A 132,185-nucleotide genomic window follows, 5' to 3' on the forward strand; every position below is an offset into this window, starting at 1 on the left:
TCACTAATTATTGATTATTCTAAGTCAAAATTATTGTTTTATTGCTGTAGTTCGAAATCCATTTGTTTCAGGATTTCTAGAAAACTGTTTCGGTATAATATCTATATCTCTTACGTTATAACTCCGATTTTAAATATTTTAGTGTCATTAGAAAGGGAATTTGATTTTCTAAAACTTTTATGAAGAGAGTATTCTCTGATTTGGAATATTTCAGTATCAAAACTTTGTATTTTCGATGTCTCCTGTGATTCGTTACTCCATATTCCTTCTCAGAAATAGTTTTAGTAAAACTATCATAACTCCCTCAGTTTTAATCCATTTTTAATGATCTATATATCGTTGGAAAGATAATTAAATTTCCTATAATTTTTATGAAGGAAACTTTTACTGAATTCGTGTAGTTATTGGTCAAAAATAGTATTTTTTCTGCTGTACTGTAAGAGTGTGAATTTTAATGTTAGGGCCTTGACCCATGTGTTATTATAGGTAGTAGTGACGAGATAACAAGTTTAAGCAGCGGGATTTGAGGTAAGGAAATTAGATAGTTTTGTATGTGTTTATCTGCATAAATTTAATTTTTATGTATTGAAATATGATTTATGATTTGTTATTATGAATATGTATATGGTACTGAGAATGTGTGGTATGGACACAATATGAGGTTGTGAATTGATACATAAATTATGGTTGTATGACTTGTATATGTTGTATGTTGTATTTGTATGTTTTAGGTTGTATGTTGTATGATGTATTTGTATCTTGCATGTTGTATGATGTATTTGTATCTTGCATGTTGTATGTTGTATGGTGTATGGTTTATGTTGTATGTTATATGTTGTATGCTAACGTCTCAGGTAAAGTGAGGGACCATGGTGGGGTATGATACGGGATAAGGCCGTTGAATGTAGAGATACCCTACCCTACATTTTACTGAGTCGTGTATGAGATTGTTATGGTGGGTATGATACAGTGATGTTACTGTTGAATATAGAGATACCCTATCCTATAACAATGGTAGGCCGCATAGGCCCATGTTATTATATGGGCGATTAGGCCCGGGATATTGTAGGGTCAGGCTAGGCCCGGGTTATGTAAGTAATGGCTATGATATGCCAATGTTGTGATAATGTTATTATTATCTATAGTATTGATATGATTATGTTATGAGTATGATATTGGAGTTATGATCTCTGTATATGTGTACGGTGTGAACAAATAGTATAGACTTGTATGATAAAGGTTTCTATATGTACAGTTATTTGGTTATAGTTATAAAAGAGCATGTATGATATTGCTAAAACTTAATAAATACATTAATGGTATGTGTGATATTATATGGTATTGTTTGATAAGCATTTCCTTACTGAGCTTTTAGCTCACCCCCCTTACTTTCCCCTACGGGTATTAGACGGGGAAGTATGTATAGTGAGCGGGTGGTCGGTTAAGGTACGTATACTGTGAGCGGCTACGGGCGGACAAACGATCTAGAACGCCAGTGGTGCCTTAGTTTTATTTTAAGCAGTTGATAAATCTAACACAGTGGAAATGCATTATTTAAAATTATTTACTTACTGTATCTTGTTTTACAAATGAAGGATCCTTCTCTGTTGCATTTTGATTTTTTTTAAAATCCACTGTTGTATTTAAATTATTTTTTTTTTTATCTTTTCAAATTATGCATGAAAATAGTATTTTTGTAAAATAAGGCAAAATATCGGGGCGTTACAATTAGTTATTAGGTGAGATTATTATTATGTGTATCTAAATACTATAGTTTATAATGTTGTCAATTAAAAGTGAATACTGAATGCAATATATTGGTGTTTAAAAAAGTTTGATGATTTAAATATGTTCTTACATTAATCCAAAAATAAATTAAAAATTGATGTTCCAATACTTAAAGAAACATTACTTAAATGGGTGTAAGATAAAAAGAAAATTAAAAATCAATCTTTAAATTATTGATAATTGAAGATAGCATTTGTCTACAAAATTGTAGATAAGAAAACTAATGATAGTCATTGGTGGATTTCAATCTTCATTTGCTTCGATAGAGATAATAGTGTAATTTTTGTATTTTACACTTTTCATTCTAGCCGGGTCCGCATAAATCTGGATTGTCCATTTTTTCGTTGATAAATTGAATATGGTAGTGTCGACAAAGCGGCAGTGTTCCTGCAAACCGTGATGCATTTTCATTTAAAATAATTAGACATAGTGTGCATAGCTTATTTAATTAAAAAAATCAACTTATGAAAGGCATGTAAAACTATTTTATTTTTTTTAAAATTACACCTCTGCAGTATATTTCATTAGTTGGGCAGCAGTACATGAAAATATTTTTTCCACAATATCTGCGAACATGACAGCAGATAGGCTCTTTGTATTGTCATCAAGTTCAACATATGCTATAACACTGTAAAATGCATAATAAGATTGTTAGTATCTTTTTTTTTTTATTTTAACTTAATTTCAATAATATCATATGTTTTTTGTAATATACCGTGGTGTATAAAATCCTTCCTAGCCGCATGTTGGCTTGTCACATATATTTTTTTCATTGTGATTGTATAAATCTATTTTTTTATGACATGCGTCACATAACATGTAATAAAAACTCTGGACAGTATCAGTTATTTTAATTATTGCCTCAATCCAAAAATATTTTTTCTACATCCAAATCAAATGGTGTTAATAATAATAAGATATTGAAACAAAAGTTTTATAAAGTAAATATTGTAGTAGTTTTATCTCATTCAGTTGTAGATTTTTCGTCAACACTAAAATTTAGATGTTAGTCACTATTTCACTAATATATTTAATTGTGTTTCTAATTTATGAGCTCGTGATCAAAAACAGTGTTGTAATGTACTCTCTGATTTATTTATTTATTTATTTTTTTGCATCTAATGCCTCAGGTTTAATTATGATAAGTTTTGGTGGGTTTTAATAAATATTTTTCTTTTTCTGGTTTGCATTAATAGCTAGAACATGGAGAAATTAATAAGATTGGCATTCATTTTTGTCGCATCATGTACAAATCGTATTTTTTTAGATTTAATGAGATTTATTTTATTTATTTTATTATATATAAATAAAAAGTAACTCATGAATTTCTCATAAATCATTTTATTATTAATAATAAATCATTTTATTTTTAATATAAATAAAAAGTCACCCATAAATTTCTCATAAACTAAGAATTCTGTTATATAGGCACACTTTATATAGAATAGATATAATTTTTTAAAAATATATATAATTAAGTGTGGATTAGATTGGATCGGTTACTTTTTGGGGTCAAACAACATCCAATCCGCACAAGTACGGATTTTAAATTTTTCAATCCAATCCAATCTGCGTAAGTGCGGATATCCGCATTTTGCGAATTGGATTGGATTGGATCGTGCGGATTGGATTGGATCGGATAGTTTGTGAACACCCCTATCTGCCTCCATATCCATAACATCATGAGACCCAATCTCATCATTATTAGATATGCACCTCTTAGTTTCAAGATAGTCCAATTTAACACCAACCAAGACCGACCCTAGGCATAGGCGAGCTAGGCCTGTGCTTAGGGCCCACTCTTTCTAGGGGCTCATTTAAAATTTTAAGACCTCATAACTTAACTACAATATAGTATTAAAATTAACACTTAATATATGTAAATTGGACCCATCATAGTGGCAACCTAAAGAATGGTATGTATTATGCTTTCCTTGGGACCTGAGTTTGATACCACCGAACTTTAGTTTTTATTAATAATATTTTTTTAAAAAAAAAAAATATATAAGAAACAACTGTAAATGCATATACACTTAATAACTAAAGTAAAAAAAAAAAAAAAATTAAACATAAATATTATTTGAATTTTTTTTCTAAATCTAACATTTTATAAGTTTATCTATTTTTTTTTATTTTCTTTATGTTTTTTTTTTGTCTATTTTCCTACTTCTCTTATCATGTTGTTTCCTTTCCTATTTATCTTACTTTAATCAAAATTATATTTTTAATATTATAAAGAAAAATCATTAATCAAGATATAATATTTAATTTCAATAATAATAATAATAAATATTTTTTCTTGAATATTATTTGACGTGAATTTAATTATTTTTAAATATCTTATTATAATTATGGACTATAATTTAATGTAGTTGTTAGAAATTACTTTAGCTATAGATAAATATAGACTTGATAGTTTTTTCTTTTCATGAATTTGATTTATTGTATGGTTGAAATTTTGAAAAGATAAAAATATTATTATAGATGATAGAGCAAATTAAAAAAATACAAATCTACTAATTTTTGTAATACTTTAGAACTTATTTCAGATTTTTAATATATATTTTTTTTATTTTTATGTTATGAAATGTAGCATATAATTTTTTAGGTTAATTTTTTAATTTATTTATTAAGGGATCCGAAATTTTATATCGTCTTAGGCTCTCATTTTTTCAGGGCCGGCTTTGACACCAACTCCTCTATTTGCCAGCTCATTACTTCTCACAAAATTAGGAGTGTTATTTGCAATAATAATACCCTTAGTGAGATTATTCTTGACTACCCTCCCTTGATTCATGTGATTGATTTTATGATATTCTATCGCTAAAAACTTTCATTTTATAGTGTCTTAATATCAACAATCATCAACTGGTACGACATCGTTCTCAAGAAAGCTATCCTAAATCGACTCAGCCAACTCCCGACTTGACTAAAGATATTAAGAGTGCAATAAGTAATTTTGCTTCTTTGGTTGAACACACATCTACTTACCATACGATTTCACAACCTCCTTTATTGGCATATCAAAAAATTTATGACAAAAATTATTAGAATGGCTGATAATACCACATGCAAAGTAAAATATTGGAACAAACTCATATTTAAAATCAGTCTGAAACCATTCTCCACCTTTCTGTCTCATCTTCATTTGTCGTTTCAAGGGTTATTCATCAATATTAACAGTCACATAGACTCTTATATATTCATGCCAAATGCCAGAATTGTTCTTTGAATCTGAATCAACAAAAGTACCAATGTAATCCGCATCAGCTTAAATCACACTTTCAATCGTAAAACCCAAACGAAAACTATGAAATCGATCCCAAGGATCGAACCTATCTAGCACCACAGCCTTCGGGTCCTCCCCTTTAGGAACTCGGCCAAACAAAAATTAGTGTTGATTAAACGTCCACGGACTTCCATCAACCGCATACTTGAGATTAAGTTCATGATAAAATTGAATTAAAAATAGATTCGACCCTAATTCCTTAACATACTTCCTTTCACGGGTTTCTAAAGTCCTGCCATTGTATGCCTCGTGGCATAAAAATAATAGCACGTGCATTCAAAAATCACCCAACAATACACCATCGATCATCCACAAGTTGTTCCTCCTCAAACACATTATCAAACTCTACCCCACACTCCTCCTCACCATCCAATTGAACATGGGCATACTTCTCCTCTAATCCTCCAACCGACAACTTCTAGAAGCCATAATTGGTAACAATCGAAGCCAAAACAGAACTCCTCCAACCCCTCACAAAGATAACCAATCGCACACCCCCACCCTTAAAGAATTGCACACCCCAACCCTCAAAGAAAAACACACCCCAACCCTGATATCACACAAACCTTATATCTTCCTATAATTACCCAAATCCTCAACCCTTGAACTCACATGACTCAAACCCTTCCTCACGTAAACCGTACAGCCTAAAAACTCTCAACCTTGAACCCTATATTTACACCAACACTGAATTAGAAACTGCACAATATCGCATGGCAAAATCAGAGACTGAGAGTTTGAGAATAAAGAAAAAGTAACTCTGGATGTATTTTTCTTAAAATATAAGAAAGATAAAAAAAGTTATACATTTAATATTAAAAAAAAAAGTATTTTATAAATTTTTGAATTTTTGAGTTGAATTAGCCTTAAAAAATTTATAACTTGGTCAAAATTATAAAATTATAAATAAACTACATTTGTCTCTAAAAAAGTAATAAATAAAAAATAAAGGACATTTCTTTTGTTTGAAGAATTACTTCCTCTTTTTCTCTTTCCCTCTCAAAAAACCCTAATTCATCTCCCCTTTGCGTTCTGTCGCTCTCTGCATCTCTCCGATACTCAGAACCTCCTCGTGACTCGTGAGGTTTTTTCTCCAAACTAATTACTAGTCAAAGATATGAAGTTACAATTTTTGGTTATGTAATGGCGTATAACACTGATTGATCGTTTTATTTTCTGAATTGAGCCAGACAGGGCAGGTACATATAGAAGAGGGTAGTTAGCCGTGCGGAGTTGATGGCCGGTGGTTCAGATGTGGCTGAAGCATCTTCTTTGTCATGTCTTCAGTGTGGCAAGCCTGCCAATCTTCAGTATGTAATTCTAACTTCATATCTTCAACTTTAGAATATTATCTCGTACTACTGTTTTTGGGCTGATGAGATACATAAAGTCATTTTTGAAGGCTTAATGCAATAACCATTTACCACCTCTCTTTGTTTTCTTGGCTTTTCTGGTCTGCCTTGCTATAGTTAGGGTGTTGTTATTCCTGTCTTGTATTGTATGAAATTGATAATAGTCTTCAATGACCTTGACCTCTCTGTTTTTTTTTTTTTTTTTTTTTTTTGCAATAGGACATAGTTCTATGCAGTTTTGGTCATTGTCTGATTGGATTTTATCTGTTTACAGTCAAGTAAATCCTCTATATAAGAAAACTAAGAAAAATAATTGAGGGGTTATACTAAATGGAGATATTAGTATTAAAGAATTCAAATTTATCTTTAATAAAAATAACAGTAAAAACACCCTAATAATTATTATTTGAAAAAATTTATGTAAAAGAGTTCACACATTGATTTACCCTATAGAGCTCTTGAAAGAATTAATTTTTTATTTTTTTCATAACATTTTCATCTATAATTATTCTCATTGGGTAGCGATTAAAAACAACATTTGATTGCCTAATTATAACTAGTTACTATTTAGAAGTCCTCTTTATAATTGCCTAAGTTGGTTACATTTTTTTTTTTTTATAATAAGTGAAGATTATTGTTATAACTTATACAGAGTACACTTATATAGAGGTTTCACTGTAGATGGTTTTATTGTAGAGGCAAATCAATTATCAGATCATGCTTAAATAAAGTTTGTTTTTGTTTGCAGATGTCCTAAATGCATGGAGTTGAAGCTTCCTCGTGATGGTGCTTCTTTTTGGTTTGTATTATGCTTTATTACTTGTGTGCTAGAAAATATAATAAATTTTGTTGGGATGTAAACTATCCTAATTGTGCTTTACTCAAATGCTAGAACTGTAGAAAATGTATTGATGGAATTGTGTATCTTAATAGCACTCAAGATTGTTTCAAAGCTTCTTGGAGCTCTCATAAATCAGTGCATTTGAAAGCAAAGCTATCCTCGTTAGGGGCTGGTGCAACTGGTGATCAAAAGTCTGATGCAGCTACTGAAGGTTGGCAATATTGCATAAAGAAAGGACAAGCTCGAACTCCAAAACTTCCTTATTTTGATTGGACAGGGTATTTATCTAGGAATTTTTCTGCCATGTATTCAGGTTTATAACATTTAAGTTTTTCTTTTTGTTAAAGCAATGCCAAATTTAAGTAAATAATATCAACTAGGCTTCATTTTCGCTTGGTGTTTTTTGTTTGATAAGTGCTAGAGTTTATAGAGACCTTATTATATTTTTTCCATTGATTTTTTTTTGGTTATCAGGGTGCAGTTTGATAATCTTAATCTTATTCTCTAATTTTTAGTAGATGTTTCACATGTTCTCTCTCATATGTCGAAACCTTTCGCTTTCATGTAGGTCTCTAAGGCCATATCCTATATCTAGTAAGAGAACTGTACCTGCTCATATTGATAAACCTGATTGGGCAAATGATGTAAGTTGAAAAAACTAATCTTAATTTGACTTACATGCATAAAGTTAGTTTAATTGCTAAGCATAAATGTTTTAGATTTGTGGATTTTGTACGGACATTTAGTGGCCTCTGTCATGGGCTGATTAATACAAGTTCAGTGGAACGTTAAAGCTGAATTCTATTATTTCATTTATTACTTTTTCCAAATTTCTGTCCCTTGCCCATTCTTTTCTTAATTTCTTTTAACATGTTGTAACATAGTCTCTTTTTTATTCCTAACTTGTAGGGAATTCCGAAAATTGAGCCTAACAGTGATCTGCAGCATGTGGTTGAGGTAAGCTTCTGATTGAAACCATTTGGACAGAGTTCGAACCAATGTCAATACGGCTAACCTTTCTTGTTTGAATTTTTAGTTTCTTTTCTACTTCTTCTTTTCAACTATTGGGAATTCATTAACTGACTTTTTCTCATTTCGTAGATCAAAACTCCAGATCAAATTAAGAGAATGCGAGAAACATGTCGAGTAAGCTCTCAAGTCCCAACTGTATATTTTATGGATTATGGGAAAGATTGTATGCTGCATTCTCATTAGCATTATTTTTATTGTCTGATATTAAAAACAAATAATGTTGGAAAAAAAAAGTATTTCATTTGATAAAGAAAATGAAGTGAATTGTGCGAATTTCTGCTTTGGCACCAAACACTATTTATCGTACAGGTTTAACTTTCTTTTCTTCTTATTCTTAGATTGGAAGGGAGGTTTTGGATGCAGCTGCCCGAATAATACAACCTGGTATCACCACTGATGAAATTGACAGAGTGGTCCACGATGCAACTATTGCTGCTGGTATTTAGCACAAGCTTTTCCTTAAGGAGTATATCATTTGTTTAGTGGTCCATTTTTTGGTTTAATTGTTTTGGATTTACCTCACTGCAGGAGGGTATCCATCTCCGCTCAACTATCATTTCTTCCCAAAGTCTTGCTGCACGTAGGCACTCTTATTTGTGTACATTAATTACAATGTTGTTGGAGTGTATAGGTACTGAAGTAAATGTACTTGTTTTCTCTATTTGTTGCAGGTCTGTTAATGAAGTAATTTGCCACGGGATTCCTGATGCCAGGTTTATGTTATACTCATTAATTGGTTTATATATGGCCTTTTTCTTTTTCTTTTTTTCATATGTTTATGTGCCCTCGTTCTTTTACCCTTCTCCTGGATTCTTCATGCAACAAATCAAATTCAACATAAATCATAGTTACATCTTTCAAATACTGTTTCTACTACACTTTATGCCCTTTTTAAAGTGGCTTAGTGGTTAGTTTTGTCTATTATATGAACACTCGATGTCTACATTGAGCCTGCATGGGATTTTACTGATTCTCTGCTCCATAATTACTTCAGGAAATTGGAGGATGGTGATATTGTTAATGTGGATGTGACAGTGTACTATAATGGGGTTCACGGTTAGACTTTGTTTTTAGAATATTCGTTGCCATTATAATTTAAACGATGCTCCTTAACAAGTTATAAAAATTCAATTTTCGCTCAAAATTACCAACCCAAAATTATTTGATTCATAATACAGGTGATCTAAATGAAACCTTCTTTGTGGGAAATGTTGATGAGGAGTCTAGAAAACTAGTCCAGGTCACATATGAGTGCTTGGAAAAAGCGATATCTATTGGTATGTGATGAACAAAAATGTGATACTTCAAGTTCTTTAAGAGAAGCTGCTTTTTCTCTTTGCAGAGTCAACTGAAGTATGGTTTTTATTGGAGATTTTAATGAACTTGTTTCTTCATTCAACGCAGTTAAACCTGGAATGAGGTTTCGTGAAATAGGTGAAGTCGTTAATCGCCATGCTTCTATGTCAGGGCTCTCTGTGGTAATATTCTATTTCACTGCAAGTGTACAGCAACTTTACTTTTAGTTTTATGTAAGGTCTGATAATATTTAATGGCCTTTTTACCTGGCTTAATGAACATTAGGTGAAGTCATATTGTGGTCATGGCATTGGAGAACTCTTTCATTGTGCGCCAAATATTCCTCATTATGCTAGTATCCTTTATAAGCTGGTTTTTTTTCTATCATGTTTTGGTTAACAGTTTCTTTTTTTAAAGACAAATATGTGTTTGTGTGATAAATATTGGTCCCATCTTGTTCTATTGCATTGCTTGCCTTAACCCAAGTAGGAAATAAAGCGGTTGGTGTTATGAAGGCTGGACAGACATTTACAATTGAACCTATGATCAATGCAGGTAAGTACTGCAATATTTCTTTCATTCTTTTTCTTATCATCTGTCCGTGTAGCCACCCAAAGCGAAGTTACTTAATGAACTTTCTAAATAGGAGTTTGGCGTGATCGGATGTGGCCTGATGGGTGGACTGCAGTTACAGCTGATGGTAAACGCAGCGCTCAATTTGAACACACTCTTTTGGTAAGCTCTGTTGTTTTTTGAACTTGCATTTGGCTCAAGTCATCCGCTTTGTATTTATTGTCATTTTCCATTTTGTGGGCAGGTTACCGAGACGGGAGTCGAAGTTCTCACAGCACGGTTGCCTTCGTCCCCAAATGTGTACCCTTGGCTGAATGCGTAGTTGCTGCTTCTTTAGTTTTTGGTGAATACTGAATATAGGCAGGCATGGTAAGAGAAGCTAGGGACCTGACCGAACCCATTGGGAGTAGTGACACAGCAACAATAACCAGATAAAATCTTCCTCTCGTGACCATTGCCTGCCATGGTGGGTGATAATGTTATTGTAACCTATTAGACAAGCATTCTTCAATTTTGGTTTTGAGATGAAAATGTGATCGAGACTTGATAAATTTCATTATTTTTGAAAGAATAATGTTCCTGTGGTTTTGTCAAATAAAGTAAACGATTTAATGGGCGACTGTATAACTCTTATCATTACACGTTTCAGCGATTGATACATGAGAACAATTTTTATAGTATTATGAGCAATGCCAATTTAGTGTTTATTATTAGAAAATGGAGATTCTTGTAATTTAGTTATAGTTATCGAAATTTCATATTTTAACACTTCAAGAAAAGGTTTGACTGTATATGTTTTTAACTCTTGTTTATAAATTTAGCAAAAAATTTGGGGTAAGTTGAAAAATATCACTTTTATTAATTAATTAATCAAATTTACCTCTAATTTTATATTTAATTTAAACATATCTCTTTTTATATGTATTACTCAAAATACCCTACATAAGAGAGTCACATGTAAAGTATCTTGAAATGATAGGGGCAAAATTATTACAACATTTAAAAAAAAAAAAGTAAAAATGATAGACTTTAAAAAAAAGAGTAAAAATAAAAAATAACAATATAAAAAGGGCATAGAGTGTAATTTTCTCAAAAAATTTACACCATCCATTTGGAAAAGAGCATTACTAATAGAGTACCAAAAAAGTGATGTATTGCTATATTTAAACACACTTAAGAAAAATTATGCTTCAATGGTGTTCTAAAAAGTGTGTTAAATTTGGCATATGCTAAAAGTTGTGCTAAATTTAGCACAAGATATAATATTGGGCTATTTACAAAAATATGGGAAAATAAAGATAAGTTTTGATATATATGGCATAAAAACTTAATTACACTAAATATGGCATTTTTTTAAAAAACTTACAAATATGGGAAAAAGTCTTGAGGAATGCCATAAAAAACTTTAAATTTGTGTTTCTTTTTATTTATTATTTCTTTTTTTAAAAAATAAAATACTAAAATAAATAAAAAATGATCTCAACTATAGATATTATTTTTTTTTACAGAAATTAAACTTGTTTTTTTTTTTTTATTTATTTAAACTACTATTTTTTTTTGTTAAAAACTAATTATTTCATTAAAAGCAGAAAAAAAAAAAAACCAGTTTCATCAACATCATCCTGAAGAAAAAACAATATAAAAAATTATAATCTAAAGATAATATAAACTTTAAAAATCAGTTTCATCAACATTGAAAGAAACTATTAATTTCATTAAAAGAATAAAAAAAATAGTTTCATTATGTTATTAGAATTTTTTTCAAGTTACTTTTTTATTATTTTTTTTCTAGGTTGGAAACTTACATTTATATTTTGTTATTAAATTATTGGTAGGCATTATGTGTTGTTTTGATTATATTTGTAATTAGTATTTTTTTTTTTTTTTGTATATTTGTGTGTGTATGGTTTTATTTGATTGTCCGATGAAACTGGTTTCAATTAACTTTATTATTAACATTTGTGTTTTGTTATGATTTTTTGTAACGTCAAAACTGGTTTCACATGTCGAAACTGGTTTCACAGATTTTAACTGTTCTTTAATAGGGTTGCTCAATTTTTATGATATTATTATATATTTTTTAGTTTGTATAAAACCAGTTTTCTTATTGTATGATATTTGACCAACAATTTTTATTTTATTTTAATTAATCAGTTTCTGACACACATATTATTTTATTATTTTCATAACTGGTTTTTTTAAGTAACTAGTTTTTATAACTAATTTTTTTTTATTGTTGTTCATAATTGAATTTTATTCAATTTTTTATTAATTTATTTCAAGAAACTGGTTTTTATTTGTTTGTTTTTATTTTGGTTGTTTTACTAACTGGTTTCTCACATTCCACTGTTTTTTTTTTGTTATTCTTTTATGGTTTTTATTGCACTTTTGTCTCTTTAATTTTCTTTGTTTCTTTTTTTTTTCTCTTTCATTTTAATTTATGATTCTCTTTGTTATATTTGCTGCATATTGTATGTTTAAATTAACTCTAATTTTTGAGCAAGCAAATAAAAAATTAAATGCTAAAATAAAGAATGAAGTTAGAAGTTTGATTATTAGGTATTGATATAAAATTTATATGTTCGAAACTGGTTTTTAAATTTAGTATCGTTAATTTGTAAAAGTTTAGTCATTAGGCATTGTGTATTTTTTATTATGTTATTGATGAAACTATTTTTTTTTTTTGCCTCTTTTAATGAAATAATTCGTTTCTTTTAATATTGATGAAACTGGTTTTTAAAGTTAGTATCGTCTTTAGATTGTAATTTTTTTCATTATCTTGTTGATGAAACTATTTTTTGTATTCTTTAAATGAAATTATTAGTTTCTTTCAATGTTGATGAAACTAGTTTTTAAAGTTTGGATTCTTTTTAGATTATGATTTTTTATATTGTTTTTTTTTTCAGGATGATGTTGATGAAACTGGTTTTTTTTTTCTGCTGTTTTTAATGGAATAATTAGTTTTTAATAAAAAAAAACAAATAGTAGTTTAAATAAAAAACAAGTTTAATTTTTGTAAAAAAAAAAATGAAATAAAAAAATGTACACTTATTATATATATTAAGAGAAAAAAAAATTAGGTTGAGAAAAAAAATTAAAAAAAAAAAAGAGAGACACAAAAAGAAATTAAAAAAAAAACAATAGAGAGAGATAAGTGAAAGAAAGATAAAAAAGTAAAGAATCGACTTAAAAGTTGAAAAGAAAAAAGAGAGCCAAAATTGACTAAAAAATATATAAAAAAACAAAACAGAAAAAAAACTTTTTGAAGTTTCAATAAGTAAAAAAGAAAAAAAAAATAATAAAAGTATAAAAATAAAATATTCTTGTCAAATTAAAAATGTAATGTTTGAAAAAAAATGCAATATTTGGTGTAAATTTTTCAAATAAAAAGAAACCCTCAAATGTAAGTGTAAAATAAATTAAAAAATAAATAAAACTAATTAAGCTAAAAACAAAAACATAAAATATGGGATTGGATAATAAGTTTATAAAAATATGGCATATCAAATACCATAAAAAATCTTAAATGTAAAAAAATGCCATAGAAGAGTGGCAAACTTAAAAATGCCATATTTTTCTAACTTTGTTATGAAATCCCATATTTCATGTAATTTTCACTATAATATTGTGCTAAATTTAGCCCACAATACATCCTACTTTTTTTATTTATTATAATGTCACTAATTATTATGATTCATTGACTTTTACTTAACTATATATTCTTTATTTACCATATTACCATTATTTAAATAATAAATGAATAAAACATAATAATTTTTGTATATTCTCAACAAAATATGAAATGACCATCAATATAATTAATTATTTTTTCCTTATTTTACATCTTGTGGATTGGAGCACAATTGTAAATAGTGGGCCAAATATAACACAAACTCATTTTTTGTACCAAAATTAATACAAATTTTAGATTTTCCATTAGAGATGGTCTAAAGCATGAGTTAAATTTTGCATTACAACTCATTAATGTAATTAATAATTTTTAATATTTTTTTTATATTTAATAGGGTGTTTATATACTTTCAATTAAAAATTAAATTCTTTTGTTGATTTTTTTAAATATTTCTATTAAAAAAATTCATTTTACTCCGAATGCATTGAATAACTACTGTAAAGTTCGGGCCAAATATAACATTGATTTATTTTCACAAATACACAAACACAACAAAAAAAATTACAAAAATATGGTTTCAACAGAATTTTAAATATTTTTACGATTTTTTTTATTTTATTTACAGAAAATACGGTTTTTTATGTTATACTTTTGTTAATTTGTTGTTGATTTTTTGTTATATGTATTTTTTTTTTTATGTTAATTAATTGTTATTTTCATGTTACTTTTATGTAATTTTTTGTTATTTTTCGTGTTGTTTTTATGTTATTTTTTGTTATATAAAAAAAAATTAACATAAAAATATAATTTTTTTACAAAAAAAATTAGTGCCTTATGTAATTATCCCTTTATTTTTTGAGTCAAATTTAGAATAAACTTTACATCTTTCATTGGAGCTAAACTTTACATCTTCCATTGGAGATGATACAAGTAATTTTAACCAATCACCCTATTTATATATATTTTTGTGTATAATTGCATATATCATTACTCATATTTAAAATAGAAAAGAAATGAGATGACAAAAGTGTCTTTGGAAGTAAGTATAATTATTAGAGTAGTAATCTAATTCTTATTTTCATGTTTCACTAGATTAGTAATCGTACAAAGAAATAACATTAATTATTTAAAATAATAATATTATTCTGCATATTGAGGATGTGAAAAAACAAAAACAGACGAATGATGATGCAACACATTCCACACATTTAGGAAAGTAACGAGAAAAATAAAATTTACTTTAAAGAAAACTGTTCAACACATTTAGCACTTAGAAAATTAAATTGGAATGGTGGTTTATGCACATTTTCAAAATTCAAATGTCCTCGTACTCCTGAACTCAAGGACACATGTTTCATTATATTAAAATAATCGAAGTTGGACTCCAAATTTTGACTCGGACATTCCTATCATCATTCCCTTTTTTCATCTTTCTCACAACTATTATGCTTCAAAAGCATAAGATAACACTACTAAGTTACCAATAATTCAGATTTCCTCCTCAAGTGGTATGCATAAATTTAAGGTGAAATAATCAAAGGGAACAAACGATCAAGCCGAAAATGGTGAAACTAAAACCCAGAAGACCCTACTAACGAAGAATATGACGCATTTTCATCAGACGCTGTGGGCTTCCTCTCCCTGTTCTTTTTAGGTACTCCACTCAATTTTCGAAGCAGCTCAGCGTCAAGACCGGCCATATCATACAACTCTAACCTTTCAAGCCTTGATGCTTCTAAGTCACCATCCCAACACGTTTCTGATATTATTTCAAGAGCCTTCTCAATCTTGTGCTCATTCACAAGATCCCCATTTTGCAGGAGCACAAGGTATACTTGTTCAGCAGCAGCTTTCCTTATCTAGATTGATACCAAAAAGTAATAATCAGAATGTAAACGCAAATAAAATAGTAGCATAAGTCACTACATTGCAATACAAGGATGGAAAGGGAAAAAGTAAAGACCATTTTTGCCAGTATCAATGGCAAAGAGTTGAGAGCAAGAATGGAGGTAACTTAACTGGGGTGACATGTTAATACCGATTCTCATACAGGGGCAGAAAGTAATTCATCTTATTAGTCGTAGTCGTATATTGGGAGTATTACTGACCTTAGGGTACCGGTGACCTAAGAAGCTGAGAAGATGAGAGAAAGCCTGAACATTTCCAGGGCTTTCCAAAGTAGAAGCTACATATCCAAGTATTGCGATTCCTGCATATAACTTGGAGAAGTCTCTTGATCCCTTTAATTCAGCTTCCAGAGAATCCAACACACCAGCAAGAAAGACCGTGGTGTGAGCCTGTGGATTGAAATTAATATCCAGGCAATAAAAGAATAGAAATAAATACCGGCACATATGTAATAGTATAGTTAGGACTTAGGAGAAGGAAAATAAATAAAAAGAACAACCAACCTCCATATTCAGAAATATCTTATTACTGAAGAGAATTTCAATGGTCTGCAATACAGAACAGAATATTGTCAAAATCAGAACATTTCACAAGAAGTATAGTTTTATATTTAAGCGGAGTTTATATGAATATACCTTTAATGTAGGTATAATGACCCTGTCACACTTCCTGTAATTCTGGAGTACCCAAAGCATGTCGGTTGATAGCATATATTCTCTAGACTTTCTCTCATCCTCGTTTCCAATTTCAACAGCTTGAAGATAGTCCAACAATGCTGACAGAGATGACTTCCTCAAAGATTCTTGCAAGCCACCAATAGAGATTACTAGACCAGACAGTACTAACCTGCTATAACAGCTGAACTGAAGCAATTGTACGAAGCGTGGATATGAGAAAGAGGGTACCTACAAACAATGAATCAATCAAATATAAATGTTTTGTTTTTGCTAACTTAAAGAAGTCAATTACATTCTAAAACACTGATGAAATAGCACATTCACTCACAGTCCATTTCAAGTCGGTTTTCTCAGGAACAATTCCTTCCAGCTTTTCCCTGTAAGGTATATGTGGGATATAAACTATCTTACAATACAAAATCCTCTGAAGAACCATAGCAGCCACTTCTCTTAGTTTGTCCATTTTCTCAACAGCTTGCTTGCATATTCCCCCAACAACAGTAGTTGCAAGGTTAGCATCGAAAATTGAAGTTGACTGATTATTCTCGACCAGATCACTGTTATGAAGCTCTGATGAAGGCTCAACTTCACCTGAAATTTCAGTTAAACCAACTGAAGCTCTATTACAAAGTATGTAAGTACATCTCTCAAGGCCATCCATGGCAGCCTCACGAACCCAAGAGCCCACATCACCTCTGTTATCAACAGAATAATCATCAAGAGCTTTCAATAGACTCGTCATCACTTCATTTTTTATCAGCAGTATCAAATCCATATAATCCTCCCCTAGAGGTCTACTACCATCACTATTTTGATCTTGAGTTAATTTTTCACAAACTGATACAAGTCCTTTCACAGCATTTACTCGTGCTTCAGCATCTCTATCATCAGGATTATCCTGCACAAATGATCCAATTATGATAATCAACAATTTGCGCATGGAAATGAGAAAACTTTTAAGATGATTAAACTTCAACACACCTCAATTGCACAACAGCTACAGAGCTTTGTAAGGACATCCCTCCACCTCTTGGCCAATAGTTCATATGGCAAAACACCTATTGCCAAAGCTGATCCTCTTCTCACAGCAACATTTTGATCAGCCAACAATAGAAGATACTTAGACGTTATATCACTAGTACCTCCGACGTCATGAGCAACTAAGTATGCTAGAACAAACTCTTTCAGAGCTTTAACAGCAGCATCCTATACAATGTATATTATATGTGAAAAAAATAGATTAGCAAACTTGTTTATGACATTAATGAACAACTTGGGGATAAGAAAAAGCACCTGAATCTGAGAATTAGGATGCCTCAAATTCTCGTTTAGAGTCTCAAGCAAACTCCGTTTTATCTTTTCTGTTAATGACAAACGAACTAAAGATATACATTCAATGAATCGTGAAACAGCTAAACGCATTATCTCTCCACCCTTTCCACGATATAAGCGTGCTTTCTCAATAGCAGGAACAACAGCAGCAACACGTTTTTGTTTTTCTGAACAAGACAAGTTGAGTAAAATCACAATTTAGAACTTTTGGTTTGTGCATCACAAGGGGAACAAGGTCAAACGATACAAGACGATACATTTCTAGTGACTTTAAAATTTGACAAATTTCAAGAATACAATGTATTCTAGTCATGACAAGAACTGGTATTCTAACACGGTTTTAGTGCTTTGAATTCTAACTTCCTAACACACATAATGGAAATGAAAAAAATTAAATACCTCACCTTAACTCACAAACTGAAACTTCAAAGACCCAAATTGTAACTGTGATACCAATTATAAATTCTCCAAGTTCGTCTAAACATTTAGGGCGCATTTGGAAAGACACTATGTAATTGGAATTGAGTGTAAGTCGAAGTAACTACAAGGTTTGGTGTGTTTGTTCAGCTAGATAATTATACTGTACCCATGTAATTGGAGGTAATTGAATTTGAGGGGTCTCAGTTACACTCAAATTCTCATGGTCACCCATGAGAATGGGGTGTAATTACAAAATATTACCATTTTTTGGCTAATTAATATTATAACTACCAACTCATTTGCCAAATATGAAAATAAGAATTCATATGCAATTACTACTTGACATCCAAACACATTGAATTTTAAAATATTACTAGGGTAGTATTACACAGTTACTTCCAAGCATATCCTTAAACAGTTCAAAGAAGGCAAGATCACTCACCAGAAGAAAGCGCGTAATCACATTGATGTAGTGCCAAAACAAGTTCCCCAACGGCCAATGTTGCCCCATGACGCATGCACAAGTCAGATGAAAGAGTACAAGGAATTAGTGTTTCCAAAACAGAGTCCGCAAAATACACTGGGTCATACTTGACAAGAGCAGAAAGAGCCTCTGCTGCAAGTTCTCTCAAACCTTTATCCTGATGAAATTAGGGCAACTGTTCTTAAAATTTCCAAAAACAAATAATAATAAAAAAGGAAAACTATGCAGAAATATATCTTTAGTTAAAATAACAACAATAATAATAATAAAACAAAGTAGGAGCTTACCCAGTGACAGATCTTGTTATATAGAAGCTCCTCTGCAAACGGATAAAGATAACCCTCAAATTGAGCAATAAACACAGCAACATGAGTGTAGGAGTGTACTCGAGAAGAAAGTGAAAAATAATCTGCTGTGTTCACAATGTCAATGCCATGTGGGTAATTCCCTTGTCTTCCAACATTCTCCTGAAAAGCTGCTGCTGCTGCTCTTCGACAGTTCACCTGACATGATAGCTCAGAAACTTCACACAGGTGATATTTAAGTAGCAACTAAATCCATACTTAAATAAATAAATTAAATTGCACCTCACGGTCATAGCAGGCCACCGACAAAAGATGCGGAGCAAGTTGGTCCAAAATGTTCCTCATATCTGAGTGATAATATGCACGACCAAAAGCCCAACAAACATAAGCAGCAGCATCGCGTACATGAGAACCAACACTATGTGGACCCCTTCGTATATCATAATGCAGTGCCTGTTTTAAAGATTTATCCATCATCAGTGCTTATATCTATCAAGCAACATCCAAATACTCAAGCCTAATGAAATTAAAGAATTATGAGTAGATACATTGTTTTGAAGATAAGTTATACAATCTCAACAAAAAAATACAAACTTATTTCAACATGGTTCCAAATAAGGTTATAAACATAGTACAGTACACTAACTTCTACAGATGTATAGAGATGAAAAACTTTTCAATGTAACCTTCGCAACAACAGGTACGACATTGGGAAGACTAACTGGCAACAGCAATCCTCTACGAGCCAATTCAGCCAAAGCTAAGCAACCTCCATGCCAAGAACCATCACCCTGGAATTTGACATGAGAGGACAAATTCATGGTATGAAGTTGGCAACTTAAGCCATTTTACAGAAAAACTAGGTAGAATCATATAACAAATTATTTATAGTACAAATGCATAAGGGTACCTCGCCAGGTGAAAATAGCTCCAAGACAGATGAGAGCACCTCCTCTGAGAGGGCAGATGTAAGACGTGAAGTAATACGGCCTATACCTTTTGCAGCAGACCAACGCACTACAGTATCCTGCATCACATAACCAACAACAGCAAACTCATATATATAGTTCATGTGGAGTTTAACGTTAATTTTATATCATAGATAAGCACTTCTCAGAGACAACCAGCAACACAACTAAAATTAAAAAAATATAATAAAGCGTCAGAAGAAAAATGTCCTATTGAATTTGTGACAGAACATAAATACTTATTTTAGCCTTATAAGGAAGTAACCAAGCTCTTAACAAGGCCTAGCCCAATAGACATACTGTGTCTCTTAAACCAGTAAGTAACATCTCAATGATTTCTTCAACAATTTCTGGAACATCTATATCTTCATCCTGCAGGCAGCTGGAAGTTTTATCAGAGCCGCAATCAACAACGTTCGTGCCATAACTGTGTTGATCACTTTCCCTGGATGCAGAGAGAGATACATTTTCTCCTAATGAGGTGGTTTTGCTCTGCGTTTCAATTCAAACATATTAAAATTTGGGATGGAAACAGAATAATTCTTTGGGAAATATGAAGTATAGAAAGAAAACAAAGATTTAACATCTCTAACCACATAACGCCATGAAGGTATACGATGAGGGAGACAAATAAACCCAATCCGCTGAGTTAACTTCATCAAATATTTGCGAAGCAAAGGACTCCGTGCTGCATAACTTGACTTGATCAATAATGCTGTGTCATCCCAAACTTTAGCAACTATATCAAGCAAGAGGTTCCGTCCACCACTCTGTCTATTACAGATCATACATAAGATATACAGAAGCTAAGGTATTAAGGCAGTTACCAAACAGCACTATGATAAGAAAATTTTGTTGAAATTCAAATGGGGTAGAAAAGACTATTAACGATATGTTTATTTAAAGAAAGATGTATCCATAAGTGCTTCTACTGGAAACAACAAGGAAATATTTAATAATAAAATGATACTCCATCCAAAACTCATACCTTAAAAATGGCAGTAAGTGCTTCTACAACTCCAAGTAACCGGAAGTGATCCATGGCATCATCTACGACAGAAGATAGGACTTCATGTGTCCAATCAACAAAACTGAAGAAGAAATTATCAAATAGGAAAAGTAAGTCGAAGCAGTATGAAAAATAGTTGTAACACAAGCAAGCATGTAATCATAGATTTAGACATTAAAGAGACCGCATTATTTTCATATAAACTAGCTATTAAACTGACATCAACATGTGAAATGTGTCACTTCACTAGATTTTGAGGGGAGAAAAGAATCATTCTAAGAATAAAGTGACACCTGTTTAAAGAAACCTATAAATAATTGTGACAATGATTCAAAATAAAATTAAAGGGGCAATCAATATTATCAATTTATCAGCCAGCAAGTAAGCATGAAAATGAGAACAATTTATGAAACCTGGAAAAGGCCTTTGGCATATCTGGACGTGTTAGAAGTTTAGAGAGTACAAGAGCAGATATAGAGCGCATAGGGCCTGCATTTGCCAAATAATCCTTGGAAAATCCTATAATCTTCAAAACCAAAGGAGCTGGCTCATGTTCACCAAGATTAGTGTTACTTGTTATACTCGTATCAACACTGGAGATATCAAATGGAACCAAGACCAGTATTGAGAGCCACAAAAGCATTACACATTTAGCTTCCATTTCTCCTGTACTTTCCTGCCGGAGAGACGACACAGATTTTGTATAATGACACTTCTCCAAGAGAGAGACAGCTAGCTCCAAGTCCGAAACTTGATGGGGAAAGAACCTGATTACAGCCTTGTATCCACAGACAGTGACCAGAGAATAAAGAATGATGCATATTGGCTTAATAACTTCAAAAATTTCGTCAGAAGCTACACCTAGCTCAATCGTTTTAGAACGGACAATAAACATCAGAGGGGAAACTATGGTCTCCAAGTAAGGCTCCAGTAGCTGCCCCTGTTCTTGATACTTGTCCATCTGCATTTAAAAAATCAAACTTTTCAACATATTGCATAATCTTCAGGCTTCAAGTAATCAAATTTTTCAGTTTCATGTTATCAGACTAATAGTAGTCTTCATTCTGAAATGCAAAGTTTGAGCATTTACTTCATGATTGAGATTGAAATTGTTTACTTGTTTCCATTGATAAACGATATGAACAGAAACTGACTATCTAAAAGCGTTTAGATTAATTTTTCTACACCGTTTACCCATATAAATAAATTCTGAATTTTACTTTGAACAAAAACATTATGTGAATGGATCTAAGCACAAATTTTAGAACTCTATCCCGTTACTGATGCTAAACCAATAACACCAATACCGAAGCCATTTCAGTTCAAAGTAAGTAAATTTAGGTCCGACACTGACAATGACAATGCAAACAGAACAATCTAGAGAGAGAGAGAGCGAGAGAGAGAGAGAGTACAATGGATCGGATCTTATGAGGAATGGAGGGATCAGAGACACGTCCTTCGGAAACAATCCCGTTTAAGAGGGATTTAACGAGCTCCCATTCTAAGAGAAAGTACTTCTGTACCACCCTCTCCTTGGAACCGTGCTCGTCGTCTTCCTCTTCCACTGGTAATCCATCTAATTCTTCCTTCTGCCTTGTCGTGTCTTCCGCCATGGCAGCCATTTTCCAGGAGAGCGAGAGCGAGAGCGAGAGAGAGAGTGAGTGTGAAACTGAGTCTTCTTAGTGAGAGCCTTCCAATTCCCGCCTCGGTGAAGTGATTTTGCGGATCTTTGCTTTTCGATACACCAAAATTACGGTCCATCGTCTATGGTGGGCCCCTGAAATGTTATGCAAAAGATATAGAACTTAAAAATTCCGTTGCCGGGACTTGAACCCGGGTCTTTCGGGTGAGAGCCGAATATCCTGACCAACTAGACTACAACGGAAGTTGAAATTTTTTGGTTAAGTTTTAATTTTGTTACATAATTGTTATGCATTATTTTTAATTAATGATAATTAATGGGAATATATGTTGCTATATTTTATTAATACTACGCAAGTATACGCAATCAAATAGTAAATCTCACACAGGTGAGGTCGATCCCACAGGGAATTGGATTAAATACCACTAAACTATACTTATAATTCTATCTGGCGAATCAAAAGTAATTATTATTTAAAAATAGTAAAGTATGAAAGTAATTCAGAAAACTTAATAACACAATTGAAAGTTGAGCAAGATGAGATAATAGGGAGGAGAATCCTGTTGTTGTTTACCCAAATCGTTAATGCTTAATTACTATCCTATTCTTGAAGTGAATGACAGATTATGAAATAACCTAGCTCCTTTCAGATCTTCTAGATTCTAAATCACATGTTATCTAATTAATTCCTTAATTAAACTAACATGAAATCAGCATTAAGTAATAATCTACTCGTCACATAAGTCATGTGAATACTTTCGTTTCACATAGAACATCGATTATCTTAATTTTAGCATTCTCAATTCTCACTTTTCAGATTTTGAATTGAGATCATAGAACATGCACAAGGTGATCAATCTTAAACATGAAATTAAACACAAATTAAGATAATTTCACAAACAAGAATGGAGGAATGGCAATTAAACATTAACTAGGCAAAACATTAAACAACAATCATCATCCTCCCTAAATGGGAAATTTAGTTTAGAAATAAATCCATAACCATTCCTATGACAATATTCAACATAAATAAATTAAAGAGGAATAGAGAAAGAACCGTTGGTGGATGAATTCGGGTCTTCACTTTGATTTTCTCTCGCTCTTCCCCGCCTCTTTCTGCTGTGTTTTAGGGTTCCAAATCGCCTCCCTGACTTTCAATCGCAGTTTTCTATTTATAATTGAAATTTAGGGTTCGATGGACGAAAATGCCCCTGGTCCGTACGGGATCTCGCCGCGGCCAAGCTTCCTCTCGCCACGGCGAGAAATTGCCAAATTTAGGCTCTCTCTGTATCTCGTAACTCGCCGCGGCGAGCCTCTTCATCGCCGCGGCGATCGATGCTTCGAATTCTCGAGATCTACCGCGGCCAAGTTGTGTTTACCGCGGCCGGATATGCACAAAAACTCAAAAATTGAGTTTTCTTCGGCCAAAGACGTCTTTTAATGAATTTACGCACCCGAGACCTCTTTTATTCCAAAGAACCTGAAAACATAGAAAACAAGCGTAATTCCGTCCCAACACAGCTAGAAATGCACATAAATTGGATCCAAAACATAGGCTAAAAATAGCCTAACAAACTCCCCCAAACTGACTCTTTACTCGTCCCCGAGTAAACTAAGACTAAACTAAAAAAAAACTGACAATGATAGCTGAACTTTCCAACAATTTAATTGTTACCACCACCTGCACAACTTCAATCCATCAATAACCAGAATTTCAACTTGCCAACTCTAAGAACTAAGTTGAATGTGCAATTTACAAGTAAGTAATTCATACAAACATAAAGCATCGCAATTTCCATCAATATCACAACTGTTCTAACTTTCCAACATCCCACTAACACATGATCAATAAGTTTGAATGACATACCTCTCTCCACTAATGTTGACAAATTTCTATTTGGAATCAATAGGTCTTTTTCGGTTAGCATCACATGGCTTAGGTACATGGGTAGGTGAGAAGTCATTTAGGCTATACTATACCATAAGCACAATTATACCAAACAAACCTAGACAATTCTTTTGCTTTCTTTCCATATATCCCAAAAACAGAAATAAGAGATTGCAATTTTTCTTATGTGTGTACCTCATAATTTTCTTAACTTTTTTTTTCAAGAAGACACATTTTTTTTTTCTTTCATAGGCACAACACACAATATTCTTATATTTTTTTTTTTTCAATCTCTCATTCCTACACTTTATATTTTTTCACTTACAGCACTTATTCCCCCCAAACTTGCTTCAAGGCTCATGGCATAATAAGATATGTTCAGGGTGAAAAGAGTTTAAGATAACGAATTTAGCTCAGTTAAGTGGTGAAAAATTTTTAAAACAGGCTAAGGCTCAACTTTGGGTATACTAAGGATAAAACTTTTTTTAGGTAGGCTTGAAAGGCTCAATCGTTCCAAAGAAAACTTGCCTAAATCACTTTCCAAACAAAAATCATCAAGGATTTCGCTTCAAGAGAGTATGTCAAACAAATTTTATTCCATGTTAAACCAATCATTCCACAATCCAAGTAGAACAAAAGTGATATGCGTCAAAAATAAATATTTTACATCTACATGAGCAACCTTCTAATACACATCCAATTTAATTCAAAAAGTTATGAGTCAAGCACACAATTAAGATTTTAATCCATTGCACAAGTGAATAACAGTAGTTCAATCAATATTCCAGCTCAGATATCAATACATGACACTAACAAAAAACTAACTAAACGAAAAAAAACTGAAATAAACTGAAAAAAATTAAATCTCTCCCCCCAAACTAAAGATGCACATTGTCCCCAATGTGTTATTATAAAATTGTGGTTGAGAGAGACTTACCTGAGCGCCACATCAACAAGCGGTTGACGCCCGTAATAAGCGTCATGCAAGACAACTTGAAAATTGTTGTTGTACTTGCCTTCAAGCTTGGCAAGTGATGAGTTTGAACCAAAATCAGCACCAACAACATAAGACTTTGGATGATGAGCTTGGGGAGAAGCCTTTCGTAGCTCGTAGAGGATATGATATGATGTAGATGAAATATATGGATTCATTGGTGGTTTATCAGTCAATATCATTGATGAAGTCGAAACAATGATGCCATGTTCTTCTTCATCCTCCAATGTCACAGTTTCTACACTTTCATCTAACAACCCTTCTTCTTGTTGCTCACTCTCCACTTGGCTATCCATACCCTCACTTGTGATTTCATATTCAATGATTTCCTCTTCACAAGGATCTTGATCTTCAATTGTAGGCTCATTATCCTCCTTGTATTCAAATAATGACCCTTCTTCATTGTACCAACAACTCTCATAACTTTCATCATTGGAGTTATTACATTCTGAATCATGAGTCATTGAATTATCACATAAGGATCTCACCATGTCAGTTAAGCGGTTAATCTCTCCTGGAAGTGATTGTAGAAGTGATAGAAGTTGCTCCTCTTTTTCAGTTTGTTGGGATGAATTCGGGCAATAAGGTGGATATTGGTGACTCCAACCCTGAAGTGATGGATCCCAATGCCAGTCGTAATCAAAATCTGCCATATCATTCAACAGATTTATTACGTCATAACCTCTCATTAATAGAGGCGCTCCAGTGACCTCTGCTCCATAATCAACCCAGTTTCTTGTTTCATCATTAAGTCCGTTATAAAAGAGCCACGTAAAACATCCACTTGAGAAAGTGGGATAACATCTCTCTCCAAGCTCTTTAAATCTCCTCCAAGCATAATAGAATGGTTCATTGTGTTGTTGGGCAAAATCCTCAAGATATAGCATCTGGACTTATCTTGCAGGTCAAACTCATAAGTAACACATTAGTAAAATTAAAAGAAAAATAAAACTAAATTAGTACTAAAAAGAATAAACACTTAAAACAACAAAATTAATACTAAAATCAAAAAGAAAAACTAAATTAGAACAAAATTTAATTTTTAATAATATTACAAAATTTAATCTAAAAGAAACAGATTAGAAATAAGCAAAAAAAAATTAACCAAAGTAGAAGTTAGTATAATTTTATGTAATATCAATCTTTATACAATTCCCCGGCAACGGCGCCAAAAACTTGTTGCTATATTTTATTAATACTACGCAAGTATACGCAATCAAGTAGTAAATCTCACACAGGTGAGGTCGATCCCACAGGGAATTGGATTAAATACCACTAAACTATACTTATAATTCTATCTGGCGAATCAAAAGTAATTATTATTTAAAAATAGTAAAGTATGAAAGTAATTCAGAAAACTTAATAACACAATTGAAAGTTGAGCAAGATGAGATAATAGGGAGGAGAATCCTGTTGTTGTTTACCCAAATCGTTAATGCTTAATTACTATCCTATTCTTGAAGTGAATGACAGATTATGAAATAACCTAGCTCCTTTCAGATCTTCTAGATTCTAAATCACATGTTATCTAATTAATTCCTTAATTAAACTAACATGAAATCAGCATTAAGTAATAATCTACTCGTCACATAAGTCATGTGAATACTTTCGTTTCACATAGAACATCGATTATCTTAATTTTAGCATTCTCAATTCTCACTTTTCAGATTTTGAATTGAGATCATAGAACATGCACAAGGTGATCAATCTTAAACATGAAATTAAACACAAATTAAGATAATTTCACAAACAAGAATGGAGGAATGGCAATTAAACATTAACTAGGCAAAACATTAAACAACAATCATCATCCTCCCTAAATGGGAAATTTAGTTCAGAAATAAATCCATAACCATTCCTATGACAATATTCAACATAAATAAATTAAAGAGGAATAGAGAAAGAAACTGTTGGTGGATGAATTCTGGGTCTTCACTTTGATTTTCTCTGCTCTTCCTGCCTCTTTCTGCTGTGTTTTAGGGTTCCAAATCGCCTCCCTGACTTTCAATCGCAGTTTTCTATTTATAATTGAAATTTAGGGTTCGATGGACGAAAATGCCCCTAGTCCGTACGGGATCTCGCCGCGGCCAAGCTTCCTCTCGCCACGGCGAGAAATTGCCAAATTTAGGCTCTCTCTGTATCTCGTAACTCGCCGCGGCGAGCCTCTTCATCGCCGCGACGACTGATGCTTCTGAATTCTCGAGATCTAGCCGCGGCCAAGTTGTGTTTAGCCGCGGCCAGATATGCACAAAAACTCAAAAATTGAGTTTTCTTCGGCTCAGCACGTCTTTTAATGAATTTCTGCACCCGAGACCTCTTTTATTCCAAAGAACCTGAAAACATAGAAAACAAGCGTAATTCCGTCCCAACACAGCTAGAAATGCACATAAATTGGATCCAAAACATAGGCTAAAAATAGCCTAACAATATTGTAACGCCCTTACTTACGTAAAATAAGATGCCATAAATAAACTAGCGTTAAGATACTAATGTTGCCTTTATTTTAAAAAAAAACACTTTTCAAAACATGGGTACCCAGTTGAAAATAAAGTATTACCACTTAGGGAAAAGTAATAGAAAATTTAAACGACAACATCCTCGATAAGTTTAATAAATTAAAAAAAAACTTTCAGCGGAAGATGGCCAAGACCACACGCAGTTACATGATCACACGAGATACACCCCATGCTGCCCAGACTCAACTTGTCACCAAAAGCTTACAGGCTTACTTATCTGCACATAGGGGGTAAATAAGGGGTGAGCTGCAAAGCCCAGTAAGGAAAACAAAATACTATGTACCAGCATTCACACATCATAGCACAAACATATACATCAAACATACAACAACCTAATCATAAGTATAAATAGAGGCAGCCACACAAATACTGAAATACCACATACTCACACTCACAATCACACACCAGCTTCCATACAAATCTGGAGTGTCTTACGTTCTTAACCAGAACGCAGTACCAATAACCAGTGCACCCTTACGTACACTGCCTTACTTACCACATCACCATACATGTGTGGTTTCCAACCACTTCCAAGTACCTGGAACATGATTAAACAGCCATATACAATCCATCGACAAAACACTAATATTTCACCGAAACTATCACATTCCACAGTTTCAATACAATTTATTCAAGCAGTCATACTAGGTACTCAAACCATATAAAAAGCAAGTATAAAGTATAATTATTTTTCCTTACCTCAACTCCGCTGTAATTAACTCTTACGATACCTTCTAGGCCCTATAACAATTAGTGAAACCCTTAGTCCACCGATAAACTCAATATATTTATTACTCTTACTGTACAGCAAGTTTAACCTAGAATTTGACATATAAAACGTTTGAATTAGAAGTCCTACTGTTCACAAAGTTTTTAGTTAATTGAAAGACCTTTCTAACGGTATAAAGATCATCAAAATCGGAGCTATAATCTAGGAGTTATGCATGTTTTCTCAAAACAGTTTCTTTAAAATCCTGGATCACGCCGATTTCTGAATACAGCCTAAAAATAAATGTTTTAAAAATAGTTACACCCTGATCTAGACAATACTTTCTTCATAAAAAATGTAGCTATTTTCCTAAGCTTTAAAACGAGATAAAGATCTTTTAAAATGGATCGAAATTGAGAGAGATATTGAATTTTTACTGAAGACACTTTTTCTGAAACGAAACTTAAAACGAAATACCATAACCGAGTAAAGATCCTAACTTTTGACTGGTAAGAACTCCGAACTAGGGAAAGGTTTCTTCAAAGAAAATATGGATTATTGAATTATCTTTCTAACAGTACAAGAATCGCTTGAAAATAATAGATATCGAGAGAGATATGACACTTTTACTAAGGCAATATCGAAAAGAAATTTGAAAAACTGTAAATCGACAGTCTGTAAAACATGAATTTTTTGACATCGAAATATTCAGAATTAGGAAAGAGTTTCTTCATAGAAAATATAGATCATTAAATTATCTTTAAAACGGTACCTAGATCACTGAAAACGGACCTATGGGGAGAGAGATATGATAGTTTTATGAAAGCCTATTTCTCTGAAAACGAAAATAAAAACAAGTACGAATTTTACCTGAAGATTTTGAAGACACGGAACGATGATCGGTTGATTGCTAACCCCGAAGCTCTTAAGATTAAAACAATTGATTTGGTTCAATAGAGAGAATAAAAAAAAAGAAATTGAGAGATGGTGAGAATAAGGGAATACGATACTATCTGGCTGCTAGGGTTATAGAGTATATACGTATATAACATATCGTATAATAGGTTTAAATTTAAAAATAAATATCTAACTAATCAGATAAAATTATGCTGATTTAAATTTAAATTTTAAATTTTAAACTAACTAACTAATCTAATGCTTCACTATTTATTTATCTCACTATTTAATATATATATATATCATTTTTTTTCTAATCACACACGCACAACAACAACAACAACAACAACAACAACAACAATAATAATAATAATAATAATAATAATAATAATAATAATAATAATAATAAAAATAAACTGGATATTACATTCTACCCTCCTTAAAGGAAATTTCGTCCTCGAAATTAGACTTACCAAAAAGTTCGGGGTACTGTTCTTTCATGTCTCCCTCCATTTCCCACGTTGCCTCCCTTTCTGAACGGTTGCTCCACGTAACTTTTACTAGAGGAATACTTTTGGACCTTAACTCCTTCGTTCCTCTCTCTATAATGCGAACTGGTCGCACTTCATAACTCAAGTCCTGCTTTAGCTCCATTCTTTCATAGTTCAGCACGTGTGATGGATCCGACACGTATTTTCGTAGCATAGAAATATGGAACACATTATGCGTCTCAGCTAATACTGGTGGCAATGCCAGTCGATAAGCTACCTGTCCCACTCTGTCCAATATCTCAAAAGGACCTATAAATCTTGGACTTAGCTTTCCTCGCTTTCCAAAACGCATAACCCCTTTCATAGGTAACACTCGAAGGAACACTTTATCACCCACTGCAAATTCCACATTCCGTCTCTTTGCGTCGGCATAACTTTTCTGGCGGCTTTGTGCAGTTACCATTCTATTTGGAATCTTTTCTACCGCTTCAGTGGCCTCTCTTACTAGGTCTGGGCCTAAGTATCGCTTTTCACCAACCTCATCCCAGTGTAGTGGTGATCGACACTTCCTCCCATACAACATTTCATAGGGTGCCATCCCTATTGTAGATTGATAGCTATTGTTGTACGAGAACTCCATTAGCGGCAAATAGTTACTCCAGTTACCTGGAAAATCCAACGCACAAGCTCGTAGCATGTCTTCTAGTATTTGAATAGTTCGTTCCGATTGTCCATCAGTTTGAGGATGGAATGCTGTACTCAACTTCAGTTTTGTGCCCAAAGCACTTTGCACACTTTCCCAAAACTTAGAAGTAAAAACTGAACCTCTATCAGATACAATGGTCTTTGGGACTCCGTGTAGCCTTACAATTTCTTTTACATACAGTTCAGCATATTGCTCTGCATTGTAATTAGTGCGCACAGGCAGAAAATGTGTTGATTTCGTGAGTCTGTCGATAATCACCCAGATGGAATCCTGTTGTTTACTGTTCTTTGGTAACCCTGTCACAAAATCCATAGCAATATCTTCCCATTTCCACTCAGGAATATCAAGAGATTGCAACAGCCCCGCAGGTCTCTGGTGTTCGGCCTTAACTTGCTGGCAGGTAAGACATTTTGCTACAAATTTTGCTATATCATTTTTCATACCCGGCCACCAATACCTACCTTTCAGATCATTGTACATTTTGGTTGATCCTGGGTGTAAAGAATAGGGTGTAGTGTGCGCCTCTTGTAAGATTTTTGATTGCAACTCCGCTTTCTTAGGTACACACACCCTTGTCTTGTATAGTAGAATACCCTCTTCATTAACTGAGAAGTCCCCGGCTTTCCCATTTTGTAGTTCGACCCGCTTCTTGATTAAAAACTCATCTTGGGCTTGTTCTTCTTTGATATTCTCTAATAAATTTGATTCAATTGTGAGGTTAGCTAGCTTTCCTGTTACTAACTCTATTCCAGATCTCTCGATTTCCTGTTGCAGCGACACTTTTAATGCCCTTAACATTGATAAGCTTGCATAGTTGCGTCTGCTAAGTGCATCCGCCACTACATTAGCCTTTCCAGGATGGTACAGTATCTCACAATCGTAATCTTTTACCAGTTCCAACCACCGCCTCTCGTCTCATGTTGAGCTCTTTCGCGTAAAGAAGTATTTTAGGCTTTTGTGATCTGTGTATATTTCACACTTCTCTCCATAGAGGTAGTGCCTCCAGATTTTCAATGCAAAGACCACTGCTGCCAACTCTAAGTCATGAGTTGGGTACCTTGTCTCATACTCCTTTAGCTGCCTAGAGGCATAGGCTACCACCTTCTCATTCTGCATCAACACACAGCCGAGCCCTTGCTTTGATGCGTCGCAATATACTACAAATTTGTCTTTGTTAGTTGGAACACACGGGACAGTCTTGTTATGAGTTTATCTTTCAATGTCTGAAAGCTTTCCTCACATTTATCTGTCCATGCAAATTTTTGTTGCTTTCGAGTCAAATTCGTCAATGGTGTGGCTATTTTTGAGAACCCTTCAACGAATCTCCTATAATATCCAGCTAGTCCGAGAAAACTCCGAACCTCACTTGCGGTTTTTGGTTTTGGCCAGCTCTTCACTGCTTCAATTTTCGCAGGGTCCACCTCTACCCCATCTTTGGACACTATATGGCCTAGAAACGCCACTTTCTCCAACCAGAACTCACACTTTTTGAATTTGGCGTACAATTGGTGCTCTTTGAGTCTACTTAGAGTTAGCCTTAAGTGCTCCTCATGCTCTTCCATTGTCCTTGAATAAATGAGTATGTCATCAATGAATACCACCACAAACTTGTCAAGATATTCCTTGAATACTCTATTCATTAAATCCATGAAGGATGCTGGGGCATTGGTTAACCCAAATGACATCACTAGAAATTCATAATGCCCATACCGTGTTCGAAATGCCGTCTTTGCTATATCTTCCTCTCGGACTTTCAATTGGTGGTACCCAGATCTCAAGTCGATCTTTGATAAGACGATCGCCCCTTGTAACTGATCAAACAAATCATCGATGCGAGGCAAGGGATACTTGTTCTTTATAGTCACTTTGTTCAGCTCTCGATAGTCTATACACATCCGCATACTACCGTCCTTCTTCTTGACGAACAACACTGGCGCACCCCAAGGTGAGTAACTTGGTCTAATGAATCCCTTGTCTAAAAGATCTTGTAGTTGAGCCTTCAATTCCTTCAATTCATTGGGAGCCATGCGGTATGGAGCCCTCGAGATTGGTGCTGTGCCTGGCGCTAACTCAATCACAAATTCTATCTCTCTATCTGGGGGTAGCCCTGGTAGGTCTTCCGGAAAAACTTCTTGGAATTTACATACTATGTGGACATTCTCTGGCTTGAGGGTGGTTTCTCTGGACTTGTCTACTATGCTGGCCAAGTATGCTTGACATCCCGCACGTATCATCTTTTGTGCCTTTAGGGCTGTAACTAGCGGTAAGCTTGACTTGACTTTGATTCCTTCAAATATGAATGCCTCTCCCGTATTCGTGGGTGAAAGTCACTCGTCCTCTTTCTATAGCCTATTGTTGCTCCATGTCGTGATAGCCAATCCATACCCAAGATAAGATCGTAATCCCTCATCTCCAGCTCTATCAGATCTCCACTAAGTTCCTTGTCTGCAATCCTTATTGGCGCATCCCGCACTCCTCTAGATGATATCATAACCTCGCCCGAGGGCAACTCCGTCATGAACTTATAACTAAAGTTTACATACGGTAGTTCTAACTTATCTATCATCTTTAAAGCAATAAATGAGTGCGTAGCTCCAGAATCAAATAAAACAGTACATAGTTTTTCAGAGATAGAAATCTGACCTGCAACCACAGTGTTACTAGTCTCAGCCTCCCCTGCGGTTAGTGCAAATACTCGAGCCGGGACAAGTTTGTCATCCTTGAGTTGATCACCTTTTTGTGGACGAGTCCTTCTTATAGTGGCCTGGTTGCCCACACTTGTAACAAGTCTTGCCTTTCAGTCGACATTCTCCCGGATGCTTACGACCACATGTTGGGCATAGCGGGTACTCCACATATGGCTTCTTCCCTTTGTAGTTATTGGACCCTATCTTGTTTCTCTTGTCGGCTTCGTTGTGTTGGTTACTTGGCAGTTTTCTTTTGTTATCACCACCTCCATTACTGGCCTTTCTGGCCTCCCACCTTGCTGTATTGTCTTTCTGTATACGACTTTCACACAACTCAGCTTCTAGGGCTTTTTCTAGTACCTCAGCATACGTGGTTGCCCTTACTCCTGACATCGCTATGTCCCGACTTATTCGGGAGTCGAGCCCTTCAAGAAAACGATGAATCCTCGTAAACTCGCAGGAACCGTATCCGTGGCAAACTTTGCTAATCCGTCAAATTGGCGAGCATACTGCAGAATCGTAGACTTACCCTGCCTCAAGTTTGTGAACTCATTAACTCTAGCTGAGCGTATTGCTTCACTGTAGTATTTTTTGTTAAAAACTTGTACAAAGTCAGCCCAGGTCATTGCGGCCACATCCCGTGTTTGTTTAATAACATCCCACCAGATGCGGGCATCCTTTTTCAATAAACTAGCAGCACAAGCTACACTATCTCCGTTACCGAGCCGCATGTACTCAACAATACCTTCCACTGTTCTTAACCATTCCTCAGCTTCCATTGGATCTGAGCCCCCTTCAAAATTTGGTGGGTGTTGCTTGCGGAACCTTTCATATATTGGTTCCCATCGACCCTCCGGCACAGGCATGTATTGCACCGGCAAAAATTGATGTTGTCCTTGATTGGGTTGTTCCTGACGGTTGTGAGCCTCTTCATCTCGCTTCCTAATTTCTTCCTTGAGACGAGCAACTTCTTGCGCCAAATCTTCTTGTTGTGGTGGCACCACTACAGGGGCGTTTTGGTGTTCTTGACCAACTACCCCAGCAGGGACTTCGTGGTTGCCCCCACCTTGACCTGGTTGTTGTCCATTTACAGGGGCATTTTGATTCTCCTGGATCACCGCCTCGGCAGGGACATGCTGGTTTCCCCTGCCTCGATCGCGACCTCGACCGTGAGCACCTCCTCGCCCCCGACCTCTAGCTCGGTCTCTTACAGCCGCTCTTTCATTCAACCGGATTGATCTTCTGGGTTCACCGTTTTCCATCAAATCCCTTAACTTGTTCTTCAAAAGAAAGGAGATGGTAGCGGTAAAAAAAAATAAAATAACCAAAGATGTATCCCGCTCAAAAAGGAAATATCTATACACTAAATTATATAAACTTAAAAAAAAAAACGTAAATCATCAAGCAACAATTCACCATGTAAAATAAATAAATAAATAAATAATCTTCACTCATAAAAAAAAATTACACTAATAAGAAAATTGTTTGAGTTATACTAAAATTCTAACTCCGAAGAATCAGTTAATTGTTTCGATTAACCATACCCTAAACTTCTAGCTAACTAAAGGAAAATTAAAAGATAAAGACTAAACCAAATTTAACATATAAGACATAACATATATAAAGCATACATACTTGATGACAAGTTGATCCTTTGCAGCGATGGTGTGTATGTCGCGTGAATTCAAGATCAATGTAACTGTGGCTCTGGTACCATTTGTAACGCCCTTACTTACGTAAAATAAGATGCCATAAATAAACTGGCGTTAAGATACTAATGTTGCCTTTATTTTAAAAAAAAACACTTTTCAAAACATGGGTACCCAGTTGAAAATAAAGTATTACCACTTAGGGAAAAGTAATAGAAAATTTAAACGACAACATCCTCGATAAGTTTAATAAATTAAAAAAAAACTTTCAGCGGAAGATGGCCAAGACCACACGCAGTTACATGATCACACGAGATACACCCCATGCTGCCCAGACTCAACTTGTCACCAAAAGCTTACAGGCTTACTTATCTGCACATAGGGGGTAAATAAGGGGTGAGCTGCAAAGCCCAGTAAGGAAAACAAAATACTATGTACCAGCATTCACACATCATAGCACAAACATATACATCAAACATACAACAACCTAATCATAAGTATAAATAGAGGCAGCCACACAAATACTGAAATACCACATACTCACACTCACAATCACACACCAGCTTCCATACAAATGCGGAGTGTCTTACGTTCTTAACCGTAACGCAAGACCAATAACCAGTGCACCCTTACGTACACTGCCTTACTTACCACATCACCATACATGTGTGGTTTCCAACCACTTCCAAGTACCTGGAACATGATTAAACAGCCATATACAATCCATCGACAAAACACTAATATTTCACCGAAACTATCACATTCCACAGTTTCAATACAATTTATTCAAGCAGTCATACTAGGTACTCAAACCATATAAAAAGCAAGTATAAAGTATAATTATTTTTCCTTACCTCAACTCCGCTGTAATTAACTCTTACGATACCTTCTAGGCCCTATAACAATTAGTGAAACCCTTAGTCCACCGATAAACTCAATATATTTATTACTCTTACTGTACAGCAAGTTTAACCTAGAATTTGACATATAAAACGTTTGAATTAGAAGTCCTACTGTTCACAAAGTTTTTAGTTAATTGAAAGACCTTTCTAACGGTATAAAGATCATCAAAATCGGAGCTATAATCTAGGAGTTATGCATGTTTTCTCAAAACAGTTTCTTTAAAATCCTGGATCACGCCGATTTCTGAATACAGCCTAAAAATAAATGTTTTAAAAATAGTTACACCCTGATCTAGACAATACTTTCTTCATAAAAAATGTAGCTATTTTCCTAAGCTTTAAAACGAGATAAAGATCTTTTAAAATGGATCGAAATTGAGAGAGATATTGAATTTTTACTGAAGACACTTTTTCTGAAACGAAACTTAAAACGAAATACCATAACCGAGTAAAGATCCTAACTTTTGACTGGTAAGAACTCCGAACTAGGGAAAGGTTTCTTCAAAGAAAATATGGATTATTGAATTATCTTTCTAACAGTACAAGAATCGCTTGAAAATAATAGATATCGAGAGAGATATGACACTTTTACTAAGGCAATATCGAAAAGAAATTTAAAAAAAAACTGTAAATCGACAGTCTGTAAAACATGAATTTTTTGACATCGAAATATTCAGAATTAGGAAAGAGTTTCTTCATAGAAAATATAGATCATTAAATTATCTTTAAAACGGTACCTAGATCACTGAAAACGGACCTATGGGGAGAGAGATATGATAGTTTTATGAAAGCCTATTTCTCTGAAAACGAAAATAAAAACAAGTACGAATTTTACCTGAAGATTTTGAAGACACGGAACGATGATCGGTTGATTGCTAACCCCGAAGCTCTTAAGATTAAAACAATTGATTTGGTTCAATAGAGAGAATAAAAAAAAAAGAAATTGAGAGATGGTGAGAATAAGGGAATACGATACTATCTGGCTGCTAGGGTTATAGAGTATATACGTATATAACATATCGTATAATAGGTTTAAATTTAAAAATAAATATCTAACTAATCAGATAAAATTATGCTGATTTAAATTTAAATTTTAAATTTTAAACTAACTAACTAATCTAATGCTTCACTATTTATTTATCTCACTATTTAATATATATATATATCATTTTTTTTCTAATCACACACGCACAACAACAACAACAACAACAACAACAACAACAATAATAATAATAATAATAATAATAATAATAATAATAATAATAATAATAATAAAAATAAACTGGATATTACAAATATACAAGTGCTAAAATTTAATATTTTTTTTTTCTTTCCCCTGTATTTGTTTAACTTGAGAGCTTATAATGTTTTATGTTATTCTACTATTCGTAGGTAACCTTACACTATTCTTTGCTCTAAATTTGTTTTATTAGTTTTTAGTTTTAAATTATTTTTTATGTATAAGTATATGTATATATTTAAAATGAATAAATATATTAAATATAGAATATAAAAGAAAATAATAAAAAAAAACTAATGAATGATGTAATGTAATAATTTGTTGTAAAATAGATAAAATATAATTAATGATGTATTTTAAAAAATTGAGAAAAAAGTTATGTGAGTGCCCTAATGAATAATCCTAAGAACTCTTTCTTGCTGACTTTTGTAGCCAAAGGATTCTCATAAAAAATTAAATTTAATGATTTATAATTTATTAGATGGCACTGTACAAGCAGTAATTTTCCAAACCACATCACAAAAAGGTGGTGTAAACAGTTTTCACCATTCACTAACTAGTTTAATAATCAAATATTATAATAAATAAAATAAATAGGATTCTTACCTTTAATTTATGATTTAGAGTTTTATTTTTTGAACTTTTCTTTATTGCCAATCCTGTAAATTGTTGTAAATATTCTCATTCAGTTACATTTTGCCCATTCCTCTAGTTACATTATGCCTATATTTTAAAATAATTTACTTACGTGTTACAGTTTAAAAGTTTAAAAATCAAATTACTTAAAATATGTATTCTTTTTTTTTTTTAATTTAAGCGTTTATATTACATGGGACTCGAACTCAGGACCTCTAAGACACACATCCATCTATTAGCTCGAGTGGTTGAAATATGTATTCTTATAATTCATCATTATATTATTATTTACACATTTAATTTTTTGTCTAAACTCTTAAATTGAGCTAGATTAATGTATCAATTGCTTCAATAATTGAGTTAATGCAAGTATAGGGGATATTTGCATAGGAACTTTTTCTTTGTTTTTTTTGATAAATACTATTTATTCTATTAAATTTCACTAGATCATAAACAAATTAAATTCATAACTAAATATGTTCCCTTCAGTTAGCGGTTGATGCATCTTTCAAAGATGAGTGAACGAATCTAGTTCAGTATGGGAAGTCCAAACTAAGACAACATCAACAGGTAACAGGTTCAACTCTTGAGGCAAAGTTGGAGGCCATTCGAATTCCCTTGCTGTGGGCAAAGAACATGAATTGGACTAGGGTGACAATTTTCTCCGATTCTTTGGTTGTAGTTAATGAATCTCATGTCTGATTAGAAGCTTTATAATGTATTTTTAATTTAACTGTTTTACGTGTTTGTGAACAGTCTAACTATTTGATGCTATAGGAATGCGGCCAATGGTGTAAAATTTTAAATAATTTATGTCGCATGGACTGTTTGATGAACACCCAATGTAGTAGTACTCACTAAAATAATGTAGACATCATGTGATCAGCTTTACATTACATTATTGTTATAATGTAAATAATTTTTAAAAGTTAGGAGGAAACCCATGATATATATAGCCATTATAGGTCCTTGAATATTCAACCAATATATCTCTGTAGTAGAAGATAAACACACGACTTTGGACATCTAGAACTTGATTACTTTTACTGCTAACTCTCACAATAACTTGAGGTTATTAAGTGGGAGGTCACCATCAAAGATGTGGAGCCAGTTTATGATAGTGGCAATACTAGTAGTGGAGTTCCATTGTCAAACATTTTGGTTGTGAAAAAAACAAAACAGAAAGAATTTGAAGATAAATGAGATGGATTGAAAGTATCAATAATTATCCATATTTATATATAAGATTTGCAAAAACTTGTTTAGTTCCAGATCAAAACATATGTGAATGAATTAGAAAAAGATTCTTTTTCTATCATTCCTCAGTTCTATCATCTTTATATCTGGCTGTTATATTCAATTAAAAAATAAAGGCTAGATGTTATACGAATACTGAAATTTAGCACCTTTACTTCATCACTAATAGTGTAAAAATATATATTGTTGATCAAAAGATAATAATGATTATTTTCTCCTCTAAAAGTGATCTTAATTCAAAATTAAAATCTACATATCACCAACCATGTGAACAACCCCTTAATAGTTAAATTAAATAGCATAGAATCTCCTACAGAAGATGATTTCACAGACATAAATTTAATGTAATAACACAAGTTTTTCCGACTAAGCTCAAATGAATAATCAATTAGATAATACATTAACAATTAAAATCAACACAAAATTAATTAAATAAATAATTAAAGAAGCATAAGTAGTATTTGATCCATATAATTAAGAACTCAGCTGATTAATCCAGAGCTAGTTAAGACTATACATACATAGAGTACATGCATATATTATACTAGTTCATCAAAAGCAAATTAGGAAGGAAGTACTATGGTTTCTGAGGAGGGCCAGGGGCTCGATGCCTTACAACAAAGTGGTGAAACAAGGCCAGAGCGTTTTCAGTGACCTGAGCCACATTCAACACCTTTGCCTTAACCGTAGCCTTCATCTTACTCATTCTCACACCCGCAGGAAACTCATCAAGACAAGTGGTTGCATCAGTCAAAGCAGAGCCAACCCAAGTCTCCACATTCCCTATGTGCCAATCCACGTTCTCTCTCGTGGTTTCTTCACGCCCCAATTGGCGGAGCTCCTTGATGGACATGCTGAGTTGATCCACACACATGTCTATCTGTTCCAAGCAGTCTTTAACGGCTTGGTATTCTCTCTCCTTCTTGGCCTTGACGAGTGGCTTGGACACTTGGAGAAGGAAGGTTGTTGTGTGTTGCGCCCTGTGCTGGCTCGCCAACAACGCGTAGTGGACTAGTTGTCGAGGGCTTAATATCGTCGTGTTAGAGCTGTGGATGTATGCAGTCAGGCTTCGGATGCATAGGTCCTGGTACTCTGTGATCTGACATGATACTTCGATGTAGGCCCGAGTCCGGGAACGCCTAGGGATGGTTGTCTGTGCTGTGGTTGAAGTGTAGAAGAGGATGAGGAAGCTTGAAATCAAGGACAAGAAAAGTCTTGTAAGCTTCACCATGAATTTGTTCTTGCCTCTTGGTAGTGGTTTTTTTAACTTAACATAAATTGTGTATGTGAGATACTTTGTTGTAATGAGAGAACTGTATAAATAGAATAGTGAATAGAGAGAGCTTATCGTGCATTGTACGTGCATAAGTTAAAATAATCCGAACGGTTGACTATAGAATGAAGAGAATTATTTTATTTGTTGTGTAAGATTTGGATCATATCAGAAAAGATAGACACGGATGGACCAAAACTATATAGTAGTATATAGTTGCTTTGCTTTGTTTTTGGAGTGATATTGGAATCTTGACTCAAAAGAAAATGCTTAGCTGGGTTGGGGGGTACTATTTAATTGTGTTGAGCTGCATACCAACATTCGTAGACCTTCATGGGGGAAGGAGCACGTGTTATATAAATTAACTAGATGACATGATCACCTTGAACAATAATTTAAACATTGCTTAGATTGCATGATTCTTACAATTGCGGTTATCAAATTCTATGGACCAAGATTTCAAAAGTCTTTCGATACCGCCATAGATCATGAGAAGATAAAGTAGTATTTTAGCAAAACTAGCCAACCAGTCTAATCAAAGTCCACCTTTAGTAAAGATCTGTATAACTCAGCTTTCTTTTCGGGCTTTAAAGGTTCGCATTGGCTGAAAGTAGAGTAAGTGGTACTGTATATGTAATGTGTAGCTTTCAAACGGGAAAGCAAATTAATCAAAATATAAAATAGAATTAAGCAGATACATAAATATATCGTTCCATCTCACAAAAAGAACAGGACTAAAAGTTACAGATTACACAACCAGCAGCTACGAGATGTTACAGTAAAAGAAACAAGACACTAGTAAACACACCAAGTACACGTTTGAATTTCATACTGCAAGGTTGGGAAGTTATTCAGCAACCTTCATGCCCGAGAGATAAACTCGACTCTGAATCACAGTCCCCCCAATCCAGAAACCAGGCATAACCATAAGTCCTACCTTAGGTTTTGGGTCATTTTCATCTACTATCATCAAATTCTTCACTACACTCTCCATATAAACCTCGGAGAATTCACTTCCTCTCTTCACTTGGAAGACCTTAACACTGGGATCAAAAGAATAAGCCAACCTATGCAAAAGCCAGACTGCCTTGGCCAGTTTTAGAAATGCCTGGTAGAAAGGAGTCCTTGGATGCCCGCCTCCCATGACGTAATTCCTTTGATCCATGTTTCCGAAAAAAGAAGCCTCCATCTTCTGATGAACCACTACTAGGTATTTGCTTCGGCAAAATTTCCCAAACACCGAATCTGGACTTTGACCAAGCATGTCAAGTGGATCCATCTCCCTTAATGCAAGAAATTGGTTGAAGAAGCTCTCCTTTGTAAGAGTAAGATCATCAACTTTCATGGCAAAGCTTTCCTGCTGAAAGCCACTGAACATTTGTTGGCAAATATTGGATTCAAATGCATATTTCTTGTGAGCCCTTTTCGCATAAACAACATTGGGTTCGATTGAGTTAGCTGCAGCATCAAGGTCCCAACCAGCAGCTTTCATCATGTTGATCAATGGCTTAGAAAAATCATGAATAGCTTTAAAAGTAGCTTCTACATATGACAAGAAAAGATCAGGAGTTAGATCCACATGGAAAAAACCATTTTCATCTGCCGAACCTTCAGAATCTTTTGACAACAATCCCCTGAGCTTAAGATTCTTTTCAAGCTTAATTCGCTTCTGGTTTGCCTCCTCAATTTGCCGTTGCATTTGAAGGATCTCAGAATCTTTATTCTGAATTTCAGACTGGAACTTCTTAACCATAACCTCGTAGGTCTTCAGCAGGCTCTGTTGTTCTTGGATCTCAGCAGCCAAGCGAGAATCCTGTGGGGAAACACATACTGGCTTGGGATTGTTTTCTCTGTAGAAGTGTTTTAGTTCAGACAAGTTCTTCAGTTCAGATATTACAAGCTTATCAGCAGTTTGAATTTTATCGGGGTTGTAGGGAGTATGAGCTGCTTGAAGTTGGATGTAAGCTGACTTAAGGGAGGAAATGTTGGTAAAAATCTTGGATATCAGGGCCTCAACGGCTTCTGGGTTCTGATTCATAGCCTCTTCCATTGGTTGTGGGTGAACCTTCTGGCTGTTGTTCTCACGAAGTTGGGAATCCTTTGCTCCAGTGGGTAGCATAGCTGCTACCAAGTTGGCGGTGGTTAAATAGACCTCTTCTAGATAAAGAACCAAAACTACAAGAGCTGGAAATACCTAATGAAATATTAGTGGCATCTTCTACGCGTGAACAGGATGCTCATATTTAATATGCAATAATCTAGGAATGCGATGCAACTGTTCATTTTCAAATTTCAGAATATGATGTAACTGTTACTTTGAAAAAAAAATGATGTAAATGTTCATTTTATATCAAATTAATCTATTGGCTATAATATAATAAGGCCTGCAGCCTGCTGTCATAAAGTATTAAAGTTAACAATGGAAACAACGTTACAAATTTCCAGTCGTTCTAATGAAACAGATCCTCACCCCAACTTTAATAATGGCTCATCCAAAGGGAATACAGTCAATACACAACTTTTAAATTCTCTGCCTTTCTTATTTGCAAAACGAAAACATTTGTAATATAACTTGAATAGCAGTAATTAGATCACCTAACAACACCCAAATCATAGCAAATATAAGGAAAGGGGTTTGAGCTGCCTACCTATATGATCCGCATATCTGCCACTGTCTATACCCAGCTAGCATAATACCGTTCAATCTAAAACACACAAAGAAATCAGTTAAAGAAATAATAGCACGGCAGAAAAAATCAAAAGTTGTCCGCACACAATTCATTACAACAATAGAGGTAATTCAACATAATCTTAGGCTTGATCCAGCTACTAATACGTTTTTTTTTCGGTAATGAGCTACTAATACGTTATCCCTTACGATGTAACACAACATTCTTTCTTAAACAATACATTTTGAGGATATTGGAAAACGAACTTAAGAAAAACTTCTGCCAGAAACATTATTGGCATATAACCGTCTCTCTCATTCACGCAAACCCAAAAACTATGTTCGAAATCGCAGATAATAATAATAACAAAAGCCATTACCAAACTCCCACAAAAGCATAAATTTATAGTTAAAAAAAAAATCATATTTTAAAGACTAATTATCCGAGATCAAAACCCTCCCTAAAAGGATAAATAAGTACATATATACATTTCAGCTTTTATCGTTGAAGAAGATAGCGCACAAGAAATAGCAGTTGTATACCAGGATTCAAGACGATACGGAAAATCAAGTAAAATTAAAGGCACGATCAGTGAAAACAAAAAATATAAAACCCTAACTCCGCAAACAGAAAAAAGTGGAATCGGTCTAAATTGACTCAATCCCCAAGGGAGAATATGTGGAAAAGAATACCTGGAATACAAATTCAGCAAGAAAGTAAGGAATCTTATCATCATAGAACTCCACATGGAGGAATCATCAAGCAATGTACATAAATAAATGTATAGAATATAGATATATATAGTTATAGTTATCGTTATAGTTACAGAGAGGAAAGAACCAAACTGAACCTTGAAAACAGTTTGTGAGAGGTGCTGAGGCGAGAAGAGCGAAGTTATAAAGGGTTGGAGATGGAGAATGTTGAGTATAGCCGAGAGGGTAACGACGGTGGGCTTGAGCTTGACTGTTAAGGTAGGTAGGTGGGCGAGTTTTCGATTTGGAAAAAAAGTAGAAAAAGGAATGAATAGTCGGGTCAGATCGGGTACGATCCCGACACCGCCAATAATTTTGTTTCTTCCATTATTATTTATTTGAATAATGTTACTATTTTGTTTTGTTTTATAGGGATTTTACAATGCAGCTTTAAAAGAGATGTGCTGGTGCACCTTTAACTTGTTTCTAGAAAAAAAATTTAGTCTAATTTTTTTTCATATTCATATACGTTATAAATATTTAAGATGTCCTACAAAATTTTAAAAAATTCAGAATAATTTACAATATAGAAAATAATGTTCAAACAGTCTATTTTACACGCGTATAAAATAAAATAGTCAGACGTACAACACACTGTTTGAACATAATTTTCGGCATGTTAAACTTTTTCAAATTTCTTAAAATTTTATAGGATGTCTTAAATAACTATAATATACATGATCATGAGAAAAAATTTAACTAAAAAATTATTTCGGATGCTAAAACAGATAAAGATGCATCAATATATCCATTTTAAGAGTGTGCATTGTAGAATTTTCCTAAAATTATTATTATTATTTAGAAAAAAATACCCTTTCGAAAAATAAGAAATAGGTAAAGTAAATTTTAAAGTAGTTTTTCTTCCCTCATATTTGACTAACATGATTTTTTCATACTTCATAGTTCTCACTGAGATCCAATCTAAAAATTTTCTCTCACATTCAATCTATTTAGAAAAATTATCTTCATATCCAATTCAATTAAACTTTAAAATCCTATCCAATCTAATAACTAATTTAGATAGTGTTTAATAACATATTTTTAATCAATTTTGTATCTTTAAAATTAAAAAAGTGAAAATATTTTTTAAAAATATATTTTATAAAACTATTTTTATTTTTTAATTGAGAATCAAAATTTTAAAAACAAAGTCATTTTCAATATTAATATATATATATGATTTTTATTTTTTAATAATTTTTATTATATAAATAAATATAAGTTATAATTTTTAATATATATAAATATAATTAGATTGAATCATTTTAATTTAATTAAATTTTAGGGTTAACATCCAATAACTCCAATTAAATTAAATTGGATATCCACTCCTAATTGTTACAAATACATCATAATATTGTTATTAAAATAAAATAAAATTGAAGTGTCACCTCTATTTGATTTTTAACGGGCCTTTTATATTTTTATGGTATTTTATTTTATTTATTTTAATTTTTTTTATAAGCTTAGATTTGTCATATTATTGTAAATGTCTTTTTAAATCTCATATTTAATATTTTAAAGTTTATTTCTATTTGTGTAAAGCATAAACGGAAAAAAATCAAATGTATCATATTCCAAAATCCAGTTTTTCATCAATAAACTAATCATATTTTTTGTTTTTGATCAAAAATTTGTTTTGATTATATAAAAATAAAATTTTTATATATAAATTTTTTTATTCTAATCTATGATAATTTCATCAAGAAATTAACTTTTCTATCAAACAATTAGTTTTAATTATATAAAAGTAAAATTTATATGAGTTTTTAAATTTTTTATGATATTTTTTTTTTATCTATAATGATTTATCTCATATTCTTAATTTTTTTTATAAAAAAATATCATAATCAAATTTACATGACATATATATCAAAATTTTTATTTTTTTCATATATTTTTGTAAATAGCCCTTAAATCTATTATTGAATTATTTTTCCAATAAATTTCATTTTATGGCAACACATTAATGATCACAATGTCGTTCACCTGTTCCTCCATGCTATCTTAAATTATTAAAAAGAACATGGTCTCTATAAAAGAGATCAACCTTTTTGGGTGTGTGTGAGATATATGACAAAAGGGTCATTTGCTCTTTATGTTTGTGTCAAGTTTAGGTTATTTTTTATGCAATGAATTGTCGAGCACCTTTGAAAGTTAGATATGAAATTAATGGGTTTCACAATTATTCCAACGAACAAGACATTATTAACCACATTTATTTGTTTAACCAACTTAGAGTTGTGAAAGTGAAACTGAAAGCCATGATATATTTCATAAGTACTTTTAGTTGATTCAGCAAGAAAAAGTACTTTAAGTTGGTATTTTTCATAATTGGAAGTGCACTACACGTTATTTTACGTATTAAAATATTGAGATAAGTTGAAAAATGCCTTTTTTATTAATCATTTAATTAAATTTACCTCTAATTTTATATTTATTTGAAACATACTTCTTTTTATATATATTGTACCCAAAATACCTTGACATAAGAGAGTCACATGGAAAGTATCTTGAAGTGACAGGGGCAAAATTGGTATAATATTTAAAAAAAGAGGTAAAAATGATAGATTTTAAAAAAGAGGTAAAAATAAAAGTGGACAATATAAAAAGGGTATAGAGTGTAATTTCCCCTCAAATATTACTAATGCTATTATTATGCTAATGCTAACTCCCTTCAAATTAAGGGGTAAGTTGAAAAATACCCATTTTATTAATCAATTAATTAAATTTGTCTCTAATTTTATATTTATTTGAAACATACCTATTTTTATATGTATTGTACCTAAAATACCCTGACATAAGAGAGTCACATGGAGAATATCTTGAAGTGACAGGGGTAAAATTGGTACAATATTTAAAAAAGGAGGTAAAAATAATAGACTTTAAAAAAGAGGGTAAAAATAAAAGAGGACAATATAAAAAGGGTATAGAGTCTAATTTCCTATCAAATTAAAGCAAGTAACATACAAAGCCCATTACACAAAGCAGAACAGAACAAAGCCCATAATGAAGGGCTTTCAAATGGGCTGGGCTGGGCTGGGCCGCTATTCAAATCTCGCTGCCTAGAAGTGCGGGACGCACCGCAGCGCATTATAACAGTATGTACACGTCAGACAGACACGTGATATCACTCAGTCGCCATTTTTTCGGGACACGTTAGTTCGTCTAATCTAATTGTCAGCAACGAATAAACGATAACGTCATCTATCTTATCTCTCATCAAACTTTCACTATCGCCACTCCAAAATGTAAGCCTGAAAAGACAAAATTACCCTCTAAATGTAGCATTTCAAAGCCTTATATGTGGATATTTTCGTCACTTGGTTCAATGGAAGAGGTGCCCCGTTGTCCAAACCAGACTCTTCCTATGGTTTATAAAGCTTTACGGAAAACGTACATAACTCTTTTTTGTACAGTGACAACAAAAGATTAGGAAGAAGACAAGTTCTGCCTATGCATGGCATTTTACCAACCAAACCAAAACAAAACCATTGTTCACTAATAGAGACGCTTCGTTACCAAAACCCATTTCAGAGTATAGTGTTTTTCTTTATCGGGTTCGGAAAATTCGAATGATCGATCATACGATACGTGTTTAGCTCAAAGACTATTTTTTTGCTTTCTACTGTTTTATATTTGGTTTTTGGGAAGTAAGGAAGAGATGGTGGTGTCAAAGATATGGAGGAGAGGAGTTCATTACTTGCAGAAACGGAACGCCACAAGTGTTCCTTCTGATTTGTTGGAAAAGGGTCAGAATCGCGTTATCGATGCTTCTCTAACTCTCATTCGCGAGAGGGCAAAGCTCAAGGTAATATTTGTATAAACTTTTATGTTTGGTAATGAAAATTTTGAGATGGGTTTGTTAAAATAAGCAGGCAGAGTGAGTGAATTTATGTATCAAATTTTGATTATTAGGGAGAATTAGTGCGTGCTTTAGGTGGTTCTGTAGCATCGGCCTCTCTTCTTGGAGTTCCAATTGGACATAACTCGTCCTTTTTACAAGGGCCTGCTTTTGCTCCTCCTCGCATTAGAGAGGCCATCTGGTGTGGTAGCACAAACTCAGCTACTGAAGAAGGTAATAACTGAAAACCCCTTTTAACAGCATAGCTAAAATTGATTTTCTTTTTGGGAATTTTCTTAACATTTCTGATACCCCCATTGGAGTATTGATCAAAATGAATCTGGTTTATTTTAGTGTCCCCTTCTTTTTGGGGGTTGAGATTTTGATGTTCTATATTGTGGCAATTCAGGGAAAGAATTGAAAGACCCGAGGGTACTAACTGATGTGGGTGATGTTCCTGTCCAAGAAATTCGTGATTGCGGTGTGAGCGACGACAGGTTGATGAGTGTCGTTAGTGAGTCTGTCAAGCTTGTAATGGAAGAGGTAAGGTTGGTGTAACCAAATAAGAAGAATCAACATGTCTTTACTTTGTAATGAACGATTTGCCAATGGAGGATTATAATGATTATGTTTCTTTGCTCAAATTTTGTTAATTGAAGATAAACTAGTATGATGGAAAGGTTGGCTTTTGGTTTGGTAGATAAATGATGAATCTTGAAATCATGTCTATATCTTATACAGGCTCCATTGCGTCCATTAGTGTTAGGTGGTGACCACTCAATTTCATTTCCTGTTGTAAGAGCTGTCTCTGAGAAGCTTGGGGGACCTGTGGATATTCTTCATTTTGACGCACATCCAGATATCTATCATGCTTTCGAAGGGAACAAATATTCACATGCATCATCTTTTGCCCGAATCATGGAGGGTGGTTATGCCCGGCGTCTTTTGCAGGTCAAATTTGATATTTCAAATGTTCCACATGTTTGCATTATCATTAGTTAAGCTATATTGTTTAGTATTGTTCAAGATATAAAGTGACTGATATAACTGATTATGTCTTTCCCTCTTCCGTTTCCAGTAAAAGCTAACATAAGCATAAGCTATAGTATTCATTTTTATAAAGCAATCCATTAAGTTTAATCACCTGCAGAGATGGTAGTTCTGCCATGCATATTGCTGGAGAGCTAGATAATATTGTTTGAATGATTGAAACTGCAAAGTTTGATTAGTAGTGGGATTGTGAAGCAATTAGTTACACTTAATATTTACAACTATGTAATGAAAGAAAATGACAATGACATTTGATATATTGGGAAAGGAGTGCCCTAGTTTTTATTATTCTCAAGGCAGGTTCATTTCTGATTCTTCAGGTGGGAATTAGATCAATAACGTCCGAAGGGCGTGAACAAGGCAAAAAATTTGGTGTTGAGCAATATGAAATGCGAACCTTCTCAAGAGATCGTCACTTTCTCGAAAATCTGGTATTTCTCTCTCTTAATACTTAAATGAAAGTATACTAGATTACAACTCTTAACAAATGTTTCTTTGACAGAAACTTGGGGAAGGTGTGAAGGGTGTGTACATATCAATAGATGTAGATTCTCTTGATCCTGCTTTTGCTCCTGGAGTGTCTCACATTGAGCCTGGTGGCCTTTCTTTTCGTGACATTCTCAATATTCTCCACAACCTCAAAGGCGATGTTGTTGGAGCAGATGTGGTGGAATTCAATCCACAACGAGACACTGTTGATGGGATGACTGCAATGGTTGCTGCTAAGCTTGTGAGAGAATTGACTGCAAAGATATCAAAATAAGAAATGCCCCACAGATTATTGACATGAATGCGGTCTATAAAACTGAAACATAAGTTATTTCTCAATATTTAGGCTATGGCTATGGAGGTGGTACTGTTGATCTTTAAAGGTTTTGCCATTTCATTGTCGTGTCCATCTTATACATGAATAAACGAGACTTGTGCTTTTAGCTCAGTGTAAAGAAATAACCATTGATAGAATCCTAACAGTCATTATTAGGAGTATTGTTGGATCCCCTCCATGTTTTTTTCTTTCTGAATGCTCTAAAATTGAAGGGGTTTTCTCATATATACCCACTTTACATAAATTTGGGAATTTATATTTTCCTCCAAAAAATATTGGATCTGTTTACTTTTACAACCAAAATATGTAAACTTAAAACACTAAATTTTTGATCCACATAATATGACATTACTTAAAAATTATATAAAATGTGAGGAAGTTAATGTTTCAGCTTAAAGCTCATTAGAAAATCAAATATTAGCATAACGTAGATGGAATATACCTTCGTCGATGTTAATCTTTGTAGCAATAAACTATATGAACTGTCATGTCCTCTGACATGGGATTAGTCTCTATTATATAGAGTTGTGTTCGTTTGTTCACTGTTTCATGGGATTAGTCTCTATTATATAGAGTCGTGTTCTTTTGTTCACTGTTTCATTACTTCTTTTCATTATGGCGTCCGATCATCAACTGGTTTGGAGCAGCAGTGGAAAGACATTTGTCTAGAAGAAGAAGAAGAAAATGAAGTGGCTTACGAGGAGGAGGACATTAAAGAGATTGAATTTGATGACCGTTGGTGTCTCGTTGGCCGATTATTAACTGGGAAAGTTTCTGATTTTCAGATATTCCAAAACATGATAGCGGATCTATGGAAATCGGGGAAAGGCATGTATGTTAAGATTCTCGAACAAAACCGGTTTTTATTTCAGTTTTACCATGAAATTGATATTCAGCGTGTTATTACGGGCAGTCCGTGGACTTATGATCGCAAGCAACTTATCATTGAACGACTCAAACAAAGAGAAAACCCGAGAACTATTTCTTTAAATAAACTTGATATATGGGTGAAAGTCCATGATCTACAAATTGGATTCAAAACAGAAAGGGTTGTTCGTCAAGCAAGTAACTACATTGGAATGTTTCTCGAATCAGATCCTAACAATTTTCAAGGTATTTGGCGTGAATATTTACGTGTTCGTGTTCAATTGAATGTTGAAAAAACACTAAAGAGACGAATGAAGTTCAAGAAGAAGAATGGAGAAGTGTTCTATGCCAACTTCAAATATGAGAGAGTTCCCACCTTCTGTTTCATCTGCGGCATCATGGGACATTCGGAAAGATTCTGCAGCATGGGACATTCAGAAAGATTCTGCAGCATGGGACATTCAGAAAGATTCTGCAGCAAGCTGTTTGACACACCCCCAGAGGCGATCACGAAACCGTACAATAATGATATGCATGCTCCTTCAAAACGTTAGAGTTTCCTCACAGCATCCCCTTGGCTTCGCACCGGAAAACCTGATCCTCCTTCTGCCGGTAGCCTTAATTTGCCACAATCTTCTGCCTTCAATGCCATGCCTCAATCCCAGGCGAAAATCGTGAGTCCCACCAGACAAAGCAATCACACACCTATAACAAAAGTAATTTTCCAACAATCTCTCCTTGATTTTAGGCACACGAGCCAATCAAAATTGAAAAATATTGATGAGCCAACATTGACTATTCATGAGAATGAGTTCACATTTATGTCTGAAGATGATGTATGTCTTTATGATTTGAAGAGGAAAAGAGTTGATATTCTCTCTAATAAAGAGGCGCCTATATTAGTGGAAGATGATTTAGATAATATCTCTGAGCCAAATAATTTTCATAGTATTGATGTTATTGGGCTTCCAAAAAACGGGGAATAGGTGGGTCCTGGTGTCCAGGCCCACCAATCAATAAAATACTATTAGTTGGAATTGCCGCGGGCTTGGGAACCCACGGGCCATTCAATTCCTAGTTGATATATGCAGTCAAAAGAAGCCCAATTTTATATTCTTTTGTGAAACTTTATGCAACAATGATATTGTGGATAGGCTTAAAGTTCGGTTGGGCTTTGAAAATTGTTTTACTGTGCCAGCCCAAGGTAGAAAAGGAGGACTAGCTTTTTTATGGAAGACATCTTCTGATGCTCATTTACTCAAGTACTCGGCCCACCATATTGATTTGGAAGTCCATATTCCTGGATATGATCGATGGCACCTTACTGGATTTTATGGCGAACCGAATCGCACTCTACGCCATACAACTTGGGCGCTTCTGCGTGACCTGGCCGATGACTCGAAGTTGCCATGGTGTATCATTGGTGACTTCAACAACATCACTTCTCACGAAGATAAGAAAGGGGGTCGGCTCTATCCTGAATCTCTAATTAATGGCTTCAACGTGGTGCTTCAAGACTGCCGGCTGTGTGAGCTTCAATTATGTGGGCACAAATATACATGGGAACGTGGCAAAGGGACTCAAAATCACATTGAAATAAGGTTAGACAAAGCTTTTGCTACTCAATCTTGACTATCTATTTTTAATGAGGCTAGTTTGTCAAATTTTGATTTTTCGTCCTCCGATCATACACCCATTATTCTTGAAACTGCCCCTGCTGTTATGGGTAAATTGGTCACTGTTTTTTTCTATGAAAATGCTTGGTCTCGTGAGCCTTTATGTGGTCAAATAGTCCGAAATTATTGGGAGACTAATGTCCACCTTTCTCTTGCTGATAAAACAAAACTCTGCCTTGCAACCTTGATTGATTGGGGTTATAACCTTACTGGGCATTTTAAAAAGAGGCTGTCAACTAGTAAAAAAAGATTAGCAAGACTAAAAATAAGTGACAATCCGGGTTAAACTGATGATTTTTTGAGTGAACAATGTAACTATTTTGAGATTTTAGCTCAGCAAGAAATCTATTGGAAGCAACGGTCCAAACAGTTTTGGTTAAACGGAGGGGACGAGAATGGCAAATACTTTCATGCCACCGCAAGCTCTCGAAAACGAAATAATAAAATTGTGCAGCTCCAAGATAATGATGGAGGCTGGAATTCTGGGTTAGATCAGGTTATTGTTGATTATTTCTCAGCTCTTTATGCTACTGATCGTGCTATTTGCGGCTCTGTAGTCAATGGTATCCGTCGCTCGGTTACAGTTGAACAAAATGACAACCTACTCTGTCCAATTACAGCCGAAGAAATCAAGCAAGCCCTCTTCCAAATGCATCTCGACAAAGCTCCCGGACCTGATGGTATGAACCCCAATTTCTATCAAAAACATTGGGATACGGTTGGTTCTGACATTATTCAACTTGTCACTGATTTTTTCAATAATAAGTACATGCCGACTGGACTCAATGACACTCATCTAGTGTTGATACCAAAGAAGAAGAATTTCTCCACTATGGGTGATTTGCGACCTATTACTCTTTGCAACGTATCCTACAAGGTTCTTTCTAAAGTTCTTGCCAATAGAATGAGAGGTTTAATTGATCTTGTTATCTCTCCCACTCAAAGTTCGTTTATACCAGGCAGGCTTATCTCGGATAACATAATGATTGCCTTTGAGATTATGCATTATCTCAAGCGGAAAACTAAGGGCAAGAAAGGCTTCATGGCTATGAAACTAGATATGAGCAAAGCTTATGATCGAGTTGAATGGGACTACTTGTATGTGGTCATGCACCGTATGGGCTTTGCTGGAAAATGGATCAATCTTATTATGAAATGTGTTACTTCTGTTCGATATTCTATTTTTCATGATGGCCATATGTTGGGGCCGATAACTCCTTCCCGTGGAATCCGCCAAGGTGATCCTTTATCAACTTATTTGTTCATTATTTGTGCTGAAGGCTTTTCTTCCTTGATCAAAAAGTTTGAAGCTGACCATGTCATTCAAGGGTGTCGTGTTGCTAAAGGAGCCCCTTCCATAACACACATGTTGTTTGCTGATGATAGTTACCTCTTTTGTCAAGCAAATCCTAATACGGCTGTCAACATCAAGCAAATGCTTCATTCTTTTGAATTAGCATCTGGTCAGAAAGTGAATGTATCAAAGTCCTCTATTTACTTCAGCTCCAACAATGAAGCAAATGTCTGAAACCAAATATGCAATGTTCTTGGCATGACAGAAGCTACTGATGGCTCTCTTTATTTGGGATTACCAAACATTATTGGTAGAAAGAAAACTGTTATTCTTGGTTTTCTCAAAAATAAGATAATCAATCGTCTTAACAGTTGGAATGGCAAATTTCTATCCTGTGCTGGAAAGGAAGTTCTTCTTAAATCTGTCATTCAATCTCTACCTACTTATGCTATGAGCGTCTTTCTTATTCCCTTGGAAACTTGCCAAGAGATTGAGAAGATTATGGCTAATTTCTGGTGGAAAACATCTAGTGCGAAAGTGTTGCAAAAATTATTAAATACTACGCAAGTGCACACAATCAAGTAGTATACTCACACAAGTGAGGTCGAACCACATGGAATTGGATTAATTACTACTAAATTATACTTATAATTCTATTTGGCAAATCAAAAGTTTTTATGATTGAAACAGAATGAAAGTAATTCAGAAAACTTAAATAACACAAGTGAAAGTTGAACAAGATGAGATAATAGGGAGGAGAATCCTGTTGTATGTTTACCTAATCGTTAATGCCTAATTGCTATCCTTTTCTTGAAGTGAATGACAGATTATAAATTAACCTAGCTCTTTTCAGATCTTCTAGGTTCTAAATCACATGTTCTCTAATTAATATCTTAATTAAACTAACATGAAATCAGCATTAAGCAATAATCTACTTGTCACATAAGTCATGTGAATACTCTCGTTTCACATAGAACATCGATTACCCAAATTTTAGCATTCTCAATTCTCACTTTTCAGATTTCGAATTGAGATCATAAAACATGCACAAGGTGATCAATCTTAAACATGAAATTAAGAACAAATTAAGATAATTTCACAATCAAGAATGGAGGAATGGCAATTAAACATTAACTAGGCAAAAACATTAAACAACATTCATCATCCTCCCTAAATGGGAAATTTAGTTCAGAAATAAATCCATAACCATTCCTATAGCAATATTCAACATAAAGAAATTAAAGAGGAATAGAGAAAGAAACTGTTGGTGGATGAATTCTGGATCTTCACTTTGATTCACTCTGCTCTTCCTGCCACTCTCTGCTGTGTTTTAGGGTTCCAAATCGCTTCCCTTAACTTCCAATCGCAGTTTTCTATTTATAACTAATTTTTAGGGTTCGTCGGAAAAAAATACCCCTGACTGTACGGACGCTTGCCGCGGCCAAAAGTGGTCTCACCGCGGCCAAAAGTACATCAAAAAACCACGTTTCTGCCCAGACTTTCTAGCCGCAGCCATGGAAATCTCGCCACTGCAAGATGGAATTTTTCTGCTTCGATCGCTTTTAGTAAAATGGGCATAACTTTCTCATACGAACTCCAAATGAGCTGATTCAAGATGCGTTGGAAAGATAAAAAAGAGATCTAAAACTTTTATGTTTTGAATTTGTTCAAAATCTGATCAGAACATAGTCGAATTCAGGCTTAAAGTTTTAGCTTTATTTTCTTTCAAAATTTTCTCTATTTTATAGATCACTGTTTTCCGAAATTTGTCCAATTTATACATCCCAAGTATAGAAACCTGAAATCAAAGAAAACAAGCGTAATTCTATTCCAAAAATAATAATAAAGAAGAAAAAATAACTAAAAAATGTGACCCAAAACTTAGGCTAAAATAGCCTAACAAATTCCCCCAAACTAAATCTTTACTCGCCCCCGAGTAAAGCTAAAACTCAACTAAACTAAAGAAAAAAAAAAACAATGCAATAGATAACTAAACCTTCCAATGATTTAACTACCACTACCACCTGCACAACTTCAAGCAAATCAATAACCAGAATTTCAACTCAATAACTCTAAGAATTAACTTGGATGCACAATTCAGAAGTAAGCAATTCATATGGACACAAAACACCTCTTTTGGAAATCATATCACAGTCATTCTACACTCTCTGACATTCCGCTAACCCATGTTTAATAAGCTTGAGAGACATACCTTTCTCCACTAATGTTGACAATTCTTGCTCGGAATCAAAAGGTCTTTTTCGGTTATAATAGCATGGCTTAGGTAAAACGGGTAGATGAGAAGTTATTTAGGCTACATTATACTATAAGCACAATTATACCAAACAAGCACCCACACTTATCCATTTTTTTCTTTCTCCATGTATCCCAAAGAAGATAGTAAGAGATTGCATATTTTTTCCTATGTGCCTACCTCATTGTTCACAATTGATTCTCAAGAAGAAATTGTCACATTTCATTTTTCTCTTTTTTCCTTTTTTTTTTCTTCTTCTTTCTCTTTTTTCAATAGAGGCACAACACATAACAACTATTATTTTTTTTCAATCTCTTACTGCCAAAATTATTCCCCCACTTACAACATTTCATCCCCCCCAAACTTGCTTAAAAATTTATGGCATAATAAGGTATGTTGAAAATGAAAATAGTTAAAGATAATGAATTAAGCTTAGTTAAGTGGTGAATAGAGAAAGAAACTGTTGGTGGATGAATTCTGGATCTTCACTTTGATTCACTCTGCTCTTCCTGCCACTCTCTGCTGTGTTTTAGGGTTCCAAATCGCTTCCCTTGACTTCCAATTGCAGTTTTCTATTTATAACTAATTTTTAAGGTTCGTCGGACAAAAATACCCCTGACCGTACAGACGCTTGCCGCGGCCAAAAGTGCATCAAAAAACCACGTTTCTGCCCAGACTTTCTAGCCGCGGCCATGGAAATCTCGCCGCGGCGAGATGGAATTTTCTGCTTCGATTGCTTTTAGTAAAATGGGCATAACTTTCTCATCCAAACTCCAAATGAGCTGATTCAAGATGCGTTGAAAAGATAAAAAAGAGATCTAAAACTTTTATGTTTTGACTTTGTTCAAAATCGGATCAGAACATAGTCGAATTCAGGCTTAAAGTTTCAGCTTTATTTTCTTTCAAAATTTTCTCTATTTTATAGATCACTGTTTTCTGAAATTTGTCTAATTTATACATCCCAAGTGTAGAAACCTGAAATCAAAGAAAACAAGCGTAATTCTATTCCAAAAATAATAATAAAGAAGAAAAAACAACTATAAAATGTGACCCGAAACTTAGGCTAAAATAGCCTAACATAAAGGTCAAGATATCATTTAGATGTCATGGGATCGCATGGCTACTCATAAACATTTGGGTGGTATGGGATTTCGTCACTTACACAACTTCAATCTCGCAATGTTGGCCAAACAAGGGTGGCGGTTACTGGTCTCTCTTACATCTCTTGCCAGCCGTGTGTTGAAAGCCAAATACTACCCTCAATCCGATTTCCTTACTGCAGATCTTGGCAACAATCCCAGCTTCATTTGGCGTAGCATATGGAGTGCTTAAAACTTGATAAAGCTAGGTTGTCAAAGAAGTATTGATAATGGGATTACAACTAATATTTTGAAGCATCCTTGGCTTCCCGATCCTATAAATCCGTATGTCTCCTCTGCCACCATGGGTCTTGAAAATCATATGGTGAGTTCTCTCTTGGATATTCATGATACTTCTTGGGATCACTCTCTTGTTAATGACATGTTTAATCCCCGAGATGCACACATGATCCTTGGAATTCCTTTGACCTCTATACCAGATGAAGATTGTTGGTCTTGGAAGGGTGAGAAGTCTGGTCTCTTTTCTGTTAGCAGTGCATATGATATGTTGCAGATCAGTAAACATGGGCAGCAGAGGCACCCAAATACTGGTTTTTGGCACAAGTTTTGGCATCTCAAAATTCCGCCGAAAGTTAAGAATTTTATGTGGCGTGCTGTCACCAATACTCTCCCCACATGTCTCGAATTGGCTTCAAGAAATATTGATATTTCTTCTTTGTGTCCCGTCTGTCACAATGCAGCCGAGACTGCTTCTCATGCATTTTTAAATTGTTCTTTTGCACTCAGCTGCTGGGAGTAATGTGGATTCACCATTCAGTTTGATGCTTCATCAACTATCGGTCATTGGCTTGAGTCTACGTTTGAGAAGTACGGTGATGATATATCATGCCGTGCTATCATGATCTGCTGGGCACTTTGGAAGTCACGAAATAAACTTGTTTGGGAAAAGAAATCCTCTTCTCCAATTATAGTTCTAAATTCAGCATGGACTACACTTGACTATTGGTGTTCTGCTCAAGATAAATCTAGTGTATTATCATTGTCTCTCTTACAAAATGATAATAACATTGAGCGTTGGACCAAACCCGATTCAAATACAGTCAAGTTAAATCTTGATGGAGCTTTGTTTGAGAAAGAAAATGCATACGACTTTGGTATCGTGGCTCGTGATTCTATGGGTCGCCTTGTTAATTTAAAAGCTAAATATCATGGGGGTACTTATCCAGCGGAGGTGGTGGAAGCTCTTGGTATCAAAGAGGCACTTAGCTGGCTAAAAGACAAGGAATGGAATTAAGTTGAAATTGAGATTGATAGCATGGTCACGATCCAAGCAATTTTTAGTAATCAACACATGATTTCTGCTTTTGGTTTGATTGTTAATGATTGTAAAAGTTTATTATCAGTTTTAAATAATGTAAGTGTTCGTTTCATTAGACGATCGATCAACAAACCAAGTTGCTCACTTTGTTGCTAGGCACTCCCGGTTTTTCTCTGATCGTAGCATTTATAGGAATGATATTCCTAGTGAGCTTTATGTCCTTTTGTATGATGAATGCTAAATTTCAATGGAGTTGATATTTCATTTTCAAAAAAAAATCACATCTTCCTTTCCCATAGACATAGTGCAAATCCTATCTTTTTTGGCAGTAATATTATCAAACTTGTTGATAAACCTTCATCAACAATAATCTTGACAAAGATCTAATTTTTTTTCAGTTTAAAATGCCATATCATTAAGTAGCAATTAAAGTGATGAGTGATAAAGATATTTAACATTGTTAGTCTTAGTGAGTGGTATCACAGGTTGGTTAAATTGAGTGTATAACTCATCTATCCACTATAACACTCTTTGGCTTATTTGTCGGGGTAAAAAGAAACAGTTCATTTTGTTAAGAATCTACTGTTTCAAGCCATGAATAAATGCCATTCTCAAATACTAATGAGCTTGGCCCCCCAACATGTTTGAGAAACTTTCAAGAGAGACAAGGTTACATGATTAAAGGCTCAATCTATAATGTCCTTTTCGCTTGTCCCATCTCTTTTTTCTAATGATATAGACTTGTAACGCTTAGCACATAAAACATACAACACAAAGTTGACTGCAGCCAAAACAGCCGACAAAAAGAAAAACCTATCCAAATGACCATCATTTAGATTAGGAGGAACCCAACCAAGCTTCCCATCTTTTGTTGTAACTCTCATAACAACAGTCAATATGGTACTTGCAACATAACTCCCCATAGCTGAAGATGACATGGACAAGCCTATTCCCAAGCTCTTCAATCCATCTGGTGTTTGTGAAGCAAAAAACTCCATCTGAGCAACGTACACAAATGCTTCTGACACTCCAACAAGCACATACTGTGGAGTTTGCCATAGAATGCTCAATGAACTTGTCTCTCTTCCAGTGAAACCGCTAGCAAGTTTTAGCCTTTGTTGCTCGACAATTCCTGCAATGATCATGGCTACTACAGCTATAGCCAACCCGATTCCAATCCTCTGCAACGGGCTGGGAATCTTTGGCTTTCGTTTCGTTACTTTCACATAGAGAGGAATGATGAGTCTATCGTATAGCATGATGAAGATCGATGTGCTGACTATGTCAAACACAGTCATGCTGGCTGGAGGGATGTGGAAGTTGGCAACATTTCTGTTCATGGCAGCGCCTTGTTCGACGAAAAGTGAAAGCATTTGAATGAACACAACAGAGGAAAAGATGGTGCACAGCCATACTGGTAATAGCCGCAGTATACACTTCACTTCTTCCACTTGAGTCACTGTGCAAAGATGCCATGGATTTGGAGTTTGGCCTTCATGTTTTATTACTTTCATGTCTTCTGGTACAATGATTGCAGCTCGATCAAGAAACCTGTCACAGAATCATTACATTATACACTTAAAAGTTGTTTTTTTTTTATCATCAAAAACAGCTTTAGATCTACTTACTTGAATCCACTAGTGTGAAGAATCCTCCTCATGCCATTAGTTTCATTCTCTTTTGAATGGACTTCATAGAGCTCTTCTCCATTTGAGGGCATGTTTTGATGTAATTTTTTCATGGAAGCCACTATAACCTGAGAAAATCTAGAGATGGGATTCCCAGAAGGCTTGAAGTGTCTATATCTCAAAGTCCCACTCAATAGAAAAACATAACCAACAATAGCAGATATAGTACAAGTCCAGAACCCCACCACCCAATATCCCATATTCTCTATGTAAACCAAAATAGTCTCCGCCACTAAGCTTCCAAGGTTTAGAGCCACATAAAAGTAGCTATAAAATGAAGTTTTGGATTGCCTTTCCTTGGGATCTTCCTCGTCGAATTGGTCTGCACCGAATGTAGCTAGTGCAGGCTCTGGTGCTCCATTTCCTAAGGCAATGAGGTATATTGATATATAGAATATTGCAGTTTCAAATGGTTTATGAGTCTCACACAACTCCCCAATTTTACCACAACCATCAGGTTTGAGAAGAAATAGTTGAGTTGACAAAGATAATGCTATTAGTCCCTGCAAAAAAATAGCATAAAAGAGTTATAGTTGGTCATTTTTAAAATTGAGAAAAGTGAAGACAAGACACCATAAAAGTGAGTTAGCATTAGAAATCTTACAATGATGTAGAGAACTTGAAAAATGACACATGTTAGGTATCTGCCCAAGTAAGAATCACTAAGAAATGCACCCATTAAAGAGAACAAATACACAGTTCCCATCCATCTACTGAATGTTTGTGCTGCCTCAGCATTGGAATGCCTCAGAACTGATTTTGAGAACAGAACCAAATTCACTTCAACTCCAGCAAATGCCAATGTGACTAGTCCTTGGTTCACTGAGACATCCAACAAAAGTAATTCCACCATAATAGATTAATGAATTTATATAGACAAAACAAAAGTATTGACATTGATTAACTTCAAATAAAAATGGTAGCTTTCCTTCATCCTCTTTTCCCCCACAAAAAGACCAAAAGACCAAATGATTGATTTGGATTTGATTTTAACTTAATTATATATGATTTTGGAAATATGAAAATTAAATCAATTTTAAATGTTGCAAATTAAATCAAATTTATTTTGAATACAACCACTTAGGCTAGCTCAAATGGCCAAGAGGCACTTAGGTGGGGTGGGGTTTATGGGTTCAAAATTCAGCAAATGTAACTAAATAATACTTGAGGATCTAACACAACTTGTTGATAATTAATTGTTTGGTACATGGAAAGGAAAGAAAATTGATTTACAATGAAATTATTATATGAAAATTTGTGCTGAGGAAATTAATTTAATAATTTTACATTTTACTTTGTACTTGTAAAACTTTTCTCTGCACTATAGAAGAAACAAAACTAATTGGCCCCATCCACAAATTTTGCACTCAATTTTCTCTTCCTTTCTCATTTTCTTTCATACAAAAAATCTCTTTTTTACCCTTACTTTTCTGTTTTTACACTTTCTTCTTCTTCTTTTTTTTTTTGTTTTTGGTAAACACCTTTTTTGTAACAATAAAACACAATACAAAACAAAACTATTAACTACCCATAAACTTATAGGGAGCGAAGATTGAAAGAGGTTACTTGGGGTTTAAAACAGAAAAGAAACATATATGAATGTAATGATAAAGAATGAGAAAGAAAGTGAACAATGATATGAATTAATGGTTATATAAATAAAGTACCTAATAACAACATTCCACATCTCCATCCACCACTCCTTTCTTTCACAGCTGTTTTACCATGCCTATCAACTGACCCATCTCTTGTGAATGTTGCTGTTGCTCCATTCTCACCTCTCTCTTCTCCTCCACCTCCATTCTCCAAATGATTCAGCTCAACCATCTTTTCATTCACACACAAATTAAATTACTCAACCATTAAAATCACAATCACTTTATAAACATTAATATTCAGTCTTATCAAATTATTCTAATGCCTTTATTATTATTATTATTATTATTATTATTATTATTTTATAAACATTATTATGACATTAATGATGCTAATTTGGAAATTTCGGTTACTTTCTTTCTAAGGGGAATTTCGGTTACTTGTCCACATGTCATAAAACGCACTTCCTCTATTAATTTATTTTTGTTGTTCTTCTTCTTCTGCACTAATGATTCATTTGTAACTAATCACCCTTTCCACAATACAATAAAAAAATATTTTTTTAGTAAATAAATGACAAAATTGTCTTTGTTACTATAATCACTGTAATAATAATGATTGTATGAGGAAAAAAAATTCTAAAATATATTGGTAAAAGAAGAAGAAGCATTTAGATATTACCTTAAAGTTATTATTTAGTAGTGAAGCTTCATTAGAGAGTGCTTCAGGAGCCATGGATTTGAGATGAAATAACTTGGTTGTGAGAGAAAATATAAATGGGTTGGTGGGTAGTGAAGAAGTGAAATTTATAGCTATGAAAAGTTGGAAAAGATGAATCCCAAGATTGTCATGCAGAACATTTACAAGAAGAACCAAATTAATGTGCCCTTGGATTTGTACAAGCATGACATGTGTCATCATAGCACTCCACTTGTAAAGAAAGAAAAAAAATTGAACCTTTTTGGGTTTTTGGGGGGGTCAATAGATAATTTCATTGTTGACTAAATCTAAAAGAAAACAAAAAGATAATCTCATTCCCAATCCTGCATAAGAGTTGGGATATGACTAAATCTCAAACCAAAGACATAAAAGGAAGATATATATATATCTATAACCTCAATAAAAATAGAATGTTCATGGGCTTTTTACTATTAAATTACCAAAATAACTTTTAATTAATTATGAAATTACAAAAAGAAATATATCCCATTTAGAAGCAAATATGTCTATTTAATACCTTATATGTACTTTTTTTTTTTGAAAAAAGAAAAAGTTATCTATTAGTAATAAATAATTTTAGTATCTTTGAATTATTATATTCTAATTTTGATTCTTTTTATTTTCTTAACTTAATAGTTATATAAAGTAGTTTATGCCTTTTTTTTTTACTACAATATATACATATAGTTTAAACCTTAACATATAAAATTAAATTATTTTTTACTAGGTGAAATGTTGGTGGAGTTCAATATTTATTTGAAAGATCTTTAACTATATGTGGTTTTTTCAAAAAAATAAATAAATAAATTAAATGAACTAATTTATATATTTTTCTTGTATAATTTGTACATATAGTTTAAACTTCAATATCTAAAAATTAGTGATAAGTGATATTTTAAAATTATTATTTTGTAATGTTGATTCTTTTTATTTTATTTTGGTCTAAAAAAATATTTTAATAATAATATTAATAATATATTTTCCTTCAAAATAATTAATTTTTTGAAAAAAATAAATATATTTCACGCATAGCACGAGTATCCTAACTAAGTATATATATAAAAACTCAATTGTACTTTTGACTGGTTTCAAATAATTAAGATCAAGAACAATATGATTTGAATCAACTCATATTGCTTTCATTCATTGAAGAAGACCACCGATCAACTAAGATTGTCCCAGTTTCCCATAAAGAATGGTAATGATGATGAGTGTTTGAATTAACTTTCAAGAGTCATGAACATTAAGGATTATATGTGTCGTTTATTATTATGTTTGATATATTCAAGTGTATATGTGTCTCTAGTGTCTAGTATGTGTATTCAAAAATTGACTGAGAATTGACCCATTTAAACATGTGATAATAATAATTATTGATAAGTCTCTTTTCTGAAAATCTTTGGACAGCCTCCCGATTTTCACGCGAGTGTGTTAAAGGCCAAATTAAGTCTTAACTTTCAATTTGCTAATTATGTATAATTAAATTAATTATTGGAACCAATGGCTGCGCATTTACAAGGATTTAGGATTGTATTTAAGGACAAACAAGAACAAGTGGATTAATTTTTGTTCATGGTGTTTTTGAAATAATTCATCTTCATCTAAATTATCTCTTTAATTGTCTCTGTTCTATTTATACTATAATAAATAATAAACAAATATATAGTCATTCTAGAATGAAAACTATATAATACAACTAAAGTTAAATACACATATTCCATATACATTAATATTGGAAAGACTTCGTAATAGTGTACGTAGTAAGTTTGACTTAACCAAAATTTGATTATTTTTTTTTCAGTGCTTGTATGAAAATTGCTCTTCAAATATATATTTCCTTAAAAGGTTTACAAGTTAACAAAGGTTGAAGAATATTGGTAAGTGTTTTTTAACTTGCATGACAACTTTTCCTCGATATTGCATAGGTTTGTTTATTATTTTATTTACTTTTATCATTGTGTTTAAAGATTCAAATAAAAGTAGTAATTGTTTTATTTACTTTTCATGAAATACAATTTACTTTTATAAGAAAACACAATTTTATTTTTCTCATTAAGGCAAAGTACGTAGCTTTTAGTGTTCAAGTTTATTAGTTGTGGATGTGGTATAGTACTTCGTTTTTACTTTATCAATAGGATTGAATTAATCTCCATAAACACATTAAAGTGTTTTGATTGTTATGTTAAATATTATTTTTCGTCATTAATAGCGTAAATTTTGAATCTTATGGTTTGATTAAATTATATAATTATTTTTTATCAAAATGAATTGAAAAAAATAAATTTTTTATTGTCTATACCTTTTACTTTAGAACATCTCACAATAAAAACAAAGCTATTTATATTTTTCAATTTAACACTCTTATACTAGATAATAAATATTAAGTATCACCCCATTAAATATTAGAATATTTTGAATAGATGCCTAAAATAAATCCGTGAGCTTAAATTTAAGGTAGACAATAACATACTAATGTGGGGTGAGCTTGTAGCTCAACAAGTTGGATGAACGGGACCCAACAAGTGATATCAAAGCCAAATATTTAGGAGTTGGAATTGTGGGCTAAGCTCTTAGTGTAATGACTTCGCAATTGAAAATTGCATGGTGTCTTGTATTAAAAGTCTTTGATATTATGGTAGTCAAGCAGCATGTTGAGATGGAGATATGTGTTTAGAGTCTTATGTCAAAAGTCTTCATCACAATGTAAAAGGTCGCTTCTTATGTCAAAAGTCTTCATCACAATGTAAAAGGTCAAGCGACGAGTTCTATTAGTGATAGTGGCAATACAAAGATGATTTTGCCAAAAGAGAAGCTACCGTCCTTAATTTGATAAGATTGATTGGGTATTGATTGAAGTCTGATAAGTTGTGGCGAGGCATCTGCGTGTTGTTTAGCTCTTGAAACGGCAAAGCTCAAGAGGCACAAGTTCATCATCGTAGAAAGTGACTCAAGAGTGGTGATCGATGCTCTTAATCAAGTGTCCTTGGTTTGGGGGATTGAGAACTATTCTTCTTTGTGTTGGAAACTCTCCAGATGTTTTGATGGATGCGTGTTTACTTGTATACCCAGATTTTGTAATGTGAAAATTACATGAAATATGGGATTTCATAACAAAGTTAGAAAAATATGGCATTTTTAGGTTTGCCACTCTTCTATGGCATTTTTTCACATTTAAGATTTTTTATGGTATTTGATATGCCATATTTTTATAAACTTATTATTCAATCCCATATTTTATGTTTTTGTTTTTAGCTTAATTAGTTTTATTTATTTTTTAATTTATTTTACACTTATATTTTAGGGTTTCTTTTTATTTGAAAAATTTACACCAAATACTACATTTTTTTTCAAACATTACATTTTTTATTTGACAAGAACATTTTACTTTTATACTTTTATTAATTTTTTTTTTTCTTTTTTACTTATTGAAACTTCAAAAAGTTTTTTTTTTTTTGTCTTTTTTATATATTTTTTAGTCAATATTGGCTCTCTTTTTTCTTTTCAACTTTTAAGTCAGTTGCTACTTTTTTTTTTCTTTCTTTCGCTTATCTCTCTCTATTTTTTTTTTTTCTAATTTCTCTTTGTGTCTCTCTTTTTTTTTTTAATTTTTTTTCTCAACCTAATTTTTTTCTCTTACTATATATAATAAGTGTACATTTTTATATTTCGTTTTTTTTTTTACAAAAATTAAACTTGTTTTTTATTTAAACTACTATTTGTTTTTTTTTTTTGTTAAAAACTAATTATTCCATTAAAAGCAGCAGAAAAAAAAAACCAGTTTCATCAACATCATCCTGAAAAAAAAAAAACAACATAAAAAATCATAATCTAAAAAGAATCCAAACTTTAAAAACTAGTTTCATCAACATTGAAAGAAACTAATAATTTCATTTAAAGAATACAAAAAATAGTTTCATCAACAAGATAATGAAAAAAATTACAATCTAAAGACGATACTAACTTTAAAAACCAGTTTCATCAATATTAAAATAAACGAATTATTTCATTAAAAGAGGCAAAAAAAAAAAAATAGTTTCATCAATAACATAATAAAAAATACACAATGCCTAATAACTAAACTTTTACAAATTGGAAGAGATACCTCGGCTTGGATGGAAGCAAGACTTGACAGGGCTATGGTTAATTTTTCATGGCTTTCCATTTTTTCTGATGCAAAATTATTTAATTTAGAAGTGTCTCCTTCTGACCATACGCCATTATTTTTGGACTTGAAGTCTCATATTCAAGCAGCTGGGAAGAAGCTTTTTCGTTTCGAAAATCATTGGACTCGGTTTCAAGAATGTGAGGAAGTTATTCGGGCAAGCTGGTGTAATTCGGGCATGATTTTTTTGCAGCAGAAAATTCATTTCTGCGGTCAGATTTTGCAGGTGTGGGGCTCTGTTGTTGCTGATAATTTTTCAGCAAGAATCAAAAACTGTAACAAGGAGCTGAAAGTGTTCAAAGGCAGGCGTGATAGTGAAGGCAGAAAGATGTATTCGGAGGCTAAGCAAGTGCTATTCGAAACTCTGAACCAGCGGGAAATATTTTGGCGACAACGTTCGAAGCAATTGTGGCTAAAAAATGGTGATCAAAACAGTAAGTTCTTCCATTCAAAAGCTTCATCTCGTAGACGTAATAATAATATTGTTTGTCTTAAAGATGAAACGGGGACTTCTAAGTTTTGGGATACCGGTTTGGGGGATCTAATGCTTGACTATTTTTCAAAAATATTTACTGCTGAGCCTGGAAATTGTAATGAAGTTCTTAGTTGTGTCAGCCCCAGAGTTACTGAAGATGATAATGCAATCTTAACCCGCCCCATTGAAGATCAAGAAGTAAAGGATGCCTTGTTTCAGATGCACCCGGATAAATCTCCGGGTCCAGATGGAATGAACCCAAAGTTCTTTCAAAAGTATTGGCACATTGTCGGTCCGGATGTCATTGCTTGCGTCAGAGAATTTTTCTTGAATGAAGGGATGCCTGAAGGTTTGAATGACACTAATATTGTGCTAATTCCTAAAAAGAAAAAACCAGATCAAATGAGTGAGTTGCGTCCTATTTCATTATGCAATGTGGTTGCGAAAGTTATCACTAAAGTGTTGGCTAATAGGCTAAAAGGTATTCTCAATCGTATTATCTCTCTTAATCAGAGTGCATTTATTCCTGGAAGGTTGATTACGGATAATATTATGGTGTCTTTTGAGGTTCTTCATTATCTCAAGAGAAAACAGATTGGGAAAGATGGGTGTATGGCGCTAAAGCTGGATCTTAGTAAGGCATATGATAGAGTAGATTGGCACTTCTTGACTGCAATGCTATCTAGAATGGGTTTTTGTGACAAGTGGGTTCGGCTCATATATGGAAGTCTTTGTTCGGTCAAATATCATATTGTTAGTAGTGGCTATACCATGGGTCCGATTATTCCCAGCCGAGGGCTTCGTCAAGGGGACCCAATTTCTCCTTATCTTTTCCTGATTTGTGCGGAGGGGTTGTCGGCTCTAATTCAACACTATGAGGAAAGAAAGTTTATACATGGGTGTAAAGTGGCTAATGGCGCGCCTATTGTATCTCACTTGCTTTTTGCGGATGATAGCTTCTTGTATTGCAAGGCTACAGAAAGGGAAGTTTCTAATGTTCAAAGGATGCTTGAAGTCTTTGCTAATGCATCGGGGCAAAGAGTTAATTTTGAAAAGTCCTCAGTGTTTTTCAGCACCAATACAACCACCCAAATGAGACAGATTATTTGCAACAGATTAAGTATTCGAGAGGCTGAAGAGAGAAGCAAATATCTGGGACTTCCAAGTTCCATAGGCAGGAATAAGATGGCGGCTTTTAGCTATGTGGTGGACAAAGTTCAGAAGAGGATTCAAACTTGGGATAACAAATTTCTTTCTCGAGCAGGTAAGGAAGTTCTAATCAAAGCTGTGGTTCAGGCGCTACCTGCTTATACTATGAATTTGTTCCTTCTTCCTATGGGCATTTGTCATCAATTAGAAAGTGATGTGAGTAGATTTTGGTGGAAGTCAAGCAATTCCAAAGGAATTCATTGGTTGAGTTGGGTGAAGCTCACGAATCATAAGGTTCAAGGAGGTATGGGCTTTAGAGATTTTCGAGATTTCAACCTTTCTTTGCTAGCTAAACAAGGTTGGAGATTGTTGTCTTGTGAGGATACGCTTGCTACTAAAGTGTTTAAAGCTAGATATTTTGCATCCGGGAATTTTCTCAATGCCACCCTTGGGAGTAATCCGAGTTATATATGGCGGAGCATCTTCGAATCTCAGAATTTGGTTCGGATTGGTGCAAGACGTCTTGTGGGAGATGGCTCTAGAATTTCCATTTTGCATGAACCGTGGCTGTTAGATGCGGTTAATCCATACATTGAGACGTCAAGCCAAAGTCTTCAAGGGCAAATGGTTCAATCTCTGATGCAAGTTGACAAACTTGAGTGGGATAATGAGGTTATTTCTGATGTGTTGAATCACAGAGATAGAGATTTAATTTGGCGCATTCCCCTCTCGGATGCAAGGAGGAATGATCAATGGTTTTGGTTGCAAGAAAGCTCGGGTGTTTTCTCGGTGCGAAGTGCTTATAGACTACAACATGAGGCTCATAACAATGGTACTCTTGCTGTCCCTACTGATGTGTGGCGCAAGCTTTGGTCTATAAAAGTGCCTCCGAAGGTCCTCAACTTTTTATGGCGAGCGTGTGCTAATTGTCTCCCTACAAAGTTCTTATTGACAACTAAGCATGTGCAAATTGATGATGGGTGTCCATTGTGTACGGCAGTCCCTGAAACAACGCTGCACTTGCTGGTTCGTTGCAGCTTCGCCCGTTCGTGTTGGCGAAAGATCAAAGTGCCGAGTGTGGCACCTGGTGCAATGTTCTTCCAGCAATGGTTTGAAGCGGGTCTTGCTCAGTGGAGTGAGGTTGAGTGCATCGAAGCGGCTATGACTCTTTGGGCCGTGTGGAAGATGCGGAATGAGGTGGTTTGGAATTCAATTTCTCCTTCGTGTGAAGAGGTAATTCACATTGCACAAGTGAATTTTCTGGACTGGTGTAACGCGCAGCAGCTAGAAAAGGAAACTCTTCCTGGTTCTAATTTGGTCTTACCCGAGAATTGGAGTCCCCCGACCTTTCCAAGTGTTAAGGTAAATGTGGATGGTGCCTTATTCAACTCGAATGGACGTTACGGAGTGGGAATGGTGGCGAGATGTGCTGCTGGTGTAATGTTGCAGGCTCGTACAGTTCTTAAATCGAGCGTGCTTCAGCCACATGAGGTGGAGGCAATCGGAATAAAGGAAGCTTTGAGTTGGATTAAAGCTAATGGATGGGATGGAGTGGTCCTTGAATCGGATTGCTTAAGAGTAATTTCTGATATCAAAAGTAATAAAAATATGGTCTCTCCTTATGGCCATATTATCTCTGATTGTAAGGCTTTATGTGCCGAAGTTAATAATCTTTCTTTGAGTTGTGTGAAGCGATCTGCTAATAGGGTGGCGCATTGTTTGGCGCGATCCTCTCTTTATGAGGCTGATCGTATTTTTAATATTTCTTCTTTACCTTTTGTAATTTCTTCTCTGATTTCGGATGATTTAAGTTAATGAAGTTTCATTTTTATTCAAAAAAAAAAAAAACTTTTACAAATTAACGATACTAAATTTAAAAACCAGTTTCGAACATATAAATTTTATATCAATACCTAATAATCAAACTTCTAACTTCATTCTTTATTTTGGCATTTAATTTTTTATTTGCTTGCTCAAAAATTAGAGTTAATTTAAACATACAATATGCAACAAATATAACAAAGAGAATCATAAATTCAAATCAAAGAGAGAAAAAATAAACAAAGAAAATTAAAGAGACAAAAGTGCAATAAAAACCATAGAAGAATAACAAAAAAAAAAAAAAAACAGTGGAATGTGAGAAACCAGTTAGTAAAACAACCAAAATAAAAACAAACAAATAAAAACCAGTTTCTTGAAATAAATTAATAAAAAATTGAATAAAACTCAATTATGAACAACAATAAAAAAAAATAGTTATAAAAACTAGTTACTTAAAAAAACCAGTTATGAAAATAATAAAATAATATGTGTGTCAGAAACTGATTAATTAAAATAAAATAAAAATTATTGTTCAAATATCATACAATAATAAAACTGGTTTTATACAAAATAAAAAATATATAATAATATCATAAAAATTGAGCAACCACATTACAGAACAGTTAAAACCTGTGAAACCAGTTTTGACGTTATAAAAAATCATAACAAAATACATATGTTAATAATAAAGTTAATTGAAACCAGTTTCATCAGACAATCAAATAAAAACATACACACACAAATATACAAAAAAAAAAAAAATACTAATCACAAATATAATCAAAACAACACATAATGCCTACCAATAATTTAATAACAAAATATAAGTGTAAGTTTCCAACCTAGAAACAAAATAATAAAAAAGTAACTTGAAAAAAAATTCTAATAACATAATGAAACTATTTTTTTTTATTCTTTTAATGAAATTAATAGTTTCTTTCAATGTTGATGAAACTGATTTTTAAAGTTATATATTATCTTTAGATTATAATTTTTTATATTGTTTTTTCTTCAGGATGATGTTGATCTGGTTTTTTTTTTTTTTTTCTGCTGCTTTTAATGAAATAATTAGTTTTTAATAAAAAAACAAAGAAAAAAAATAGTAGTTTAAATAAATAAAAAAAAAAACAAGTTAAATTTCTGTAGAAAAAAAATAATATCTATAGTTGAGATCATTTTTTATTTATTTTAGTATTTTATTTTTTTAAAAAAGAAAAAATAAATAAAAAGAAACATAAATTTAAAGTTTTTTATGGCATTCTTCAAGACTTTTTTCCCATATTTGTAAGTTTTTTAAAAAAATGTCATATTTAGTGTAATTAAGTTTTTATGCCATATATATCAAAACTTATCTTTATTTTCCCATATTTTTGTAAATAGCCCTTTTGTAATTTTGTCGCTCACAATGTGGCCAAGTGGGCCTTTACCCACAGACAATTTGGTAACTTAGGAATCTCTTCTATTCCGCAAAATTTATTTCATAATGACCGTAAGGTATAATTTTATTTATCAATAAACGCTTATTTTCAAAAAAAAAAAAAAAAAAAAAAAAAAAGAAGAAGTCTGATATTAAAAGAATGTGCAAAAATTATTATGAAACTTGTTGGGGTGGGGAGGTGTTCAAAAATAACTCCACTGAGAACATATCATATGTTAGTAGGAGCAAACAAATTTTCCATCACCTAATCTTCTATCTAGTTTTTTCTTTTCTTTTATTTTTTGACAAATACTTTTATCTGGTCAATTTGAAGGTTATTTAACAGCTTTTTTGAAAAAGAAATAAAATTGGGAAATTGGGAAATTTATAAAAATATTGAAATTTGGGTTAACTTTTATAAAAATACTGTCACATAGAAATCTTTTCAAAAATACTGTATTTTTATAAAACACCACTAGAACACAAAACAGGAACAGTTCAAAATAACAGTAGAATAACTAAAAAACACCAATAGAACAACAGTAAAAACTTAACACAATATACTGCAGTATGAAACTTATAAAAAAACAGTATAAAAATAAACAATACTGCTAGAAAAATGGTAAAAATTAGTATACTATCCCCTACAAAATTGTCTTGTAAAATCTTGGCTGTGCTTCAATACTAGTTACAACTGGGCTTATCTTTACTGAGAGGCCCAAACAGTAGAAACACCACTACGCGAAAAACGGTTTATTAAAACGTTTCGAGCTTTTAAAGTTTTTTTTGGCCGTTTTTTGTTCGTCCCCTTCGTTTTGGATGTGCAGGACCATAACTTGGTTAATCTTTATCTTCGTCGTGAGTATGGCGCTTTCATCAACATTTTCGCGCCTAAATCTCTTCCCAAAACCTTCCTTTATTTTTCATAGATCATGGAAACCTCTCCTGCTGAACCGAAGCTCCAAGTTGCTACCTCCGACTACTTCTTCTTCTTCCCCTTCTTCACTCAATTCCTTCACGGCCTATTGCTCAATCTTAACATCCGAAAATTCCACCTCTATAGCTCCCAAGAATCCATTTATGAAGGCCCAAGACGATCTCATCGTTCTGGGTATTGAAACCAGCTGCGACGACACCGCCGCCGCTGTCGTAAGCTACTGTTCTTTCTATTCTTTTAAGTGTCGTTTTTTGTTATGGTCTAATAATAGGCATTCAAAGTTTTCGTGCTCTTTATTTGATGGGGCTTTGGTTTTCACTACTTTGGTGCGCACAGGTCAGAAGCAACGGCGAAATTCTCAGTCAAGTTGTGTCCTCCCAAGTATGTGTATATCTATATGTTTTGTGAATGTGTTTGTGTTTGTGGTATTACGAGTTCATTGTACTGGTTTTTGCATAGCTGGTTCATTCAAGCTAAATGGGAAAATTTTTACCTACCTGAATTTAAATTATTGATTACTTCATTGAAGGCAGATTTGCTTGCTTTATATGGGGGTGTTGCTCCGAAAATGGCTGAAGAAGCACACTCCCAAGTGATTGATCAGGTACAGTAAAGTGCTACTTATATTGTGTACGATAATCATTGGTTGTTACTTAAGGCAATGTCTGATGTTGTAGCTTGCATTGCATAACTGTTCATTCACCATGGGACTATTGGTTTTCTCAAACATAAATGGCTATTTTATGGACTTAGTTTACTTCTTTTGGGTTAGTTTTATGCTGTCTTTGCAAGTGAAAGAGTCTTGGTGGCTGATGCTATCTTTGTCATAATTGTGGTTGTTAACTACAGGTTGTTCAGCAAGCACTTGACAAAGCTAATTTATCTGCAAGCGATCTATCGGCAGTAGCTGTTACTATTGGTCCTGGTTTAAGCCTTTGCCTTCGTGGTAATTTGACTAGCATAGCATTTTATTTTCTTAATTAATGCAGCTTTAACTGAAGTATCCTTTTAACATTATGTTTAGAAATTGGATTTTAGCGGGGAAAGAGGCATAGAAAATGTAGAGGAAAAAAAATGTTTGGTATGGAAAGAATCGTACGGAAAAAAAGTTAATTCACCAAATTTTTTATATTGAACATGAAAAATTGATTTTTTATTATATTTTCCACACTTTCTTTACCTTTTTCTTTCCTTACCAAAATCCAACTTCCAAATATAATCTAAGAGTGTTGTTAAGGATTTCTTTAAAGATATAACTTCAAAAAATATGATGCAGTTGGAGTGCGGAAAGCTCGTAAAGTTGCTAGTAGCTTTAATCTACCAATGGTTGGTGTTCATCACATGGAGGCTCATGCTCTAGTTGCCAGGTAAGGGGTTATATAGGGGAGTTCTTCTAAATAGATTAGCATACATTTTCTTTTTGTGGGATCTCTATGAAGCATTTTGTACGTAAGTATATATGCTTCCAAAATGTGATTTGAGGTGCTTTCCTACATCGTATTTTCTGTTCTCTTTTGTTCTAGATTAACTGAGCGAGACTTGCAATTTCCTTTCTTGGCGTTGCTTATTTCAGGTAATAAAAAACAAAATTTTCACCCCACTTAGTTTGTTAATTATTTACCATTATAGTAAACTTCTTCTAGTCAAAACTCATGTTGTGGAAGGGTTGTGTACTTAAACAACTACCCAAGTTTATAGTTATTTGAAAGCTGTGACGGTGCGGTTTGCCATGCCAGGCACAATATATGATGCTTGATGTTTCTCAATCTCAAGATTCAATCCAACGTTTAGCTAGCTTCATACTACCTTCTTGGTTTCTGGCATTTTGGATTTCCACTCTGTTCTCTAATTTTTCTTAAGTCACTTACCTCTTGTTTGGATCTTGGAGTTTAGGAGGGGAAAAAAAGGGATTCCAAAGGATTTCATTTTCTCAAACATTCATTGTGAACTTTTTAAAAATAGAACTTAAATGTAATATAAATATATTCAGAAAGTGAAATATTAAAAAGAAAAAGTATGTTATAAAGTTTAGTACTCTTTTCCATCATAAATTTTTTCCAATCCATGCAAAACCTTTTTAAACACTACGACAGCCATGCATTCAATTTGAACTTCTGTGTTCTTAATGGTTACTTAGTACATTTTACATTTGACCATCCATAGGAGGACACAATCTTCTCGTTCTTGCTCGTGATCTTGGTCACTACATACAACTTGGTACAAGTATAGATGATGCTATAGGTGAGGCCTATGACAAGACTGCAAAATGGCTTGGTCTTGATTTGAGGAGAAGTGGTGGTCCGGCTATTGAGGAGCTTGCTCGGGAAGGAGATGCACATGCAATCAAATTCTCTGTAAGTTGTCTTTAATGATAACCACATGGCTGAAATATCATCATAGAGTTTTTACAATTAAGCTTGTCTATTGTCTAGACTCCAATGAAACAGCACAAAGACTGTAACTTTTCATATGCGGGTCTGAAAACTCAAGTGAAGCTGGCAATTGAATCCAAAAATGTGTATGTAAATTTCCCTAAACTGCATAATGATTTTTAAACTGCTATCCAAATTTGTTTATTTTGGTTATTAAGATAGCATCATTTCTCACAAATTGTGATACTACAGTTATTTAAAATTTTATCAGAAGATTTAATTAAGTATCTAGAGGTATAAATTAATCAAGTGGGAAAAAAATTGGGCTCAAAAATCTGATTGATGCCTAATGATAGTTATTATAATTCTAGTAATGATCATGTGGTTCTATCCTATGATGTGATGTAGGGTAGTTAGGTTGTCTCCTCATACTCTTTACGATAGATTTTTGTATATATTTTTGCCTGCAGAAATGCTGCAATTCCCATTTCTTCTGCAAGTAGCGAAGATAGAAGTTCTAGAGCTGATATCGCTGCATCTTTTCAGGTTGCCATATGTATGTTTATACTGTATTATTTCGCCAAGCTTTCATGAAAAAATCAAGATTGCATTCGTCCTTTCACTTTTTCTCTTCTTTGTCTATAATTGATATTGTTTTGATGCAGCGAGTTGCTGTGCTACATTTAGAGGAAAGATGTCAACGAGCTATTGAATGGGCTTTAAAGATTGAACCTTCCATTAAACATTTGGTAGTGTGATATGCAATTTTGTGTTTTTTTGTCTTCTGTAATTTTAAAATTTTATTTTTCCTTGAGCAGATTGATGATTTCATTTTTTTACTCTGTTTCTGTAGGTAGTTTCTGGGGGTGTTGCATCTAACCAGTATGTGCGGGCTCAGCTTGATCAGGTTGTTAAAAAAAATAATTTGCACCTTGTGTGCCCTCCTCCCAGCCTTTGCACCGACAATGGTAATTCCTTTTATGCACGTTTTGACTTCACCTGTGAATGAGATGACCATGAGGGGTTTTACCGTTTTACTTGGATGCTTTCAAATGCACTGAAAAGAAAGGACTAACCAAACTTTGTATGGGAACTTCATGGTGTCCTGTTATTCCTCACCCTTCCCCATAATCATCAGTTACCAGTGAACATGTTTTTCCTTTTATAAAATTATGTAGAAGGCAAAAGTTCAAACTTCTATCTCAAGTATTTTGGTTTTCTATTCTTTTGCTTTGTTTCATCCAATTTAAAACAAACCAATTTGAGATTTGCCATATACATGCATATGTAGTACTCACCCATTTCTGTGTTAAACTGGACAATGTTTATTTCCCTGTCGTAAAACTTAGTTTCTCAAGTTTGTAATTGACTAGGTGTAATGGTGGCTTGGACCGGCATTGAGCATTTTCGTGTGGGAAGATTTGATCCAGCACCGCCTGCTGAAGAACCTGAAGATTTTGTGGTTTGTTTGATCCTTCTAGTTTTCAATGACTTAATATTTGTCAGCTTTGTCATTTGATATTTGACAAGCCGTCTCATCTTGTGTATTTTTTTGTAAATCAGTATGATTTGCGGCCACGGTGGCCTCTTGGAGAGGAATATGCTGAAGGAAAAAGTGAAGCTCGCTCTTTGAGAACGGCCCGGATCCATCCGTCTCTCACATCCATTATTCAAGCATCTCTACAACAGCAGCCATAGTCTTCTCTGCGACATCTCCTATATGCTGAGTTGCTATTACACTTAATATCAGAAAAATCGGCTCCAATCCAATCTGAACAATTAGCAGAAGTTGCTTTTGCAAATACATTGCCAGATTATAGAATTAGAATTTGGCATCATGGTAAGAGCAATTTGAGAGAACAATGCCCATAGTGATACAGACAGATAGGACATTGAAGAGTCCAACTCAAGCTACTATACACTACCACTACCAGAGTCCTCAAATCAATTTTCTTTAACCTTGTTAATAATAATAATAATACAGCAACATTTTTCATTCGACAGCTTCTGACCTTCTCCTCCGCATCTTTGGATTTAAATTAGTGTGATAGAGAAATGGTTTGAACCACATTGATACGCTACCTAATTTTGATCACCAACTTGTATCCATTTAAGCTTTACTCTAGTAAGGTATTGAGTATTGATGATTGCCATTCGAGAGATCTTCAATACATAATAGAAATTTTTTTTTTATTAATTATATGTGCACACATAATTTACACATTTGATTGAAATTAAAGATAGAGTAGAAAATACTTTGTGGAATATTAGAGCATGTTTGGTATTGTTTTTTGTTTTTTGTTTTCAAAAAATTGTTTTTAGAAATGAGAACAAAAAATAGTTTTTGAAGTTTTTAAAAACAAGTCATGTTTGGTTAGTGTTTTTTTAAAAACAATATTGACTAAAAGTGAATTGGTTTTTAAAATAGAAAACAACATTTTGTTGTTTTCAAAATTCTTGTTTTTTGTAACTTTGTTTTCAAAAAACTGTTTTCAAAAAACAAGGACAAACAAGTCAAATTGTTTTCAAAAAACAATTTTCTGTTTTTAAAAACAAAAAACAATTTTTTAGTTATGATGCCAAACATGCACTTAATATTGCATTATCTTGATTGTTTTAATGTTTTTCTTTAATATTAATATGTATTGAGAATTATGGGGTTCCATCTCAAAATCAATTGACAATGAGTGGAGTAGCTCATGTTCTTATATATGGCTCAATTCTCTACCATTTATTCTATGTGGGACAATGTCCACAACATTCCCCCTCAAGATGATAGCTATTTTTTGCTCATCAATCTTGAACCGTATCAGAGTGGACATAGTCACTATCTGTATAAGTACAGATCGGATAGGATCACTTGCCCGCAAGGAATATGGCTCTGATACCATGTTGAGAAACAGAGCAGAAAAGAGAGAAAGAGAGAGAGCTTAAACTTCTTCAATAGCCAAGACATCACTTCTTGATGTGATTCCAAATACTACGAGATCGAATTCTGGGCCAAGACTGTTCAAAACTTGTAGCATAAGATCTTGATCATCAACGGGAGATCCAGCAATGGCCAAAGAGTCAGCAATGCTTTGAACTTTGTCAATGAACTCAGATATTGATAGACCTCCTTTTTGGACGTGGGAGAACTGACCCTTGAGCTGGAGACGACGTGCTTTCGTCTGTGATGCGAATTTCTGTTCAAGAGCACGCCAAACAGAGTGAGAGGTAGTGTAATTTGCAACAGAGGCAAGAACAGAATCAGACATTAAAGAACACAGCCATGATAATAGAAGTTGATCTTTCTTTCTCCACTGACTGTATTCAGGATTTGGAGTGTTGTTGACAAGATTTTGAGGCGGTGGTACGCCAATGAATAGGATCTTGTCGAGATCATGGCCTATGACGGTGGGAGTAACCTAAGATTTCCAAGACAGGAAATTAGTTTGATCGAGTTTCACGGTGAGGGAAGAGGACAAGGAGTTCGAAAATGGATTCCAATATCCAGTTGCAGCTTGACGATGACATTGTCGAGAGTCAAGACTCCTGATATCATGTAGAGAATCATGGGGTTCCATCTCAAAACCATTTGGCAATGAGTGGAGTAGCCCATGTTCTTATATATGACTCAATTATCTACCATTTATTCTATGTGGGACAATGTCCACAACAATATGAATTGCATATAGAACCAAATAGAGAAATTTTATAAAGTTTATAGTACACTCTCGTGAATAAAAATTTCGGGATAGACCTGCTATCTGTTTGTGCATCTAAAATAACTTTTTAGTTTATTTTTTATTCATCATTGTGAATGTTATAGTTATAAAGGATCACATATAAATTTTAGAAAATTTTGAATAGTTTACAATATCGAAAATAAAATTTAAATATTTTCTTGCACGTACGATTATTTTTTTGATGCGTGTAGTAAGTAATTGTTTGAACCTTAATTTTGGTACGGTAAGCTATTCAATTTTTTTTTTTTGAAAATTTATAAATGGTCCTAAGTAGTTACAATTTATGTAATCATGAAAACAAAAGTAGATTAAAATTTTAATTTTTATGCCTAAACAGATTGTAAGTATACTAAAAGTTTCTAATATTATATTCTAACATTTTAATTACCTAGTAAAAGATATACACAATCAATTTGAGACCATTAATTGAATTTGAGTAGAAAAGATTCCCTTAGTTATTTTAATTTTATTTATTGGTTTTTTTTTTTTACTATTTTAGGATTCAATAATTATATTGCTACTATCAAAATTGTACTAGATGTTGAATGCTTTATATTATTTTGGAAAGTTTGATATTGAAGGATTCTAATTAGGACTGAATATTCTGAGCGGGTTCGACCTGAACCCGAGCAACCCACTTGAACTCGATTCGGTCAACTCGTAATTTTTTTTAAAAAACAATGTTCGGGCGGGTCGGGTTCAACTTGATACTCTTCGAGCGGGTTCGCGGGTTAAGTTTTAAGCACCACCGGGTTTCGGGTTGAACCCGAACTCGCCCGCCAATCCGCTTGTTAAATATATTATATATATTTTTTATTTTTTTATTACATTTTATATATATATATTAATTAAAAAATGTTATGTAGATTTCCTCACTGCATCCTTAATTATAGTCTAAGGGCCAGTTTGGCACAGCTGTGCTCTGGGAAAAAACAGCTGTAGCTGTGCTGTGAGAAAAAGCAGCTGTAGCAAAACTGTGAAAAAAAGCTGAGTGTTTGGTAAATTATAAATTTTAAAGTACTGAGTTGTTAAGATCTATTATAATGATAATGGTAAATTATAATTTAGTTTATTATAATCACAAATATGTAAAAATTTATTTTATATAATATTTTATTTTTTTTATATATTTTTAATTTTTTTTTCAAATATAAATGTGTATGAATTTGATAAAAAATAATTTATAGCATTTGTTTATTATGTTTTATCAAATGTAAAAAAAAAAAAAATTAAAAACTCAAGTATATAAGAAAAATTCTAGATTCATGTTGCTTGTTAATATTAAAATAAAATATAAATTATTTTTTTTTTTTAAAAAAAACAAGAGATTTAATGATTATTTATTTTATTATAATTAGTTTATTTTTTTAATATGTAATAAATAAGTAAATATGATTTTAGTACAAAAAAAATTATTATAGTCTTTTAATCAAAACTTTTTCTAAAAGTTGGGTTAGAGCAGCTTTAGCTTTTAGCTGTAGCTTCTCCAAAAATTCTTGAAAAAGCTGTTTTTGACGGTTTGCCAAACACATTTTTTTCACAGCTTTTTCAAAAAACAGTTTTTAGCTTTTCCAAAAGCTGTGCCAAACGGGCCCTAAGACAAGAACATAAGGTGTAGTACACTACAACCTTATATATATAGCACAAAATTATATTGTAAATATCTTATCTACGAAAATACACGAAAATATGTGTAAATATATATTTCTTTTTTTTTTTAAAAAAAAAAAAGAAAAATTGTATGGTTGGTGTACCTTTTGCAGTAGTATATTATGAGCAGTGACGGACTCAGAATTTTTACTTTGTGGGGGCTTATTTATCATTAAAAAATATTTATACTTATATTATAATTACTCTTACTAAATTTATTTAATTTTGTGAGGTTTTTTTATTATTTTGGTCTATAATTATTAAATTTAAAAAATTAAATATAATTTTTTAAAAAGTAATATTTTTATTAGTGGGGCTATAGCCCCACATTGATAGGAGTAGGTCCGTCCCTAATTATGAGTACTGTAGGTTTTTTTTTTTTTTTCAAATGGGTTGTTATTTATAACAATATTGTATATGCAAATGTTCTTTTTTCTTTATAAAATCACTATTATTTATCTAATTATCAGAACTTTATTATAGAGCTAAGTCTAATATAAACATCATACATTATTTACACGATCACACACCTTTTTTTTTTTTTCTATAAAATAAAATAGATAGCTTATAACGGATTGGTTTTATTCGGCTCAATAAATTATTTTGAAAATATATTTATAAAACATAATATAGACCATAAAATAAAAATTATAACTATGCACTAAAAAAAGGACAAGTACATCAATCTCTTCTTCAATTGGTTTTATAAATGCTTATATGGACATTAAATTTATAAGCATTTTTTTTAATTTTGAGACATTAATATGGACTTTAGATTTTAGATTTTGATGGACTATGAATATGGATGTATTTTGAAATATTTTAGTTTTCACTTTTATCATGATTCATGAACATGAAAATGAAGTTTGATTTAATGAATAAGTTATTTGTTGGTTGGATTGATTAATGCTTCTTTTTTTTCAATAGTTGATTTAATGAATAAATTGTTATATTATATATGTTTAATTTAATAAATAAAAAATAAAATAAATAGTTATTTAAATAAAAAATTAATTTTTTTAAAGAGTTGACCGGGCCAACCCGGTCAACCCGGCCAACCGAAACTCGCCAACCCGCCAACCCGTGTCCTATTCGGGTCCGGGTTCGGTTTCATTTTTTTGAACCCGAAACTCGGTAAATCAGCCCAATGTTCAGCCCTAATTCCAATTACACTCCTCAAATCTCATAGCTTATGTAAAAATTGAGTGTAATTACTTAAAAAAAATAATGTTAAAAATAAACTATTAAAAAAATATTATTTTCTCATTTAATTATTAACTATTTCATTAAATAAAATATTATAATGCTTCATATCCAAATACATCATATATTATAAAATATAGTGTAATTACTATACTTTATAATTATTGTCCTAACTATTATACGTCTTAGTAATTACACAATAACTTTTAAACACGTCTTTAATGATTCATACTTAACATTGTACATTATTATATGTCATTACTCATTGTGCACGATTTAACCTTGTGTATTTTACTAAATTTAGGGCATTATGTTGTCACAATTTTGTATTAGTGACTCATAAATTGATTTAGTATGTTCTTTGGTTTGGTTAGACAATAAGTTTTATTAGAAGAAACTCTTTCTCTTATTTGTAACTCAATTCTAGTGCACTCTTAATACCTTATTCTTGACAAAAAAACATACAAGAATACTAAAAAATCTATTTTATGGATTAAGACGGGAAACAAAATATTTTATCCATCAGGTTTCTTCTTACTAACTAATCAAAAAGTATTAATATTTCTTTAAAAAAAAAATATAAGCTAATAAGACCAAGCTAGTTTTTACACAATAATTTGATGTTTTTGATGCTTTTTATGGATTTTGTTGTGTCTTTTATGGTTTTTGTGTCTTTTACGGTTGTTGTGTCATTTATTATAAATTGTCTTTAATTGTTTAAAGTAGTTTTGTCGTATGGTTATTAAGTAAGAGAAACGATTCATTTTGTGCTCATGACTTCTACTTCAACGATTTTTCAGTTTTGACAGATAAGTATTTTAAAATCTTTTTAAGTCTTCATATTTGATATGGATTGGTTCTCTGTAGATTTTAGTCAAGATTTCGTTCTCTTTTTGTAGTTGAGTTTTAGTTTTTCAGTTAGGTGTTCAAATTTGATATTAGCCTATTAAGTTTAATTGAAGGATTTTCTTTTCTAATACATGTTTCTTGGTGTTGTTTGTTTTTCTTAAGTAGTATTTTTGTATTACAAGCTGAAACTTTAACTCTCTAATAACAATTATCAACAAAAGAATGATTTTTTTAATGAGTTGGTGGTTCTGTTTGAAAATGTTATAACTTTATTATTTAAATTTTCGAGAGTAGTTCTATTCTATGTAGCTTGTGATAAGAGTTCTATAACACATGATTTGGCAAAGTATCCATTCAGTTTGATAATAAGTTATTCGTACTTGAGAAAATGCCACTACCGATTATAAATTACTGCATCATTATACATTAATGCACATTATTACATTATACGAACTTCACAACACATAAGAACATAAATAACTGCATTTTTTTTTTCCAATCACTTCTTAGTTGATATTCTATAAAAAATAAATAAATCAAAAAAAAAAAAAAATTCCAACAACAACAATCTTATTAATTGTGTGCATGTGTACGAGAAGTTGTAAAATATGAGATCAAGCCTCACCGAAGATTTATCATCCCATTGCAGATATAAATTATTAATTTTTATTTTTATCTTCATGATTTTAAAATTTGATTCTTCTTATGTTTGGACATGGACCCCACATTAGGGTTTTAGGCAAGCCGCAAATTACAGTCCCTTTCTTCACCAAACTTACTTTATCTCATCTCCGACGATCTCTCGGACCTTTTCTTCCTCATTCTTTCTCCTCGCAGACTAAGCCGGTATGTCCACACTTCTAGTTTGATCTAATCTTTATCTGACTATTGTTCATAGTGTTCGATTAGCCTGACGATTCTTCATTGCCTGTTCTTATATATTTGGAAATGAAGCCGTTGATTGATTTATCTTTTGTTTGAATTACGATTTTTCTGTATATGTTGTATGTTTTTATGTAAATTATGGTTTATGGGCGTGGTTGACATTTGAAAGAGTGAGTTATGGGTTTTGGTGATGTCGGAGATGTATTTGTACTTGCATTTCGTATTATTGGTGGGTTGAACTGGTATTTTAATTCCTTTAGGTGGAAATGGAGAAGAAGATTGAGATTGAAGATCCTGAGAAGAAGAAGAAGAAGGAGGAGAAGGTTTTGTTTTCATTTCTCGAATTCTGTAGTTGTTTTCACGATATGTATGAGTAATATTTGAGTAGCTATTTTATTCTTGTGTGGCAGGCAAGAGAGAAAGAATTGAAAAAGCAAAAGGCTTTAGAGAAGGCTGCCAAGCTTCAGGTATCGATGCTAATTGTTTTATGGCATGGATGTGAATTTTGACTCTTGTATGGATTGCACAAATGTCTATAAGTTTATGTCTTAGTTTAATTCAAGTTATTAAAATATTGTTAGGCACAAGCATCCAATGCTCCCAAGAAGAGTGAGAAGAAGAATGTTAAACGTACAACCGAGGAGGAGAATTCGGCAGATTTCATTGATCCAGTGACTGCTTCTGGTGAGAAGAAAAATATGTCTCCTCAAATGGCAAAACAATACAATCCCACTGCAGTAGAGAAGTCGTAAGTTTAACGGTTTCTGATACATCTTTGTCATTAATTTCATTGTCCCCCCAAAAGATATTGGGGTGAAAAAAATTTATTTTATGTGCTGTGGGGATATTTATCTGTACTTGCTTTTTTCAGGTGGTATTCATGGTGGGAGGAATCAAGGTTTTTTGTGGCAGATTCTAGCAGCTCCAAACCACCATTTACAATTGTGAGTAGTATTGAGTATTACTGATCTTACATAGGTTTACTGGCACTATAAACACATTTTTTCTGTTTGCTTTCCTAGTACATTGGTATGGAACATAACAGTTAAGCTACTTACCTTTTGCAGGTCTTGCCACCTCCAAATGTGACTGGGGCCCTTCACATAGGCCATGCTCTTACTGCTGCTATAGAGGTCAGTCTTTCACTTTCTTTTTTCTTTTGTTATATTTACAAATGTTTAGCTAGATCTTCTATCTCCAGCATCCATTGAGGTATGTTTATTTGATGTTTTGTATTTGAATGTAGGACACTATAATTCGTTGGCGACGAATGGGTGGCTACAATACCTTGTGGGTGCCTGGAATGGACCATGCTGGGATAGCTACACAGGTTGGCTCTTCTCTGCATATGATGTTAAAAGTTAACAATGTAACTTAAGACTAATAACATGACTTCATTAACTCTTGTGAGGGTGGGGAATGTGCGTTGCATGGTGTCTTGTCATGCCAGTATTATTTCTGGTGTTAGATGTTTAGACAGAAGTTTGTGCATCATGCTGTCTTCTGAAATCTGTCAGATATTCATTTATCAACCATTAAGAACTTAAACATGTAATCACCTTAGATGAGCTCCAAAGTTTGTTCAAAATGTGGCATTATTTTTTATTTTATTATTTTAAGAGAAGAACTAGGTTTCTCTAGCTTGACATGTTTTTGTATTTTTTTCCCGTGGATGTGCATCTATGTCAATTATCTTTTTTTTGTCTTTGCATTGGTTTGCATGTACAAAAATAGGTTCCATTAGCTATTGCAAGTGTTAGGCGGGAGTGTTGTGAGTGGTCTGGGGTTCAAACTCCAGCATTATATAATTTAGCTAATTCAAGTACCAACTATAACGATCCATTAGTGCTGTTTATTTGTCCAAGTTTTTCTTTATTGACTGTTATGTGTAAATTCATGAAGTTGTAATTTATTTTATATGACAACACGTCTGGAAGTTGGTGATACATTGAATTTATTCTTTACTGGTTGGATTTGATCTTCCTTGGTGGGCTAACCTTTTCAATTTTTGTGTATTGCATAGGTAGTTGTAGAGAAGAAGCTAATGCGAGAACGTAAGTTGACAAGACATGATCTTGGACGGGAAAATTTTGTCTCTGAAGTGAGTTTGCTGAACTTGGGCTAAAAAATAAGTTTTGCAGAACTTTTAAAGTCTGTTCTCATGTATATTTTATGTTGATTTGGCTGTATGACTGCAAAGGTTTGGAAGTGGAAAAATTTGTATGGTGGAACGATATTACAGCAGCTACGACGCTTGGGTGCATCTTTGGATTGGTCTCGTGAGGTAAGGATGTAACTTTGCAATTTACTGAACTTGGTTTGAAGATTATGTGAATTGATATGGATAAACCACCGTATATAATCAACAGTTTGTATCAAGACCAGCTCACTCTTTCTTGTTTTAACGATCTGCTCTATTTTCATTTTTTATATTATTCAGTGTTTTACAATGGATGAGAAGAGATCTAAGGCTGTGATAGAGGCTTTTGTTAGGCTTTACAAAGAAGGCCTTATTTACAGGTATGCTATAACTATCCATTTATTTGTCAAAATCAATTTTATATTTACATACTGACTATAAAATTTGTGTGTTTTATACATTTCAACTCTATCTAAAGGTATCTGCCAAGTCTACACTCTAATGTATGCTCTTGCGCGTCTTATGTTTATATGTGTCTATATATATATATATTTCTTTTTTTGATTGTTTCAGTAAACATATTCATACCTTTTATTCGTCCTTGATCTATATTTCTCTTTAATTTGATTGGTATCACATTGGTATTTACAGTTTCTTTGCTTTTGTAGGGATATTCGCCTAGTAAATTGGGATTGTACCTTGCGAACAGCAATATCTGATCTTGAGGTATTCATTGTTGTGTGGGATATTTATATTTGCAACATATTTTGCATTTAAAGAAAATCTTTCTTTATTAGGTTGAATATGAGGATATTAAAGAAAGGACACTGCGAAAGGTTCCGGGATATGAGAAGCCTGTTGAGTTTGGTGTTTTGACTTCATTTGCTTATCCTCTGGAAGAAGACCTTGGTGAGATTGTTGTGGCCACCACTAGAGTGGAAACTATGCTTGGTGATACAGCCATTGCTGTGCATCCTGATGATGAAAGGTACCGTCATCTTCATGGAAAATTTGCTATCCATCCTTTCAATGGAAGACGTATCCCTATCGTATGCGATGGTATTCTTGTTGATCCGAAATTTGGAACAGGTGCTGTGAAGGTACACTATTTTATGCCGAACATACTTGCACGGAATTTGTTTACAATTTACTCTTCAGACCTGGCAAGGAATATGACTTTTTTCTTATTGCATCTGCAGATTACCCCAGCTCATGATCCTAATGATTTTGAGGTTGGGAAACGCCATAATCTTGAGTTTATCAATATTTTTACTGATGATGGGAAAATAAATGGCAATGGTGGTGCGGAATTTGTTGGGATGCCACGTTTCAAGGCTCGGGAGGCAATAACTGAAGCATTGAAAATGAAGGTATTGATTTGTTATACTTCATTTCTTAGTCAAGTTAGATGTTAGTGGACCTTAGAAAATTTCAATTTTACCTAGTTCGTTCATACATGTTATCTGTAAAAGATGCTTGTTATTATTAACTGTTATGGCTGGGGCTGCTTATTCAATAATACTGCTACTATCATTGTCAAAACCTTTGTCTTAGTCTTACCTTGTATTATGAAACTTGACTGGTACTTAATCAAAGTACTCTTGTTGTCTTGCTTATAAAAATTTTATCTGATTCGCGGCTTCTTCTGATACCTCTCTCATATAGCGGAGGTCCTAAGTTCGAATTCCCCTCCAAAATGTCAAAAATAAAAACCATGTGCACTTTCAATTGACCTAGCTTAGGTTGTGAGTCCAAGATCAGTTTTTTGGTCCTTGCAGATATAGTATTATATTTGCATAGCTTATGTCATGTTTGAAAAAGGTTATACTGACTGTAATTCTTCTTACATTTAGGGTCTGTACAAAGAAGCTAAGATGAATGAAATGCGCCTAGGCAGTTGTTCTAGGAGCAATGATGTTGTAGAACCTCTGATAAAGCCCCAATGGTATGTTAATTGTGGGGGTATGGCAAAGGAATCTCTTGATGCTGCTGTGGATGATGAAAACAGGAAGCTTGGGTTCTTCCCAAAGCAATATATTGCAGAATGGAAGAGGTTGGTTGTTTTGGTCTTTTTCTTTTCTCGCTGTTTCAGTAAGTTAGGTTTGTTTGCGATGAAAAATAGTACATCTGTCTTATTGGCAAAGAAAAAGACTTTCTTTCATTTTTTTTAAGTGTAAGAACATTGGTTCAGGTTTTGAGTCTGGGTTGTCCTTACCAGCATTTGTGCTTATATTATGGTCTTACAACTTTCTGGAGACCTGTGTTTTTGGTAAAGTCACTACAACCCCCGACCCCCACATATGTAATGAAAAGGCCTTGTGTTAAATGGTGTCATATTGAAAATCAATGCAATCTACATCCAGTTGTCTGGTTAGCAGAAACTGAAGACATTTTTTTTTTCTTTTGAGATTGTTGATTTTAATGTGGCATGCTGCATGATATGTTAGTGCTAATCTTATTCCTCATATTTTTACTTGAACATTGTTTACCTTTTTTGATCATGACTACATAGTTGTGTTGTATTATGCTTAAGATTTGATTTCAAATATCACAGATGGCTTGAGAATATTCGTGATTGGTGTATCTCAAGGCAACTGTGGTGGGGTCATCGGATACCTGCATGGTATGTTATTCTGGAGGATGATGATCTAAAAGAAGTTGGCGCATACAATGACAGTAACCACTGGGTGATTGCAAGAAATGAGGAAGAGGCTCAAGAACAGGCTAGTAGTCGTTACAATGGAAAGAAATTTCAATTATTTCAAGATCCAGATGTGCTTGACACTTGGTTTTCTTCTGGCCTCTTCCCACTGTCGGTGTTGGGCTGGCCTGAGAATACAGGTGATCTGAAGACATTTTATCCAACTTCAGTTCTTGAAACTGGGCATGACATTCTCTTTTTCTGGGTTGCTCGTATGGTGATGCTCGGTATCAAATTGGGTGGCAGTGTACCATTTAGCAAGGTGGGTCAACCTTGAGCCAGGTTCTAGATAGCATTAGTACATGTACATGCTGCACACATTCTTTTACACAGTTTTTAATAGATTAACTGCAAGCAATTGGTGTCTATATTTTCTAATTGCTTTTGACGTGCATTTCATCTATATGCTAATATGGTGATTCCTTTCCAAATATTACATGCCTATGCTTGAAGAGATACATACTAGCTTATTGTTTTAAGCATGTAACATCGGTATCCTATTTTTACCTTCATAATCTCAGTTCAAAGTTTTTGGGCAGGCCATCATGTATTTTAATATTAAGGGTCTGGAGTTAAACTTCTTAGAAGTATACATTATGGACTTTCTTTGAACCAAATAAGAGGTGGGGACCCTCTGTTGAATACCTGGCCCTCTAAAGGAATATCAATTGTTGGAGTATTATTTGGTTTTGAATTGTTTGTACATGATAGCATGGTTGAGTAGCATGTTTAACAACTGAAAGATATTTTACCCCAAACCTTTCTGCAAGCAGTCTTGCATCACAAGGTTGAGCTGTCAACATTTGCAAAGGGGATTTTATAACTCAAGAACCTAAGTTTCTTACACAATGTTGTATCTTTTGAGTTCATTCATTCATTTTTTTTTTGCCGCTTGATGTGTGTATTGATCGAGATGACTGTTATGATTTATCTGCAGGTATATTTACATCCAATGATTCGTGATGCACATGGGCGCAAGATGTCAAAGTCATTGGGAAATGTCATTGATCCCCTTGAAGTTATAAATGGTGTATCTCTACTAGATCTTCATAAAAGGCTAGAAGAGGGTAATTTGGATCCAAATGAACTAGTGGTAGCCAAAGAAGGACAGGTGAAGGACTTCCCTAATGGTATCACTGAATGTGGTGCAGATGCTCTTCGCTTTGCTCTTGTCACTTACACAGCTCAGGTCTGGCATATAGCTCTACAAATCTACATATTTCAGATAAATTATCTTGTTGTTGAACTAATTTAGGCTCTTTAATTTGTCTTTTCAGTCTGATAAAATAAACCTAGATATCCAAAGGGTTGTGGGTTATCGACAGTGGTGTAATAAATTGTGGAATGCAGTACGATTTGCTATGAGCAAACTTGGAGATAATTACACGCCACCCTCAAATGTAAAATCAAATGTCTTGCCATTTAGTTGCCAGTGGATATTGTCTGCATTAAACAAAGCCATTGCAAAGACTGTATCATCACTGGAATTGTACGAGTTTTCAGATGCAGCCACTGCAGTTTATGCTTGGTGGCAGTACCAGTTGTGTGATGTTTTTATTGAATTAATTAAGCCTTATTTTGCTGGAAATGATCCGAAGTTTGCGTCTGAAAGGAGTTTTGCACAAGCTACACTGTGGTTATGTCTTGATAATGGTTTGCGGTTGCTTCATCCATTTATGCCATTCGTTACGGAAGAACTATGGCAGCGTCTTCCTTCTCCAAAGGATCATGAGAGGGCAGCATCAATCATGATCTCTGAGTACCCATCAGTTGTAGAGGTTAGCTTGCTCATATACATGTAAGATCGTAAAACCTAAGAGGGGTAGCTTAAATGATCTAGATTTGAGTATCTTCTGGGCACCTACATATTTTGTTTGCATATAATATAGGATTCTGCTCTCGCTCAAGTTTTGAACATGGTCCTGCTAAGTGAGTGACAGGAATGCCCTGTCAAAATTAGCTCAAAAGCAGGAAAGAAGAACAGTAAGAATTTGGATGCAAATGGCAGAAATGCCTTGTATTGATACCCAGGAATTTGAGAGCCTGGTTCTCTCCCAAATGGTTACAATGATAAACTAAATTTCTTCACACCTCTTTTCCCTTTTCTATTCGCTCTTATATATACTACCAATGCCCCATGACAATTACCATTATACCCCTTTATTTATCCTAAGGCCTATCAGTGAGTTTGTAGTGATTGTAAAACAAGAGTCTGACAAACCTAATTCTGTTCACTGTTTATGTCCCTTTGATGTGTAAGACTTCTTATGTCCATATGGCTTGATCCCACAAGGTCTGAGGTTCGAGTCTCTTCTGGTGTTCCCAAATATTGTAGGGTTAGGTGGGGGTCCTACTTTTTTTTTTTTTTAATAAAAAAGACTTCTTCTGTCCATATTTATTTAGGTTTCTTCAAAGTATGCATTTTATTTTCTTATTAAAAAAAATTAAGATTGCATCCTAAATTTTTAAATTTGAGTTTTTTGTAAGATAATCCTATTCATTAAACTAAATGATCCAGTCAAATAAAATGGTTGACTTGTCTTTGTTTTTTGGGCATGGTTCAAAGTGATCTATGAATATGCTTAATGTATTAATTATTTGCGTAAAAAAATTATATGAGGAAGACAATTGAATTGAGTGTTTTTTGTGTAATTACTTCTTCTTTTTCTCTAGGACTGGACAAATGAAAGGGTGGAGTATGAGATGGATGTCATTGAGAATTCTGTAAAATCTCTACGGTCACTTGCTAAAGAAAGCCGTGAAAGGTAATGTCATTTTCTTTTTGAGCACTTCTCAACCATATTATCTTTCATCTTCGACTGTTTTTGCCTAAAATGATCTTGTTCTAATTACTTGTTTTTTCCTCATGTGCTCTTTTTTTTTGTTTTTTTTACTTTGTGAACATTGATAATTCAATGTGACATCTGGTAATTTGACTATCTCAAAAGCGGGGCTAGTTTGTTTTTTCTTTTTCTTAAGTAGTACATTGTAATAAGACAGACTTACTAGTAGCGTTTTAAAACTTCCTAGTTCAACATAAGTAAATCGTTTTTGGACAAGTATATGTCTCTTAAAAGGGGTTTAAGTTATTTCATGTTTTCCTGAATGTATCACATTTCCTTAGTTGAATAGAATTGTAGAGAAGTTGGTGGAAGTTTGGGAAAATTGATTGATCTGTTTATTTCAATTCAATACAAAAGGTTTACAGTGCTGTAATTTATTTTATTTTTTGTTCCTCAGACGACCAGCTTATGTGCATTGCCGAACAAGTCCAGTCAAAGAGATTATTAACAACCATGAATTGGAGATTGTAACTTTAGCAAATTTATCAACCTTGACGGTGAGTGATATGCTTTGCAATGATGTGTGTTTTTGCATATACTGTATACAACTTCCTTTCCCTTTTCCAGTTATGCTGGAAGGTACCTTGATTGCTTGTGTTTCTTTCAAGCATCAAACTTACATTATTCTTTCTGGATTGCTTTGCCCCTTCTATACTAGTAAAGTTGTAAAATTTATCCATGTATAATTCTTCGGGGTTCAAGTATCATATTGAAATTCTCTGGTCGCTGCTGCCATATTATGAGCATTTATAAATGATATCTTCAGTTGAAGATTACATGGTTGATATTTCTTGTTGTTTATGAAGCAAAGTACGCACTATATTAAGCCAACCAGCAAATAGTTGTACTAGCTAGTTGTCAGGAGTGGAACTCAAATAATTTACTACTGGTCACTAGATAGGATAAATTAATCCATATTCTATGTATGGGTAATGGCTAATGCCAGGTTTTTGTTGTATAAAATATTTGTGTTAACCTTGTAAATTCAGTGTGGTCTCATGGCTCATGAAGCATTCCGTCGCTTCTTGACGAGGACCAATCTATTAAATGTATGATAGAGTTCCGGTTCTCCCAAATTTTGTAATGCTTAGTGGGAAGGACAAATTAGCAAAAAAAAAAAAAGGAAAATTGTGTTGTGATGTGCCCGCAAGTAATAGATGTCTTAAGGTTTTCCAAGTTGCTGCTGGTTATCTTTATGTGGCGAATCATATACTGATACCTCAGTACATGCATCCTGTATTCTTGTATATCTCATATAATAATATAATATATTTGAATCCTTATAATAGGACGTTAACAGAAAAGGTTGCTTCTTAATTATCAATTCTGTTTTGATATGTTCTGATTATGAGAGCCCAGTTGAGTATAGTGTTTGCCTAACTTTCTTGCCATCTGAACAATGTAGTGTCAAGTTTGTATAATGAAACATTTTTTCTTTCTTTTTCTACAGGTATTTAGTGAAACTGATGCTGCTCCTGCTGGATGTGCTGTATCTGTTGTAAATGAGAACATTTCTGTATATCTTGATCTCCGAGGATCACTTTCTGCTGAGGCGGAACGTGAAAAGCTCGTGAAAAAAATGGAGGAGGTCCAAAAGTAAGTGTCAATAATTTCAGTTAGTCTAGCTTTCTCGAATGTTGCTTTCTTGTTATAAGGAAAATAATCAACTGAGTACATGGCTCTCAGTTTTTCACTTATTAAACAAGTGGAGTTTTTTTTTATTGTCGTGGATAAATGCATATGAAAGGATTTTTTTCTCTTCATGGTTCGGCTTTCTTTTTTTTTTTTTTCTGAACACTAGTGAAGAGGTCTTGTTATTAATCAATTTGTCTACCTTGACTTAAAAATAGGCCTTTGTATCTAAAGTCTTTACTAGTTTGTATGCTTGGCAAGTGTTACTTATAACAACTGAGTTCCATTATTACAGGCAAAAAGAGAAATTGTGGAAAAAGATGACTGCTTCTGGCTATAAAGATAAGGTTCCAGCCAAAATTCAAGAAGACAACGAGGCCAAGCTGAAGTCCCTTGAACAGGAGTTTTCAGCTCTGGCATTAGCAAGCGAGCATATTAAAGAAACGTAAACCTTGTAGACATGGCTAAGAAACTAGCTATTTATTTAAACACAACATTATTTATGATTCTAGGTCTGCAAATTTTGCTGCTACACCTTTTTCCTTCCCAGTAGGAAAGTTTTTTTTTTTTTGTCTTTTTTTTTTTTTTGTATTGGTTACATTTTGGTTCCCTCATATAAAAGTTCTTGATCATTTTTGATTTCATATAAAAGAACATTTATTGATACTGCGTATTTGTGTCTGAGATTATCCGTTATTACTTGGAAATGTCAACGTGTTAAACATTAGATTTATTAATTGACATAAATGCTTATCTTTTGCATGAATTGTACAATAATTTGAAGCGCTAGTATTCTATATATTTACAGAGGGAAATTTGATTTTCTATACTTAGAAAATCAAAATTTTTTTTCCCTAAACTAAAAATTTAAAACCTAAAAAAACTATACTTTTTTTTTAAAAACCCCAAAAATACCCCCCTCACAATATTCTCTCTCTCTCTGCATCATCTCTCTCTCTCCCTCTATCTCACCCCAACCGCCCACCCTCACCCGAACCACCCTCACCCACGTCAACTCCAACCCGAACCACCCTCACCCCCGTCGACCACGAATCCCAGGCCCCCCATCACCGGCGGTCGAAGCCCACGAATCCCAGGCCCCCTCTTCACCGCCGGTCATCGAAAGCCAAAAAAAAAAAAAAGGAAAAAAAGGAAAAAAAGCCCCAGGTCCGATGGGGTCCGACCAATCGGACCCATGGTCCGACCATCGGGCCCCCTCTCTCTAAGTCTCTCTCAAATCGAATGAAAAAAAAAAAAAAAAAACCAGGTCCGATGGTCGGACCATGGAGTCCGATGGGTCCGATTGGTCGGACCCCATCGGACCCCATGGTCCGACCATCGGACCTGGGGTGTGGGATTCTTGGGACCGACCGAGATTGAGAGAGAAAGAGAGATGCTGTGAGAGTTTGGGGGTATTTTTGGGGTTTTGAAAAAAAAAGTATAGTTTTTTTAGAATTTAAATTATTGGTTTAGGAATCAAATTTTTTGATTTTCTAACTATAGAAAATCAAATTTCCCTTTACAGACTTTAGCTCATACATTATATTTCAATGAGCAAGCATCATTATAGGTTGTATAATATGGCCAAAAAAGAGTTACTTTTTATTTGCTTTCACAGCTTTATTTTAATTCTCAATATTACTGTTAATACTAATAGTCCCCGTACAAGAGAACAAAAATAGAGGTTGTAATAGCATCCTTTTTTTTGCTAAAATTGTATAATATCATCCTTGTTTAGTGTAATATCACAACTAGTGAAATTTAATATAGGGTTTTATTTATTTTCTTTTAATAATAAGATTATAAAAACCGTTAAGTAATTATAGAGAGGTTATAATATTGAGATAAAGATGGATTGCCAAGATTTTATAAAATTTGTGAACAAAAAAGAAGCTTGTTTAGTGACTTACAAAATTAATTTTGTAAGATATTTATTTAGTTTGTGGTAAGTTTAGGCTGGCTCTTTCTCTTGTTGAGACAAGAGTTAAAGTGGTTTGGATTACCTGAGTTTTTGTAAAAGTTTGGTTTTGTTTTCACTTTGGCCAAATAATAATTAGGGAAACTTACAAAAATACTAGAATTTGAGTTAGTTTTTATAAAAATACTGTCACACGGAAATCTTTTCAAAAATACTGTGTTTTTATAAAACACCAGTAAAACACAAAGCAAGACAACTCAAAACAACAGTAGAACACCAGTAAAAACTTAACACAGTATATTGCAGTATGAAACTTATAAAAAAACACAGTAAAAAAATAAAAAATACCGCTTGGCAGTATTTTTATAAAAAAATAGCAAAAGTTAATATAGCAAGTAAATTTCCCTAATAATTATCATTCATTCAAAAACAAATAATTATAGGGAGGCTATATAGACCCATTCATGCTATCAACAAAAAAAAAATACTAGTACGGTACAAAAATTTCCTTCCCAGTCCAATTTTGTAACAGGTGACTAACGCAACACATTCCGACTGACTAGCACAGCTCTAATACAACTATCAAATCAGAGTCAACACATATCTTTCTTTATACATCATAACACAAAAAAAACACTACACTGACTAAGTTGAATAGCTCCACAGTGACACGTCAGCACAAACGTCCACGTCATCGCTACTATAATACCATTGATCCATGCATTGCGGTGGAGGCAATAGCATCGCCTCCGCCATACTTGTCAGCAACCCCGGCATCCCAAACACCTCATCTTCTATACAGAACACATTCTCCGATACCGTCTCGGCCTTCGCCTCCTCCGTGCTCTTCTGTGGACCGAAAGCCTCGGCTGCCTTGGCGGCCGCCTTCTGAATATCCTTGGGGTCCAAAGAAGCGGGAGACGGCAGCTTCCAAGCCGAGTCAGCAAAGTTAAGACAAGCAGAGCGACCCCTCAAAGCAATGGCTGCTACGTCATGTGCACGCGCCGCCATGTCAGCATTGGGAAATGTGCCTAGCCAAATCCTAGTCTTCTTGTTAGGCTCCCTAATCTCGGACACCCACTTACCTGAATTATTCCTCCTCCTTACGCCACGGTACACAGGATGACGTGTCTCCTTAAACATCTTCCGACCAGCTCGCTTCTTGGGATTGCTCGAAGCCAAGAGAAGAGCCGGCTCTTCATCGGAGGAGTTCATAAGTGACATGGACCAAACATTTGAAGTTGTAGAGTCGAAAGTATTATCCATATGGAATGGTGATCAAGACTGAGTTTTTTTATAGTTAGTAGTTTTTCTTCTTCTAGTGATACTGATAACTATATATATATATAAAAAATTAAAAATGATTTTGTTGGTGTTGTGTTTATATAATAGTGTAAGTATGTATGTATAGATGTGAATGTAATAATAAACAATCAAATCAGATGATGATATATATGTTAGTTTACATTTCAGAAAAAAGAGAACACGGATTTTGTATTGGAAAATTGGAATGGTGCATGGTGATAAGAAGTCAGGCTGTGAAGTAATGTCACACGCTTTTAACAAAGAGTTTACGAATAAGGTGTGATAAAGAGCCCCTCACATACTTTGCCAGCTGGAGGGACCAAGAACCCAAACTATACTTCCTCAAGTTCTGGGATTTTGCCACGTGTCTTACTTATGTTGTCTTATGTATGGGAAGCTTTTGACTTTTCATTTGACCCACTCAAACTAAGAGTGAACACATAAATTAAAGACAATATTGTCAAGTGTTGGGGAGTTCAAGTTCTTAACAGCCAAAATGACATTATCTTATTATAAAAAAAATGACATTATCTTATAAAAAAAATGACATTATATGATTGTGTTGTGGAGCAAAATTCGCAACACCAAAAGTATATAATAATACTAATTATAAGAGGAAATTGTTTGAAGAACAAATGCAAGTATTCAACCTAAAATGGCGAGTACTTGAGCTGGGAACGTAAATACTTAACAGAAAACTGGAAATAACAAGAAGACAAAGAATTATAGTGGTTCAGTCAGATCACGGTCTGCCTAGTCCACTGTAGCAAGAGTCTCGTAGGTCTCATTTCGTGGTGGATCACCTCTTTATATACAAAGCAGGTGTCCAGTTAGTTATACAAGGATTGCATTCATTGTCAATCCGTTTGCACATTAATTTACAGTAATTAAAAAACGTAAACATCAATAAATGAATAACAGTTTCTATTCACTAAATACAGCAACGTATGTGTCTTCTAATATGCGAGTTAACTGTTCGTATTCTAGTGTAAACTCGCGGGCTTAAGATAGACCTAACATTTAATTAAGTTTATGTAACGCCCTAAACTAATTAGGCACGCTACCCAAAAATGCTTATGATACCCTAATCCCCTAATCGGGATTACTAACCAAAATAGCGCAGAATTTAAACTTTTATATTAAACAGAATGAAAATAAACTTGTAATATATTTAAACTTTCAAAATAGTTGGGATCCCAAAAATATTTACAAACTTATTACAAGTCTTTTCTTTCTAGCCGACCTAAGCGGAAAAACCGAATTCAAAAGTTCAACACTGATAGACCCATAACCCGCTTGGTCTGAAATGGCATGAACATGTACATTCTTCGCCCTGCTCCTGAAACTCATGGTTGATCAGCCACTGACTTACCCTTTCCTGCACAATAGAGCACCCGTGAGCCAAGCCCAGCAAGACAGTATAAATCATAACAAATATAATATGCTCATTCACATGTGTCTGTACAGCACATACCTGATCATTATTTCATCATGCCTATTTATTTCTACGTGGCGTAGACCTATGTGTTGCGCTCACACATCTAATTAAATCTACATGACGTAGACCCACGTGTTACTCTCACACGTCTAAATACATTAAGGCCTTAGAAGTGGTTCATCTCGGTTATGAGTACCGAGTCCAACCTGATTATGCCTTGAGCGCATAATCCCTAAATCTCATTTCAATTAACATGGCATGGCATTACACACATTTATCACTAGGGTAATAACCCTAGGCTACTAGACCGTTCCTATTAGGGTAATAACCCTAATCCCGGTTACTTAAACATTCATGAATATCATTCTCAATATAAGCACCACTGCGCATACTCTACGTGCTAATCACTGTCTTACCTGCTGTTCCGCAAAGGCAGAGATTCCAAATCCTCGGGTGCTCCTGACCAGGTGTCGGTAATCCTAGTCACACACAATCCGGGATTTTCACAAATAGGGTTAACCCCTGATTTCACATTCATATAAATTCATGGTATTTCAAATACAGATAATCACATAGAGCTCAAAAAGAGTTTTCCAACGGTATAAAGAACGTCCAAAATGGAGTCCCGAGTCAAAAGTTATGGCCAAAACAAAATCGGGAAAAAGATGGCCCTCTGCTGGGTTTATGGCTGCGGCGACCATAGATCTGGCCGCGGCCACTGGGTTCGAAAAACCCAGAAAACCAGATTTTAAGGTCTAGAAATGCCCATTTTTCCATATAATCGAACCTTAACCAAACCATACCCAAAATTAATTTCTTACAGATAAAAATCCTCACAACAGAGAGCAAACAACAACAACTCTCAAAATCCAAACTACACAATCAATTCTAAATCATGCATTAAACCAAGAAAACTCAAGCTCAAGAACTTGAGCTTCAACTCAACAATCCCCATATTTTCCAGCAACAAAAACAACAATAAACATGACTTTCAACTTAGAAAATTCCCTGAAAATTCAGCCAAGAACACAACCATATAATCCATACTTAAATCAAGAAGGTTTTTTTACACAAAATGATAAATTTGACAAATTATTTACATTTTTAATGCCACATGTCATTTTTTACTTTTATACAATTTAACTTTTTCATTTATACATTTTTAAATTTTGTTAATTACAATTATACGAAACCTCTTTTTCCTCTATCTTTTACTTCATCCCTATCTTCAATTATAGAAAACTCATCTCCAAGCCCTGCTGTCAATAAGATTGACCTTCTCCTCCTCCTCATCCCTCAATGGCCACGCAAAGTCCATCTCCCTCCTCATATCGTTCATCTCCATTCTCATTTGCTTCTATTAATTTGTGAGTTATTTTCTTTTTGTTTAATTTTCATAAATATATTATTAATTTTGAATGTCATTTTAGGTTTTTTTTGTACATTAATTGATGGTTGCAAACCTTTTTCTGTAAATATATTATATTGGTGTTTGGATTTTTTTTTTTCTTTTGTATGTGTGTGTATATATATATTTAAATGTATATAAAAATACACATGCTATGTGTTTGATGAAATGCCTAAAAGAATTGAGTTTTCACTAGCCTAAAGAAAGAAGACATATTCAATTGTATTTTTTCGTTTTTTTTTTTTTAATTTGAGCTTTTCATAGTTCTGTCATTATTTTTTGTTCATTTTGATTTTATGATTTAGTCAATTTATCTATAGATTTTTAATGATAATGTTGATATAGCGTTGTGTTAGCGTTGTTTATAAGTTGTCTATATGTTATTTTGTAAATGCCTTCACTATTTATGTTGTTGTCCTGCTTCTGCAGTTGAATGCAAAAAAATTTGATTTTTAGTGATGGTGAACTTCAAAGTTGATTAGAATAGGCTTGTTGTCCATTTTTATTTATTTGTAAGTTACATTTTTTTTTAAAAAAATAGATTATTGATTTTGATGTCATTTCAGTTGTAAACTTTATTCTGGAAATTAAGAGAGTTTGCATTTTTTTTTTTTTGGTATATATGTGCACGTATATAAAAATACACATGCTATGTGTTTGATGAAATGTACAAAAACACTAAGTTTTTCCTAGCCTAAAGAAAGAAGACATATTCAATTGTACTTTTTTTCTTCTTTAAGTTGAGCTTTTCCTATTGTTGTTATGCTATTATTTTTTATTCATTTTGATTTTATGAATTAGTTAATTTATTTATAGTTTTTTTAATGATTATGTTGATATAACATTGTTTACTAGTTGCTTATATGTTGTTTATATGTTATTTTCTAAATGCATCCATTTTTTATATTGTTGTTTTGCTGGTGCAGTTCAATGCAATAAACTTAATTTCTAGTGATGAATGATGATGAATTTCATAGGTGATCAGAATAAGCTTCTTATTTATTTTTATTCTTTTGGTAGAATGAAGTAAATCACACATATTAAAAGTGTACAAGAAAATATTCTTAACTCTTCCAAGTAGATTGAAGCTACTATGCAGGGATTAATAATTGAGAAGTGTATTTTGTTTTGACTGTATGCGCTGAAGAGCAATATCAATTGAAAAATTTTGCTTTGATATTTTTTTAAATTTTTATCTAGTGACCTTCATATGTATTTTGTACAGGATATTGAACATTATACATATATATATATTTATATATATATATTAATTTGTTTATATTTTTAGTACATTAAGAAACAACTATTATTATTTTTTAAATTTCTACATCAAGTATTGGTATAATTATATATATATTTTTTAAAAGGTAATAGTTGTTAGTGGCTTTTTCAAATTGTTAACAACCATTTAGCAACGATATAAAAACATAAAAATAACTGTATATATAATTTAAGAAATTTACAGATTTTGACCACTGAAACTCAACATACAAACAACGTCAAAGCAACATGCTCAAAAAATAACGAAATTAAACAACATGTTTACAACTTTAAAACAACGATAAAACAACGAATAATGTTATTACTAAATATAAGTAATTTTTCTTCATATTTATAATCTCTTCCTATCAATTTTTCACCTAATTCAAAATCAACATAATTCGTGTTCTCTTATTATTTTCCATGTCTTAATATAAGAGATAATGTAAGTTTTTATTTTAATATGTAAAACTCTATTTTTTTACTTGTTGAACAATTAGTGTAATGTATAACAATGCATAACAACTTTAGAACAACATAAAAACAACTTAATTTTATATAATATTTTAAAGTTGAAATAAGATGTTGCAAACAACTTTAATTGATTTATATGTTATGGTTAAGTTGTTTTCTAGTTGTTTTTGTGTTGTTGTTTAGTTGTTTTGCGCTGAGAAGAAGCCCTACACGTAAAATCCACTTTGTCCAAATTCGCCACATGGCAACCACTGCTGCGTTCTGACGCTACAGTTTGTGAGCGTCAGGCAACTCTGAAGGCTTTGTCCCTCACTCGCGTGTGAGTCTCACTCGCCCACATAGCCACATGTGTGTCACACTTCTCCTTGCGCATCTGGGGGAGTTTTTCTACCGTATTTTTGTAAATAAGAAACTTTGAAAATAGTAAATTTGAAATTAATAAAGAATATAAATGTTTATTTTTGCTTGTAACAGTATAAATGTTTATTTAAAATAATATTAACCCAAAATAGAAAAAACCCCAATCAAGAAATCACACTCAAACTAACAAAAGGACATCACTACCATGCAACCTATCATCATCTTCAACAAACTCATACTTTTCCACATAAAATTTCAGCAAGAGAATTAAATAAAAATCTGAAACAACTACCTCAATCTCTTGCATAAGATAGCACCAAGCTTCCATAAATTTTTCCCTCACAAACCACCACAAATTTGAGCTATTTCCCACAAATCAAGCTTTGAACCAAAAAGAGGGTAAGAGAGGGAGAGGGAGAGGGTGAGGGATAAACACAACCAGAAAATCACTTTGATTTTACTCAATAAAATCTAATTTTCCAAATGTAATAGCAAGAGGTCAAATGACCAAAATGCCCTTAGGGCCAATTAACATGCATACTCATTTTTCAAGGGCAATATTGCCATTTCACACTCAAATATTGCCAAATAAATTTCAGATTATTACATATCAAATAAAAATACCAAATAACCACTCCAACTTACATTTCGGGCCCGAACCCGGTTCGGCCCGAAATTCCCGAGTGTGACTATACCGCGCCGACCTGTCAGAACACACCTGAAAAGACAACATAGGCACATTATATAATAATATAGTTCTATCAAGCACGTAATTAAATTAATTTCATCAATTTACCCTTCTCGGATCATAATTACCAAAATACCCCTGGCTCACCAACGGGGTCTTTAACATATTAAAATTCATATAAAATCACATATACTGAACTACATAATAATATAATTCCTCAATTATTCATAATTATCTAATTAGGGTTTTTGCTAATCCATTTCTTAATTCCGAGTATTACAGTTTTGGACGTCTGCGTTCTTATATAGTCGCATCTATGGACATCGTATGACGAGCTGATAGAACCTAGACACGCAAGTTTATATTGGTTTATCGAGGCTGTTAGGTCATTGGGACCAGCTCGCATTATAGAGAATCGATCTCTATGTTTTCTCAGGAATATAGAAAGGATACCCGCACATATCCTGATACATGCGAGTTGGATCCGTTCTCTGGTCCCACATAATGCGAATTACAGTTACGCGATCAGACTTTGATCATACTCGCATCATCCCGCTGATTCTAGCTCAGGCGAGGTTTAAACTCGAGGAGTCTCTCATGGACATCTCAGCTTTTCTTGGAAAACTGAATACACGTGTGTGATAACCAAAATATTTGATTATTATTTTCCTATTACGCTAGTCTAGATAACTCGATATGGAAATAACGATTTCATAATATTTATACATATATTTGTTTGCTAGAGAATAATATTTCTAAGAATATTACCAATTTGTAATGGTATCTAAAATAAAAATAATAATAATAAATATATTATGGATATCAGTAGTCTTTTTTTTTTTTAAAGCCAATATAAAATATATAAAAGAAAATTGGGAGAGTATTGATATATTATTAGGCGGTAATATTTGATCATGGAACGTATGGAGGTGGTTATTGTCCAATTTTAGTAAAGTTTGTTATAGTATATTCATTTGATAAGATAATTAAGGTATATATATTTATAGTAAATAAAATTCAAATGTTTAAAATGTTTGGAGTCCTATGTGTGTGGCACTTGATTATGAAACAGTTAGTTATGCATAGGTATATGATGGCCTACGTGTATATATGAAAGGCAATGAGAGAATATTAAGGATTTTTATCAATTGACCTTGTATTATGTATGTTGAGGTTAGTTTTGGTCTTAGGTCATACATGGAGAGTTATGTGGGTTAGTTAGTATAGTGATAATATATTAAACTTAGTTAACTCAGTGAGGTGTATACGTGAGCTTATTATTCTCAATTACATGAGCTAATCAGGTCTATATTGACCAGTTCTTAACCGATTATAGCTTGAGAATAATTTAGAAAAATCTATGTGTTATTATCTAGGAATTTTTATTAGTTTTATATTAACTAGGGTTGATGTGATTGGTTAGGATGATGAGTTCATGAGCTATAAATAGAGCCTTAATTGTTCACTTATTTCCTCACTCAAGTAGCCAAATTATTTTTCTCTTGAAGCTTTCTTCCTCCCTCCCACACACCACTATAGCCACGCCACCATTACTACCATCCACCATCAACTTCCTCCCATAGCTATCACAGCCAGCCTCTCATATATATATATATACATCTTTCTTTCATTATCCTGGAGTCACCATCCATCAAATTTTACGTTCATGTTCTAGTGCTCAACTAGATCTCATTGGAAGCTAATTAAGGTATAGCATTCTATGTTTAAGGTTTCGTGTATATATATACCACTATAATATGTTCTAATTAATAAGTATAAAATTTAGGTTTTTCATAAGACAATTATTTCTCAAGGGTCACTTTCATTGCAATCAAAGCTAGGATCTCCACATTCGAGGTAAGGAATTAAGTAGAAAAATATAAATTTTCTATATTTAATAACATTCATAGGAAGAGCGGGAATAGTAAAAGAGAAGTTAACTAAGGTCTTCTGCCTGACTCTTTATTGTTTGTTATTTAATGTACTGTATAATATATATTCAAATAATATGTTTATAAGATTCATGTTATTTATGTATGTTTACAGTATTAGAGCATGGCCATTGCTAAAGATATATATTTAAATAATATGTTTATAAGATTCATGTTATTTAAGTATGTATGTAAATAGTGTGTTTATAAGATTTACATTATTTAGTTATGATTGTTTTGTTATTTAAATAATGTATAGTAGTTTGCCATTATTTAAATTAGATAGACTATAGTTTATGTGACATGGTTTGACCGAGAAGATAATGGTTAAATACTTGACTGTTGGGTCTATATGGTAGATAGGGGGCCATTTAGTAGTGGGTACGATTTTACTGAACCCAGCCCTCTGCCATTTAGTCCAATAGCTAGAGTTTATTTGCCAAAATTGGACTCGGGCGTAATCATTATTATGTGATTTAGCTTAGAACCTAGTTATTAGTGACTAGTGATATGATTAAGTTTATGTTTTGCTATCTGCCTAAATATTTGCATGTGCATTTTAATTAAGTTTTGTTTTTATTTATGTGACTACCTGACACACATTTCCTTACTGAGTTTAGTAGCTCACCCTTATCAAATTACCATGTGCAGACCAAGGTAACTGAAAGTTTAGAAAGCCGGTGGCGAGTGGAACTTTGGATGCTTGTGTGTGTGAACTCGCTGAGGGCCATATAACTGCGGGCGGTCTAGGGCGCTCTATTTATTTATTAACGTTATTAAACTTATGTTGCAATTATTTTAGTTATTAATTATTATGTCTTTTGTTCGAAAACTGGCCAGTTGTGAACATTTTCAAGTATTAAATAAAAATGCGACATTATGTTTTTCCGCGTTTAACGCTTGTAAATAAAACTAATATTTCTATAAAAGTACGGGCGTTACAACGTGTCCTCCAAACAGGAGTCTAGTCTCGAGTTTCTAGGTGAGAGAAATCTCACTATAACACATGCCCCTAGTTTCGCGATGTGACAGATGCGGTCCGAGAAAAACTATACGCGGGAGACAGGTGAAGGGTTGTCACGAGGAGGTGACCCTTGGTTGTCCCATCGAGGGTTTCGAAAAATGACGACTGTAATTATTTCACTTTATTACATTTATGGTGCCACGTCATGAAACTCCTCGGTTTTCGTGTAGGCGTGGCCATGGCTGGCCGTTAGATAGGGCAACCTTAGGCATTCTTGCTGCCACGTGTCGTAATCCCAATTTATGAGGGATACGAGTATTTAAACTCTTTGATACGAATTAACTCTTCTCATTTTTCCCTCTCGTCCTCAACTCCCTTTTCCCTCTTTAACTGAAATTCAAAGAAACCTCCATATCCTGTCCAGATTCTTACTGCTTCCTCTTAAATTTCTTCAATCTCAGAGGTGATCGAGTGCGATCGCAGAGACAAATCATCAAAACTAAAGGTTAGTTTCGAATTCATTTGCATTTTTGGTTTCTATTCAAAAGGAAAAACTGCTTTTTCTGGGTTTTTGTATTTTGAGGAGGGGTTTGAGAATGCATGCTTGTAGGAAATGTATATAGGGCTATGTTTTTCTGTGTAGGAAATGTATATAGGACTGGGTAATCCCAGAAAAATAGACCTGAAATTTGCATAACCGTGAACTTTAGGAAGAATGTTTGAATAATCGCATCTTTATCTTTTGAATACACGCGGGTATTCGGATGAACACCTCGAATACTCGCATGTCTGCTTACCCTAGGTTTTACAGAGACTTTATCACTTCTAATCGTTGCTTTAAAACCTTAGGATTTTATACTCTGTATATTTTGTTGCGGGAACATTGGTTAAGTCTTTCAAATGGTGGGCGTGTCGCAGTATTCCAATGCTCATACGTGCAATCGTATGTTCCTTGAGGTACTACGATACGCCCAGCCATTTGTGGCATACGCCAGTGTTCCAATATAAGCGTATTCTTTGGCTGGCAGATTTGCTCGAAACGGTGGGAGTATTCCAGTAACTTCAGGGTCATGCTTGGGAACGCATGCCCCTTGAGTCACTGGGATTCTCTCAGCCGTTTTTTGAGGTACATCGCCAGCTGGAGATTAGTGACATATTCGCAGGTTGTGATTAATTAGGTTCCTCAAAACGGTAGGTGTTTCCCAGTCATTTCAGGGTCATACTCGAAAATGCATGTCGCTTAGGTTACTGGGAAACACCCAACCATTTTTTTGAGATATCCTTCTACTCGCACACCTGTCATTTCGCGCCTTGGTGGGCTGATTGGTTTTTGCAAGAATTCAAATCATCCCCCTAAGAAGATTTTATATTTTATATGCGGGTGAGGTCACTTACTTTGTTTTCACACATTCACCACACTGAAAAGATCTTCTATCTTTCAGATGAGCGATCTATCGGATAGCCAAATGCTTGGCCCAGGAGGCAACGCGTTTGATGGCGACCAGGAAGACAGCTTCATTCTGACCTCGATCTCAGAAGAGGAGGTCGCTACTGCCGGAGACACAGAATTTGGTCCGCTGTCCTCTGCGGACATCGAGAGGATGGTGCAGGAGCTCGCCGAACAAGGAACCATCGAGATTCGAGACAACGAGTCTACGGTGTTGGTACACGATCATCTTATTCATTCCAGGCACACTCCTAATGTCGAAGTCGAGGAGATGGGTGAAGATTGGGAAGTTCCTGATCGCGAGTCTGATGAAGATGGAGATGCTGAAGGGAGCGAGTCTGACTCGGTTGACAACACACAGTTGAATGAGCCATTCTCCTGCAAAGACTTAATCTCGCGGGTTACCAAATCTGACCTGACCACCTTTTCGAGGTTAAACCTACTGCGTCGTAGCACCATGCGTCCTCGTCCTACTAAAAAGCCACACCTCCCTTTTACCAATCCTGCGATCATACCCTCAGAAGATGTCGTAGTGTCTATCCCTATTCTCCGATGCAGAGTATCAATCCCCTTCCATCCATTCATCTCCGCTATTCTCAAACAGTACGATGTGTCCCCTTTCCAACTAACTCCTAACAGTTATCGCATAGCCTTAGGCTTTTATGCGATGTATATGGAGTACGTACACAGGGCACCCTCGACAGAAGAGTTCAGCTACTTCTACGACATAAAGAACGTAGGTCTCCATAACGACTTCTATTGCTTCAGCAAGTGGGCCACTTCTGAGATCAATGGGGTGGAAGGCATGGAATCCAACATGGGAGATTGGAAATCGAAATGGTTTTATGTGTTTAAGGTTCCAGGGATTAGGACTGACTTTAACTGTCGACCTAGTATGTCGCGTATTTCTTTACTTAGTCAATTTTTGAGTTATCTTGTGACTTTAAGCTAACTCGCTCTTTTTATTGTCGCAGATAGACCAGCTCGACCTACACTTGACGCGACTCGCAGAGAGACTGCTGAAGTTCTTGGAAGCCTTCCTGTACAAGATCGTGACTGGCGAATATTGTGTATGACTTCAAAGCTACGAGAACACAAGCTGATTCCAGAGAACGCAAGACTTCAAAGGGAGCCAGTGTACAAAGAGCCGTCTGAGAAGCAACAAGAGCGGATAGACAAACGCCTTTCCAAGCAAACTTCTCGGCCAACATCAGGTAACATATCGCATGTTATAAATTAGTGCCTTGAAATTTATTTATACTTATCTTTATTTGTCCTCGCAGAGATGAATATTCTGAAGTCTGCACCGGTCCTCAACCGCAAGCCCAAATCTGGAACAGCGACGACTTCTCCTATCGTTCCTTAGAAGAGGAAGAGCGACGTGGTGGTCACCCCTGTCGCGGATTCCTCCAAGAGGCCAACTAAGGGTACGCAAGACAAGGGGAAGAAGGTCATGATCGAGCTAGCTGTTCGAACCCGCGACTTTCTGACTATGCAGGAGAAGTTCGCGGGCGAGGAGTTCATGTCCAAGGTGGAGAGGATTCCTTCTGAAAAGCTTGTTCCACGCTCTGTGGAGTTGGCTTCGCAATCGATGACCATGTTCATGAGAGCCGTCACTGGTGGTTCTAAGGAAGCTGAATTGCTGAAGAGGCAGAATGTCCAGCTTCAGGAGAGCATAAAGAAACTAAAACAGGATGCAGCTGACAAGGACAAGGAGCTCGAAGACCTTCGCAAGTCGAGATCGAAGCCAAGAACTCTCAGACGAAGGTCGAGGAGATGTCTCGCGACTTGGAGGTCGAGAAGGATAATGGGAAGAAGCAGTATGACCAGGCGGTCTCTGACTACATTTACACTATCCTTTCCAAAATTCCGGACTTTGATTTCTCAATTCTTGGGGCAGAAGCTGCTGAGATGGCCGAGGCCTTTCAAGCCATGCCGCCTACGCAGACTCAAGGCGGTGGAGGAAATTTGTTTCCCGAGGAGGCTGATGCTGCGGACGTCGAGGAAGTCGAGAACGAAGCTATCAGCAAAGTCGCAGATGGATCTGCCCCTACTGCTCCCAATGCTTAACTTCTTTCTTTAATATTTACTTATGTTAGACTTTTTTTTTATATATATATGCGGTATAAGGGTACTCACGATTTGTACTCGAACAAATTTGTGTTTATGTTTCTTTTGAACGACTTTACATCCTCTCAGGGATCTTTATCTATAACATTCTCGCAGTACACGGGTACTCGCATTTTTTGCTATTTATAATATCTTGATTGCGACTTTAACTACAGCTTGGTGTAATAAGTATTAAGGTAGAAAATTTCAGAAACTTGAGAAATTTCATAACTTTCATAATTTTACTAATCAATAGTACATAGTGGTATATACCCCCCATACTTAGGATTTTTTTATAAAAAATGACTAAGTATAAATACATAGTGAGTATAAACTACACAATGCGAGTACTATTGATAATAAAATTTTAAGCTCTCGCCATTCCAGGCCCTTCAAATCGCAGTACCATCGAGTTCTGCGAGTCGGTACGTTGCATCACCAACCTTTTCTGCGATAAGATATGGTCCTTCCCAATGTCCCCGAAGACCCCATGCGCTGGGTTCTTCGTGTTTGGCGTTACTCTTCGAAGGACCAAGTCTCCTACTCGTAGGACTCTTTCCTTGACCTTGGAGTTGAAGTATCTTGCGGTTCGCCGCTGATAAGCCGCGTTTTTCAAGTGAGCCTGATCGCGCTTTTCTTCTAGAAGGTCGAGGTAGAGCGACTGCTTTTCCTCGTTCTGTTCAACGTTGAAAACATCTCTTCGTAGAGAACCTGCTCCAATCTCAACTGGTACCTTGGCCTCGCATCCATAAGAGAGCGAGAAAGGAGTCTCACCAGTCGTGGATCGGGGGGTCGTGTTGTATGACCATAAAACTTGCGAAAGCTCGTCTGGCCATACCCCCTTACGTTCTTCGAGTTTTCCTTTGATGGTGTGCTTTATTATCTTGTTGACTGCTTTAGTTTGCCCGTTGCTCTGCGGATAGGCGACTGTTGAGAATGCTTTTTTAATTCCCAAGTCATCGCATAACTGCCGCATCTCCTTACAGTCAAACTGTTTTCCATTATCTGAAATGAGCTTGTAAGGAACGCCGAATCGACAGATTATGGAGTTGTAGACAAACTCGCGCAACTTAGTCGCTGTAATGGTTGCTAGTGCTTTGGCCTCAGCCCATTTTGTGAAGTAGTCGACCGCGACTACAGCATAATTGACTCCGCCTTTTCCTTTAGGTAGTTCAACAATTAAGTCGATGCCCCATACTGCAAAGGGCCAAGGGCTTGTGATGGAATGCAAGTGGTTCGGAGGTTGATGGGTATATGTGGCTATCCGCTGACATTTGTGGCATTTCTTTGCGAAAGTGAAAGCGTCTTGTCGCAAGGTAGGCCAGTAATATCCCTGCCGCATGATTTTTAGGGCAAGGGAATTACCACCAGTATGATTTCCACAAATACCCCCGTGCACCTCACGGAGTATGTAGTCGCAGTTTTCTCCGTCGTTACATTTGAGTAGCGACTGACTGAAGCTTCTGTGATATAATCTTCCATCATAGATGGCATATCGGGCAGCCCGTTGCCGCAGCTTCCTTGCTTCCATTTTGTCATCCCAACCAGCAAATAGTTGTACTAGCTAGTTGTCAGGAGTGGAACTCAAATAATTTACTATTGGTCACTAGATAGGATAAATTAATCCATTTTCTATGTATGGGTAATGGCTAATGTCAGGTTTTTGTTGTATAAAATATTTGTGTTAACCTTGTAAATTCAGTGTGGTCTCATGGCTCATGAAGCATTCCGTCGCTTCTCGATGAGGACCAATCTATTAAATGTATGATAGAGTTTCGGTTCTCCCAAATTTTGTAATGCTTAGTGGGAAGGACAAATTAGCCTTTTTCTTTTTTTTTTTTTTTTTAAAAAAGGAAAAGTGTGTTGTGATGTGCCCGCAAGTAATAGATGTCTTAAGATTTTCCAAGTTGCTTTTGGTTATCTTTATGTGGTGAATCATATACTGATACTTCAGTACATGCATCCTGTATTCTTATACTTCTCATATAATAATATAATATATTTGAATCCTTATAATAGGACGTTAACATAACAGGTTGCTTCTTAATTATCAATTCTGTTTTGATATGTTCTGATTATGAGAGCCCAGTTGAGTATAGTGTTTTGTTAGAATACACATAATTAGTTACTGTTAGTTACTGTTACATTGCTGATCTGTACACTAAGTTAGTTAGGTTTGTTAATGAGTTAGTTATTTTGCTTCCTTTATTTTCGGTTGTCAATCATTGTAATCAGTTGGATCTTTTGTCTATATAAATAAGACTTCTCTGCCAACTGAGTTCAGTTGAGCTTTCCACTTTTCATTTCATCTTCTTCCTCCATTGTTTCCTTTATTGCTCAATCTTGAGTACTGATATTTCAGTACTCTTACATGGTATCAGAGCCATGTCGAATCATGGCATTCGAGTAGAACCACCAGCAGGTGAAAGAGTCGAACCTCCAACAGGTGAAAGATTTGAGCCACAACAAGCTCGAGCTACAGATCCTGTCCCTGAAGCTCAAAATCAAAATCAATTTCCCCTCCCCAACAATCATCTCCTCCCCCTGACCATTCGACCTGATCGATCGAATTACACAATTTGGCGATCTCTGGTTCTTGCTGCGGTTAGAGCCTATGATCTTGATGGCTATGTTCTTGGTCATCTCCCTCAACCACCAGAATTTCTTGCAGGTAACAATCTCAATCTTGCTTTTCAAAATTGGATGCGTTTTGACCATTTCTTAATGCATTGGCTCATGAATTCTGTCACTGAACATATGCTTGGTCATGTAATCAACTGCAACACATCCCATGAGATCTGGACCACCTTCGCTCAGCTTTTTGCAACCAGATCTCGCGCCAGATTACTGCAATTACGAAATCTGCTACAAACAACCAAGAAAGGCTCTCTCTCCATTAAAGAATTCATTCTGAAAATGAAGCAGTTGCAGATCAACTTGCAGCAGCAGGACAACCAATTTCTGATGATGATCTAGTGTTATACATTCTTGGTGGATTAGGATCCGAATATGAAGCTGTAGTTGTCAACTTAACTTCAAGAATCGAACCTCTGTCTCTTCAGGAAGTGCAATTCATGCTTCAAAGTCAAGAAATGCGAATTTAGCAGCATACCACAGATTCTTTGCATAATGTTCAAGCAAATCTGGCCAGTACCAGAGGTTCATATCCCAATCGTGGCTTCAGAGGTGCAAATCGAGGAGGTCGGTTCAACACCAGTAACATAGGTGGCCGTGGCACCAGACCTGTTTGCCAACTCTGTGGGCGTGCTGGTCATATTGCAATCAAGTGTTACCACCGTTTTGACATTACATACACAGGTGCCAAAAATAGTTCCTCCTCACACCCTCCCAACACTGAGAACCCCCAAGCCCTTGTCTTTGAATCCAATAACAACAATGACAACTCAACAACTTGGTACTTGGTTTCGGGTGCCACACATCACATGACAAATGATGCTGATCATCTCACCAATGCTACAGATTACAAAGGCAAGTCTAAAGTGATTGTAGGTAATGGCTCCTCTATCCCTATCCATCAAATTGGTTCTAGTTCAGTGTGTACAAAATTTCCTAATCATCCTTTAGTTTTGCAAGATATTCTTCATGTGCCTAGTGTCACCAAAAATCTACTTAGCATTTTCCAATTCACCAAACATAATCATGTCATTCTTGAATTTGATGAATTGTCTTGTCTCATAAAGGACAAGACAACCAAGAAAACTCTTCTGCAGGGCCATCTCAGTGAGGGATTGTACAAGCTTGAAGTTCAAGCATTAGATCCTCCCAAGCCAAAAGCTCTCAATCACACCACTACTTCCAATCCAGTTGCTGACAAGTCTCAACTTGCCAACATTTGGCACTCTAGACTCGGCCATCCCTCTCATCCTATACTTAGCAAAGTTTTACATCACATTGTTCCCAATGTAAAGTGCAAAACACTTGATTTCTGTAATGCTTGTCAAACTGGGAAATTACACCAGTTCAGTTTTAAAAGCACTTCCAATCAAACTGTCCAGCCTTTTGACTTAATTCTCACTGATGTTTGGGGTCCTTCTTTCTATGCTTCTGCTGATGGTTTCAAATATTATATCAGTTTTCTTGATGATTTTACAAGATTCATGATGAGTCCATATTTATCTTATAAATATGATTAATTTATTTATTAATATTCTTAAATTGATTCTTTAAATTATTGATTAGTGTGATTTTAATTTGTTAGGTTATTTTAAATACTATTCATCCATTTAGAGTCTTTTGGAGGGATTTTAACATATTTTGGTGGAAAATAATGGAAGTCGGCGAGCTCGATTGTACAATGCAGAACTTAATTGTATATTCGGACGAACTTAAAGGCAGAATTGGACTTGGAGCTCAACATGAAAGTTTTTGATCTCGTTCTTAGCTTTCCAGAATATCTTGAATCGTCCAATTCCGAGTAATATTAAGAGAGTTATGGCCAAAATACTATCAGTCGTCGCAGCAGGAAATTTCTAAAAAAAAGATAGCGAAAATAAAGATAAATTTCCAAGAAGAGTTGCGACTTTATCTTTTGTTTAAAAGATGAGTTATCTTTATCCGAGATATTTCCTAATACTATTATAAATAGAATCCTAATTCTAAGAGGATTTATCTATCCACTATAAATAGAATCCTAATTCTAATAGGATTCAACTAACTTTCCCATTACTATAAATAAGACCTCTTAGACTACAAATAGGAGAATTCAAAAACTACAAATTAAATATTATGACTTTTATTAATGTCTAGTTCTGAGTAGTTTTCTTTTAGTTAAGGGTTATATCAAAACCCAAAACATGAATTCTTAATTTTATTATTGAATGTTAATTTTTAGTTTCCATTATATCAAATTGCTTCTATTCTTCTATGTTCAATGATATGATTATTGTTTTAATCTTGTTTAGACGGCCGCTAAATTAGGTTTTACTTTAATCTACCGTCATCTTAGGATTACTATTCACCTAATAGTCTAGGATTCTAAGTGTTTGTGACAAATTACAATTTGTGATGAAGAATAGAACCTAGGTTAAATGAATTATATGCTTCATTGATTTGTTGCCTAGATTAGTCTATCTCCATAAATCTCAATGCTTTATCTAAGTTAAATAAATTGCATGCTTCATGGATTTACTGCTTTAGGTAAGAGAGTTAATTATTGAGCGATTCGCCTTGATTACATACAATAGGGAGATTGGGATAATTGACTGCTTCAGTGTTATCTGCGGGATTAATAGTTTGATTGGAAACTGAAAAATTACATTCTTTAATAGGAATTAGGAATGATTGTTGAGGGTGGCGAATAACCTTTAACTAGTTTCTCATATCGTATTCTTTACTTTAAATTTGTTCTTTTCTTTAATTTTTATTTTTATTCTAATCTTCAAAACCCCTCTTTTTCCTAATTCAAACTAATTTGTGAATAGTTGAATAAACATAGTCCTCGTGGGATCGACCCTTACTTACGATTATACTAAAATAATTGGAAGTATTGGAATTAAAAAAATAATAAATTTGTTGTGGCTTACGACACGCATCAATTCACTTGGCTTTTTCCAATGAAATCAAAATCAGAAGCAAACTCCTTATTCTATCAATTTAATTCCTTTGTTGAAAGGCAATTTTAAACTAAAATAAAAGCTGTCTAATGTGATCTTGGGCAAGAATTTGAACCCTTGTACAAACTCTTTAAAAATCTAGGCATTACTTAAAGAAATCTTGCCCTCACACTCACCAACAGCAAGGTCGAATTGAGAGAAAGCATAGACATGTTGTGGATACTGGCCTAACCTTGCTGTCCCAAGCTACCATGCCCTTAACTTTTTGGTGGGAAGCATTTACTTCTGCAGCCTATCTAATAAATAGGCTTCCAACACCAATCCTAAACTATCAAACACCTTATGAAAGATTGTTTCATCACAAACCTAATTACAACTTATTAAAGGTGTTTGGTTGTTCTTGTTTTCCCCTTCTCACCCCATATGCCTTTTGATCCTCTAAATGTATCTTCATAGGATACAGTCCTAATTTTAGAGGATATAGGTGTTTACACCCCTCAGGTAGAATATATGTAGCTAGAAGTGTAACTTTCAATGAACAAGAATTTTCCTATAATGATCTATTTCCTCCAAATCCTCCCAATCGAGATACCCCTGCTCATACCAGAAACTAGCAACCATTTCCAATTCCTTGTCCCATACCTATTATTACACAACAAACTGACACCATCTCACATTCCCCTAGTGTCTCTTCTTCCAACAATCAACCACCAACACCCACAAATCAGCCAACCCAAACACAGTACCCTACTGCTACCAGTAACCCTCCCTAAGTTTCTCAAAACACACTTACTGCTACCAATAACCCCACTGCTACAGTGCCTGTTCCCACTCACACCACAAACCTTCACCCTATGGTAACTAGATCCAAGTTAGGAATTTACAAACCAAGAAGTTTTCTTGTAAACACACACACTGAATATGAACCAACTTCTTTAAAAGAAGCTCTTGCCAATCCTAAGTGGAATGCTGCCATGGGATCTGAAATGACTGCCTTAAAGAGAAAGAAAACTTGGACCCTTGTTCCAAGAACAACTGATATGATTATAATTCAAAACAAATGGGTCTACAGAATTAAATTCAATGCAGATGGTAGTGTTGAAAGACTCAAAGCAAGGCTTGTTGCCAAAGGCTTCCAACAAACAGCTGGTATTGACTTTTTTGAGACATATAGCCCTGTCATCAAACCTTGCACAATTCGAATTATGTTCACTTTAGCCATCTTCAATGGTTGGGACATTCAACAAGTTGACATTAATAATGCTTTCCTAAATGGCCAGCTTCAAGAAGATGTTTACATGGCTCAACCACAAGGATTTGTGGACAAAGATTTTCCAAATCATGTGTGTAAACTTCACAAAGCCATATATGGTCTCAAACAAGCCCCAAGAGCTTGGTTTGACACTCTGAAAAATACACTGGTTCAATGGGGATTCAAGAATAGCCAATCGGATAACAGCCTCTTCTTCACCAGTAACAATGGCAACCTACTTCTGATCTTAATATATGTTGATGATATTTTAATTACTGGTACTGACACTACTGTTGTTCACAATCTTATTGCTCAATTAAATCACAGTTTTTCTCTAAAGGCTCTTGGTTCAGTCACATACTTCTTGGGTTTTGAGGTTCGTCGAACCACTTCAGCCATTTACTTGACAAAACAGAAGTACACTAGAGATTTATTGGCTAGAACTCAACTACTTGACTCCAAACCACAATCAACACCAATGTGTTCCACTACAAAGTTATCTGCAAAATCAGGGACTCTATTGGAAACTCCTACTCACTATCGAAGCATCATAGGTGCCCATCAATACCTTACAATGTCCAGACCTGACATCTCCTTTTGTGTCAACAAACTCAGCCAATATATGCAAGCTCCCACCTCTGAACATTGGGGAGCCTGCAAAAGAGTTCTCAGGTACTTGGCTGGCTCCATTGATTCTGGTTTAGTCTTCAAACCAGCTAACAGAATGGACATCACTGCCTACTCCGATGCTGATTGGGCAGGATGCTTTGATGATTGAAGATCTACATCTGGCTACTGCATCTTTCTTGGGGGAAACTTAATTAGTTGGTGTTCAAAGAAGCAAACTGTAGTAGCCAGATCGAGTACAGAATCTGAATATCGGGCCATTGCTTTGGCCACCTCAGAAATCATGTGGGTTCAATCTGTTCTCTCTGAAATCAGTATTCCAACTTCTCAATCTCCAATACTCTGGTGTGACAACCTTGGCACAACTTCCTTAGCTTCTAACCCTGTGTTTCATGCTCGAACAAAACACATTGAAGTCGACATGCATTTTGTTCGAGATAGGGTCCTGGCAAAGCAACTGGACATTCGATATGTGGACACAGAAAATCAAATTGCAGACCTGTTTACAAAGCCCCTACCAGTAATGTCCTTTCAGTTCTTTCATAACAAGTTGATACTTGGTGATAACCAGTATCACTTGAGGGGGGATGTTAGAACTACACATAATTAGTTATTGTTAGTTACTGTTACATTGTTGATTTGTACACTAAGTTAGTTAGGTCTGTTAATGAGTTAGTTATTCTGCTTCCTTTATTTTTGGTTGTCAATCATTGTAATCAATTGGATCTTTTGTCTATATAAATAAGACTTCTCTGCCAACTGAGTTCAGTTGAGCTTTCCACTTTTCATTTCATCTTCTTCCTCCATTGTTTCCTTTATTGCTCAATCTTGAGTACTGATCTTTCAGTACTCTTACATGTTTGCCTAACTTTCTTGCCATCTGAACAATGTAGTGTCAAGTTTGTATAATGAAACATTTTTTCTTTCGTTTTCTACAGGTATTTAGTGAAACTGATGCTGCTCCTGCTGGATGTGTTGTATCTGTTGTAAATGAGAACATTTCTGTTTATCTTGATCTCCGAGGATCACTTTCTGCTGAGGCGGAACGTGAAAAGCTCGTGAAAAAAATGGAGGAGGTCCAAAAGTAAGTGTCAATAATTTCATTTAGTATAGCTTTCTGGAATGTTGCTTTCTTGTTATAAGGAAAAGAATCAACTGAGTACATGGCTCTCAGTTTTTCACTTATTAAACAAGTGGAGTTTTTTTTTTATTGTCGTGGATAAATGCATATGAAAGGATTTTTTTCTCTTCATGGTTCGACCTTTTTTTTTTTTTTTCTGAACACTAGTGAAGAGTGTTAAAGAAATATTCAAGCAAGAGCATTATAAACACTATAATCAAATATATTAATCCAATGATGCTCTTACAACTATCCAAGATCCAAGCATTTATTTAGAGCATTAATGGTTAAGAAAACATACCTCCCATATTGCTCATCCCATAATATTGAGTCATTGTTGAATATCCAAGTCCAAAACACACTAACAATATGCTAGAGAATGAAGAGTAATCAAGAGACAATTGTGGAGCAAACCCACTTATGTCTAACCATCAACATTCACACAAACTATCCATCCTTAATATATACATACCTCACATACCCATCTAAACCTAAAGGGTTATATAACTTATTGGGTTAATAAGGACTAATTGATGGTGGACTATAACTCAATGGGCCAATTATAGTCATATGGGTGCTCTCATGTGCCTCTAAATAATTAATAGTTGTTAACCATCCCATTATGATTGTATGAGAAATATTAGGCACATAATTGATGATTGTTATTATGGTATTATATTAGTCCACAAATAAATAATTCTAACATTCTCTCACTTGGACAATATAATCAATCACCATAACATTGTCTACTACACATAAGGTAACCAGTTAAAAACGTACATAATATCATATCGACGGGATACATATATTATGTATGAATTGACCTTGAAGACATTTTAATTCAATAACAATCATTAACAATCAAACCAAACATGCATGAGGTACAACAAAATTGAGACTATGCGCATTCATCTCCTTTTGTACCTACCACTTCGATGAATAACACATATATGCACACATATGTCAACAATAACTAGAAGTGACTACAATATCATTATGCATGTTCAAAACATAAATCATAACCATTCCATACAAGATACTAGCATGTCCGATACATAATAATAAAACTCCCACTGAGCTCAACAAGCTAGGCTCCTAACAATCCCATTCGAGCAACATGCTCTAAAAATACACATATGGGTAAGCCTTTCGTTAGTGGGTCTGCTAACATGCCAGTACTGGGCGTGTATTCAATAGAAATAAGAGACTCTGTAACTTTCTCTTTAACAAAATAGTACTTGATGTCAATGTGTTTAGAACGGGAAGTACTTCTAACATTTCTAGAGAAAGCTACTGCTGCGGAATTATCACAATACAATTTCAGCGGCCTCGAGATAGAGTCCATAATACCCAATGCTGAAATGAAGTTCCGCAGCCATATTGCCTGACAAGTAGCCTCATAACACGCCATATACTCTGCCTCCATTGTTGAGGATGCTGTGAGTGTCTGTTTGACACTTTTCCACGAAACAGCTCCTCCACCCATCATGAAAATGTAGCCTGATGTGGATTTCTTATCATCCACGCATCCTGCATAATCGGCGTCACTAAACCCAACTATATCAAGAGTGTCAGCTCGCCGATAAGTCAACATATGATCCTTGGTACCCTGAAGATACCGCATGACCTTCTTAGCCGCTTTCCAATGGCTAAGTCCAGGATCACTCAAGTATCTACCCAACACGCCAACAACAAAAGCAATATCAGGGCGTGTGCATACTTGAGCGTACATCAGGCTACCCACTACTGACGCATAAGGAACCACTTTCATTTCATCTCTCTCTTTATCATTTTGTGGACATTGGCCCTTTGAGAATTTGTCACCTTTCACTATTGGTGCCTTTCCAGGTGAACAAGTATGCATATTGAATCTTTTCAAAATCCGATCAATATAAGTTCTTTGAGACAACCGAAGAATACCTTTAGATCTATCCCGAAGGATCTGTATCCCAAGTACATATGAAGCCTCACCAAGGTCTTTCATATCAAAATGGTCAGATAACAATTGCTTTGTCTCAGACAACAGATTTTTATCATTAGAAGCAAGCAAAATATCATCAACATACAGTACCAGAAAGATGAAGCTGCTCCCACTGACCTTCATATATATACATTGATCAACTTTGTTTTCCATGAAACCATTTGCAGTGACAACTGCATCAAACTTGAGATACCACTGTCTTGATGCTTGTTTAAGTCCATAAATAGACTTATTGAGCTTGCAAACCATATGCTCCTTGCCAGGCTCCTCAAAACCAACAGGTTGAGTCATGTAGATGTCTTCATACAAATCTCCATTTAGAAAGGCAGTTTTCACATCCATTTGTTCAAGTTCCAAATCAAAATGAGCAACCATAGCCATGATGATTCGTAAAGAATCTTTGGTAGAGACAGGTGAGAATGTTTCTTTGTAATCAATACCTTCTCTCTGGCTATATCCTTTAGCAACAAGTCTAGCCTATACTTTACTGGTTGCCCACTTGAATCATATTTGATCTTGTAAACCCATTTGCACCCAATGGGTCTGCAACCTTTCGGTAGAACAACTAAGTTCCATACTTTGTTTCGCGACATGGAACTTGACTCATCTGTCATTGCATTCAACCATAACTTAGATTGAGGACTTCTCATGGCTTCTTGATAAGTAACTGGTTCAGAAGCGTCTCCCACAACATAATCATGTTCTTGCAAATAGACAAGGTAGTCATCATGAATAGCAGGTTTGCGAGCTCTCTCAGATCTTCTCAATACAACTTCACCACCCTCAATATCAGGATTTTCATCTTGCATATGATTCTGAGGTTCATCATGAGCTTCTGTTGGAATTTGTTCAATCACAGGATCAATAGTAGGAGCGGAAGCGGAAGCAACAGGTACAGGGACATAAATACGTTCTTCCCTGAACACAATTTCTCTTGACCCTTGACTTGAACCAAATTCATCTTCAAAATAGACAGCTCTATCTGATTCTATCACCCTGGTGGTGTGAGAAGGACAATAGAATCTAGAACCCCTCGAACCAATAGTGTAGCCTACAAAATAGCCACTGATAGTCTTCGGATCAAGCTTCTTAGATTGTGGGTTATAGGGCCTTACTTCAGCTTTACATCCCCAAACATGAAAATGACGCAAGCTCGGTTTCTTGCCTGACCACAATCCGTATGGTGTCTTTGGGACGGACTTGCTAGGCACTTGATTCAAGATATAAGCAGCAGTCCTTAATGCCTCACCCCATAAAAATTCTGGCAAGCTAGAATGAATCAACATACAACGTACCATGTCAAGAAGTGTGCGATTCCTTCTTTCAGCAATTCCATTTTGTTGGGGTGTCCCTGGCATTGTATATCTTGCATCAATACCACATTCCAGCAAGTATTTGGCAAAAGGCCCGGGGTTCCTTCCAGTCTCATCATAACGCCCATAATACTCTCCACCTCTATCCGAATTGACAGCTTTAATCTTCTTTCCCTTTTGAAGCTCAACATTCGTCTTGAAAATCTTGAAAGCATCTAAAGATTCAGATTTGTCACGAATGAGCTCAACATGACCATATCGGGAAAAATCATCAATGAAGGTGATAAAGTATTTATAACCACCCATAGCAGGTGGAACAAAAGGCCCACAAATATCAGTATGAATAAGCTCTAACACATCTGCAGACCTGTCTGACTTACTCTTTCTAACCTTGGCAGTCAACTTTCCTTTTATACAATCAACACAGGCAGTAAAATCAGAAAAATCAAGATCCTGAAGCACACCATCTTTCACCAATCTCTCCATTCTATCTCTAGAAATATGGCCTAAACGTTTGTGCCAAAGCATGGAAGATTTCAAATCTGATCTTGCACGTTTAGAACCAACAACAGCATTAAGAGAAGAAGAAGAAGAACAAGAGGGAGAAGTAACAGGAACAACATCAAGCAATTCAAGCTTATATAAGTTTCCACACAAAGTTCCATTTCCAATCAACATAGAGTCACGATACAAAGTCAGTTTTCCAGTTCCAAAATGAAGACTATAACCTAGTCTATCCAAAATAGATACAGAGATCAAATTCCTCCTAATAGAGGGTAAATAAGCAACATCATGCAACTCCAAAAAATACCCAGTATTCAGCTGTAGATTAACAGTCCCAAAAAATTCAACTCTGACTTTAGTATCGTCTCCCATGTATACATACTCCTCCAACCTACTCGGCCTTCTTCGACTTGTCACTGCCTGCAAAGAATTCGTAACATGAATTGTAGCACCAGTATCTAACCACCAAGTGTTTGAGGGTACATCAATAATATTGGATTCCAAACAAACCATCACAAGACAATTACCTTTCTTCTCTAAGTGAGCTTTGAGCTTTCGGCAATCAACTTTCTTATGCCCGAAGCATTGACAAAAGTTTCACTTCCCTTTGAAGAACTCATTCTTATGACCAGTTGAAGAAGAGCTTGCTTGTCCATTTCCCTTAGGATTGGTGGCTCTCTTCTTATGAGACCTTTGGTCACTAGAGTTGTTAGGAGTGAACTTTCTCTTGTGAGAATTGTTTGGATTGGTCACCATGGAGATACTTCTTGCTCTCCCCTTTTTTATGTCCTCTTCTTCTTTGGCAAGAATAGCAGTCATCTCCTCAATGGTCCACTGCTCCTTTTGAGCATTGTAGCTTGATCTGATCGAATCAAATTGAGAAGGAATGGTTTCCATTACAAACCACACCATGTAATCCTCACCAAGATCCAATCCCATCCCTTTAAGCTTCTGGTAACATCCCATGAGCTTGTCGATGTGAGCTCTAATGTCACCCGTATCAGCATAGTTAGTGCGATGGAACAAAGTTAAGCACTCATTTTTCTCATTCTTTGAGAACTTCTTATACTTTTCCTTAATGGCAGCAAGAAAATCTTTTGCATTTTCAGTTTGAGGAATACTATCACGAATGGACTCATCCATGTGATACCTCATAAGCATCAAACAACAACGATTGGAATGCTCCCAATCCTCATAGGACTTCTTGTCCTTTTCAGTGGCATCATCAGCGGGTTTAGGCGGTGCATCCATTCTCAAGGCCAAGTCCACTCTCATGAGAGTCAAATTTAGCATGAGGGATTCAACCCACTGCTTGTGGTTGGTTCCATTTAGCGTCAACATGGCAGAGTTTCTTGGAACGCTTAAAGCTGAATGAGAAACAAGAGCAATAACTATTAAATGCATGTTATAACAAAAAACATGTCATTTGTACTCTTTTCTCATAAATGAATGATCGCAAAATAACAAATGATCATCATGTATGCTAGAGTTCTTTAGACAAAACAATAAAATAGAGCTCATACACATGTAAGAACAATCTATTAAATATTATAATCAAATACATTAATTTTCTATCGAAAGGATAGATAAATTGTGATTCATAATATTTAATAAATTTTCTTCACGATATTAAGCATCCTTAGCAAGCAATTATTATCGATAGGATAATTAAATACTTATAAGGATCTTAATGAAATTTTTGGAGGAAATTACAAAATTTAAATAAGTTAATATTTAAATGTTCCTCATGACCAAACAATTCCATGCTTAATCTTACGATAGGTAAGAAAATAAGCACTAATTGTTAGAATTATAAATAAAGTTTATGCCACAATACAAAAATTAATGACTTAATATAAATAAAATTCATGAATTAGTATTGTGCATGCAAGTAAATGATAGAGAAATTAAAAATGGAACAAAATGGTGAAAAATGGCCCAAAAAAGGCTATGCACGCGCCCCCACGCGTCTGCCTTCATTTTTTTTTTATCTGCGTCGTACGACGTGTCGTTTTTGATAAATGACATGTCGTTTGGAGAAAAACGACATGCCGCAGGGTCCAAACGACCCGTCGTTTCTCGGCTGGGGACTGAACAAAAAAAGGTGCGAACGACATGTCGTTTTTGCCCGACAGAGGCAAACGACATGTCGTTTGGTGTCGTCCCTGTCACCCCAAAATCCCACAGGCGGGTCCGCGGGTCTGCAACCCGGATCGGCGCGACCCGAATATCGACCCGGCCGGATAAACCACCTCCGGCCACCAAATCCGACGCCGCTTGAGGGGTTTTGTTCCATTTTTAACCCTCTATCACAATCCAATACCCATTTAATCCAAAAAATTCAAAATAATGGCCAAGGTATTATGAACCCGAAATGGGTTTTCCTCCATTAATAAACTCAACAAAAAATTGCAATCTTACAATACAAATATGCAATAACCGTCCAAAAAACTTGAAAAAAAACTCATTCTAAAATTTTAATTTCAGATTATCCATTAATAGCATATTAATCCGAAAATTTATGTTATTAATCCGATTTTTTTTTTTTTGAATAAATGGGTTAAGCACAACAAATATTAAGCTCTAAAATTAATAGCTTTGGCTCTGATACCAATTGTTAAAGAAATATTCAAGCAAGAGCATTATAAACACTATAATCAAATATATTAATCCAATGATGCTCTTACAACTATCCAAGATCCAAGCATTTATTTAGAGCATTAATGGTTAAGAAAACATACCTCCCATATTGCTCATCCCATCATATTGAGCCATTGTTGAATATCCAAGTCCAAAACACACTAACAATGTAACACCCTAACTATCTTAGGCGTATTACGTGAATTTTTAAACGTACTGTGCAGCTCGTTGCTAATCAACGAGGTTTATGGAAAAACGTGATTAATTAAAATTTTGCTTTTTCATTAAACTTATAAACCATTTTACAAAAGTCTCGGGATCCCGATTTATAAAATCATTTACAAACGTTTTTACTGTTTAACTATTACATCAAAATAAAAGTCGTCTAACGACAGTTACAAAAATCTCAGCCTTGCTGTCCCGAGGATCGTACGCTCCAGGCCTAACCGCCCCGACATGTACAATCTCATAAGCTCGCGCACGGTCCATCAGCTACAGCCTTGCCTTTACCTACACATGAACATAAACTGTGAGTCGACAGACTCAGTAAGAAAAGCATAATAATATCATACATAAAACTGACTGCCGTGTCCAACACGATACTGAGTCCCGCCATCGCCATGTCCAACATGGTGCCGAGCACTACCGCCATGTCCAACATGGTACCGAGTTTTGAACGTTCGGGGGACGGTACTATTGACAAGTATCCTCACGATCGGTCGAGCAGGTCATACTCCGCCGCTGGTCATACTCCAAACTGTACCGACGGGATAGGTCAATAGCCCTGAACCACCAACCAAGTGTCAGCCTGATCGGTCGAACCGGTCATACTCCGGCTGCTGGTCCTACTCCGGGCTGTACCGACGTGACGGGGGTTGGATGGTTCGAAGCCTAAATACATAACTAATGTAATCTAGCAGGCTTCCTACATGCACGCTAAACATGTAATCTACATATGCATACCGTTATACTAATCTTACCCGGATTAGATTTCGGGTGTCTTGCGGTCAACTGTGAGCCAGTGAAGGTGACGGCGGATTGCGGCTCTAAAACCATAAAAATCACAACGCTATAAGTGACACGCTAAATCACTTCCCGGGGACTAAAACTCGAAACTAAAAGTTTCCCTATCGATAAAAAGCATGGCAATACCCCTAAAAACCCAAAAACGAGGAAAACTAGGGTTCGAAAAATCCCCCAGCCCAGGAAGGCAGGTTGTCCAACCGGAATTCCGGTTCTGGGAAATTCAGGACCCCCATCCGAATGGGATGCACAACCGGAATTCCGGTTCCTCGCAGGCAGCCAACTAAAAATCCCATAACTCGACCAATTCAACCCCAATTGGTCCCAAACTTTCCAGACCTGTTCTAAACTATCCTTAGAACAAATCCAAAGCCTCAAAATCACCCAGAAAGCACATACACAAAATTCACCATTAAAGACCAAGCTTTGAGTTCAAAAACTCAAACTTGGTTAAATCCACTAACATGCATCCTAGCCTAGTTAATTCTACTTAACTAAGCATAATAACACCTCTGAAAACATACAAGAACATCCAAAGAATTCACAGAAACAAAATATAACATTTCTTTCCAAAATTCATAACTTTTTCACATAAAAACTACAAGCTTGAACAACCTAACTAATATGCTTTCAACACAGCTCAATCAACATCAATAAGCATGCTTTAATCCACATAAATCAACAACAAAAACACAGCAGCAACATATCCCAAAATCATGCATGCATTTCATCCAATTTCATAAAAATCTCAAGAAAACTAAATAGAAAAAGCAAGACAAGATTTACCTTGATTAGAGACACACAACAAGCTGAAATCTACTAGAATTTGAAGAGGAAAAATCACCCTAGAAGCTGCCTCAAATGGCCGAAAAGAGAGAAAGAGAGTTGAGAGAGTTTCTTTGAGAAAAATGTGATTTTTTTCTAAGTTTGGGAAAAATGAATAAAAGCTATAACATTTCCTTATATTCAGCCAACAAAACACATAATTAAATATTTATTTTCAAATAATACACTCACATAAGACAAAACACTAATGGGGCAAAAAGACCATTTTGCCCCTCCACCATAAAATCATGAAAATCATACTAAAGGGGTATTTTTGGGACATTCTAAATTCCCGGCCATTCCCGACATTCCCAATGTCTAAACCCGTCCCCAAAATACTAACATACTAAGTTGTGATTTCTACTGAGCCAAACGCCGAGTTCCAAAATACCGGACACCGGAAATGCGAAATATAAAAGCTACTGATGACATAATCATGCATATCTGAATTCTATAAATAACAGTAATAAATTATTTAAATAGCTATAAATAATTCCATGATTAAACATAAACAACTGCTAATTTCCAAATTAACTAAGCGGGCTTTACAACTATTCCCCCCTTAAAAGGATTTCGTCCCCGAAATCTAACCTGAATAACTCTGGAAATTGAGCTCTCATATCTGACTCTAGCTCCCAGGTGGCTTCCTCCACCTTGCTGTTTCTCCAGAGAACCTTGACCAATGCTATGGTCTTATTCCGAAGGACTTTATCCTTTCTATCCAGGATCTGCACTGGCTGTTCCTCATATGACATGTCTGGCTGAAGCTGAAGACTCTCATAACTGAGTATATGAGAGGGGTCTGAAACGTATTTTCTCAACATTGAGACATGGAATACGTTGTGCACTGCTGATAAGGCTGGAGGCAATGCTAACCGATATGCCACTTGACCTATCTTCTCGAGAATCTCGAAAGGTCCTGTAAACCTAGGGCATAACTTGCCTCTTTTCCCGAAACGTTTAATCCCCTTCATCGGAGATACTCGCAAAAACACATGGTCCCCTACTCGGAACTCAACATCCCTACGTTTCGGATCTGCGTAACTCTTTTGTCTGCTCTGTGAGGCAAGCATTCTAGCTTTTATCTTTTCTATTGCCTCATTGGTCCGCTGCACTGACTCAGGACCTAAATACTTCCTCTCCCCTGTCTCCTCCCAGTGGATAGGGGATCTACATTTCCTACCGTACAACAGTTCATAGGGAGCCATCCCTATCGTACTCTGATAACTGTTGTTGTACGAAAATTCTATCAACGGTAGATATTTACTCCATGAACCCTCAAAGTCCATAACACAGGCTCTCAACATATCCTCCAATATCTGAATTGTCCTTTCGGACTGACCATCTGTCTGAGGATGAAATGCTGTACTGAATTTCAGCTTCGTACCCATTGCCCGTTGCAAACTTTGCCAAAATTTGGAGGTGAATTTCGGATCCCTGTCCGAAACTATAGACTTCGGTACCCCGTGAAGTCTCACTATTTCCCTGACGTACAGTTCTGCCAACTGATCCACTGAAAATGTTGTTCTGACCGGCAGAAAATGAGCAGATTTCGTAAATCGGTCCACCACTACCCAGATGGAATCATACATACCCGTGGTCCTAGGTAACCCGACCACAAAATCCATAGTAATATCCTCCCATTTCCATTCTGGTAGGGTTAGAGGCTGCAACAACCTGTGGTCTACGATGTTCGGCCTTGATCTGCTGACAAGTGAGGCATCTCGATACGAATTCTACCAAATTCTTCTTCATACCGTTCCACCAGAAGTACGGTTTCAAATCTTGGTACATCTTGGTGGTGCCGGGATGCAGAGAATACGGGGTAGAATGAGCCTCCTCAAAGATCTCGTTTCTCAAGTCCACACTGCTCGGGACACAAACCCTGGCTTTATACAAAAGCATCCCACTATCTGACACTGAAAAGTCTTTGGCTTGACCAGCCAATACCTCATCTCGGATCTTCACTAACTCCGGATCTGTCGTCTGAGCAACCTTTATTCTTTCTAACAGATCAGATTGCAGCGTTAAGTTGTGAAGCTGACCTACCACAAACTCAATGCTGGATCTAACCATATCCTCTGCTAGCTGAGGTGAGATCTGAACCATGCTAGCTACTTGCCCGGGACCCTTTCTGCTCAGGGCATCGGCCACTACATTGGCTTTTCCGGGATGATAGAGGATCTCACAATCATAATCCTTCACTAACTCCAACCAACGCCTTTGTCTCATGTTCAAATCTTTCTGAGTAAAGAAATACTTGAGACTTTTATGGTCGGTATAGATCTCGCACTTCTCCCCATAAAGGTAATGCCGCCAAATCTTCAGTGCAAAAACCACTGCGGCCAATTCTAAATCATGAGTCGGGTATCGCTGTTCATAATCCTTTAACTAACGGGAGGCATAAGTGATAACCCGATCGGCTTGCATCAATACGCACCCCAAACCCTGTTTGGATGCGTCACAGTAGACTACGAACTTCTCCTTGTCCGAAGGCAAAGCTAGTACCGGAGCAGTAATCAATCTCTGCTTCAGCTCCCGAAAACTAGCTTCGCATTTATCCGACCGGATAAATCGGCGATTCTTCTTTGTAAGCTCGGTTAGGGGCATTGAAATTTTGGAGAACCCCTCCACGAACCTACGGTAGTACCCAGCTAATCCCAAGAAGCTTCTGATCTCTGTCACTGTCTTTGGTCTCGGCCAATCCCTGACGGATTCAATCTTCCCGGGATCCACCTTGATCCCATCTTTACTCACAATGTGCCCTAGGAAGGACACCTGAGACAACCAGAACTCACATTTCTTGAACTTGGCGTAGAGCTTATGTTCTCGAAGTCGTTGCAGTACCATCTGAAGATGTAGCTCATGCTCCTCTTCTGATTGAGAGTACACGAGGATGTCGTCGATAAACACAATCACACAGATATCGAGGAAATCCTTGAATACTCTATTCATCGTGTCCATGAATCTTTGCGGGGAGCATTGGTTAGTCCGAATGACATAACCAGAAACTCGTAATGTCCATACCTAGTGCGGAAAGCCGTCTTTGGAATGTCCTCCTCTCGGATCCTCAACTGATGATAACCCGAACGGAGATCAATCTTAGAAAAGACTGTCTTCCCCTGAAGCTGATCGAACAAGTCATCGATCCTAGGTAATGGATATTTATTCTTCACCGTCAGCTTGTTCAACTCTCTGTAGTCGATGCACATCCTCATAGATCCATCCTTCTTCTTGACGAACAAAACCGGGGCTCCCCAGGGTGATACACTGGGCCGAATGAACCCTATGTCAAGCAACCCTTGGAGCTGAATCTTTAATTCCTTAAGTTCAGCTGGAGCCATCCTATACGGGGCTTTGGAAACCGGAGCCACCCACGGTGCCAAGTCAATCACGAAGTCAATCTCCCGCCGAGGTGGTAACCACGGAAGTTCTTCGGGAAAAACGTCCAGAAAATTCCCGAACCACTCGATGTCCTCTCGGCCGAATGGTGTACGGCCGAGTGGTGTCCACCACCACGGCCGAAACCACTAAGCACCCACCGTGCAATAATTCTCTCGCTGACATAGCCGAGATCACCGGGATCCGAGATCCCTGAACCGAACCCACAAATACAAACGGTTCTTCACTTTCCGGTTGGAAGACCACCATCTTCCTCTTACAGTCAATGCTCGCCGAATATTTAGATAGGAAATCCATTCCTAAAATAATATCGAATTCGACTAAGCTTATCTCTATCAGATCAGCGCTTAACTCTCTACCATCTATCCTGATCGGCATAGACCTAATCCACCTATTGGAGATAACCAATTCTCCGCCAGGTAACAGGGTTCCAAACCCTGATTCATATCTATCAAAGGGTCTACCCAACTTACTAAAGACTCTGGCCGCCACATAAGAATGTGTAGCCCCCGAATCAAACAGCACTGAATAAAGCGAGTTGTTAATAAAAAGCTGACCTGTAACAACTGATGGGCTGGCATCTGCATCAGCCTGCGTGATAGCGAACACCCTGGCTGGAGTGGGTATCGCTGGAGCTCTCGGTGCCTCTGGCCGGAGCTGGGGACATTCCCTCTTGAAGTGTCCGGGCATGCCACAATGAAAGCATCCCTGCCCCTTGCACTCACCCCGATGGTGCCTCTTGCAGCTAGGGCACTCGGGATAGGAGAATCGGGTCTCATTACCACCAGGACGACTCCCTCTGTTCTGGTTCCCCCGAACCTCTTGTTCGACTCGAGCCGCCGAAGCGGTGGGTGCCCTCTTCCTCTGATCAATGGCCGAACCACTACTCCCCCTGCTAAAGCCTGATGCAGGAGGGGTAGGAGCCCCGCCACCAACCGGAGTACTGACTGAATCTGACATGCACCCCACTGCGCCCTCAGCTCGCAGTGCCTTCTCCACCATCTGAGCATAGGTGGTGCTGTCGTCGGTGGTAATCATCAAGTCATGCCTGATCTTGGGATTCAACCCGTCCAGATACTTCTCCTTTCTGCTGAAGTCGGTCGGCACAATTCCCGAGGCTAACCTCGCCAACCAATCAAACTGAGTAGTATACTCAGTGACGCTCATGTTCTCCCGCTGGGTCAGGTGAACGAACTCTTTCCTCTTGGCGCTTCTGACCGCCTCATTGTAGTATTTCGCGTTAAAGAGTTCTTGGAACCTTTCCCAAGTCATGGTGGTGACATCGTGAATCTGTGACACCATGTCCCACCATACCGTGGCGTCCTCACAGGAACCGAAATGTGGCGCACACCACTCTGTCATTACGGTGACACCCATGAAATTCGGGGTCGGTAATCACGCGTCGCCCACTGCTCGGCTTTCGTTACATCCGAACCTCCCAGGAATACCGGAGGTGCTTGCTTCCGGAACCGCTCATATAAAGGTTCCAATTTGTGGGCCGCCACCACTATCTCGGCACAGGCGGCGGGGGCGAGTGCCCGCGAAACTACGGGCCTTGGAGCTGCGGGAGCACCCCGCCTGTCTCAACCTCTCGAATCTCGAGGTCTTGTTCTTCGATCCGGGCTTGCATCTCCGCAAACCGCGACTCCCACTCCGGACTCCCCGATCGGCCGGGGAGCCCGGGCGGCTGTGGCGGGTTCTCATCACCCGGCCACGAGCCTGCCTCGGGGACCTCACCTCGGCCCCCGGCGGGTGGGGGAAACCGAGCTCCCCGTCCCCGATTCGACCTACGGAGTTGCCCCGACTCTGGTAGTCCGCCTGGCGTCCATCTAGTTAGAACCGCCTGCGAAACCAAGAGTTGGCATATCAGGTCGTATTCAAGGCGAGCTTACTAATGCCGCTTAATTTGGAAATTAGAAATGAAACATGCGCCTATTCTACTATCAGGCTACTAACATGCTTCCTAACAGGCTTTTCTTTTTCATAACTGAATAAAATAAACTACTAAAGCAATAAAGGCTTATCGAACCGTGAACCGAGCTAGCTGGCGATGATGATTGTACATGTCGTGACGATCTTCGGAAGACAACCTGGCGGCTCTGATACCAAATTGTAACACCCTAACTATCTTAGGCGTATTACTTGAATTTTTAAACGTACTGTGCAGCTCGTTGCTAATCAACGAGGTTTATGGAAAAACGTGATTAATTAAAATTTTGCTTTTTCATTAAACTTATAAACCATTTTACAAAAGTCTCGGGATCCCGATTTATAAAATCATTTACAAACGTTTTTACTGTTTAACTATTACATCAAAATAAAAGTCGTCTAACGACAGTTACAAAAATCTCAGCCTTGCTGTCCCGAGGATCGTACGCTCCAGGCCTAACCGCCCCGACATGTACAATCTCATAAGCTCGCTCACGGTCCATCAGCTACAGCCTTGCCTTTACCTACACATGAACATAAACTGTGAGTCGACAGACTCAGTAAGAAAAGCATAATAATATCATACATAAAACTGACTGCCGTGTCCAACACGATGCCGAGTCCCGCCATCGCCATGTCCAACATGGTGCGAGCACTACCGCCATGTCCAACATGGTACCGAGTTTTGAACGTTCGGGGGACGGTACTATTGACAAGTATCCTCCCGATCGGTCGAGCCGGTCATACTCCGCCTTGGTCATACTCCGGCTGTACCGACGGGATAGGTCAATAAGATCGAACCACCAACCAAGTTGTCGGCTGATCGGTCGAGCCGGTCATACTCCGCCTTGGTCATACTCCGGCTGTACCGACGTGACAGGGTTGGATGGTTCGAAGCCTAAATACATAACTAATGTAATCTAGCAGGCTTCCTACATGCACGCTAAACATGTAATCTACATATGCATACCGTTATACTAATCTTACCTGGATTCCGATTTCAGGTGTGCCGGTCAACCTGACTGGAACTGAAGCTGAGCGGCGGATTACTGGCTCCTAAACCATAAAAATCACAACGCTATAAGTGACACGCTAAATCACTTCTCGGGGACTAAAACTCGAAACTAAAAGTTTCCCTATCGATAAAAAGCATGGCAATACCCCTAAAAACCCAAAAACGAGGAAAACTAGGGTTCTGAAAAATCCCCCAACCGGAAGACCGGTTGCCCAACCGGAATTCCGGTTCTGGGAAATTCAGGACCCCCATCCGGAATTCCGGATGCACAACCGGAATTCCGGTTCCTCGCAGGCAGCCAACTAAAAATCCCATAACTCGACCAATTCAACCCCAATTGGTCCCAAACTTTCCAGACCTGTTCTAAACTATCCCTAGAACAAATCCAAAGCCTCAAAATCACCCAGAAAGCACATACACAAAATTCACCATTAAAGACCAAGCTTTGAGTTCAAAAACTCAAACTTGGTTAAATCCACTAACATGCATCCTAGCCTAGTTAATTCTACTTAACTAAGCATAATAACACCTCTGAAAACATACAAGAACATCCAGCAATTCACAGAAACAAAATATAACATTTCTTTCCAAAATTCATAACTTTTTCACATAAAAACTACAAGCTTGAACAACCTAACTAATATGCTTTCAACACAGCTCAATCAACATCAATAAGCATGCTTTAATCCACATAAATCAACAACAAAAACACAGCAGCAACATATCCCAAAATCATGCATGCATTTCATCCAATTTCATAAAAATCTCAAGAAAACTAAATAGAAAAAGCAAGACAAGATTTACCTTGATTAGAGACACACAACAAGCTGAAATCTACTAGAATTTGAAGAGGAAAAATCACCCTAGAAGCTGCCTCAAATGGCCGAAAAGAGAGAAAGAGAGTTGAGAGAGTTTCTTTGAGAAAAATGTGATTTTTTTCTAAGTTTGGGAAAAATGAATAAAAGCTATAACATTTCCTTATATTCAGCCAACAAAACACATAATTAAATATTTATTTTCAAATAATACACTCACATAAGACAAAACACTAATGGGGCAAAAAGACCATTTTGCCCCTCCACCATAAAATCATGAAAATCATACTAAAGGGGTATTTTTGGGACATTCTAAATTCCCGGCCATTCCCGACATTCCCAATGTCTAAACCCGTCCCCAAAATACTAACATACTAAGTTGTGATTTCTACTGAGCCAAACGCCGAGTTCCAAAATACCGGACACCGGAAATGCGAAATATAAAAGCTACTGATGACATAATCATGCATATCTGAATTCCATAAATAACAGTAATAAATTATTTAAATAGCTATAAATAATTCCATGATTAAATATAAACAACTGCTAATTTCCAAATTAACTAAGCGGACTTTACAAACAATATGCTAGAGAATGAAGAGTAATCAAGAGACAATTGTGGAGCAAACCCACTTATGTCTAACTATCAACATTCACACAAACTATCCATCCTTAATATATACATACCTCACATACCCATCTAACCCTAAAGGGTTATATAACTTATTGGGTTAATAAGGACTAATTGATGGTGGACTATAACTCAATGGGCCAATTATAGTCATATGGGTGCTCTCATGTGCCTCTAAATAATTAATAGTTGTTAACCATCCTATTATGATTGTATAAGAAAT

The 132,185-nt window shown here is 35.1% G+C and overlaps 10 protein-coding genes and 1 non-coding gene across 19 annotated transcripts; 5 read left to right on the plus strand and 6 right to left on the minus strand.

Annotated features, from left to right (window-relative positions):
• The first annotated feature begins 6,002 nt into the window (after positions 1-6,002).
• LOC115706413 (methionine aminopeptidase 1A) lies at positions 6,003-10,889 on the plus strand. Its single transcript, XM_030634059.2, has 17 exons — positions 6,003-6,161; positions 6,268-6,387; positions 7,178-7,228; positions 7,363-7,548; positions 7,839-7,914; positions 8,180-8,227; positions 8,372-8,416; positions 8,641-8,740; positions 8,831-8,882; positions 8,974-9,015; positions 9,297-9,358; positions 9,481-9,579; positions 9,707-9,780; positions 9,884-9,953; positions 10,088-10,153; positions 10,245-10,333; positions 10,416-10,889. The coding sequence occupies exons 2-17, from the start codon at positions 6,314-6,316 to the stop codon at positions 10,491-10,493; spliced, it is 1,212 nt and encodes a 403-aa protein (XP_030489919.2). The 5' UTR covers positions 6,003-6,161; positions 6,268-6,313; the 3' UTR covers positions 10,494-10,889.
• A 4,218-nt stretch (positions 10,890-15,107) lies between these two features.
• Positions 15,108-22,678, minus strand: LOC115705831 (tubulin-folding cofactor D). Its single transcript, XM_030633277.2, has 17 exons — positions 22,318-22,678; positions 21,319-21,866; positions 20,885-20,987; positions 20,490-20,666; positions 20,197-20,388; positions 19,839-19,955; positions 19,615-19,719; positions 19,211-19,381; positions 18,911-19,126; positions 18,582-18,780; positions 17,681-17,886; positions 17,369-17,593; positions 16,716-17,285; positions 16,346-16,615; positions 16,214-16,258; positions 15,911-16,099; positions 15,108-15,661 (listed from the first exon to the last, which is right to left on the minus strand). The coding sequence occupies exons 1-17, from the start codon at positions 22,525-22,527 to the stop codon at positions 15,374-15,376; spliced, it is 3,831 nt and encodes a 1,276-aa protein (XP_030489137.2). The 5' UTR covers positions 22,528-22,678; the 3' UTR covers positions 15,108-15,373.
• Positions 22,679-22,717: 39 nt separating this feature from the next.
• On the minus strand, positions 22,718-22,790 carry TRNAE-CUC (transfer RNA glutamic acid (anticodon CUC)). The gene has a single exon. It is a non-coding gene; the product is annotated as a tRNA-Glu (tRNA).
• A 16,706-nt stretch (positions 22,791-39,496) lies between these two features.
• Positions 39,497-40,871, minus strand: LOC115705610 (pectinesterase inhibitor 9). Its single transcript, XM_030632995.2, has one exon. It carries the CDS (start codon positions 40,483-40,485, stop codon positions 39,697-39,699), a length of 789 nt encoding a protein of 262 aa, XP_030488855.2. The 5' UTR covers positions 40,486-40,871; the 3' UTR covers positions 39,497-39,696.
• A 153-nt stretch (positions 40,872-41,024) lies between these two features.
• Positions 41,025-44,158, minus strand: LOC115705609 (protein GRAVITROPIC IN THE LIGHT 1). Of its 8 annotated transcripts, none has more exons than XM_030632988.2 (3): positions 43,912-44,158; positions 43,041-43,097; positions 41,025-42,576 (listed from the first exon to the last, which is right to left on the minus strand). In XM_030632988.2, exon 3 carries the CDS (start codon positions 42,509-42,511, stop codon positions 41,240-41,242), a length of 1,272 nt encoding a protein of 423 aa, XP_030488848.2. In that variant the 5' UTR covers positions 42,512-42,576; positions 43,041-43,097; positions 43,912-44,158; the 3' UTR covers positions 41,025-41,239. The 8 variants fall into 8 exon arrangements, with proteins under 8 accessions (XP_030488848.2, XP_030488853.2, XP_030488850.2 ...); XM_030632993.2 differs by having other exon boundaries at positions 41,025-42,513; positions 43,912-44,148; XM_030632990.2 differs by having other exon boundaries at positions 41,025-42,586; positions 43,912-44,144.
• Positions 44,159-47,148: 2,990 nt separating this feature from the next.
• On the plus strand, positions 47,149-49,692 carry LOC115706405 (arginase 1, mitochondrial). The gene is made up of 6 exons (XM_030634046.2): positions 47,149-47,624; positions 47,732-47,891; positions 48,067-48,200; positions 48,399-48,608; positions 49,028-49,138; positions 49,210-49,692. The coding sequence occupies exons 1-6, from the start codon at positions 47,478-47,480 to the stop codon at positions 49,468-49,470; spliced, it is 1,023 nt and encodes a 340-aa protein (XP_030489906.2). The 5' UTR covers positions 47,149-47,477; the 3' UTR covers positions 49,471-49,692.
• Positions 49,693-58,581: 8,889 nt separating this feature from the next.
• LOC115704686 (protein NRT1/ PTR FAMILY 7.2) lies at positions 58,582-62,414 on the minus strand. The gene is made up of 5 exons (XM_030631886.2): positions 62,008-62,414; positions 61,398-61,557; positions 60,335-60,552; positions 59,671-60,233; positions 58,582-59,593 (listed from the first exon to the last, which is right to left on the minus strand). The coding sequence occupies exons 1-5, from the start codon at positions 62,245-62,247 to the stop codon at positions 58,729-58,731; spliced, it is 2,046 nt and encodes a 681-aa protein (XP_030487746.2). The 5' UTR covers positions 62,248-62,414; the 3' UTR covers positions 58,582-58,728.
• A 3,744-nt stretch (positions 62,415-66,158) lies between these two features.
• LOC133033648 (uncharacterized) lies at positions 66,159-69,647 on the plus strand. Its single transcript, XM_061108644.1, has one exon. The coding sequence runs from the start codon at positions 66,159-66,161 to the stop codon at positions 69,645-69,647; it is 3,489 nt and encodes a 1,162-aa protein (XP_060964627.1).
• A 2,184-nt stretch (positions 69,648-71,831) lies between these two features.
• On the plus strand, positions 71,832-76,576 carry LOC115707800 (probable tRNA N6-adenosine threonylcarbamoyltransferase, mitochondrial). 2 transcript variants are annotated; one of them, XM_061107072.1, is made up of 13 exons: positions 71,832-72,219; positions 72,289-72,388; positions 72,541-72,611; positions 72,857-72,953; positions 73,284-73,374; positions 73,531-73,580; positions 74,171-74,361; positions 74,440-74,525; positions 74,850-74,925; positions 75,045-75,128; positions 75,233-75,347; positions 75,753-75,841; positions 75,943-76,576. In XM_061107072.1, exons 1-13 carry the CDS (start codon positions 71,890-71,892, stop codon positions 76,075-76,077), a joined length of 1,515 nt encoding a protein of 504 aa, XP_060963055.1. In that variant the 5' UTR covers positions 71,832-71,889; the 3' UTR covers positions 76,078-76,576. The 2 variants fall into 2 exon arrangements, with proteins under 2 accessions (XP_060963055.1, XP_030491731.2); XM_030635871.2 differs by having other exon boundaries at positions 71,834-72,219; positions 72,344-72,388; positions 72,537-72,611.
• A 5,839-nt stretch (positions 76,577-82,415) lies between these two features.
• Positions 82,416-92,683, plus strand: LOC115705608 (valine--tRNA ligase, mitochondrial 1). Its single transcript, XM_030632987.2, has 21 exons — positions 82,416-82,655; positions 82,955-83,017; positions 83,105-83,161; positions 83,276-83,442; positions 83,566-83,638; positions 83,762-83,827; positions 83,941-84,024; positions 84,718-84,795; positions 84,895-84,978; positions 85,135-85,214; positions 85,503-85,560; positions 85,632-85,934; positions 86,034-86,204; positions 86,688-86,887; positions 87,389-87,797; positions 88,473-88,724; positions 88,813-89,313; positions 90,209-90,300; positions 90,776-90,875; positions 91,829-91,974; positions 92,306-92,683. The coding sequence occupies exons 1-21, from the start codon at positions 82,515-82,517 to the stop codon at positions 92,457-92,459; spliced, it is 3,279 nt and encodes a 1,092-aa protein (XP_030488847.2). The 5' UTR covers positions 82,416-82,514; the 3' UTR covers positions 92,460-92,683.
• Positions 92,684-94,370: 1,687 nt separating this feature from the next.
• LOC115705606 (dehydration-responsive element-binding protein 1B-like) lies at positions 94,371-95,354 on the minus strand. Its single transcript, XM_030632986.2, has one exon. It carries the CDS (start codon positions 95,192-95,194, stop codon positions 94,574-94,576), a length of 621 nt encoding a protein of 206 aa, XP_030488846.2. The 5' UTR covers positions 95,195-95,354; the 3' UTR covers positions 94,371-94,573.
• Between the last annotated feature and the right edge of the window lie 36,831 nt (positions 95,355-132,185).

This window comes from Cannabis sativa, chromosome 1 (genome assembly GCF_029168945.1).
Source record: "Cannabis sativa cultivar Pink pepper isolate KNU-18-1 chromosome 1, ASM2916894v1, whole genome shotgun sequence".
Classification (NCBI taxonomy): Eukaryota; Viridiplantae; Streptophyta; class Magnoliopsida; order Rosales; family Cannabaceae; genus Cannabis; species Cannabis sativa.

What these genes read in the sequence shown, in the direction of transcription:
- LOC133033648 (XM_061108644.1), top strand. Translation starts at nt 66,159, where the DNA reads ATGGAAGCAAGACTTGACAGGGCTATGGTTAATTTTTCATGGCTTTCC.
- LOC115706413 (XM_030634059.2), top strand. Translation starts at nt 6,314, where the DNA reads ATGGCCGGTGGTTCAGATGTGGCTGAAGCATCTTCTTTGTCATGTCTT. An exon ending in ATCTGCAGCATGTGGTTGAG is followed by an intron (nt 8,228 to 8,371) that starts GTAAGCTTCTGA and finishes CTCATTTCGTAG; the next exon opens with ATCAAAACTCCAGATCAAAT. An exon ending in TTCCCAAAGTCTTGCTGCAC is followed by an intron (nt 8,883 to 8,973) that starts GTAGGCACTCTT and finishes TATTTGTTGCAG; the next exon opens with GTCTGTTAATGAAGTAATTT.
- LOC115705831 (XM_030633277.2), bottom strand. Translation starts at nt 22,527, where the DNA reads ATGGCTGCCATGGCGGAAGACACGACAAGGCAGAAGGAAGAATTAGAT. An exon ending in CACTTACTGCCATTTTTAAG is followed by an intron (nt 20,667 to 20,884) that starts GTATGAGTTTTG and finishes TGTAATAGACAG; the next exon opens with AGTGGTGGACGGAACCTCTT. An exon ending in AAACCGACTTGAAATGGACT is followed by an intron (nt 16,616 to 16,715) that starts GTGAGTGAATGT and finishes CATTGTTTGTAG; the next exon opens with GTACCCTCTTTCTCATATCC.
- LOC115705606 (XM_030632986.2), bottom strand. Translation starts at nt 95,194, where the DNA reads ATGGATAATACTTTCGACTCTACAACTTCAAATGTTTGGTCCATGTCA.
- LOC115705608 (XM_030632987.2), top strand. Translation starts at nt 82,515, where the DNA reads ATGTTTGGACATGGACCCCACATTAGGGTTTTAGGCAAGCCGCAAATT. An exon ending in TCTCCTCGCAGACTAAGCCG is followed by an intron (nt 82,656 to 82,954) that starts GTATGTCCACAC and finishes TAATTCCTTTAG; the next exon opens with GTGGAAATGGAGAAGAAGAT. An exon ending in AAAGAAGGCCTTATTTACAG is followed by an intron (nt 85,215 to 85,502) that starts GTATGCTATAAC and finishes TTGCTTTTGTAG; the next exon opens with GGATATTCGCCTAGTAAATT.
- LOC115705609 (XM_030632988.2), bottom strand. Translation starts at nt 42,511, where the DNA reads ATGCTACCCACTGGAGCAAAGGATTCCCAACTTCGTGAGAACAACAGC.
- LOC115705610 (XM_030632995.2), bottom strand. Translation starts at nt 40,485, where the DNA reads ATGCACGTACAATGCACGATAAGCTCTCTCTATTCACTATTCTATTTA.
- LOC115706405 (XM_030634046.2), top strand. Translation starts at nt 47,478, where the DNA reads ATGGTGGTGTCAAAGATATGGAGGAGAGGAGTTCATTACTTGCAGAAA. An exon ending in TCAAGCTTGTAATGGAAGAG is followed by an intron (nt 48,201 to 48,398) that starts GTAAGGTTGGTG and finishes TATCTTATACAG; the next exon opens with GCTCCATTGCGTCCATTAGT. An exon ending in GTCACTTTCTCGAAAATCTG is followed by an intron (nt 49,139 to 49,209) that starts GTATTTCTCTCT and finishes TTTCTTTGACAG; the next exon opens with AAACTTGGGGAAGGTGTGAA.
- LOC115707800 (XM_061107072.1), top strand. Translation starts at nt 71,890, where the DNA reads ATGTGCAGGACCATAACTTGGTTAATCTTTATCTTCGTCGTGAGTATG. An exon ending in CACATGCAATCAAATTCTCT is followed by an intron (nt 74,362 to 74,439) that starts GTAAGTTGTCTT and finishes TCTATTGTCTAG; the next exon opens with ACTCCAATGAAACAGCACAA. An exon ending in GCAATTGAATCCAAAAATGT is followed by an intron (nt 74,526 to 74,849) that starts GTATGTAAATTT and finishes TTTTGCCTGCAG; the next exon opens with AAATGCTGCAATTCCCATTT.
- LOC115704686 (XM_030631886.2), bottom strand. Translation starts at nt 62,247, where the DNA reads ATGATGACACATGTCATGCTTGTACAAATCCAAGGGCACATTAATTTG. An exon ending in ATGTGGAATGTTGTTATTAG is followed by an intron (nt 60,553 to 61,397) that starts GTACTTTATTTA and finishes TGGATGTCTCAG; the next exon opens with TGAACCAAGGACTAGTCACA. An exon ending in CTTCACACTAGTGGATTCAA is followed by an intron (nt 59,594 to 59,670) that starts GTAAGTAGATCT and finishes ATTCTGTGACAG; the next exon opens with GTTTCTTGATCGAGCTGCAA.